The sequence below is a fragment of the Prionailurus bengalensis genome, chromosome C1, assembly GCF_016509475.1.
Source record: "Prionailurus bengalensis isolate Pbe53 chromosome C1, Fcat_Pben_1.1_paternal_pri, whole genome shotgun sequence".
Classification (NCBI taxonomy): Eukaryota; Metazoa; Chordata; class Mammalia; order Carnivora; family Felidae; genus Prionailurus; species Prionailurus bengalensis.
Genome location: NC_057345.1, coordinates 2,052,864 through 2,167,924, shown reverse-complemented (window position 1 = coordinate 2,167,924; position 115,061 = coordinate 2,052,864). Strand labels below are relative to the sequence as shown.

Here is a 115,061-nt window from a genome sequence, read left to right as displayed (position 1 = left end):
CTGAGAGCGGGGCTCCGTTAGCACAGCCTGCAGCAAGGAGCGTGCGAGGCACCCCCAGATCACACCGCGAGTGCCACCCTGTGTTCCCTGCAGGCGTCGGTCCAGGCGCGGGTCCCGTACTCACGTACACGGCGCACACCCACACGCGCACAGACCCGCGTACACACATTCGCGCACGAAACCCCGTCTGGTTTGGGTGGGAACCCACATTCTCCTATGACTGGTCCCTGGGAAGCCACGTCCCCTCTCTGGGCCGGTTTTCTCATCTCTACAATGGGGGTAAAGATAATCCCCAGCTCACAGAGCCGGCGTGAGGATTCAGTCGGGAAAAGTAGATAAAGAGCTGAGGCACGTAGTGAGGACGGCCTGTTGTTAACTATGATCATCGTTAACTCCCTTCGTCCTCAGTGCTGCCCCCTGTTTGCCGTCCTAGAGGGACCGGGCCCAGCTGGGTAGTTGGGAAGGGGGACAAAACAGGGGCCTAATGAATCACATGTGGCACTGACCTCCGCTTTCACTGCTGTTCACCGTCAGCAGTTTGGACGCCAAGGAGCTCAGAAGCAAATTAGTTCTAACTTTGCCTTTCTGTCTGTCTTTTTGGCATTTGGGCTCTTCACTTATTCTCACTTATTCTCACTTGGGGCTGCCCTGGGCCCCAAGGGCACCACGGAGTCCGTGGGACAGCCCGTGGCACGCCGTGGCAGCGGCCAGCCGGGCCCCAGGGGCTGAGCACAGCACGGCTTTTCTGGACCCTGCTGCCTGCCTCGCTGGGCACCACTGGCCACGTTGCAGAAAAATTCCTCCGACCCTCGTCAGGACGGAAAGGAAGACTTTATTCAAGGAGTAGAGCAGGCGAGAGAGATTGAACTCAACTCTGAATGCGGCAGGTGAGCGGGGCCCCCAGCCCAGGAGCAGCCTGAGGGGGTCGTGGATGGACCTTGCTAAGCGGGGCAGCAGGAGTGGGGGCTCCTCTCCGGGGGCAGGCCGAGGGCTCACGCACAGGGAGGGGAAGAAGAGGGGTGTGGTTGGATGACAAGGGGCCAGGGACTCTGAAAACTGGCCTTGCAGGACTCTTGCTAAAACTGACTTGGCCAAACATGGATGGGGGAGGCCAGGATGGGGGCCTCGGGGGCGAGAAGAGGGCTCAGAGGGGCCCCGTTAAAGTTGGGTCGAGGACAGAGTGTCTGTTGGTCAGGGACCCAGGCTGACAAGGCTCCACCTCCGTGACCAGTGTCGGAGGCAGGAGGTGGGAGCCCCGAGGGCCCCTGGTTAGCAGTGCTTTGGCCTGGAAGTGTGGCCCCCCCCCCCGCCCCGCCCAAGCACACCACCTGGTGCACTGCAATGCAACGGTGGGGGGGGGGGGGACACACAGCGACCGTTACCCCCCAAAAAGGTCTGTTGAAGTCCTAACCCCCAGAATCTCAGGATGTGGCCTGATTTGGAAATAGGGTCTTTACAGAGGTCATGAGGGTGGGTTCTGAGCCATCTGACTGGGGTCCTTATAAAAAGGGGAAACAGGGGCACCTGGGTGGCCAGGCGGTTGGGCGTCGAACTTCGGCTCAGGTTGTGATCTCACAGTTATGGGTTCAGCCCCGTGTCGGGCTCTGTGCTGACAGCTTGGAGCCTGGAGCCTGCTTCAGATTCTGTGTCTCCCTCTCTCTCTGCCCCTCCTCTGCTTGTGCTCTGTCTCTCTCTCAAAAACAAATATAAAAAATTAACAAAAAGGCAGAGAAGATGTCTGCCCACCCACGTTCACAGCAGCATTAGTGACAGTTGCCAAAAGGCAGGAGCAACCCAAATGCCCATCAACGGATGAATGGAGAAACACAATAGAGGAGATCCACAGAATGGAATCTCACTCAGCCCTGAGAAGGCAGGACATCCTGATGGCTGCCACAGCACAGATGGCCCCGGGGACATTATGCTTCGTGAAAGAAGCCAGGCACAAAAGGACAAACCCTGTGTGATGCCACACGCACGCAGCACACAGAGGAGTCAGACTCCTCGAGACCGAAGGTGGGAGGGGGAATGGCGGTTAGCGTTTAGGGCGGAGAGTTTGTCTCAGTCTGCAAGACGGAAAGTGTCCTGGGGATGGACGGTGATGACAGCGGCACCACACGGGGAATGTTGTGCCCTAATGCCACGGAGCGGTACGTTTGAAGTGGTCAATTTTGTGCTATTTATATTTTGCCCCAATTTTATTTAACAAATAACTTTTTTTTTTTTCAACGTTTATTTATTTTTGGGACAGAGAGAGACAGAGCATGAACGGGGGAAGGGCAGAGAGAGAGGGAGACACAGAATCGGAAACAGGCTCCAGGCTCCGAGCCGTCAGCCCAGAGCCTGACGCGGGGCTCGAACTCACGGACCCCGAGATCGTGACCTGGCTGAAGTCGGCCGCTTAACCGACTGCGCCACCCAGGCGCCCCTAACAAATAACTTTTTAAAGGTGTGGAAGAGGGGCACCTGGGCGTCCGACTGTCGGTTCGGCTCAGGTCACGATCCCAGGGTTTGTGAGTTCCGGCCCTGCATCGGGCTCCGTGCTGCCCCTCCCCCGCTCGCTCTCTCCGTCTCTCTCTCTAACAATAAATAAACTTGGACAAACGCTTATTAAAAGGTGTGGAAGAGTCCTTTTCTTCTCCTCTAACCATCCCTGACCATTCCCTCCTTCTCCAGCAGATGGAGAGGCGACAGGATGAGAAGGGGTTGGGAAGGACCCAGAAGAATTCTCCGGGTGGTCACGGGCCGAATGCAAGCCCACGTGCCCTAAGGTCCTGAGGCACCTGTTGGAGGCAATCTGAGTACGCTGTACCGCCCGGCTCCCTGCGTGGTTTGAGCATCTCCTGCGAGCCTGACGCGCTTCCGGGCCCTGGGATGGAAAGACGGCAGCCCAACCCTGGCTCTCCCGTTTCTTTATGCTCCAGCAGAGGAAACAACAAAAACCGAGGTGCAGACGCACAGGAGCATTTTGGCTCGGGGTAAGGGCTCTGATGGAGATGCGCGGGGGTCGAGGGAGCCGGTAATGGCAGGTGCTGTGGGCGGGTTGGAGAAGGTGGGCTGTTCCCCGTGACGCCGGGGCCCAGACGCCGAGGAGTCCACCACCGGGAAATCGGGAGGAACAGCATTGCCAGCAGAGACCAACTCATCAGCTGGACGTGGGAGTGACCTTGGCTTGTTCAAAGAGCAGCGGAGGCCAGATTCTTGGGGCCTGGACTCCTCTTGCTGGGGAGTGCCTCTGTGGAAGGTGTAAGAACTTTGGGGATGCAGCCAGAATCCCCAAGGGTGACTTTCACTGTACCGGTTTCCTGGGGCCGCCATGACAGCACCGTAGGCTGGGCGCTCACAGCACGGGGTTGTTCTCCCGCACCTCTGAGGTCCAAGATCAAGGCGTCAACAGACCTGGCTCCTTCTAAGGACCGGGAGGGAGACTCTGTTCCCAGCCTCTTCCCTAGCTAGCCTCTGGGGATCCGTGGCTGTAGAAGCACCTTCCCCACCTCTGCTTCATCTTTGCGTGGCGTTGTCCCTGTGTGCCTGTGTCCAAATTTCCCCTTTTTATAAGCACACCGGCCATCTTGGAAGAGGGGGCCCCCCTATTCCGGTATACCTCATCTTAGCCAAATACATCCGCACTGGCCCTGTTTCTTAAGAAGGTCATGTTCACAGGACTTCAGCATGCGAATTTGGGGGAGACACAATTCACCACCCATCAGAACTGCCTTTGGTCGAGCAGTAGTGATTTCAGGGAGTTCTCCAGACCTGATTCCCCGGCCTCAGGAAGGTGCCTGGTACATAGCAGGTGCCTGACAAATGTCTGGCTGAATGAAGTACCGTTTCTGGCTTCAAGGACTTTGAAGAAAAATGCAGTAAAAGCGGAGGACATTCCAGCTTATTTTAAACTTCAATTCAGGAAATATTTACAGCCAGGAAAAATGTCGGGCTTGTTTCAGGGGCTGGGGACAGCGCAGTGAGGTCTCTGGTCCTGTGGAGCTTACACTTTATCCTGAGACACTCGGTCTTCACCTTTACTGTTACTCAGATATGACCCAGGAAGGCATCCTGAGTTCAAAATCTAGAAATGGGATCACATCCCAACTGGACGGCTGCTTATCCAGTATCCTGCTATTTATTTATTTATTTATTTATTTTTCAACGCTTATTCATTTAAAGAAATTTTTTTTAACGTGTATTTATTATTGAGAGACAGAGCACGAGCAGGAGAGGGGCAGAGAGAGAGAGGGAGACACAGAATCTGAAGCAGGTTCCAGGCTCCGAGCTGTCAGCACAGAGCCCGACGCGGGGCTCGAACTCACAGACCGCGAGAACGTGACCTGGCTGAAGTCGGACGCTTAACCGACTGCACCACCCAGGCGCCCCACTCTCCCATCTTTCAAGCAAAGATGGATGTCCAAAGTTCCACACCAGGAGTTGGCCTTGAGAATGAAACCATTTGGCCAAGAAAGACCAAGAAGGGGGGCTCCCGGCTGGCTCCATAGTGGAATGTGGGACTCTTGACCTCAGGGTTGCAAGTTTGAACCCCACGTTGGGTGTGGACATTACTTAAAAATTGCATCTTTAAGAAAAAACACAGAAAGCAAGACGAGAGAGAGAAGCCTGGCTCCTGCTGATGGTCTCCCAGCCCTCCTCAGGACATCTTTAATGACACAGAGACAAAACCCCAGTTATACAAGCTTTTAGTGGGGTGGGAGTGGAGGTCGGATGACTTCTTTTCTTGCGGGCTGAAGGAAATTCATGATATGATCTTTGCAAGAAACTTTTATTTAAAAAAATAAATTCACCACCTCAAAATGCTTTCAGATTACTTGTGCAGCTAAATAGAAACTTATAAAACAAGCCTATTTAATAACCTTTAACCCAAGGTGACAATCATTAGAGAAGTCAGTATTAAATAGAACACTTATCTTGGGGCAGTGATTCCAACACGTAAACCGGTCACCTTTCTGGTACAGTCACCTTGCAAGAAAAGGACTAGATTTTCTCGAAAATCGGAGGGAGTTGGCTAACCGACTGGGAGACACCAGATAATGGATCTTGGAAGCGAGAGGACGCTGGCGGGGTCTCCCGCAGCAGCCAATTTTCCAGGAGCGCCCTGCTCAGCTAGTGAGACACCCCACAGCTGGCGCAGGTGCCGGAGTCCCGCACCCTGGGGTTTTCAGTGACCCTGTTAACAAAACCCGAGCAAAATTCAGGTGCCCCCAAACCCTATGATTTATGGTTATTAAAAAAAATTTTAATTGGAAAGCCAATTTTTGCAAAGATAGACATTAATATGTGAAAAAACCCTGTCTCTGATCAAGGAAATCTCGTGGGGGAAGAGGCTCCGCAGGGAAATAGGCACAGAGCCACCGCCAGAAGGTGAGGGCCTCGGGGACCTGAAGACAGTGGCCGTCATTCCACGCCCTCGCCCAGAGCCCACTGCTGAGTCCAGAACGTCGCCCTTCCAGGACGCCCTCCGGCCCCCAGCCGCGAGCCCAGGGCTCCGCCCTAGCCCCGCCCCACCATCATAAACCCCGCCCCCGCCCGCCCTGAGTCCAGAACCACGCCCTTCCAGGAGGTGCTCCGGCCCCCAGCCCCGCCCCACCATCCTAAAACCCGCCCCGAGTCCAGAACCACGCCCTTCCAGGCTCTCCGGCCCCCCCCCCAGCCCCGCCCCACCATCCTAACCCCCGCCCCCCTCCCCCGCCTCGCGTCCGGAACCACGTCCTTCCAAGGAGTGCTTCTGTCCCGCCCCGCCCGGGCCCCGCCCCGCCAAGAGCAGCTCCGGCCACGCCCCGCGTCCAGAGCCACACCTCAAGCCTAGACCTTGCTGCTGACCTTCCCCGCACTTCCGGTTCCGGGTCGATGCGGGGTTCTCAGAGGCCTTAAATCAACGGGCGTTCGCCGGCGGACGCACTCTGGCTGCGGGCGCCCTTGCAGTCCCTGCTTTTCGACCCCCTCCCTCCCGCCCCCGGGGGCCCGGGCGCCGACTTCCCGCGGGAGAGCGCGCTTCTGGCTGGCGGCGGGGTAGCGCTGGGACCCGGTCCTGAGGAGGGGCCCGCGCACCCCACTCCGACCTCGTGTCGTGGGGGTCGTCCCGTCGGCCGCTCGGGCGTCTGCGCTGGGTATCTTCTCCCCTCCCCGTGCCATCAGCTCCTCCACCAGCCGTGGCGCGTCTGCCCTGCCGGCCCCCTTTCCGTGTTTCCTGCTCTCCAAGTGAAGAGGCCGGCGGTGCCCTCAACGCTGGCCGAGCAAACACTTCCGTCAGAGGCCTGACGCCTGGTCGTTCGGGGCCGGGTCCCCTGGCCGCCTCGGCCCCGGCCCACTTGGGGTGGGGTGTGGCCGCGAGCGCGAGCGCTCCTTCGGAGGTGAATGGCTGCAAGCACGCTGGCTTCCTCCTTCGCGAAGGAGTGTTGGGCGCGCCGGGGGCTCGAGAGCAGGATACAGATGTTCTCTTACCACCTGCCCGGGCTGGCACCGCTCTGGGCGCTGTAGACACGGCCCCCAGCGCAGCAGAGTCCTCGTTCTGAGCTGCTGAATTCGGTGGACAAACACGAGTACAATGGAACGTCGGCGCCACTCGGTTCCACGAAGACGAGTCACGCGGGGCGGGGAAGAGGAGGGTGGGGAGGCTTCTGAAGAGGGTCCGGTCACTGGGGCGGGCACCCGAATGGGTGAGCGGGCTGTGCAGGTATCTGCACAGAGGGGAAACTAAGCCCTCTTAAAGCCCTGAAGTAGGCCCCCTGTGGCTTGTTCAAGGAACAGCAAAGCCACCGAGCTGGCAGGAGTGCAGCGAGCTGGTAGCGAGGGCCAGAAACAAGGTCAGAGCAGTGGGCACAGAGGCTTCGGGTGGGGCTCCGTAGCCCGGTCCTTGGGAAGCCCCTGGGGGCGGCGCATGGAAGGCTGACTGACCCGGCTGGAGCTTTGCAAGCATTGTTCCAGCAGGTCCTTGCACCCTTTGGAAGACCCCACGGTAGCGGCCCAGGGGCAGGAGGCAGGGAGACGCGGGGCGGGGGCTGGGGCACTGCAGTAGTTTAGGCTCGGACCACAGTGGCCCCGTGGTTGGATTTGAGGTGTTCTGAACGCAGAGCCCTGCTCCCTAACTCACAGCCGGGGGGACGTGAGCCCTTGTCAGGTAGCGGTATCTCCAGCAGCTGAGCCTAACACTGGGAGTGACAGCGATCCGGACCCGCTGCCACCACGGCAGCAGCCCGGCCGGTGTCAGGTGCAGCCCAGCCAGCCACAGGGGGGCAGGGCCCCTCCGGTGCCTGCTGACCCGGAGCTGGCTGGTGCGCCCCGGCCTCCAGGCTTGCCTGTAGTTCCTGCCCACCTGACTCTCCCAAGTCCCTAACTACTCCTAATGGGAAATCCATTCCTAAAACGTGTTAAGAAGGCTTAATCCTGACTCGTTAACGCACAAACAGCGTTCTGAAAGGGTTCGGCCGAATGCTATAGTACGTACTAGTCTTGTTTTCATCACCTAAGCATGTTCGTAAAGGTTTAAAATTTGTGGGTTTTTGGCAAGCTGGCAGATTGTAGTTTTAGATGATCTATGGTGCTGTCTTCCCGGTGGCTCCCTTCTTAGGAGAGTTTGCACCCTTGTAACTGAAGCATAACACACATAGAGAACACTCATTGGTACACGGCATGTACACAGGTGCCTGAGCTCAGCGCGTTTTTGCAAAACTGAACAACCTATGTGACCAGCCCCCAGCATGTCGCCATGTCCCCGGGACCTCCCTCGGGCCCCCTGCCAGCCCAGACCCGGCACCGTCAGCTCAGTGATCACTGAGGGAGCTCAGCACATCATTACTCTGAAAATCTTACCAGGGTTGTGTTTGTGGCGTTGTGTGGTCCTCTGGCTTGACCCGGGGCTGCGTGCTTCCTCAGAGCCCGGCGGGAAGTTAGAGCCAGAAGCCGGGCGTGCTCGCTGCCAGCGTTTTCGCAGTTCGTTTTGCCAAAGCCCTTTTTCTCTCCGGTTATTCTCTTGTGCCTGAGGTGTAGACCGGTGTTGATAGTGTGGATTCTAGAAAGCAGAGCTGAGGTTGGTGGGGCATATTCGAAACTAAATGTCACGTGCAAGCGGCAGGCTGCAGGTCTCACTGGGGCGTTTTGAGCAGTGGTAGCAGTATTTAAAAACCAAACAGTCGAGGCACCTAGGGGGCTGAGTCGGCTAAGCGTCGGACTCTTGATCTCGGCTCGGGTCGTGATCTCACTGTTCGCGGGATCTGTGCTTCGGGCTCTGCGCTGACTGTGCGGAGCCTGCTTGGGATTCTCTCTCTCCACCCCTCCCCTGCTCCCTGTCTCTCGAAATAAATAAACTTAAACAAATAAAAATACTAAAAACCAGACAGATGTCTTGGAGAACCCGTGGAGACGTGTGTCTGCGTACGATAATGTGCAGCACTGTCCTGGGAGATGGGACGAAATATCCTGACACCATGTGAAAGCCCACTTTGCTGTTTGCTATCCTTGCCTGAATAAAGGCTCCCTTTGGAGGTGGGGTGGGGGCGCGAATGGACACCGTTTTCCTCCCGAGGGGCGGGGAACATGCTTCAGAAGCAGGCCCTCTCTTCTCTTTTCCGCAGCTACGTAGGGGTGGTGTGGACGCTCCCGGGACAAGACAGCCTTGCAAAGTGGCGGGTCTGCTCGGAGCCCAGATCTCTTCTTAAATTACACCGCAGACATACTGGAGGTGTTTTATGTGTTTGAAAGTAATTGGACGCGTCGCTCATACCCTACTTTTCAAAAGTTTCTGAGCGAGGATATTAAAGGCGCCCTCGTGGGGAAACTGTCGCGCTGTGTTGGCTCCTCAGAAGCTGCCTTTATTTAAACAACCTGAGTCTTGTTTCCCTTCCAGTTCAGAGGTGTCGGTGTGTTGGGATTCCTGTCTCTGTGATGGGACGAGGGCACGTTCTGCTCAGCCCGCCACAGTGGGCCCTGGAACAGATGACAACTGAGGAGAGGGATGAACAGGTTTGCTCAAAGGAAATGAATGGGCCCGACCAGAAAGGTGTAGCTGGGGCCCAGGCTGCCACACCTAGCCCCACCTGGCCTCTCCTGGTCCCGTCTGATCTCTCCTGGCCTCATCTGATCTCTCCTGGCCTCTCTTGGCCCTACCTGGCCTCTCCTGGCCCCACCTGGCCTCTCCAGGTCCTGTCTGACCTCTCCTGGCCTCTCCTGGCCCCACCTGGCCTCTCCAGGTCCCGTCTGGCCTCTCCTGGCCCCACCTGGCCTCTCCAGGTCCCATCTGGCCTCTCCTGGCCCCACCTGGCCTCTCCAGGTCCCGTCTGGCCTCTCCTGGCCCCGTCTGGCCCCACCTGGCCTCTCCTGGTCCCATCTGACCTCCCCTGGCCTTTCCTGGCCCCACCTGGCCTCTCCTGGCCCCACCTGGCCTCTCCTGGCCCCACCTGGCCTTTTCTGGCCCCCCCTGGCCTCTCCAGGTCCCGTCTGACCTCTCCTGGCCTCACCTGATTTCTCCTGGCCCCACCTGGCCTCTCCTGACTTGCCTGCATGTGGTGTCCCTGCCTCGGTGTGTGCCAGAGAACTGTGGGCATGGCTCTATCTGGCCTTTGTCCCTTTTATCTTGTGCTTCGTTTCCGCCCGAGGTCTAAAAAGACTTGGACCTCCCTCCAGGTTGAACAGATTCAAGAGCCCTATTCTGCTGGGGCAGCGCCCTGACTCTTCGAGTTCTGAAATGCAGAAACCTGAGAACTAGAAGCATGGAAACAAGCCGGCGTGGGCCCAGCCCCAGTTGAACAGACGTGAGCTCTCTGCCGTCTTTTCCTAAGTTTTGCAGAGAAACGTGAATGTGCTCGACTCCAGGCTGCTTGCTGGGAGGGAATTTGTGACCTACCCGGGCCCCGTGACCTTTCTGAAGTCCAGACCCCCCTCTCGGCCCCCATGGAGCTCGGATGAGCCTGCTCTTCCAGGGCTCAGTTGGCAGGCTGAGGCCCAAGTCAGGCCTGTGAGGTTCACCAGCTTTGCAAGGACAGAGCCGTGTGTTTGCCCTGAGGCCATTCTTGTATGACCTCGGACACCTCTGAGCACATAGCCCTGGGGAGGAGGGCGCCCGCGGGCTCCTCCCACTGAAAACACGGGAGAAACCCTGGACGGGGCGGGGTGGGGGTTGCCGCTCAAGCCTGGCGTGGGGGCTTCAGGAGCTGCTGCTTGTGCGTGCTGTTGTCTTAGCGGAGTTATTCAGAGACAAGCCTTCGGAACTTGGCTTTATTATGTTACAAAAACAAAACTTCCCACCAAAACACAGCTAAAAAAATAACACGTTTTCCCAAGATTACATTACCAAAAAAAGTTAATATCATTGGAATAGATCCATTAATACTGCTTGAAAAGGATTAATTACATTAAAAACATGGGTGGTGTTTCTGTTTTTTTGTTTTTGTTTTAGCCTTAAAGCGCTAAAGTGCTTTGGCCTATGGGAGAGAGACGCGGCAGTCTGCGACTGACCTGACACCCTGGCCTGACCCTGGTGGTCGTACACTGGGGCCCTGGGGCGGGCGGGGGGGGGGGGGGGGGAACGGCACGCTTTCTCGCCCCAGAGTGGCTGGTGTCAGTGTTGAAGAGAGGTCCACCCCACTCTCCAGAATGCTCCCCTGCGAGAGAGAGCGTCCCTCCCACCTCTTCACCCCTTAAAGGTTTATTTTCTCTGAACCTTTGAGTTTTGTAGACCCAGAGTTTGGAACCCAGGGATGGTGACTCCCATCGATCGATCTGCGTTTTCCGCTAAGCACACAGAGCTCCATGCCGTGAGTTCTTGGCTTTGCTCTCCCAAGGTGCCCCTCCCCCAGCACAGTGGGAGAAAGGCTCCAGGACCGTATGTGGGGTCTGGTGAGCACCGGTGCAGCTGGGGCCCCTCCTGCCCCGCGCTGACCCTCTCTGGGGCACACAGGTTGGGGTGGGGAGTGGGCTGTGGCATTCCCTTACCGGACTCTGGCCTCCAGGAGCAGACAGAGCCACGGGACGCCTGGGCCTGCGCCAGGTTCATGGACCCCAGCGAGTTGAGGGACGGGTCCCCAACTCCTGAGGTGGGACAAGGGGGCACACGGTGGGGGGGCTCAGGCATATGGCCACCGGAGCAAGTGCCAGACTCCAGCCCAGCTGTGATGCCTGAGACCCCAGACTTAGCCTCAGTTTCCTCATCTGTGAAATGGCACGGGCAGTGTACTTCCTTCCCCAGCCTCAGGGGGAGGGGGTGTGAGGAAACGGGGGATGGGGGGCAGGGGCAGCCACACGCACCCGCCGTAGTCCTGAGTCCACGGCTCCTGTGAGTGCAGTAGGGGTGTACCCTGGGGGGACTGCAGGTCCCTGTGGGCACGGACACCCCTTCTGGTGAGCAGAGCCTGCTGCCCATTGGAATGAGCTGGTCCCGTGGCCCCGGAGCCCTGGCCGGAAGTTAGGGCCCAAGGGGGGGCTCTGACACCCCGGAAGGTGGTTCCCTAGAGAGTGCGCAGTGGAGGGGGAGGATGGCCGCGTTACCCTAGACGCAGGCACTCCTGTCTGCACACACCGCGCTTTCACGTAAGTGTAGACCGTAGACATGTACAGGCGTGACTTTCCAAGATGAAGTCCTGTCTGGAGACGGCCGGAGAGCGAGCTTGGGGGAGTCGGGATGGGCTCAGAGCCTGTGGGGCTCCCTCCCCCTGCTGGCCAGTCTCCGAGAAACACTGTGAAACAAGGAACACCGGCCGCCTTCTTCCCAGTGGGGACAGCTAAGAAAGAAGCTGGCGTGTTAATGCGGTCTGGGCTCAGCATGGAGGGGGACGGTGCTCCCGCTCCCAGGGGACACCTCTGAACACGCGGCCTGAAGAGAGTCCGTCCTGCCTTCCCCGGGAGGGAGGCATCTTCTGGGCGGTTTATGGCAACGAGAACAGACCCAAAGGACGATTAGGGCTGCGTCGTCTACACCCTCCCCTGGCCTGGAGGCTTCCCCGGGCTGTGCTTGGGAAGTGCCGTGTGGCCGCACCCAAGGCTTGTCTCGGCTCACACATCAGGCAGGCTTCCCTTTATCCCACCGGGGGTGTTGGCCTCATTACCCATCACCCACGTCTCTCCTGTCCTGTCTCCTGCCCTGGGCAGTGCGCTGGGTCTGTCAGGGTTCTGGCCACAAAGGCTCAGGAGGTTCCTTACAAATGAAACCGGCCTCATCCCTGCCCCCGCCTCCCTCCAAGCCCCCAACAGGTGCACCTTCCTGCCAACTGCTCTCCCCGAGAAAGGCAACCCACAGCCCTACCCCCAACTAGCCACAGTAGCCACCAGACTGGAAGTGTCCCACGTGGAGAGCCTCCCGGCCAAACAGTGGCCGGACCTGCCCCGTTCTTCCATACTCCTGTCCAGCCGCCGGCCCCTGCCTGGCTTGCCCTCTGCTTTCTTAGTCCTGCTTGTTTAGACAGACCCGGGGATGCCAGGAATGCCCGCCAGGTTGAACCCTGAAGGGAATGTTAGGAATGAAAGAAAAAAAAAAAAGCTGACCCACCAAGTACAAAGGGTATGTTTTTATCAAATATTGACAATTTCCAGTAGTCTAAGGAGCATGCTGTCCGTGTCTGTGCGGAGAAGCTCACTGGAGAGCTCTGGCCGTGGCCGGTGGTGTTGGCTCGGGTGTTGGCTGGTGGCAACTGACCAGAAGTTTCCTTGCCTCCAAGGAGAGATGCCCTCCTCCCCAGTCGGCTCCAAGTCCGGGGAAATTCTGGTTCTCGTTTTGGGGCGGGAAGTGGAAGGTAGCAGTGGGTTTGAAGTGTGAGGGGTAGACGGACCCTCAAGTCCAGCAGAGGGACCCTGCCTCGGCAGAGACAGGGTCTGGAGCGCTGACCCCAAAATAAACGTGTTTTAGGTCACAATCACGGGGCCGCTCGTTGCCAGGAAACAAAAGACATCGAAAAATACTTTTTGGCAGTCCGTCAGCGGAGGCGATCCTTGTGTCCTCGGAGCATCTCGCTTGGGAGCCGCAGAGCCCGGAGGAGGACGCACGGACGGGGCAGATGGGGAAGGCGCTGGCTCCGGGGGCCGACCCTCCCCCGCCCAGATCGCGTCCAGACGCGCCAGCCGCTGTCCGGGAGCCGCGGGGTGGACCTCGCCCCTCCCCCGGCACAGCCTGCTGGTCCTGCCTCCAGAGGCAGTTTGTGAAAAGGAGGAAGAGGAGACCCCGCGAGGCTGCCCGGGGACCCCGCCGCCGCGGCCCTCCCGGCCCCTCAGTTGATCTCGCTCTCCGTGAACTCCTCTTTGATGGACTGTTTCCGGGACTTGCAGTCCGGGAGGTCGAAGCCGAAGTCCGCCCACTCGTCGGGCCCCGGGCCCCCGCGGTTGGGGATGGTGATGGTGTGGCGCACGCGGAAGTGCACGGCCTCCATGACCCGCTGCCGCTGCAGCTCCCCGGAGCTGCCCACGGCGATGGCGGACGCGTTGCTGCTGGAGCGGATCAGCTGCTGGGCGCCGTAGTCGTGGCTCTGCTTCAGGTCCTGCAGGCCCCTCCAGATGGTCATCCGGTACTGGTCCGGGATCTTCAGGGCCCCGAGGTCCTGCAAGAGCCGCAGTTAGGGCCCCCCCCCCCCCCGCCCCGCCCCGAAGGCGCCCTTCGGGGACCTGGCGGTGGGACAACGGAGCCGCCGGCGCCGCATTTGCCAGGTGACCGGGGAGCTAAGAAGCGGCGTGCGCGCGCGCGCGCGCCCCCGTGCAGGGGTGAAGTCATTCCTGGGCTCTGCGACACCTCCACTGCACACCCTGGGGGCTGCCGGCCCCTGCGGGGACCGGAGCCTACCATCAAGCCCCTGGGGCCTTCCCGCACCAGCCAGGCAGGCGGGTCACACGGGGACGGGGATTAACATGCACTGAGCTGGGCCAGCAGGGGTCAGTGGGGATGGGGGAGGGGGAGGGCAGCGGTGGACACAGCACATGGTCACGGCTGAGCGAGTGGCCCCAGCGCCTCGGGCAAACTGCGCCCCTCTGGCCTGGGGCCCTGGGTGGGAACAGAACGGCAGGCAGGGAGGGGGGGAGGGGGCGGGGGCTCCCGGGCTGGAGTGTCCCCTGTGGCCTCTGCCTCTCTGGGCTCTTGAGGCCTGCGTGTCCCTTGGCTAACGGTACATTACAGCTCAAGGCAGCCCTAGGCTGCGAGCAGGTGCGGTCTTCCGTGGTTTAGGAGGGGCTCAGTGCTGGCACTGTCCTCCAACCCAGAGGTGAGCCACGGCTGTTTGGTCACGGTGCCCAGATGCTTGTAGCCTGGCACAATCTGACCCCAGGATGTGCGGGTGTGACTTGTCTTCTTTGGGCCTCAGTTTCTCTTCCAATAAGTGGCACTGAGACGGGCCAGCTCCAAGACCCTTCCGGCCTTGACCTTCACAATTCTGGAGAGTTGGAAATAGCCTGTCCCCCAAATCAAAGGCAGCCGGGCCTCTGGGTGCGTGAGAGCAGCTTCACAGCCAAGTCCAAGTGAGCGGCCCGCTGCCAGGGGCCCCGGGCGGGCGTCCCGTCCAGACACTGCCTGAGCAGCTCAGCTCACCCACGACTTTCTCTCCAGAGCTGACTCCATAGGAAGTCGGATGAGAGGGAGTTGGTTGAGCTCAGTCATGGGAACAAGGGTTTTCCAGATTCCCCCCCACCCCCGTGCCTCCCTCCCTCAGCAAGAGCAGGAAAGAGTGGCCCACAAAGCGGAGAACCGCTCTGCCCTGGCACAGGGCCCTGGCCTCTGGGTCCGCGGGCGGGGTCCTACCTCTATGGTCAGATTCTGCAGGTGGTAAATGTTCTGTAAGCCTTGGGAGGTGAAATACTCGATGCAGTTTGGACACCCCAATCCTGTTAAAAAACTGCAGAGACAACGTGGGAAATAAAGCGGCAGTAACTTCCAAGCCCGGGGCTGCTCTGTCCGGCTGGGAGCCCGGCGGGGGCGAGGTGCTCACCCCGGGGCTCAGCCTCCACGGAACCCTGTGTCTGTGCTTCCCCCGGCACCTGCTGGACTCTCACTCCTGACCTCTCCTCCGCCCGTGTCTGTCCTCGTGGTGGCAGAGTGGATGTGAGGACACACAGGACAGCAGGCAGGGACTGCCCGCAGGGCTGGGGGCCAAGCTGGCCGGCGGCCACGAGGGGCTGAGGTCAGTGGGTTCGAGGCAGGGCCCGGCAGCAGCCCACGTACCTGACCAGGCTGGGGTCGGCGTGGTAGGGGGGTGGGGTGCAGTGGGACCCCGAGACCATGGACTGGGCGCCGTGGCCGCTGTTCATCTCGCCGTTGGCTGGCAGGGTGTGGCTGTGGTTGTTGAGGATCCCGGGGCCTGGGCAAGTGGGACAGTCAGAGCTAGCTGGGCCGGGCCGCCCCCCGCAACGCTCTGCATGACCGGGACCTCCCTGAGGTGGGCGATGGACACGGGGGGCTGTCCGTGGCTGTGGCCCCCGCCCGTGGGCAGGGGCTGCTGGCGGGGGGCTGCCCTCGAGAGCCCTGAGCTGTGCAGAAGTGTCTTGAGCTAGACCCCCTGCCGTGTGCCTCCCTGGCCCGCTCTGCGTCCCCACGGCCCGGGCCACTCACCCACGGGCCCCAGGTTGGGCCCGGCCGCCGAGCCGTGCGGGGGAGGCTGGCCCACCAGCTGGTTGACAGACGGCAGTTTGTTGACACCCCCGTGCGCTTTGTTCATGGGCGAGAGGACGGGCCCGTAGGACGCCGGCTGCAGGTGGCTCCTGCTTAGACAGCGACAGCTCTTGGTGAGAGGCCCAGGCGGCCACGTCCCCCTGTGCTCACCTCCACATGATGCCCCGGGCTGCTGGGGGCCTCCCTTCCCGCCCAGCACTCCCACCCACACCTGGGCCACACCCAGCTGCTGGCCGTCCCCTGGACCCGGCCTGGGGTGGGAGGGAGGGAGAGCCGGCTCCTGCCACCAGAGTCAGCCAGCGGGTCGGCCGTGCTCTGACCTGCCCTCCTCGCCTTCCTGTCAGCGGCCACTTAGGCCCCCCTGCGGGAGAGGTGGAGGGACAGCCCAGATGGCCACTGAGCATGAGCACGGGAGGCTTCCAGGAGGAGGGGGGCACCAAGCAGGGGAGCTGGATGCCCGTCCTGGCGGGTGGAAGTGGCCCCATACTTCCCACCAGGTGTTGGCCGGCAGGGGGGGGTGGGGTGGGGGCCGGGGCTGGGGGGGTAGGGGGTCCTGGGACCCAGTGGGGTGGGGTGCCTGGGGCTGGGCTCCCCAGCACCCCTTCTTCCCCCTTCCCCAGGAGCAGGTCTGGGACCCAGTGAGGACTCAGTGGGGCAGGGCGCCTGGGGCTGGGGGGGTAGGGGGCCCGGGGCTGGTGGGGTAGGGGGGGCCCTGGGCTGGGGGGTTAGGGGGGTCTCGGGGCTGGGGGGCTAGGGGGGGTCCTGGGCTGGGGGGGTAGGGGGGTCCCGGAGTTGGGGGGGTAGGTGTCCCGGGGCCGGGGGGTTGGGGGTCCCGGTGCCTGGGGGCATAGGGGGCCCGGGGCTCGGGGCGCCGCACTCACGGCCTCTGAAGCTGCTGCTGCTGCTGCCGGTAGGCGTCCACCAGCTGCTGTGGCACCAGTTCCATCAGCTCCAGGCTCTCCTTGACCTTCATCAGGATCTCAAAGTTCTCTCGGCCCCGCACCTGAGCACACACCGGGGGACCCTCTGCACAGGTGCTCGCGCAGCAAGGCGCCCTTTCTTCCGCCGGGCTCCCCGGAACCCCTTCTCCCCCCTTCCCCCCTCCCCGGAGCAGGTCCGGGACCCAGTGAGCGCCCACCATTCCTCCCCTCCCCGGGGCTCTGCACCCCCAACAGACGTGGGGCTTCGATCGTTCTCGGAGAACTAGAACATGCGACGAGTTGGTGGCCCGTGGCGTCCTCCCCGGCCGCCCCAGCCTGGGCGTCACAGACGGAGGACACTCACGTGCATGTAGTACACATCCTCGTCCCCGTGTCTCCTCTTCTTCACGTTGGTGCCCAGGGCGGGGACGGCCGGGGGGCTCTGTTTGAAGGCTGCAAGGGGAGGCAGGGGAGGCAGGCCACTTGCAGATCAAGCCACAGGACCCTGACACCCAGCGTGCGGCGTGGATGGGCCCAGAGACCAGTAGCCCATTCAAGAGGGGCAAACCCAAGGCGGGGCCCACGCTGGACGGGGCCGGAGCCCTGGCAGCCTCGTGGCTCACGCCCATCGAGGCACGTTCGGACCCAAAGTCCCAGGCGGCCCCCACGCCCCAGCCCAGGCCACTCACCGCGCTTGCTGCCGGCCCCATTCTTGGCCGCACTCTCGCTCAGGGCCTGCTGCTCGCGGTAGTGGTCCTCGTCAGCCTTGCGGTCTCGGCCAGGACAGGCGCAGATGCGGCCCTCGAAGGACCTGCGGCCCAGCACCTGTCCGCTGGCGGGGCGGGCACGGCCAGAACCGTGAGCCTCGGGGGCCTCCGCCACCCACCTCGGCCCCCACGGCGGGGTCTTGAGGAGCCAGGGGACCGAGGCGGAGCACCCAGCCACTCTGAGACACCAGGTCCCCTGCGTCCTCCCAAATCCCAGGCCCTGCTCCGGCAGCCCTCGCAGCCAGGGGGAGCCCTCCCTCCTGAAACTCACCTCCAGCGCCAGCACCATTCCTCACCCTGCCCCTCTGCATGCCGAGCCCCCAGCAAAACCGCCCCAGGTCCCCGTCCACCCCTCTCCCCCCCACCACGAGCCCAGCAGACTCACTCCCGGGTCTCCAGGGTGATGATGATGAGGATGGGCCTCCGGTTCATGCCCCCCACACAACTGCTGTTGCACATGAAGTTGTACAGGATGGTGGTAAATTCTGTTCCCACCTACACACGGGAGAGGGAGAGGGGAGGAAGCGGTGCTACCCGCATGCAGGCCCCACCCTCCGCGGCGGGTGCTTCTGGGCCAGGCCCCGACTCTAGGTGGGCCAGGGGGAGAGGCAGGCCCCTGCGCTGTGGTCCTCTGGCATCCACCCGTCTACCTACCCATGCGCCCCTCCATCCACCTCCATCCATCTACCTTCTGTCCACACACCCATCCATCCAACCATTCACTTGCATGCACTGACCCACCTCCATCCATCCATCCATCCATCTATCCATCCACCCACCCATCTTTCCTTCCATCCATCCATTCATCCATCCTTCCATCCATCCATCTTTCTATCCATCCATCCACCCATCCACCCTTCCTTCCTCCCATCCATCATCCATCCATCCATCCTTCTATCCATCTGTCCGTCCATCCATCTATCCATCCATCCATCCGTCCATTCAACCATCCACCCATCCATCCATCCTTCCATCCATCTGTCCATCGTTCTATCCATCCAGTCATCCATATAGCCACCATTGTTCCTTCCTTCCTTCCTTCCTTCCTTCCTTCCTTCCTTCTTCCTTCCTTCCATCCATCATCCATCCATCCATCCATCCATCCTTCCATCTGTCCATCGTTATATCCATCCAGTCATCCATGTAGCCACCATTGTTCCTTCCTTCCTTCCTTCCTTCCTTCCAACCACTCATCCAGTTACCCCTATCTATCCATCCATCCACCCATCCTTCCATCTCCATGCATTTACCTTCTGTGCACCCACCCATCCAGCCAGCCATTCACCTGCATGCACTGACCCACCTCCATCCATCATTCCTTCCTTCCTTCTTTCCATGCATCCTTCCTTCCTTCCTTTCTCCCATCCATCCATCCTTCCTTCTTTCTGTCCATCCATCCATCCATCCATCCACCCATACTTCCTTCCTTCCATCCATTCATCCATCCTTCCATCCATCCATCTTTCTATCCATCCATCCACCCTTCCACCCTTCCTTCCTTCCTTCCTTCCTTTCAACCACTCATCCAGTTACACCTATCTATCCATCCATCCACCCATTCTTCCACCTCCATCTTTCCTTCCTTCCATCCTTCCTTCCTTCCTTCCTTCCAACCACTCATCCACTTATACCTCTCATCTACCCACCCAATCATGCACTACACTGAGTGCCATGCTCTGTGCTGGCTCTCGGAGGCCCAAAATCCTGTGGTCTGGTTGCCCCAACCACGTCTCCTAGCATAGATTGGAGGTCAAGCCCTGGAGGCTGGGTGTGAGTGGGCATGTGCACAGGTCTCTGTGGGCACAAAGGTGTGTTCTGCGTGCTGCAGGCTCTCATGGGCAGAAAGGTGAATGGCACTGCTCTGGCAGAGACAGGGACCAGAGCCATCTGAGTGGACCCCCATCTCCAGCACATGTGTCCATTTCCCAGGCAGTCTGTGGACAGCTGCACAAGGAATCCAGGGCTCTTGACTCCTGGGCATCCCAGGACCACAAAATGGGCAGGTGTCATGGTCTCCCTGGGTCAGGATATAAAACTCAGTCACTGGTTTAGGCAAACCTGGACTTTCACCAAACTGCTGGCACACAGAAGCCACCAGGGGGCAGGAGAGCCCTGCTTTCCTGGCAGGTGAGGTAGGGCAAGGGAGGAGGGAGTGCAGGGTGGTCACACCCCTTCCTGGGGGCTGGGGGTTTAAGGGGCCAGGTGCAGGGCTGGGGCCTGGGGGTCTGGGGAACTCACAGTTTGGGGAGTCTAGGGGTCAGAGCCAGGTAGAAGAAAGGTGGGGCTCGCTGTGCCCCCTCACCCGTGGAAGCATGGCCCACGGGCCCAACTGGGGCCCACCCCCAACCCACCGTCACTGCTCAGCCCCCCACCCCCACCTGGCTCCACCCCCAGCTTCTCTGGCTGGGCCCTCACAGCAGCCCCAGAACCTTCTGCTGCCTTCAGGTCACAGCAGAGCCCCGCCCACAGCTCTCCGCCCCGCCCACCGTCCACCTCTGGCCTGGACCCTCACCTCCAGGCCTCTCTCCTGTAGCCAGAGAGGCCGAGGGGGGTCCCACCTAGACCTGCACGAAGTGACCAGAAACGAATGCCAGGCTCCAGGGGCTGGGGGTGGGGGCAGGAGGTGAAGAAGTTGCTCCACAGCAAGACTTAACCCGGAGGCGCTGGGGACAGTGGGTTGGCCATCTGAAGTGACATGAGTGCTCCGTGACCGGACCCTCACCCTCGTGGCTAACTGCAGGGGCCCCCACCTACCTGCGGGGGCTCGTAGGGAACCATGACACTCTGCCTGCCTGTGACAGGGTCGTCCACGTACTGTGAGAGATTGTTGCCCTCCACGCGGATGAGGTGGCTGGCCGGAGCAGACTGTCCTGCCGGGAGGGGGGATACCGCTTCAGGGGGCTGCCCGGCCGGGGCCCGGTCACCCCTGTGCCAGGCACATCGCAGCAGACTGGGGACCGCAAAGGCCAGCCCCACCAGCCTGGTGGGGCTCGGGCCACCAGCCCTGATGCCCTCAGGGTGCCTGGCCCAGCATCGCTGCTGACCACTGTCCCCTGGGCACCTGCACCCCAGGCCCCAGGTACAGCTGGGAGGAAAAGGGGCTGGGGCGGGGACTTGCCAGGTCCACGCTGTCAGGCCCTGCTGTCTCCAAGCACGGACGCCCGAGGCGAGCCCTCCCTCCCGGGGTGCCCTGGCTGCTGGGCACGGGGCCGGCCGGGGGCCTCACCTTCGTTGAAGTCTCGCCCGAGCTCATGGTTGGGGCAGCGCTTCACCACCTCAGTCACATGCTCTGCCTTCTTGTAGACGGGCATGGCCCGGACGACGGTGCCCGGGGGCGGCGGGGTGGACACCTTGACCTGGATGGGGCACGTCTTGGCGATTTGGCAGTAAAGCTTCTTTAGCAGCGGGGAGTACTGGTGGGGGTCGGGGGGCAGGGTTGAGGTCCCGGCTCGGCGCCCTCGCTCCGCTGCACCCCACCCCCAGCCAGGAGTCTCGCCCCTCCCCGCGTCCCCTCGCCCACTCGGCAGCACCGGCCCCTTCGGGCACGGAGAGCAGACGGATTTCATCCCACCATCGCTGGCTGGAGACGTTGGCACCATTACGTCCACCTCACGGGTGAGGCCAGGAAAGGCCGGGGAAGGGGGAAGCTGATGGAGAGTGGGGGCTGGGAGCCAGGGGTGCCCTGTCGAGCCCGGCTCCTCCCCACCCACAGCCCCATCGCTGTCAACCGTAGGCCCCCAGGGCCCAGCAAGAGCGCTTGCAAAGCCTACCCTTTAAAAATAGGAAGTTTTATAGTGTTTTTCAGATATGTTTCTCAATCGAGTGAAGAAGAATGTGAAACATTGAGTCTGAGGGGTTGAGCTCTGCAGCGTGGCATGGGCCACCGGGGACCTCAAAGCCCTAGTACCTGCAGCCCAGGGACCCTGTCCTAGGGAGGGTCAGATGATGCCCTTCCTGACCCTGGCAGGGGCCTCTGGGGGCAGTGGCCGGGGGACCAGGTCGCCCACCCAAGGACCCTCGCATGAGTTCACAGGAGACCCTGCTGGTGACCACAGGGGTAGCCACTAGTTTCCAAGCTGACTGACTTCTGGGCAGACCTGTCTGGGGCTCCTCATGCCTCCTTCCCCCAGGGACAGTGTTGCTGGTCTCAGGTTCCTGGCCCCACCCCACAATCTCCCTGCCCCCCCCCCCAAGTCCCCGGTGACCTGGAGTCACCCCAGACACAAAGTCCGGAGAGTGCCCCATCACACCCCACCATGGTGGGGTCAGAGAAACCGTACTGTACCAGGAGACACTGCTTCAGATAGGCGCCCAGCTGGGGTCCGGTCACCACAGGGGACTGGAGACCACAGGCTGGGGCTCACGGTTCACAGCGGGAAGTGTACCCACCATGCTAGAGTCAGGGCAGTTGAGGCCGGACACATGGATGACAGAGCCAGAGAAGGGGCAGGTCACAGCCCGTTTCTGCCAAGGAAGCTGGGGGGGCCCCCCCGACACCCTCACACTGCTAAGGTAAGGCCCCCACTGGCCTCCAGAGCGCCCCCCTCTGGCCACCAAGGGACACAATGGACCCTCAGCTACTCCAAGTGTACAAAAAGCAAGGGGTGGGAAACATAGGGAGATGGAACTTACCCAGAGCCCCAGAGCAGGGGGTCCCCGGTGCCCTCACAGCCTTTGGCCCCACAGTGTGAGCCATCCCTCCCCTGATGAGCTGACCGGGGCTCCCTCCTAGAAACACCCATCCCTGGGGTGGAGTTCAAGGCATTCTCGGGGTGTTGGACCTTGTTCAACTTTCCCTTGGCGCTGAATTCAGTACCCACCCCTCACACCGCCCGTCACAGAAGGAAACTGGATGCCGTGGGCTTCACGGCCCCCTCCCACTCGCCAGGCTCCCTGGAGCCCGGTGCAACCTGCCACCCCATACCTGGGACCCCCACCTCTGGCGAGAAGCAGAGTCCCCAGACCTGCTTACAGTGCAGGAAAGAATGATCACACACAGCCCTGGGGAGGGGGGGGGTTGCTGAGGCCCTTCTGGGAAGAGCAGAAAACAGGGCTCAGGGAGTGGGGGCAGCCTGCTTGTTGTGGGGCTCAGTCCTGCTTCCCAGGGGGTGACTGCTGACCTCCGATGTCCTCATCAGTGCAAATGCTGCCCCTTCACTCCCCGAAGCACCAGTTTGGGGGATAAGCTGGGCGCCCCTGCCCAGGACAGCAGCAGCCTGCCCGGCCCAAAGCAGACACCGGGTGCCCATTCGGCACCCCGCTCTCTTGTCGACCCACAGTGAGGCTTCAGAACAGGTCCCCGGCTCTCAGACAAGTGTGCAGGTGGTTTCAGGCAGGGAGCTGCCAGGCAAGCATCCTGGAGGCCCTCGGAGAGGCTCAGCAGGAGAGCAGTCACCCAGGGGGTTTTCCTGATGGAGGAGGCCCCCCGGGAACTGTGAGCCCCGGCTGGCCTGCAGGGACCCGAACAGAACCAATGATAGGGGCAACCGGGGTCCAGAGGGCCATCCCTGCAGCAGTGTTTGTGGGGTGCCTATCGTTTGCCAGGCCCTAGAATCACGAAAGAAAATGGGCTGAGAGGCCCCTTCAGCCTTCAGAAGAATCTGGACTCACTGGAGGCTCCCGCCTGAAAGCGTCAGGAGGAGAATGGCCTTTGAGGCCTGGCCCCCAGGTTCTGGTGCTTGTCAGCGGGATGCTATACTCCACTGGACAGACCTCTCCCAGGCTGGGCAGGCGGCCCACTGGCTGACCACACTTAACACCCTTGAGCCGTCCGGCCATGGCCCAGTGTGCAGTGTCACTTCCAGGCCGGATGGCTCCCCGCCCCTCTGCGAGCAGGCCCTCCAGTCCCCTCTCTGGGGCGACTACCCAGCGGCTCCCATCAGTCAGTCCTCTGACCTCCTGATCCCTCCAGGGCCTGAGATGGGGTCTGTTGGCCCCCCAAGGCCCAGGGGCCTTGGCTCATCAGCCAGCAGGGAGGGAGCAGGACTCCAGGTGCAGCCCCGCAGGCCTGTCCTGACAGTGGGGCGGGGCTTCAAGGCCCCTGACCAGCGGAGACTTTGTGAGCCCTCCTCTGCAGGCCCTGTGGCGGGCGGGGTGGGGGCGCCCCTTCGGTGTCCGTGTCTGGGCGTCGGACCGAGGCCCCGAGGTCCGGGGGAAACGCAGGGGCGCGTGGCCGGCAGGCGGGGATGGGGGCGGCCGGGGGTGCTCTCCGTGTCAGGGGGCCGCAGGAGGTCCCAGGAAAACGCAGGGACACGTGGCCGGCGCGGGGTGGAGGAAGGGCGGGGACGGAGGGGCGCGCGGAGGACGCCCCGCCCTGGGGAGGAGCCGCGGGGAGCTGTCCGTGGTACCCGCGCCGGACCAGGCTGGGCTGGGAGCGCGGAGCCGCGTAGGGTGGGCGAGGAGAGAGGGCCCGCTTCCTCCCTCTGCGTCCCTGGCAGGGCCACCCCCAGCCTTGGGCCTGGTCCCACTCCCCACAGGGGTGTCCCTAGTCTAGTGCCACCCCAAGATGATTGATAATATGGCCGTGGGCACATACACCAGCCACCCCACCCCTGCGGGGATTGAAGCCACGAATGTCGAGCCCGGTCCTGGTAGAACAGCGAACTGCAGGCTGGAGGGATGCCTTGAGGCTTCCCTACACTTGGTAGCATGTTGCAGGGGCACAGCTGCTGGGCTACAGGGGCGGGAGGGGGGCCTGGAGGGGGGTAGGCGTGGGGTGGCCTGTGTCTAAGAAGGCGTGAGCCCCCACCCCCCAGCCAGCTCCTTCCCTCCTCCCGCAGCTCCTGGGACTCAGGCATGGGCAGGTGGGGAGGAAGACTCCTGGGTCCTGCCTGGTCCACAGAGAAGGTCACGTGAAGACGCCTCCTCTCCCTCCCTCTTGCCTCTCCTTCCCTAGAACCGCTAGATGGATGTGTTTCAACAGATTCTGAGCTGATAAAATCTTATTTATCTTCGGCTGTTGACACAGAGCCGTCCAGACTTGCCTACCCCGAGATGCATGTATCCCTTCGTGTTTGCAGGAAACGGTTTGCCCAAATGCTGGTGTCTGCCCATCCCTGCCCTCCCCCACCGGACCCTCCCCCCATTAGAGTCCTCGACGGGCCCTGTCTGGCTGGGAGCCCGGGGCCTGGCAGGGCTGGCGCGGGGGTGGCAGGCGAGAGGGTGGCGGGTGGCAGGCGAGGCTCCGTGGCTGTTAATTTCCTCGCACCCGCTCCCCGGCAGCTGGGTGCCCGGCATGGGCAGGTTTGGACAGGAGGAGAGTGGAGAGGTGATAATAGGTTGTCTGTCATTTTCCAGGGACGTGTAGCATCTTGCAAACCGCAAATACCGTTAACCAGCTTGGGCGAATCTGTTACAACAGATTCTGGAAGACGGGGCCTTGAGGGGGGGCTTTTATTTTTTTAAATGATTTTTTTTATAGCCCACTTTTATCTGCTTGCCGCGTGTGTGTGTGTGTGCGTGCGTGTGTGTTCAGAGCCACATTTCTCTCCTCTCTCAGGTTATGGACCCCTTTGAGGACCTACCCAAGGCCACAGACTCCCTTCCTCCCTAGAGAAACTCCCACAAGAACACTTACCAAGAAGCTGTGTGGGTTCATAGGGTGACCCCCAAGACCCACAGGGGGCCTAGGCCAACAGCCCCCATTGACAGCCCTCCTGGGTAAGGAGGGGCCCCGTGAGTGACACAAGCCACATTGCCACACCCCCTCCTGGTGGCCTCCCCTACTCCACGGAGAGCTGCTGGGACATGGGGTGACTCTGACATGTCAGGGAGGTCTGGGCAGGATAACAGGGAGGGTGCCAGCCTGTAACCATCACCCCAGCCCGTTTCAGAGCACCCATGGACAGAAAGGGGCGAGGGTCCCTGCACAAGGAAACCCACAGCCAACGCCCCACCTTGGCCATGGGCCTGGTGGCTGGAGGGGGCTCCTGGGAGCTCCTGGACGCCGGTAGGCTGCAACCGTGCCTGATAAAGAAGCCTGCCGAGAATCCTCAAGAGCTCCTGGCTAGGGGAGGAGACACACGCATCTGCTGACACCCTGCACAGGCTGGTCAGGGGGCTCCCTCGCCGGGAGCCCAGAGAAGGATAAAAGGGAGGCAGAAGCGGGCTTTGCGGGTGCCAAGTGACGCTGACCACTATCCAGGGGCATCTCCAGAGGCTGTGGGCCAGAGGCTGCCTACCTGTGAGAGGTGGGCCTGGGGCTGGCAGCGACACCCCTCAGGAGCCTGCCCCCCCACATCCTAGAGCCTGTTCCCAATCAAGGGAGCAGGAGCCCCTGGGACCCTCATGACCTGGAAGTACCATGCCCTGGGAAGTGGCAAGCATCCCCCTCAGGCATTCCCAGGCCACAGGGACTTGGGCCTACTCCGCCCTCCTCCCACACATGGCTGCAAGCCGGGAAGGATGTCTCTGGTGGCTTCTGTCCCGGGCTAACATCAGGGGTGGGAGCGCTGAGACCCCTGAGTCCCCTTTGTCTCCACCAGGCTAGCCCTGGGTCCAGGAAGACTGCCACTCAAAGAGGCATGCAGGGGGACGGAGCAAGGACACAGGTGCCAGGCACAACATGCTTCTTCCTCTGGCCTGGGGTCAGGGGCAAGGGGGCCAATGGGCGGGGACCTGCCCTTGGCCTCAGATACCCAGGCCCTGCCATCTGGCCTCCCCTGGACCCTGAGGAGGGGGCCTTGAGGATGGAGAGGGTAAGCAGGACGTGTCTTTGGGGACCCAGCTGGGCTTGCGGGGAGCCCCAGCCTTCCCACCAGGAGCCACCCTCCTGGCCAAGAGCACAAATGGTGGCCACGTCTGAAGCACCAGGATCTGCCTCAGCCAGGCTCAAGCATAGTTCCTCTGCCTGTGAACTTGGTTTCTGACTTTGCCAGCTGGAGAGCCCAAGCCTGTCTGTCCTGGCCTCCCAGAGAAGGCAGACACCCCACTGGCTGGCCCCATGGGGAAAACACTGGTAAGAATGCAGCATGGCTGTGAGCCAGACCAGAGAACTACCCGTGTGGGGACAGAATGAGGAGGCTGGCCACCAGCCCGGCTCTGCTCACCACAGAGGGTCCCCTCAACTGCCAGGGGAAAGATCCCCTATGACCCTTAACGCCCACCTTCCCCTTCTGAGCTGCTTGGCCTTGTCAATGCAGTGCTCATAGGGTCAGCCCGCCTGGGCAGGGTGTGGGGGCCAGCAGGCACCTTCTGCTCAGAGGATGGTCCTGGGATCCTCTGACTGCAGGCACCCCATTCTGGACAGGACTGCCAGTCTGGTGAGTGCAGGCACAGGTGGGCCGGCTCCTGCCCCCAGGGCCCAGAAGCTTCCAGATGGCCTGGGCCTGGGGCCGGCCCAGCTGCAGGTGGCTTGGGAGCGGGGAGGTTGGCCCGGCCGTGGCCACAGTGGGGACGGGTATTCAGGATGGCCTCGATGGCCCTGTGTCAGCTCCAGCTGGGGGCCCTGGGCACGGGCTCTCCTGCCTCTGACCTTCCTGCCATGGAAGCTACAGGTCAGTCTCCAGTTCAGGACCTCAGTTAAAGACCTGCCCTCTGGCCAGGCAGTGGTGAGCATGGTTTCTTCACTCTTAAGAAACTGCACCCTCTGCCAGCAGGACAGGAGCCCACAGCTTCTCCAGTGAGCTCGGGGATGCCCCGGACACGTGGGGATGGGCATTTTCCAGCTTTTAAGGCAATGGTTGGCTGGAATCGAAGATAAATACCCAGCGAAGCCCCGGGGGAAAAGGAGAGTTTGGGACCCTAAACGTCTGACTGCCCTGCAGAGGGCAGTGGCTCCTAGTGCCAGGTGGTGAGCATGTGGCACCCCCTCGTCTCATCCTCCCCAAGGCCCCGGAGGAGCCAGCTGGCTCCTCACACAGGAGGATGAGGAGGAGAGGGGAGGGGTTGCCTCGCCCCGGGGCACACAGCCATGGTGGACGAGGCAGGTCTGTAATCCCAGGGGGACCCTGGGCGTTAGGCCACCGCGGGATCCCCCAGCAACCCCTGAGCTTCCACTTTACTGGAGCTTGGAGTGCTAGTCACTTGTGCGAGGCGGTGCTCCTGCCCTAAGATGAGCCCGAGCGTAGCAGCCCTGTGGCCCTGTCCAGCCCGGGGGCCTCACACCTCACCCCAGCTCTGCCGCTCTCGGGTTTCTGCCCCCTCCTCTTCCTGGGGCCGCCTGGACAAATACACGGACCGCCCCTGCAAGGCGGGGGTGGGAGAGGCATGGCCAGGGGACTTCTGGGGCCTGGGGTCCATGAACTCGAGCCCCGCTTCCAAAATCCTGACACAGATTTCCCCCGCAACTGACCACTGAAAAGCTTCACTGGTCGCTCAGCAGAGACCCTTGCCCAGAGTCCACAGGACGGGGGCGGGAGCCTCAGGACCGCGCGGCCTCCTCAGCCCCGGTTCCAGGAGGAGCTGTCCCCCCTATAACGGCAGCTACTGATGCTGGCTGGGCAGCCAGGGCCCGGGAGATGCCCAGGGAGAGGCGAGGAGGGGCTGTTCTCAGGCCCCGCTCCCGACTCCCCGACCCCCGGGCCCCAGCCCCGGCCCCACTCGGCCTCCAAGGCCAAGTTCTGCGACCTCCAAGCGCAGGGGCCCCAGCGGCTGCAGAGGGTGGTGAGAGAAGCGATCCCCAGCTCAGGCCACAGGCTAGGGCGCCGACACCAGCCAGGGCCAGCCGGCAGGAAGCGGGTCCCCGCCCCAGGAGCTTTGCACAATGCAGGCAATCACGGCCACTTCCCCTGTTCGCTCCTCATTCTGTCTCCACCACAGACACTGAGAGCTCTTCCCTCGGCCTTAAATACGTGTAACTGCTTCTGGTGCCAGTAAAAGGTATTAATTCCACTTATGCATTCCATAAACTTTTAGGATAACGCAATTGATACTGTGATCATGTCGGGACACATCCGCTATTATTTTCCTGCTCGCAAACCTCCGAGGGGCTGGAAAGTTTTCTCCCGAATCCATTAGTGTTGACTCAGCCACATTCTGCCAGGAACCCCATGGAGAACCTTTGTGTCTCCCGCCTGCCTTCCACAGGAGCCTCCTCGGCCAGGAGGGTGGCGCTCACGCTGCGTGAGCTGGCTGGCCCCCAAGACGGACAGACTGACGCTCGTGTGTGGGACGGCTGGAGGTCATTCAGGGGGCTGTGTCCAGGCCCCCCCGGGGACTAGCTGAGCCCTCACGCCACGTGCACCCTCACCATCACGCCTCACGCTACCCAGCTGGGCCGGGGCTCCGACTGTCCCAAGCCTCTTGCCTGACCTCGGACCCCCCTACCAAACCCCAAGGACACCCCTCTTCCCTGGCGAGGCCCAGCCTAGGAGCCGGGGGAGACTGAGCTGGGCTGGACGGCATCCAGATGCCCCTCTCATCGGCTGCTCCTCCAGGCTCCTGGGACCAGCCGTCCTTGTCACCGCCAATCCCTGGGGGGCTGCGGGGTGAGAGTGGCCGTCAGGGCCCAGAGGCCAGGCTGGAGGGTGCTGGGGAGGGCTTGGGACAGCGACAAAGGCACAGTCACTGCCATCGCCGGCCGGGCTCCACCGTCCACCGGTCCAAAGAGCATCAGCGCCCCCGGGTGCCAGCCTTCACTCGCCGCCCTGACCTTTTCGATGTAGGTCTCTCCTTGACGCCCCCAGAGCCCCGAGGAGCGCCAACACAGGACAGGCCATCACCAGGACGGCTCAACAGCAGCGATTTGTGGGGCGCTCCCCGGGCTCCAGGCCCCGTTAGAAGTGGTCCCAGGAGGCAGCTCATTTGTCCTGTCACGACCGCACCCTCAGACCCAGGCCCAGAGCAGTGCAACAGACCCGAGACCTGGACCCTGCCAGCCAAACTCCCACCTCGGCCCGTCCCTGGCCCCCAGTTTATAATCTTGGAGGCTGAACACACATCCCTTGTCTGCTCAGTTGTGCTTGACCCGCCGGTCCTGGCCTGTGGGCGGGAGGGGTTGTCAGAACCCTGGGTCGGGACCAGAAGAGGCTGCACATGTGCACATGTGTTTGTGTATGCCTGTGCACGTCTGCGTGTCCCTGTCTTCACGCGTGTGCAAGGTGTTTCCGTATGTGCATCCGCGTGTGGCACGCACGCCTGTGAGCTGAGGGCTCCCCTCGGTGCCCAAGGAGCATGGATGTGAGATGTGGGGGTGCTCGCAGGGGGCCTCGGCCAGGCACAGGCCAAAGACCCCATTAACAGCTGCGGTCCCTTGGGGACTTGGTGAGGGTGTTTTTTCCGAGCGGGGACAGGAGTGAAGGCAACAGTCAATTTGGAATTGTACTTGAGAAAAATATGAATTATCTATCAGTTACCAGGCATCCGGCACGGCGGGAGCCACGCACGGCGCGGTGCGGAGCCCAGACAGCGCGCCCGGGAAGCAAGTCCGGGCAGCGCCCGCGCAGCCAGACCCCCAGAGCTGCGAGCAGGCGGGCGGCCGGGCAGTCCCCGTCCTGCACCGTGATCCCGGGCAGGGAAAGGAGCCCACGGGGGGTCTTCTCCCAGAGAGCCAAGGTGCCAAAAATCTCATTATCAACGTCTGTCCCACCTCCACCCCCTGCGCTGACGAGGTCTGGGTGTGGGGGGGGACCGTGTGCGCCAACAACAGCACCTCCTTCTCAGAGCAGCCACGCGAAAGCAGAGGGCCCAGACAGGGAGGTGGGGATCGGGGCTCGGGCACGCGGGGCAGGGTTGGTCAGGGCTTGTGGGCAGAGCCGCTGGGCAAAGGTAAGCCCTCCCCTGCCCTCTGGTGTGGCTGGCCGGGGCAGGCCACTCCATGGGGCCACTTAGGGGCAGACAACTGTGACCCAGCCATGGGCTTTCCACCCTTAATGTCACTCCCCTGCCAGGGGAGGTGGGGACAGAGGCCCCAGGTGGGGGGTGGGGAGGGGGGGACAGCCAGCCGAGGCGCAGCCTCTGTCCCTTCCTGAGGACCAGCTCAGACCATCCAAGGCACTCCAAGTCCCCCAAGACACTGCAGAGACCCCTCCTGCCTCCTCAAACAGTGGAGAGGAAGACAGCCGGGACCCCCCTCCAGTGCTTGCCAAGATTCCTAGGGGTCCGGCAGCTCAGGCTTGGGTGACAGCATTGGTGCAGGAGGCTGGGACCCTCCCCCGAGAGGCTGCAGGAAGGGCTTGGGGAACGGTATGAACGTGGAGTAGGAGTGGTAGTGAGCCTCCTGTCACCAGAGGTGTGCTAGTGTGGGGATGCCTCAGAAGCCTCCTGACCTGGCTTACAGTCACCCAGTCAAACCTCAAATCGGGGTGGGAGGACCAGGACCCCGCAGGCAGTAAGAGAACCCTCTAGCACCTGCAGCTTCAGAACCTCACCCAGGAGGACCAGCTCTATGGCACCCCATCCCCAGTTCTGCTGCTAAGGTGACGCACTGCTCCTACGGTGCCAGCCTGTGCTGCGTGGGCAACAGCCCTTTAAGCCTTACCACCAGCGACAAGGAACACTGCAGGAAAAAGTCGCAAATGAGGAAAACTGGGCACCCACGGGGTGGGAGCCCCAGACCAGCGATGGGTCAGCAGCTGGGGCGTCAGGGGGAGCTGTGACTTGGAAGCCAGACCCAGACTGGCCCCTGCAGAGCCTGACCAGCTCCCTGTGGTTCCACCCCACCCCCACCCGCAGAAGCACGAGAAACAGCCCAGCAGGGCAGTGGGGATCATGGGACCCCTCCCCCCCCTTAAAGCAGCAGAGCCCCCGGGTCACCTGCTTGGTGCTCCTGAAGGGACACAGCCACCCTGCCTGGAGACTTCCCTGTTCCAGGGTCCTGTTTCCATGGACTGGGGGAGACCATGGAGCTGCTGTCCCCTGCAGGAGGTGACGCTGTCCCGTGGCCAGGACCCCCTAGATGTGTCCGGGGTAGGTACTGGGCAAGGCTCTCTGTCCTTGTCCTGTAGCGGGGGGACAGGTGACCTGCCAATGCCCTGCGTGCCCTACCCTCAGAGGAAAGCCTGTGGTCCGTCCTGGGGATCTCCGGGTCCCTGCTGCGTCCCTGCCCCCGTGGGCATGCCTGGCAGCCCCTTCCTCTCGCAGCCGCAGCAGCGCGGTTCAGCGATTAGGACCGTAACCCCAGTGACCCCACGACCGGGAAGCCGGCCACGGGGTTCCCTGCTGGCCCTTACTAACGGCGTAACTCCGAGCGAGCTACGTTCCCTCCGGTGCCTCCTTCCTTGGCTGTAAAATGGGACAATAACATTCTATCTCGTGCGTTGCTGGGTGGTTTCTAGAGTAAACTCGAAGCACCGGTGGGTGTGCGGGATGCCATCCGAGCTGGCAACGTCCCCACCAGGGGCCAGGATGCCCCCAAGCACGGGCGCCAAAGACCCGAGTCCGCACAGCTGCCGACCCAGCCCTGACGTCCCGGTCTCACACCCATGCTCACAGACGACAACCCAGAGACCGTGCGGGCACAGCCCAAGCCCGCCAACCGCCGGACTCCGGACCTCCCCGCCGCCCCGCACCACCCGCAGGAAGTGGCCTCTGCAGACCCCGGGGGGGGGGGGGGGCGATCCACGCGCCTCCTGCTCACCCAGGACACGACGCAAACCCCACCGGGGTGCGGGGACGCCTGGCGGGTCTCCCGGAGGATGGTCTGCCCCTCTGGGGCCCCGCGGAGGCTGGCCGCTCTGGCCGCGTCCATCCGAGGGGTGGGCACGCCCAGACTGCCCAGCCCCAGACCCGCCTCCTGCCCGACGCTCCTCCCGGAGGCGGCCGGGAACCCCGCGCGCGCGCGGACACCCGGCCGGCCGCCCGGGGCGATCACCCCTCCCCGGCCCGCACCCCGCAGGCGCCCCTGGGAGCGGACGCACAACTCACCGTCCAGGTGGCCGACTTGGCCGTGCTCGACTGCTGGAAGGTAACGTCGAAGTGGTGGGGGCCGGGGTAGTCGGCGTTGGAGGGGATGGCCGGTGCGGGCGACATGGTGTCGAAGGTGGAGCTGGGCTGCGCGTAGGGCGAGTGGGTGGGCACGCTGGCGGCGTGCTCCGGGGTGTAGGGGCTGGCCGAGGCCGCTCGGCTGCTCATCTGGTCCATGGTGCTGTTCAGCAGATTGAACTGGGGCTAACGTGGGAAGGGGGAGGGAGGGGGACACACAGTCAGGCTGGAGAGTGGAAACGCGCGGCCAGAGGTGTCCTGTTACAGGAGACTTAAAGGGCCAGCAGCTCAGTCATCCCAAATATTTCCCCGTCCCCCCCCCCCCACCCGACAGGTCACTGCTTGTGTTGGGATAAACTGACATATTCACCTCGCCTCCCCCCTCCATCGGCTCCGGGTGCCAGGGTTTCCGGGGCTCCACCAAGCACACCTGGAGGGAGCTGCTGGTGGGGGTGGCTCCCGGCCCTCCGGACCCTCTCACAGGCCAGCAGACTCAGCGGCACTCTCCAGGGGGCGGTATCCAGCCGGACACCCTGTGTTCCGGCCAGAAGCAGGGAGACCCCAGGCCCAGGGAGCCCGACTGTGGGAGAGGCGGGCCCGCCAGAGGGGGGCCCATACTCCCCTCCTACTGGTCGACACCCGAACCCTAACCCGGGAGCCCAGCCCCTCCCCCCCCCCCCAGGAGGAACAGGGACTCTAGGCTGTACTGTGTGTGTGCACCCCCAGCTCACCCCCTTGGGGTCCCGGGACCCCGAGATGGGCCAGCCCCTGCCTGGGGCTTGAGGAGGCCCCAGCAAGGGGACCAGCCCAATCTAGGGCAGATCAGACTCCTCCTGGAGGGCCGGCAAGGAAGACGCCTTTCCCAATCTGGAGGCTTCGAGCGGCAGGTGGGCTGACAGAGCAAAGAGCAGCTGCTATTGGCCAGAAGGGCTCCTACCTGCAAACCTGTGAGCTGCTCTCTGTGCCAGGATGGCGGCAAGGTTTACTGTAATCCTCTCTAGGAGCCCGAGGTGGACACTGCCATTATCGCGTTTCACAGACGGGGACACTGACGCACGTAGAGGGAGTGACCGGCCTGGGGTGAGGCAGTGGCCCCGAGAGCCCCGGACACGGGTGGGGATGGTGGGAACTGCGGGCGGAGGGCCTGGGGTCCCCCTGGGGGGCAGGGACAGACCAGCAGCAAGCATGGGGTGGGGGGCTTGCCCTGCAGCCCCCGCCTCACCAGCCTGCCTTCTCCAAATTGCAAAGCACAGGGGTGCATCCCCCAGGGGGACCGACTGTTCAGCCCCTCTCTGCCTCCTCCATCAGGAGAGAGGTGTGCATAACCCAGAGCGCCTCCAGCTCAGCATCTGTCTGGAAAGCACACGCTCCCCCATCGGGCCTGCTGGTGACAAGGGTCCTTGGAGCCTCTACTGAAGACTGCCAGTCTGAAGGAAGCTTACCACAAGGGCTGATGGAGCACAAGAAGGTGACAGGTGGCCATGGCTTCGTGGCTCCTGGAGCCCAGGATGCTCCAGCCCCCCGGAGACAGCCACCTGAGCCCCCACCCCACACCCCCCGGCTGAAACTGCCATCGGACGGACCCCTCGGGCGGGCCTCAGGCCTTTTCCGTTTGGACCTCTGGAGTCGTGGCCCGCTGTGAACCTGGGGAAGGGCCGGCAGCGGGACAGGGGGGCAGCGAGACAGGGGACCCCTGCAGGGCAACCGCAGAGGCCTCCTTCCCCGCTCTGGCTCCCCACAGCCTTCCGTGCCTTCACCTGTCAACCTGGGAGGCCCCGGCACCCAGATGAGCAAACTGTGGGGTCCGTCTGAGGGAGCAGTGGGACACAACCATTCCGGAGTCAGACACGCCCTACAGGCAGGGCCACCAGCGAGGGCACAAAGCCAGCCACAGACGCGAGTATGCCTGCCGTGGGGTCCCCGCTGACGGCCGGCCGAGTCCAGCCAGAGGCAGAGCAGTTGGCCACCAGGGCCTGGGTGGGGCTGGGGGCGGAGGCTAAGGGGCAGCTGGTTTCCTTTGGAGGTGATGAAGAGGTTCTAAAATTCACCGTCAAGGCGGGTACACACAGCTGTGAATATACGAAAACCCACTGAATTGCACACTTGAAATGGGTGAATTGTGTGTCAGGTAAAATGTAAGTCAATCAAGCTGTTTAAAACAAAACAACTGGGGACCAGCTCCTCCCCTCTCCTGGCCCAGCAGGGGTGGGGGGCAGGGGCAGGGTGGGGGGGGCGGGGAGGAGAGCAAGCCTCCCCGCTCCACGTGGGGCCCCGGCCAGGGACCCCAGCGTGCCCTCACAGCCGAGGCAGCTGCTGTGGGCGTGGGCGCCCCGACTCCACACACTTGGCCACGAGAACATAAAGGGCAGAATCCAGCTCATGATTTCACGTTCAGCACGCGCCGGAACGGGCACCGTTTCCCATAAGTGAGATAAAGTGTTAAGTTACTTCCACGGGTTGCTTTTCACCGTTTGTTTTTCGACGTGGCTGCTGGAAATCACACATGCAGCTCACAGCCATCTGCTCTGGGCCGGGCCAGGGCCCAGGCCGCCAGGGGCTCACGGCATTCCGGAGGCTGCCACCTTCCCCAGCATCACAACCGCTGCAATCAGCAGCCCGGCCCCTGTCGGGGTACCACGGGCTCTCATTACAGAGTGCTTCCCGAGAGGCCTGCTGAGCGGGCGAGTGAGTGAGTGAGTGAATGAATGAATGAATGAATGACGGAGCGTGGGTGTGCCAGGCAATAGGAGGTCTCCCCCGGACCGATGCCCGGGATTGAAGGCCAGGTGGGAAGCAGGTCCTCCCACTCAAGGAGGCTGAGAGCCCACCGGGTCCGGGGGGGAGGGCGGGGGTCCCAGCCTGCACCCTCCTCCCCAGGCTCCATGACCTTTCTCTTCCCTCCCAGGTGACCAGCCGTGGCCCTGGGGAGCGTCTGTCATGTTGCCAGTTGCGCCCTGGGCGACTGAAGGGCGGTGGGAGCCTCAGGGAGCACGGCACAACCCGGGGGGCAGGTCTGTCCCCCTCCCCGCCCCCTCCCGACGGGACGGCCCAGGCCAGCAGGGCAAAGGGCCCCCACGGCCCCCCCCTCCCAGAAATGAGAGACAGCCCCACGACGACAACAACGTTGTTCAGATTTTAACTTGTCCACATTCTTTACCGATCTGCGGCGGGTGCCAGGGAATTAGTCACTGAACCAAAAGAGCAAGGCTGATAGCATCATGTACCCAGCAGCCACAAGGGGCAGGGCCCGCGTGCGGGAGCCCTGGTGAGCGGGAAGGGAGCGCTCTGCACACCGGGCGGGCGCCTCAGACAGGCTCCCTCTGTCTGCCCACGAGCCAGCCAGTGGCCTGTGCGCACCCTCCTCCCTCCCGTCCCGTGACTCCGCGGCATTTTGTGGTCCAGCTTCCTGGGGAGCGCCCCTCCTCCCTAGGAGAGCGCCGGGCCCCTGTGCGGGGCCAGGGCCATCCCTGCTACCTTTCCTCTGAGTCCTGCTTCCCCAGGGACACCTGCGCCCACACCCCCAGGAAATGGCAGAGGGCAGAGGTTTCTGTCCGGTTTGCTTTGTGCCGTTTCTGCTTTGCTGCAGGGAACCCCGCTGCTTAGGAAGTGGGGCGGCTTTTGCATGGCTCCCGAAAGGTCCTTCCTTCCTTCCCTTTGCATTCCTTCCCAGTCGGATGGGGTGCACCGCACCCTGGGGAGCAGCCCCACCCCGACCTCGCTGTCCAAACCGGGCCCAGCACAGCCACAGAGAAGCCTGGGGTGCCCTTCGTCCAGACCGGAGGCCCCTGGCAGCGGGAGGAACCTCGGGCAAAACCAGGACTTTTTTGGTTTGTTTGCTTTCAAGCAGAACTCCCAAGAGAGCGGGCTGATTAGGACATGCCCAGCCCGGGGCGGCCCGCATGTGCCTACATGTGCGTGCAGGGCTCCTGGGCCCGACCCAAGCAGGGCTGCGGGCGGGCGGGCGGGCGGCTTCCCCTCCAGGTCCCGCGGAGGATGCACCGGGCCCGGGCTCCGGGAGGGGCTGGGGCCAGGGGAGTACATCTCCCCCCAGATCCTCAGTGTGCCCTGCTGGACCCTGGCAGATGGCCTGGGGGCTCCTCCCACCAGGGCCAGATAGGCCCCCCAACACAGTCTCTGTCCATTTGCTCCACAAACATGTTTTCTGGTGCTCTCTGCTGACTTGGAGGGGACAGCGGGCAGGGGCAGAGAGGGTGGACGTGCCCTCAGGGTGCAGGCGGTTCTGGCCAGTGCACCAGGGAATCCGTCCCACAGCCTCTGCAGGGGGCCAGGCTGGCTCCCAGGGTCAGCACCTCTGGGGCCAGAATCCCAGGCAAGGGCACACATAGGCCTCGGGGCCACACCCCCGAGTGTGCTCACACGCAGGGCCCAGAACACGCGCTGGGAAGGGGCAAGGGGCTTAGACCTCAGGCTTCGGCCTCCAGCAGAGGGAGGAGGCTGCCCGATGGGAGGCCCCACCCCCGGCGTGGAGGTCCTGAACAGTGTCTGTGTCTGGCCCTCTTCTGGGAAAGGAGCTGGTCTCTGGCAGGGACAGCGAGTGGAGTCCCAGGGAAAGGGGGTCCTGCCCCGGGAGCAGTAGGGAGAAGACAGAAGGAACCGCCCTGGGGTGGGGGTGTCCCAGCTTCCAGCCCGCCCTGCCCTGCATCCCCAGCCTCGGGTTCTGCAGACCGCGGGGGCTGTCACAGCACAGGGCAGCAGCAGCAGCAAAGCTTAGCACCGGGCTGGGGGCGGGAGGGGGGTGCATCAAGCTGGGGATGGCTGCACTGTCCTCACACAGCGGGGACACTCACTTTGGCCAGGGTCTCAGGTTTCAGCCCCCATCCCCTGCCCAGGGGGTAGCGGAGAATGGGGGCTGGGTGGGGGGGTTCAGAGGCCCCAGGAGCCAGACCCCAGCGCCCCAGGCACCCCCACAGGCAGCAGAGGGTCCGGCCTGCCCACTGGTCCTCCTCTCCCGGGAACCTGAGCTCAGCCCAGCCCTCCAGCCCCTGCCCCACAGGCTAGACCTCGCCGCCCAAGCCCCCAGGGCTGGGGGTCCCCACAGGTGGTCAGGTGGTGGTGCCTGGGCTGGTGATCCCAGAACCCAGGGCTCTCCTGGCCATCCCACTGCCCACCTAACACCCTCCAGAACAGGACTCTCTAATGTGCCCAGGTCCAGGATTAGTGCCGCCCACAAGGACCGTGTCCTGGGGCAAGAGGAGAAGGACAGGAGGGACCCCTCAGGTCCAGCAGGGTAGAGCGGGGCTCCGAGGTCTGCAGACCTGGGGGCCGAGGCCCCACCCCCCCATGTGACCCAGCCGGGACTGCACCGCTCTCGGCCTCAGCTTTCTATTACAAAGTAGGGGTGAAGCCATCCATAGGACCGCTGTGGGGATCAGGAGGGTCCAGGAAGGCCATAACCTGTGACTGTACATCAGGAGGAATGACACCTGCCCAGGGGGCCCGCCCAGAGCCAGGGAGCCGACCGAGCTGGACACACTCCTCTCCCCTCCCCCTCCTCCGCACAAAGGCCCGACAAGGTAAGGGCTGCAGGGAAACAAGCTGGGCCACCCCCAGACCCTCCCCACTCAGAGTTCAGGGCCGAGCGCCAGGCACAGGGATGGGGTGAGCAGGGAGGCCCCCGTGCCCCAGAGAGGCCACGTCCCACTGTCCCGTCGCGCCCAGCCCCAGACTGGAGGCTCAGAAAACTCTGGGCTGAAGGAAACGGACCCTGGAACTCAGCACACCTGTGGGCCCGCAGCACCGCTCTTGCCCTGGGTGCTCTTTGGGGTCCAAGGCGAGTCCTGCCTCCGGGAGCGGCCACAACGCATGGCCGGGTTTGCACTTGGAGAAGATTCTCATTTTGTGTGTTTATTGACAATCGGTAAACCATCTCAAGCGAGTTTTGGGGATGTAGATGGAAAGCAAACTGCTCTTAAAGTTTGTGTGCTGGTTGCCTCAGCCTCCCCTCCCTTCCCAGCACCCGCAGCTACTAAGACGGGAGGGAAAGTCAGGAGCACAGACCGGCTGTGAGCACGCGGCCCGCGACCAAGTGCAGCTGCCACACGCAGGATCCCCCGGGTGGACCTTATTTTTCTAGCGAAAGTCGTAACAGAAAACCTCGTCAGTAAAACTTCAGACGACTCTTCTTATGTCCCCAGAGGCTCAGTTCCAGGCTGACTCACTTAGTGGAAGGGACTTGAGGGAGAGAGGAGACCTCCAGACTCGTCCCTGCACCAGGCCAAGCAGGGGCAGTGGGAGACACTGGGCTCAAACACTGATTCAAAAGATAGAGCCCCTGGGCCTCTGGGGGGGGCATTGATAAAGGGTCCCCCAAGGAGCCCCCATCCCAGCCTCCTTTGTACCTCTTGTCCATACCACAGGGCCTTTGCTCCTGCTGTCCCCCTCCTGGAACATTGTCTGTCCTCTTGCCACCTGAAAAGCCTTTCAAGGCTCACCTCCTCTTAGGAGCTTCCCTGGCTCTTTTCACCTGCCTGTGTGTTCTGGGGCTTTCTCTCCCGCTTTTCTGGGTAGTGTGACAAACACCATGACCCACACCCTTGTGGGTGCGTACCTCATGGGTGTCCATTTTCCTCTGGCTTTAACCCCGAAACACAGCTTAACCCCGAAACACTTGACCAACATAGGCTTAGGGGCACCGATACCCCATACAGTCAAAAATGCAAGTATGACTTTTTACTACTAACCTACTGTTGACCAGAAACCTTACCGATACCATAAAGTCACGTAACACAGATTTTGTAAGCCACATGGGTCATATACCATGTTCTTACTATGAAGTAAGCCAGGGAAAAGAAAATTTTATTAAGAAAATCATAAGGAGGGGCGCCTGGGTGGCTCAGTCGGTTAAGCACCTGACTCTTGATTTCAGCTCGGGTCAGGATCTCACGGTCTAGTGAGTTCAGCACAGAGCCTGCCAGGGATTCTCTCTCTCCCTCTCTCTCTGGAACTTCCCCACTCGCGCTGTCTCTGTCTCTCTCAAAATAAATAAATAACTTGAAAAGCTTTTTTTTTTTTCAATCATAAGGAAGAGGAAATACATTTCAGTATTGCGCTGCATTTAGTAAAAAACAAAACACAGCCAACAGGACTGAGCTGTTCCAAGCTATGCTATCCAAAGCTCAGCTCTGACTATCTATTCACGCCTCTTGAAAAACCTGCAGCAAAGAGCTTCCACAGCTGACCTGGATAAGCTCGTCCAGCATCGTGTACCCTTGACCCTCAGGAAATTCTTTCTGGACACTAAAGCCCACTTCCCTCGCTGCGTTTCCGGCCGAGGCTGCTCTGAACCGGGAGCAGCAAGTGAAGTCAGCTGCCTGTATCTCTGCTCTGTGACCCCGGCCGGCCTCCTGGGTGTCACTTGGGGGAACCCGAGTGTCCAGAAGGGGAGGCGAGGCTGCAGAGCCGGTCCTATCAGGGTCCTCTATCTGCCCCCTGAGGCTCCTGACCACGGGGAGTGAGGACATTTCCCAAGCACTTCCAAAGAAAGCCGAGAGGTCCAAATGCAACTCGTCACAAAGTCCGCCCGTGACCTTCCCAGACGTGGAAGGCGGCGATGCACCTGGCCTGAGGCTTCACGGGTTCCTCTCTCCTCCCTCCTTGCCTCCTGCCCTCCCCAGCATGCCTTGCTGGGTCCCGGCGCCCCGCCCCGCCTGCCGTGTCCACTGCTCCCCACGCCTGAGGCACCGCGTGCATCCCGTGCTGCCCGAGGGCCCGGCAAACACGTCTCCCTTCACGGCCGCAGGGGAACAGTCCGGAGGAATAGTCGGCCTTTGGCAGACAGCCGCCCTGGCTTCCCTGGCCCCTTCCCCATCCCTTTGGCCAGGTTCTGCCCTCCAGCCTCCAACCTCAGAGCCACCTCCCCCAGGAAGCATCCTGGCCCGGCTGCCCCTCCAGCCAGGAGCTGAGCCCAACAGTAAGACACAGCAATGGGTCCTTTCCCAGGTTGGCGGCCCCGGGGTGGGAACCACGTCACCGTCCGGCTGCGTGGCCCCCGTCTTTGTGGAAAACGGGTGAACGGTGTCGGCCGTGGCTTCCTCATGGGACCACAGTGGATCTGACTGGAGAGGTGGATACAAGGGTCTTTACCGGGCCCTCTGCCCGGATGTCCTCCCCAGACCTCCGCTCAGGAGGCTCCCCTGACTCCCCCTCGGATGTCACCTCCTGGGGTGAGGCCAGCTCAGCGCTCCCCACTCCTGGGACGCAGCACCGCCTGGGCCGGGGCAAGGCGGGGGTGCGAGCATCATTCTCTCCTGCACGGTTGGGGCAGGGTGTGCGGAGTGGGGGAGACGGGGTCCCAGCTCTGCGGCCCCTTTGCCCCTGCTGGGGGCTCCGGGGGTGGGCAGGCGGGCACCCCATGGATCTCAGAGGGCTCTGCCTTGGGGGGCTCCCTCCCACCCCCAGCGGGCTTCTGCTCTGACCCCAGCGTCCCCGGCTCTCCGCAGAACACTGATACCAAAGGTTTCATAGGGCACGAAACTCCGAGCCCCCTGGTCTTCTCTGGCAGGCATGTCTGGGCTTGGGTGCGGCCTCACCCAGAGGTGAGTGGCTGGCATGCCGTCCGGGCTTCAGGGGGAGAGAACCCATCCCCCTCGGAGCAAGACCTCCACCCGCGGTGTTTCCCACAGCATCTCCCGGAGTCTGAGTAAATGGGTGGAAATGCCAACAAGACCGTACTCGTGCTGGGGGAGGCGCCCTCCCCTCCTGAAAGTATGCGCGCACTCTCCTCGTCCAATCCTACGCCAGGGCCGTGTGGAACTTTCCACACCTCGCGCTGGAGAAACGTGCCCCCAGCAGCCCGTTCCTGCAGCTGCCGAGGCGTGTGTCTGCAGGATGGCCCTGCTCGCCTCTGCCTGCAGACAGCGCTGCTGAGACAGCCGGGGCGGCGGCCTGGAGCCCGAGCCGCGCAGGGTCCCCGTGCGACTCCCTACCAGCCTCTGCGGGGCCCCCGGTGAACAGGCCGGAGGCCCACGGATGCACAGACTTTACTGAGCCCCCAGAAAACAGCCCCTTCCAGGGTGCCCGGGGCCTGGAGCAAAGGTGGGGTGCAGCAAGTGGGGGACCCCTCGCCCCTGAGCCCCACGGGGGACAGTCAGCCTTCCCAGAGCCTGACACTGACCCAGGTGTCTGCCCTGACTTCCTTCGCCCACGTCTCCCTTGTCCGTCTGTCTATCCGCAGGCGCTTATCAGGTCCTGCCTGCACAGCACCTCACTGAGCGGCCCCTGGTCTCCTCAGCGACAAGCACAGTGAAGGAGGCGGGACTCTGGTGGGGGGAGGGGGGTGGTCACTTCGACGGCCAATACTCGGGGATGGAGAAGCAGCCATCACCTCCCCAGTTCACGGCTCCGGGGCGGACAGGCCGGCCAACCCCAGGCCCTCCTGCCGGCTCTGAGCCTGACAAGCTTCCTGGCGGGTGAGGGTCTCCCGGGTGCTGGGGGATGGCGGCACTACGCAGACGCGGCCCATGCCCTGCGGGAGCTGGTGCTCACGTGCGGCCATGGCAGCCGGCAAACCAGCCGCTGAGTGTGTAGGGGGCTCAGGACTTCACAACAGGCTGAACACACAGCTCACGGGGTGGGGGCTGGGGGTTTCCCATGAGAAGGATTAGCGAAGCCCACCAGAAGTGAAAGATGGGCAGGGCGCAGGGAAGCTTCCAGGCTGGAGATCAGAGGGCAGAGCACCTGCGGCCAGAGGAAGGGCTGATGGCAGGCGGGGGAGTGGTTCAGCCCAGGGACCCTCTGGCTCCCGAGTCAAAGGCGTGATACCGGTCGTGGGGCAGTGCAGGGGCTGGCACACTCAGAGCTCACGTCGGGGGCTCCGAATGAACGGGACGTTGGCTGTTGCAGAATAGCTCCCGCGTTTTGGCCACAAGCAAGGGAAGAAGGGATTTTCCACTAGCAGAGACCCGACTGGCCGACTGGCCACCGGCGGGGCAGCTCAGCGGGCCTGGTGAGTGGGGCCATCCCTCACCTCCACTGAGGCAGGCTCCTGTATTCCCCTTCCGGAACAGTCAATCCCTGCCTGCCCGGACCCCAGCGGCTCTGAACCGGGTCGGAAAGGACACCTTGTGGCTGCTGCCCCATTCTGCAGCCCAGACCCCTGGCCACTCCAGCCCTGTCCTCTCCCAGCCACTGGAACCCCTCCTGCCGGGTCCAGGTCCCCAGAGGCCCCGCCCCTTCCTGTCCCCCAAGGCCCCCCCTCCTGGCTCCCAGGCTGCCCCTCTCTGTCGCTGCTTATCTCGGATGTGGTCATTCTCCATCCGTGCAGCCCCCTCCCATGCCAGGACCCTCCTCACTGTCATTTTCCCCGACACCTGCCCCCAGGTGTTCCAGCAGGCTCTGTGCTGTGGGGGGTGGGGGGGGGGTGTCTCGGCCCGCCGTCCCCTCCCCCACAGCTGATGAGTGGCTCACGAAGCAAAGCTGAGTTCACACTTTTCACCCCCAATCCCCCTCCTGCCGTATCCCATCTGAATAAACGGGGCGACTCCCTTCACCCAGCTTCCCGGGTCCAACCTGGGTTGTGCTCGCCGTCCCCACCCCCCAGCCCACCAGCAAATCTCATCCAGGACTCAGGTGCTCACCGCCTCCCCTGCTCCTGCCTGGCCCTAGGTACCATCCCTCCGCAGGATCCTCCAGCGGCTTCGGGCTCCCAGCCTCGGCCCTGCCCTCCTGTGGTCTCCTCCAAGCACTGCAGCAGGGGCCCCTTCTAGAAGCCTTGTGGGATCTCGTCCCTCCCTCCCTCCGTGTGCCTGGGATACAGGAGGCGCTTAGGACATAGTTCCTGATGCACGGATTGGCTTTTCCTACCTGGGGCCCTTCCCGCCCAGAGGCTGCACTGTCTGCAGGAACAGAGTGACCGGATCCTCGTTGGACAGCGGGTGGAAAGTGCTGAGCCAGGACCGTGGGCACGGGCGTTCACACACACACACCTGCCGGTGCCCACCAGACTGGCGGACAGCGGGAACCGGCCAGACGCTGATGACCCAGCTCCACATGACCCTGCAGGGGCGCCTAGTCGGTTGAGTGTCCGACTTCGGCTCAGGTCATGATCTCACGGTTCGTGGGTTCGAGCCCCCGTCGGGCTCTGTGCTGACAGCTCGGAGCCTGGAGCCCGTTTCAGATTCTGTGTCTCCCTCTCTCTCTGCCCCTCCCCTGCTCACGTTCTGTCTCTCTGCCTCTCAAGTATGCTTAACAACAAGAAAACGATAACTCTGCAGCCCAGACAGTCCTGGGCCCTGGTCAACAGACAGGCCTGAAAAGAGCCACGGGGTCTAACATTGACCCTGCTTGTCTCTTGAGGCTCTAAAGCTTTTGCTAAATAGTGAAACAGCCCGAGAGGATAGTGAAGGGGAGATCACAGAGATCAACACGGAAAAGTCGGCCCCAGGTGCCTGCTCCGAACCATCTCCAGTGTGGTCTCAGGTGAGAAGGGACCGTCCGTGCCCTCGGCTCCCTCCTGGGTCGGGGGCAGGTGGCCCGCCACGGTGGGAGAAGCAGCCCCCCTGCCAGGCTGCTACCCTGCCTGACGGACACCCCGCCCCGGTGTCGGCCAAACGCCCCCAGTAAGTGGGAGCCACGAAAGGGGTCGCTCAGCCTTCGACGGAGAGGGACGGTGCGGAGGCAAACCCTGAGTACAAGACAGCAGCGAGAGAGGATGCCCCAGCCCCCGAGCAGCCCCTGAGCAGACCCGGGCGCAGGCCTGACCGAAGCCGAGCATCAGGGCGCATCCTGCTCACAGACAAGGGCGGGGCCACACGGGAGACCCCGTGCTGCTTGTGGCACAGCACCCTGCGGCCCCAAAGGGCTCCCAGCGACAAGGGACGTGACAATGTGAGCTCGGGACAACCCTGTTTGTTGGTTTTGGGGTTTCAGGTGCTTTGGGCCAAATCTCACTTCCTCTTTCCTGAGGTTTGCAGCAGCAGGAAGTTTCTGTCTCCTGGGACAGAAACAGGAAACAGACACATTTACAAATCAGTGACCCAGCCCCCCCTCCTCCCCAGGGGAAGAAGAGGGCGACCCCACCTGCCCCCGGGGCACAAACGCACCAGCCTTGCGGACAGACTCGTCCTCGTCTACACAGAACCGAGCAGGGTGTGGGCCGCAGCAGCAATGTAGATGCTCCGTCCACCGTCCACGGGAGGACCCTGCACCCCTCACCCCTGCGCCCCAGGGAAGATGCCACGCAGCAGCCACGCTCAACCCTGCCTGACATTTGCACTGCAGGGGCCACTTGACTGGAGAGAAAAGGTCCCCACGTGTCCAGGCTTCTCCGCTGACTGTGCAGGGACACTGTCCTCCAGGGGCCCCGCGGGCTTCTGGCTTCTGCCTTGGGTTGTGCGCGTGACAACCAGGTGCCCCGGCGGCAGGCAGATAGCTCCCCTGGGCCACACACTGTCACTCCCCCCACCCCCGACCTTGCTGGGGACATACGCGCACAGGCACACACACATGCTCATCCCAAACCCACAATGCACACAATACACGCGCACACACGCTCTCTCGCACACAAGCACACCCGTGCATTCACGCACACTGCCCAGAACCTTCGCGTCTCCAGAGGCTGCCGCACCCCCAGGTCTCTGTGGCTCAGGCTCCTGGCCTCTGCCAGCCGCCGGGTCTCCCACAGGTCCCAACGGCCCCCACTATACCTGCATCCCTGGCAGGAAAGACGGCCCCAGCCTCCACCTGCTCAATTAGCAGCCTGGTACCTGCTGGCCCCCGGGGACCTGGCAAGTCTGGAAATGAGCCCGGGTCCCCAGGGCCCAGACGGCAGGGGCCCAGCAAACACTGCCACCCCTCCCCTCCCTCTGCCAGGCTGCTACCCTGCCATGAGACGGACACCCTGAGGCCGGTTTGCCACAAGTCCTTGACCTCGATCTCAGACCACACCAAGCCAGCCTAGCGAGCAGATTCCCAGGAGAGGATGCTGTTGACCGGAGAGCAGGTGCGGGCAGGACCGAGCTGCCAGCCCAAAGCCGGGAAGCAGCGGAAAGCCCCACAACTCAAGGCAACCGCCTAGCCCCGACCAGACATGACCCGCCCTCCTCTCCCTGGCTGTTGGTCCTGTCCGGCCAGTGGGCACTGGTCCCAAAACTTCTCCAGGATGGGCAGGCATCTGCTTCTCTGCCCAGGACCTGCGCCAGCCCCTCGGTGCATCCTGCCTGCCTCAGCTTACCCTGGATCGCGGCACCCAGCCAGCACCGGATGCCTGAGCAGGACACAGACGAGAGAACGCACTTCCTAAGCCCCATCACGGCAAAAGCCCCACCGAGGCTCCCCCAGGAGGATGGAGATGCGGTTCCGGAGAGATGCGGCACACCTACCGTGGCAAAATGCTGCGCGGGGTCACTGACATACAGCATGGTGGGCACGCGGGGGTCCGCACACGCCGGGGAGCTGGCGTGCCGCGGGACGAGGCATGGGTCTGGGTGGCCGGGGGGCGAGGCGGAGAGTGGTGGCCGCCCGGCGGGGTGGGCCCAGGCGGAGGGACGCCGTGGCTAGGGGGGCGGAGGATGCCCTGGGACATGTGGGCTATCTGTGGGCATTTTCCTTCTCCTCATCTCCCCAGTTCTGTCAACCGGCTGCATCTAACAACAAAACCGGTGGCCCACCCCTTATTCCTCATGCCTATTCATCAAAGTCCAGGCAGGCCTCAGCTTGCCCACTGCTGTGCTGGACCGCACCACGGAGGCGCGCGGGGAGGGGCGGCACGCCGGGCCACCGGCCCGCTCCGCAATTAAGCCACAGCCGGCTCCCCCCAAGACACCGCCCCTGGGAGGCTCGGCGGCCACAGGCCTGCACCCCTGAGCGTGAGGGGGCCAGCCCGGGCCCTTGAGACCCAGATAGATGGGGCCAAGCCACCCCAGAGCCAAGACGTGGTGCCGTAGCCCTGGCATCCTGGGCGGAGCAAATCCTCCTGCCTCGGGAGCGTGTGGTCCACCGGGGCCACCCCGCAGGGCTGAACAGAGAGGAGAGGCACCCCAGGAGACTGCTCCCCCCCGGTACCCGCAGGGAGCCTTGCTACGAGAGCGAGCAGCCTAGGCGCGGTCCAAAGCAGCAGATCGAGCCGGAGGACCAGAGTCCCGATGCCCCAGCCCTGCCGAGGCTGACGCTGGCCTTGTCCCCACCGGTGCTGAGCCCCTGGAAACAGGGATGTGGCCCAGGAGGGGGACTGCATGCTGGCTTCCAGGCGCCGCATAACGGTGGCCCGCCTAGCCGGGGGCTCCGAGGGGGCCGCCACTACCCCCTTTCTGGAGTCTGAATCTCCAACGCAACGTAACCATCTGTGGCTCAACGTTGCCTTTGGGGTAGAGGCCGGAGCCCTCCCTAGAAGCAGGCAGGACTTCAGTTATACAGTTACATATAAATCATGTGAAATCGGACGGGCCACCCTCAAGTTTCCAAGCCCCGCCCACCCCCCAAGACCACTGAGGTGCTGGAAAGACGTCCTCGAGACCCTTGTCCGCCAGCCCATTCTTGTCGCGTCCACAGCCATTCCCAGCCTCCTGGGGGGCTCAGGGCAGAGGCAGGCTCCACCCAAGGCCCAGCCCAGCCCCCGGGCTCCTCCGGCAGATGGGGAGGGAGAGCCCATGGGGGGGCCCTGGGGCCTGCACCAGAGACACTGCTCTGCAGGCTGGGCAGATGGGGAGGGAGAGCCCATGGGGGGGCCCTGGGGCCTGCACCAGAGACACTGCTCTGCAGGCTGGCCGGGACTCACTCACTCACTCCTGTGGCCTGAGGCTGTCAGCTCCCGGCTCACAATGAGACAAGGGAGGAAAGCAGGGGGCCCAGTTGGGAGCTCTGGCTGGAAGATGGGAAGGCCTGGGGTGGGGAGCCCGCTGCCCTTGGGGGGCCCGTTCTTCAGGGAGGGAGGCTGGAGGTGGAGGCGCCTGGTGGGCTGGGCAGGAGGGCGGAATGGAGGGACACAGAGCCAGGTAGGGGAAGAGGAGGAGGGTTCAAACCCCAACCTCTCACAGCTGGTGTCCCCCGCCACCCCCCTTGAGGGCAACACCTCCAGCTGGGACTCCATGCAGGGCAGCTGGCTTGGGGGAGGTCGGCTGCCTTCTTAATCATGCTGGGTTTGTAAAAGCCCAAAGGGGAGAGGAGAGGAAAGAAGAATTTGAGGTGAGAGACCCCAGGAATGGGCACAGGTTGGCACACAGGGGACCCACGTGTGGGAACTCAATCTTCAGGTGGCCCCAAGACTCCCACTCCAGGTCTGTGCCCTGAATGCCCCCTGTCCTGGAGAGGCACCGTAGATGTGATGACAGCCCCTGTGATTAGGTTCCAAACCCAGTCAACTCTGAGCTGATCAGAAGGGAGAGTATACAGGTGGGCCAGGCCTAATCAGGCGAGCCCTTCAAAGAGGTCAGGGAGACGTCCTCGAAATGGCCTCAAGGAGCACACCTCCAGGCTGTAGAGGCACCACGTGGCAGGAGATGGCAGGCAGCCCCCAGGAGCTGAGAAAAGTGTCCCTCGGAACAGCCAGCAAGGAGGCAGGGGCCCCAGTTTGACAGCCACAAGGGACTGAACTCTGCCAACAGCCAGGGAGCTGAAGGGGTCCCTGGGCCAGACAAGACTGCACGCCTGGCTGACACCCTGAGCAGGGGACCCAGGGGACACCCACGGGACTCCTGACCCACGGACACTATGAGGAAACACACGAGTGCTGTTTTAGGCCACCAAGTGTGTGGTGAGGGTGGGGCCGCTCGGGCCACTGGGATGGCCGGGGAACACAGGCTGGGTCCAGGGGAAGCCAGCCACACGTAAGCCCTGGACAGCATGCTCTCCAGAGGGAGGGCATCAGGTCGGGAAGGCATCTTCTCTCGACCGCTGACGGAAGCAGAGGCAGAGGGTCCGTGCCCCACCCAGGCCGCAGGGGCGGCACAGAGGAGGCTCTGGGCACCTGGGGCCTGAGGACCAGCACTGTCCCCCGCACCGTGAGCTGGGCCAGGCTGGGGTCCTAGAGCGACTGAGAGCAAGACACCATATGCAGACGTGCCTGACTCCAGCATCTTTCCTGAGCAGCACCCACTTCCTGCACACGTGTCCTAAGTCTTGGCCACCCAGGGGGCAGGGACAGGGCATTGGGGGACTCTGTCCTCAGAACTGTGCCCCCTCCTCGCTTGGTCCTCAGCTGCTTCCTCCAGGTGGCCTCCCAGGCAGCCCCACTGGGCCTTGGCACCTGCTGTCCTCATTCTAACTCACTGGAGGTTCCACCCCACCGACCACTTCCGCAGGCTCGTGGCAGCAGAGGGAGGTGGGATATTTCTTCCCCCTCCCACGGGCGCAGGAAGGGCACCAGCGACGTGCCAGCCCAGGGCCACACTCCTCATACCCCTTCCTGAGCACCCACGGGAGGATGGCTCTGCTCACCCCACGGAGGATGCCACGGAGCTGGCTCCATGACCTGGCGACTGGCTGGGACTCAGCTCCATGCACCCCAGAGGAGTCCCCACCACAGCCTGTGAAAGGAAGGGCTGCTCGGGGCTCACTACAGAGGGCAGGCGGGCTGGGGTCCTGGAGCTGACCTCGAGCTGCAGACCCTTTGAGGAGGGGGCGTCCTTCCCCTCCGTCTGCGCACCTGCCCCCTTCTGTGGGCTAGCTCGGCTTCCTGGGAACACCTCCCGGGAGGACACGCTGGGCTGTGTCCTCCCTTCCCCACCTGGGGAGAAATGCACCCCCAGGCCAGGAAGGCCTGCCCCGGGTCACTGCTGGGGTCTCGAGCCCTGGGTGTCCGCCTGGCTGTGCAGCAGGTGGGGGTGGGGCCCCAGCATGGATCAGCCACCCCTGCCAGCCACAGCTCTTACCCCTGTGGCCCACCTGCCCACAACAGCTGTCACCAGAGAAGAGGCGCCAGGAGAGGCGGGAAGGGGTGCAGGGGGGAGGGGACTCTGCCGGGCGAGATGCTGGGAGGGGGTGGAGGGAGGCGAGCCCTCCAGCCTAGGCTGGCCACATGCCATCTCCCCCTTTCATGCATCACCGGAGCTGAGAAGTTGCCCCTCCCCCCCCCCCAAGAGTCTGGCTTTCATTTTGTCCCCGGGACACAGACTCAGAGGAGACACACAGGCCCAGCACTGTCCAGCGGGAGTCAGGATTCCCACTGCCTGCCTGGGACACCCGGAGTGCTCACAATGAAGGACTTCATCCTGTCTGCGCCCCCCCCCAGACCGTGGGGGGGGGCCTCCAGGGCCAGTACAGACCTCACAAGGCCGCCCCCCTCACCATGCCAGCCCACCGCCCTCCTGAGCCCCTGGGACGCCAGGGATCCGATAGACTTTTCTCCGTTCTCCCCTTGCAGGATGCGGGAGGCCTAGCTTACAGCTCCTTGTGGCAGGGAGCAAGCCGTGTGCGGCAGGCGGATGTGGCCAGAACCCGGGGCCACCACCCAGGGCAAGGGCTCCCCCCCGCAGGGACCCCTGGGCAAGGGGCGTCGGGTCCTCCCCAGGGCGGGGGGGACAGCGCTCTTGGACACGGGGCCCTTCCCCTGCCGCCCCCACCCCACACCTAGCTGTGTCACACGCCACCTGAGGCCCCGCACCACCCTCGACCTTGCCGCCCCAGCTCGATGTACAGACAAGGAAACTGAGGCCCCGTGTGCGTCCCCTGGCAGAAAAGGGGTAGGGATGGGATGCGTCCCAGAGTTCCCCATGCCCACAGCGGCCTCCCTCTGTGTCACCTCAGCATGTGGTGTGGTGGGGACCTCGGGAGCTCACTGCCTCCCCAAGAATCTGTGCTCAGGTCTCCTCCAAGGCCCGCCTGTTGGGGCCCTGTCCTCTCGACTGCCGCCGGACCCGTGTGGCGGGAGGGAGGTCCAAGGACAAGAAGCCGTCCTTCCCACAGGGCTGGGCGGAGCTCCTGCTGGGCCCACACCTGACACCTCAGCGCCCCAGGCAGGGACACTGAGGCTCAGAGTCATGGGGAACTTGAACCTGGGACAGAGTGGCTCTTCAGGCGGGCCCCCATCCACTCTGTCTGTCCCCACTGGCCACTGAAGCTCTGGGTAAGGGCATCCCGTGGGCCTGCAGTGGCCTCTCTTCTGACCGTGGAGGGGATGCCGCTCAGGAACCGGCCCGTCCCGCGGGAAGAAGGCCCCGGACGGTGGAAAGCGCCACCCTGGAGGACCAATGTCCCCCACTCAAGGACTGTGCCCATCTAGGCTCTGCCTTGTTGCCGGACCAGCCCCATGACTGAGGCCACCCGCCCAGGAGCGGTGGGGGGCGCAGTGCGCGTAAGCCTTTACACCTGCCTCATGCTGAGTCACAACTGCAGCGCTGGCCAGGCGGGGTCACTGGTTCCAAGGCCCGGCCTGGGAAGCCTCTTGTCTAAGGTCACCAGGCTGGGGCTACCCCGCCTCCCCTTGAGCGGCTGGGTGGGGAGAGAGCCGTGCCACACCGCCGCTGTGGAGCGTCCTCCGGGGGCTCCCTCCTGCACCTGCTCCAGGGCCCTGGCCACACGGGGCGGGGAGCGGGGGGGCCCTTCGGCGAGGCGGCCAGGCACCCGGCTCTGCCCTGGCTGCCGGGCTGCCTCCGTCTGTGCATCCGGCTGCGTCGGCCACGAGAGGGTGAAGGGGGGCTAAGGCAAACTCTCTGCATGGCGCCCGCCCCAGACCAGTCGCCGCTCCCACTGGCCCAGGCAGGGCTCAGGACGAGGCTGAGGCTGACCAGGTGGTCAGGGAGTCCCGGCCTCTGTGGCCAGAGTTTTGCACACAGGTGTTTCTGCGTGACTTTTACTAAGAGGTGTGTCCCTCCCTGGCTGGTTCAGGGGTGCCCTTTGCAGGGTAGGAGGCCACTCTCTCTCTCCCCCGCGGCTGGTGGGAGGCATGTGCCCTCCATTCCCAGCCCAGACGTGCTCAGCACCTGGCATGCTCCCGGGGGGACTGAGGGAGCGTGCCCCACCCCTCAGGAACCCAGAGCTGCTGCCTCTGCCCGTTGGGGAGCAGACCCCACCCCTACTCCCGCTCCTGACGCTGCTGGGGTCTCCAGGCTCCTCTGCCCTCGAGGACAAGGCTGGCCTCTTCCCAAACTCAGGAGACAGACCCCTTAGGACACTCTTCAAGGGTCCTCTGTCCCTAGAGCCCCGGCCCTCCACACAGTGGACATAGCCAGCACCAGCAGTCAGCTTTTTTATTGTGACAGAAGTACCTGTCGTTCTGCTTTTGATCTCGAGGCGGCCACTCAGCAGACAGCCACCTGGAATAAACGTGCGGCCAGCCGCCCAGCTGGAGGAAGGGCCAGGCCACCCCTGCGACGCAGCTCCCCTTTGAGAAAGCCCTGAGTGATCTAGAAACTGACCATCGAGTGACCCTGCTTTCCCCTTCCTGAGCTTTAAATCTGCCTTTGTATTTTAAATTCACCAGTAAAGAGTGAGCCCACGAAACCCAGGCCCGCACCCCCACCCCCATAGAGGCAGAACCTCCAGTCTGCACTGTCTCTTTCTCTCTCCACCTGCCACCTGGCTGCGTGGCCCGGGCCCGCCTCGAACCCTCCAGCCCTGAGAGCAATGACACGGGTCCTGCTGTTGTCAAACAAAGAAGGGCTGGTCCGGCCACAGCACCGGCTCGTGGGGAGATGCCTGCGGGCCTCCCCCAGGTGAGCGCCCCAGACGCAGCCAGCCGACGGCAGCCCTACTGAGATGCTGGGGAGGACACTGAGGTCCAGGAGGGGGTCCTGGGAGGCGAGGGGTCAGGACCCTTGGCCCCTGGGGAGCAGCTGGTAGAACAGGGAAGGTTCTGGGGGGACAGGACAGAGCTCGCGCTTTTGCGTCCTGGTCCAGGATGACTCTGCCCCAGCCCATCGAGGCCCACCCTTTGCCAGCACCTGCCTCAGTTTCCCCGCCTGTAAAATGGGAACAAACAGGTGTGGAAGGCAGGCGGGCTGCCTTCACTGTGATGGCGTCCCCGAGCAGGAGGCCGGGCCGGACAGTCAGCTTTCTCAGATCCAGCGTGAAAGGTTCCTCAGGGGAACGGATGTCACGGGGGCCCCCTGCCTGCCGTACCCCGACCCCCCGGCTGCGACGGCCCAAGTCGCATGTGGGCCAGTGGCCAGCCCAGTGGCTTCGACGGACACGACAGAGGACTCAGGGGACCCTCCTGCCCCCTGTCCCCACCCCAGCCTCGCCGTGGCTCGTTCACACGCTCACTGGAGCCCACACGGCCCTCGCTATCTGCCGGATGCTCAAGGTGCCTCAGACGGGTGTGTGTTGGGGTGAGGGGCTCCAACTTCTGGACAGGGGCTTTAGGGAATGGGGGCCAGGTCCTCCTGGCCTCTAGAGCTCCCAGCACCGCCTCCTTCCTGGGCCCAGGCTCTCGGCCTGGTGCTGGTGCCCTGAGACAGACACTTGGCCGCAGAGAGGCCAGGGACCAGCACCGCTGCCGTCTGGGGGTATGTAGCAACCTGGGGGGGGGGGGGGCTGGCAACCACCAGGCATGTGGTGGGGACAGCAGGCATCACTAGATCTCCCCGGGGGCCAGGGGTCCTCACACCCCCTTCTTGCATTCTGCAACCTCCTTCTGGCAGTGCCTTGCAGCGGGCGGCCAGAGAAGGAAGCAGGGACGCGGCCACCACCCAGTTAGCACAGCCCTGCCTTCTTGCCAAGAGGAACGCAAGAGCGGTAGGACCTGAGACACCGCAGCAGGGTGTCCGGGCCTCGGTGGCAGAGAGGGGGTGGAGGTGCTGCTGGAGCCTGGCACCATCATGGAGAGAGCAGGGCAGGAGACGCAGAGGCTGTTGCAACACCTAAATCCAGCCATTCCTACGCCTGGATCCAGCCATACCTGAATCCATTCCTGCCCGTGGATCAACAGTCTCATGAGCTGATACGTTTTCTATTTTGAAACTGAAATGTCCTCACGAGCCTACCGAGGAAGCTGTACTCCTGAGCACCAGTGTCCCGGTTCTGCAAGCTCCCAAGACAGAACAGTCCACACTTACCGCCCCCGTCCTGAGACCCCCGCAGACAGCCGCCCCACTCACCATGACGGGCGTGGTCATGCCCTGCAAGTGCAAGACATCCATGCTGGCCCCTGAGCCGCTCACCACCGCGTTATTTCCCTGGCTTGGCTGGGGAAGGTCAAAGTAGGTGCTGTCTGGTTCCCTGGGAAGAGGGGAACAGAGCCGTCAGCCCCGGGGCACTCAGGCCCCGAGCTCGTGCGCTAGGCCTACACCCGTCCTGCCCGCAGGAGGAGCCCTTCAACCCATCGCCTGTCTCCTCTGCTCCCCCTCCCTCCTCTGCCGGCCTCACCAGGGCTAGTGTCCGTGCCCGGGGTGCATGGCCACACGTGAGCTCTGTCCCCTGGACCCCTCCTGGCCCAGGAGTGCTGGCTGGAGGAAAGAGCCCAGACTTTGGACGCTGCACCCCCAGGAGAAAGCCCCCCGAGCCTCGCCCTGCCCGAGTCCGGCCCTGGGCGGCTGGAGGAGGTACTCACAGGGATCTCCACAGGTGCTCGAACGTGGCCCCCTCATCGGCGGCGGCGGTGGGCTGGGACATCTTCCCCGCACCCGGCCCGGAGGGCAGCTGGCTCTGCGAGGAGGGAAGAAGGACAGTGGGTGCTTGGGAAGGCCGGCCCCCGCCCTCCTTCAGCATCCGTGGGGTCTAGGCAGGGCCCGTGACACCGACACAGACGCCGCCGAAGGCAGGGCACCCCTTCGCACCCCCCCGTCCGTCCTCCGCTTTCCGGGCCCGGGTCCGGCTTTGTAGACGGGCGGGCCTGACTCCAGACCCAGGTTGGGGGGCCGGGCGGTGCCTGGCACGGCAGGGGCTTCTCAGAGCTGCCACCTACGGGGTGGGGGTGACCACGGCACCCTCTCGGGAGGCTGCCGCAGGGCCCCGTGGGAGCTGGGGAACAGACAGGTGCTGCATACAGTGGGCTGTGCCTGGACCGCAATAAGGCCCTGATGGGTGTGGTCACCATTGCTCTGAGCTGTGTCTCCGGGTTTGGCCTTCGGGGCTCAAGCCGGGTTTGGGGGATCCTGATGCTCCGGGACACGAGGACGGCTCAGATCCCAGGCCACTCCCTCTCGGGAAGGGCATGTGCCGGGCACGCCCAGAGGCTGGAGCAGAGCCCCAGGCTTGAGTCCTGCTGTGCCCCGAGGCTGCAGCACGTTGAGACAGCCGTCCGCCTCTGAGACAGGGTCCTCCCCACCCCCGGCTGGACACAAAAGCAACTCGGACCCCATGAGGCAGCCCAAGGCCATGGCTGTGAAGCTGTCACAGCAGCAGGACCGCCGCATGGTGCTCTCCTGTCACAGGAGATGCCCGGCCACACCGGCCTTTGTCCCCAGAGCTTCCTCTCCTGAGAGCGTCCACACCCAGCCCCCACCCCGCCATGGCCTTGCCCAGGCCCGGCACAGCTGGGGCCCCCGTCCTCCGTCCCCCTGCGGGGAGGGGCAGGGACACCAAAGCCCACCCTGCCTGCTGCCCCACCCGGGCCAAGGTGGTGCCTCCCCGGGCCTGCCTCCGGGTCCTTGGCAGAGGGCCGTGAGAATCAGCCTGGCCACCGTCTGCCTGGCAGTGACCAAGCGGGCAGGCCCAGACCTGCCCAGAGCCTTTGGGGGAGGGAGGGCACACCCGCAATCTGTCACCATGTCCCCAGGTAGGCGGCCGCTGGTGGAGGTCTGTGGCCCTCTCCCGGGACCGCCACGTGCCGGGCCGCTGGTCTCTGGAGCAGTGGCACGAGCCAGCGGGGCCGCCTCGGGGGCCGGGCCCTGGCGAAAGGAGGCCCCCGGGCGAAGGCCGGCCAAACAGGATGGCCCCGAGGCAGGCAGCTTAGAAATCTCCCAAACCAAATCTCCCACGGGCTCAGAGAAATTCAGTGACCTGCTGAGGTGGTACAGCACAGCCCTACGCACAAGGACGATGGAGTGGTCCCCTCAGAGTTCAAGATTAAGTTAGTCACCCCCGACGGCACGCACGCCTCCGGCGCACGCTCTCCCCACAAGGGGTTTAGCAAGGCTGGGCAGTGCTGACTTGCATGCCTCCTATTCTGGGGAGGTCACTCCCACCCTGAGCTGAGCTGTCCAAAGCCCAGCGGAGGTGAGGTCGGGATGGGGCGGGTTTGGTAGGAGGCAGAACAGCGCCAGCTGCCTGGCTGCGGAGCCGGCCGCCCAGCCGAGGCTGGGCAGAAACCCGCCTCGCCCGCTCCCCACGGGGGAGCGGGGACCGGCCGGAGTGGCCTCGTGGTGTGGGTAGTGCGTGCCGACACGAGGCTCGACTCACCCACTCTGTTCGTTTTGCAGACGGACCGTCCAAGCCCAGAGATGGAAACCGCTTGGCTGACGGCACCCAGGAAATGGTCAGGAAGACCCTGCAGGCCCCCCTTCACGGCCGCACTGACCCCAGGAGCCAAAAGATGCCAGCGGCTCCAGTGTGCAGGACAGATGAATGGATAGACACGGTCCGTCCACACAGCGCGGTGTTACTCCGCACAAGGAAGCGTGGACAGCCGCCGCAGCGGCCACGGGCCTCGAGAACGTCGTGTTGAGTGAGAGAGGCCGACGCCAAGGACCATGCGTCGTGGGACTCCGCCCACCGCGTGTCCATGGCAGACAGACGCACAGACTGAGCCTCCTCCAAGGGGCTCCCGTGGAGGGGGCTCAGAACCCTGCATTTTTAGCTCCCGGGGTTCACCACGCCTCTGAGACAGACCCTGGCGGGGAGAGCATCCCCCAGGCCCCGCTCACCCAGTCCCGAGGGCCCTTCAGCGTCCGCCCCGAGGACGGCCACTGGCCTTCCCCGGTGACTTCCGCTCAGGTGTTTCACCGGCAAAAGGAAGGTCCGGAAGCCTGCCCTGCCCTGCTCAGCGGACGCATGGGGCTGGAGCCAGGAAGCCACGGTGCTCCACGATTTCCAATTTCCCTGGGAAACTCCCCAGAGCTGGTGGCCCTGACCCCAGGCCCCCTGGACCATGAGCCCACGGAGCTGCAGACCGGTCCCTGTCGGTGCCGGGGCGCCTGCCAGGGTGTGAGGATTTGGTGACGTCGGGCGAGGATCGGGGCTGCAGAGACGCAGGCCCCTCCCCGGGGGGCCTCCCAGGACCCCGTGGGCCCTGCTCCTCTCTCCACGGGACGGGGCAGGGGCAGGGGCAGGGGCACGGTCTTCCCTATCGCCACGGCAGCATTTCGGCCACGGACAGCAGAGGTGAGAGAAAGAAATCGACTCCAAAACCTCTCCCTGCAAAGGGTCCCCGGTGACCCCCGAAGGCCCACGCCTTAAATTTGGGACCACGTCCACCACGGAAACGTGGCTCTCGGACCTAATGGAAATTGCTCCCAAACGCTGCAAATCATCTTAAAAAACCACATGTATATGGGGGGGGGGGGGGTGTGAGAAACGCTCTCGGGCGGTAACGGAGTTGTAAAGTGTCGACGGGAAATGCCCGCGCCCTCGAGGATCCAGGGGCCACGTGGGTGGATCCAGGTTTTGGGTGCAGGGCGTGCGGGGTGGGCCCTCAACCCCAGCTCACTCGAGCGGGGGCACCACCCTCCCCGCTTTCGGCCTCTCGATGTGACTCACGGGTTTTCTCACCAGGGAGACCTGGCATCTACTGATATTTTCATTTTTAGTCACTTCTGGGAGCGGGGGCAGGGGTGCTCCCCAACACTGCACAGAACACGCAGCCCCTCACAGCGGAGAACCCACAGGCCCAGAGGTCAGTGCGCAGGGGAGACACGGGCCACACCACTGCTTCTAGGTGCTGCTGGCCATGCCCTGGACAGGGCCTCTGGGCGTTCACACCACCTGTCACAGCCAGTCCCCGCGTGTCCCCTCCCTGCCTGCTACCCTGTCCCCTCCATGCCCCCTGCCTTGTCCCCTGTGTCCCCTCCCTGACCTCTACCCTGTCCCCTCTCTGTCCCTACCTGTCCCCACATGTCCCCTCCACGGCCCCCACCCCGTCCCCACATGTCTCCTCCACGGCCCCCCCCGTCCCCACGGGTCCCCTCTATGGCCCCCACCCTATCTGCATGTGGCCCATCTATGACTCTGTCCTGTCCCCACATGGCCCCCACCCCACCTGTATCCTCCTAGGCCAGGCCAGACCCCAGCCTCCTTAGGAAGCATCTGTCCTCCCTGACTCCTAGCCAGGATGCCCCTCATTCTGCCCCGTCACTGGCAGGTGGGGAGCACCCCTCGGCTGTGTGGCCACAGGACAGCCTTGCTAGTCAGGGAGGGTTGCTTGCCTGTCCCCGCTGCCTGCCTCAGGCTCCAACGCCACATCTGAAAAACTGGGGCCCCTGCGAGGCCCCCGCAAACAGAGGCACCCCACGCGTGGGAATGGCAGTCCCAGCCGCCTATAGAGCCCCGAGACAGGGCCGACACAGGGCCCGCACCCCCCACCCCCAGCCATCTGGGTGCCCACACACCAGGAGGGGCAACTTCCTTCAGTTCTAAGAAACGAGGCCCAAGAGCTCCATCCTGACCCCCACTCACAAACACTCGTCTCCTCCGCTCTGTCACAACGGCCGTGACGAGGCCCCTTCCCCCACCAGTAAACACTGACGCAGCAGACTGACCGTCGCAGGAGGGGACCCGGGCCATCCTGGGCTGGACCCCTTCTAGTCACCCCTGTGGCCCCAATTCAAGGGCACCGAGAACGTTCTGGCACCCAGAAGTCCCCCTACCTGGGTGGAGGGCTCAGGCAGCTGTCAGGGGAGGACGGAGCGGGCAGGCCACCCCTCTGGGAAATGGCGCCCTTCCCTGGGTGGCGGCCCCGCCGAATTCCAGCAGGACGCTCAGGGCATTCAGGGCGCTTGGGGCCGAGAGGCCTCTGTTGCTCCTGCCGCCCACTGCAACAAGGGTGGCCCTGGCCTCGTGGGGGGCGGCCTGGCTGGAGGACCCGGCTGGAGTGCCTCCCTCCTCAGGGAGCCGGGGGCAGTGGCAGCAGCCACCTTCGCCCCCCTCCCCTGCCTGTGGCCCGGGCCACGTGGCCACAGGAGAGCTGGGCTGACCTTGCCACGCAGGGTAGGGTAGGCTGGGTCAGGACAGGGCCGGCCAGATCCTCGCCCTGGAGAGACGGGGTCCCGCGGGGCCCAGGGAGGGGGGCATGACTAGGGGCCTCATGTCCCCCGGAGACCACTCCCTGCCACCCCTCTGCCCACACTGGGGGGAGACCAAGCCCTGGGAAGGAGGGACAAATTTAGCTTCCCCACCCTGGGCCAGGGTGCACTTGTGAAATATGAAAACAGCTGGAGGTACCCGATTAAGCCGCCCTCTCTCCCTCCTGGGCTGGGGCCCGCTCGAAGGGGGTGGGGGGAGACTCTGGAGCCACCCCAGGAGCCCCCCCTGCCCGGCCCTGCCCCTTCTCATCTGCCAGCCTCTTACCCCGGCCACCGGCCTCCGTCGTGGCCCACAGCCTCCTTCCCCTGGCACCTGGGCCCGCCCAGAGAACTGTGAGTCAGGTTGCCAGAAGTTTTGCTTTGAGTCTAGGGGTTGGCTTTGCACCCACGTAAGACAGGCCCTCTGACCACGTGGGCTTTGTGCACTTCCAGAAGGAAACAATGGTGACACAAGCCTCCTGGGGCTGAGTTCAGGCCTCGGCTGCGAGAAGGGCTCGGCTGATCGGCGATGCCCCAGCAGCCCCGTGGGAAAGGGCTGTCGCAGACCAGCTCCTGGAAGAGGAACTAAACCGGAAACACCCAAGGCTCGCGAACCAGCACGGCATCCCCGAGGCGGGGGGGGGGGGCTGTGAGACCAGCAGATCTGCGGCTCATTTTACTACCAATGTGGGAACACGCACAGAGAGGTGAGGGCACCCGTCCAAGGGCACACAGCTAGTTGGGGCCGAGAGCCCTACCCAGCAGTCTGGCTCCAGCAACCTTGCTCATGGCCCCTGCCCTCAACCTGGCCCGACCCTCCTCAGCCTGCAGCCCCACCTGCACACCAAGCATCCTGCCTGGAAAGCCCCTTGCTCAGCCCTTTCTTTGCCCCGCACCCCGAAGCCCCCACCCGCGGCGAGGGCCCCCCTGCCCTCTGCAGATCTGCCGGAGTCCTTCCCCCCCAACACCTGCAGGTCCTGCCGAGGCACACGGCTCCTGTCCCGTCGTTTCCTGCTCTGCAGCTCGGCACTGCCCCACACCCCTGCTCCGTCTCCCCCTCCGTCCACGCGCAGCCAGCCCACCTCTGCTGTTTGGCAGCTGTGTGACGCTGGACAGGTGTATTGCCCATTCTGAGCCGCTGTTTCCTGCGGTGTGTGGGAAGAAGCCTGCAGGGTGATCCAGACACACCGGGAGCTCGAGAAACAGCCGTGGGTTGCAGTCGGCCAGGGGTCGCTCAGAGCAGGCGACAGTGGAGGCATAAGCCAGGCCCTGGCCCAGGGGTAGCAATGGTCACTGGCCCGTCCCCGACTCGTTAGCAGAACCCCCGCCCCGCATCCTGGTCTCTCCAGGAACGAGGCGCCTGCAGGCTGAGACAGACCCGTGTCCCATCACAGGAGGAAGCTTTGGAATGCCCGGCGGCTTGGACCGGCCCCCTGCTTCCTCCTCTAGATGTCAGCTCCCCCAGGGCTCGGTCACTGCTGCATCCCCAGAGCCCGGGAGCGTTCGCTCGGCACACTGAGGTGACAGCTGCTCCCTGTCTGCACAGGTGACCGGCACGGTCCCTGGCTCTCTGGAAGAGCCTCCACCTCGGGGACCACCAGGAGGGGGTGGCCGTGGAGCCCCGTGCCGGTGACCAGACACTGCCTCTCACCTGCGGGGCTGCCAGGCACCCCTGACCTCTCTGTCTCCTCCAACCCTCCCCTCCCAGGCCCTGTTTCTACCCCGAGGGGTCACGCTTCCACAGGCCAGCGTGGCATCGTTGGAGGCGCCTGCTCTGTCCTCTGGAATCTTCTCTTCCCCAGACAAGCCCGTGAGCTCCTTCAACCGTGCTCTGGATGGTTGTTCCCAAACCGTCATCCCTCCCAGCCACCCTCCTCTAGACACCTCTACTTTCCTAGAAGGAGATGCCCCTCAGGTGTGTCCCCCAACCCCCATGCAGACCCTCCGGCGCTCTGGACGCCTGCTCTGGGCCTGGAAACGCACTAACTGCCTGGGGTTCCCCCCCCCCCAAAGTCACTGACACCAGCTGCTTTGCCAACACTCAGTCCGACTCCCACAGTATGTTCCTCCCTGCTCTGAGGTCCCCTGCACATCCCACGTGACTTCCCCCAAGCCGGCCAGCCATCCCTCACTCGCTCCAGAAACATCCATCAGCGTTCCACAGAGCTGTCTCTGTCCCGCGGGCTCCGCCCTGCCCCCCACGCCCTCAGCCTGGGGGTTATCTTTCTGACGACGATGCCCAGTCCCAGCTCCAGCCTGGGTGTTCTGTATTTATTGACCTCAATCACCCAGGAGGAAGGAAAGCAGGCTGCACCTCTACTCTCCAGATGCTCTCACAGAAGCACAGAGAGGGTAGGTCACCTGCCCTGGGCCACACAGCTGGGAAGCGCAGACCCGGTCCGAGCCCACTCGTCCCCACCAGGCAGCCCTGCTCTCTAGGAGGTCCCCTCTATTGGGGGACAGACAAATAAACCAGCTTTTACCCCCTAGTGTAAAGGGCGCCGTGAAGGGGTGTGGATCACGGCCAGCGTCAGCACAAGGGTGCGCGAAGGCCCAGATGACCGTTGTCGTTTGCAGGTCTCCCAAGCTGACATTGAACTTGGGGGCCCGGGGAGAATGGGCACCGACAGGGTGGAGCTCGGCCAAGGACAGGCCCTGGCAGCCTTTAGGTCGGGGACAGCAGGAATAGCAGGGTGGGCCGGAAAAGGGACGGGGCCCTCTGGAGGCCACACAAAGGGCCCTGAGCCTATGGAGTACGGGGAGCGAGATTCAGGGCCCAGCTCTAGCGGGGACGCAGCGGGACGTTCGAGGAGAAGGTCATCCTGGCAGGCACACGTGGGCCCGGCGAGCCCAGAGGCAGGCGGTCGGTGAGGCAGGCCTTGGCGGGGTCCAGACGAGCTGGGAGAGCATGGCATAACGGACCGCGCCGACAGAGGGGCAGGGGGATGAGGACACGTGTCCCGCCTCCCCTTCCAAGCCGGTTCACGCGCTGCGACCAGCGACAGGTTCAGTGCCTTCGGCCTGCACGTGTGGGGCCTCTGTTTTCTGGCCTGTGCAGTGGGGATGGCCACACCTATCGACCAGGACTGAGCCACACAAGAAGCGAAGGAGGGTGATGCCTGGCCTGGGCAGGCCGTGCCTCCTTGGCAGGAAGTGGAGAGAGAGAGTTCCCAGCAGGCCAAGGGGAGGAGGCAGCCGGAAGGAAGCCGCTTCTGCCCCCACCCAGCCGGCCCCCCCCCCCACCCCGGGGCCCTTTGGGTCACTCAGGGCCCCCCAGGGGCAGAGGGCTCTGCAAAGTGCCACCAGAAGGGGTTGGTCTTCCTTGCCCATCAGGGGAACCACGGACACGGCCTCCCTGTCTGCCCTCCGTGCCCCCAGGGCACCCCAGTCCTGGGTGCCGGGTGGAAGGCAGCGGGGAGGGGGCTCTGTCCCCCCCCGCAGCAGGTGGCTGCTGTGTGGCCGGGAGGCCAGGACAGGACCCCACGCTCAGGCCTGAGAGAGGCAGCCAGGCTGAACCCAAGCCTACCTTGGCGGAGCCTGGGCCCCGAGGGTGGGTCGGGGTCGGTGTGGAGGCGGAGGCGGAGGCGGCTGGGAGGCCCAAAGCAGCTCGTGGCTGGGCAGGCAGGCGGTGGAGGCAGCGTCCCGGTCGCCTAGGCAATGACATTGGAACCAAGGAAGCAGCGTGGCCGGCCTGGAGCCTGGGGCCGCCGGGGCGGAGCGTGGCTGGGAGCCCTGGGGCTGGCGGGCAGCACCATGCCCTCCGCACAGCGACCTGGGGACAGGCCCCTGGCCGCAGGAAGCAGAGCTGGAAGCGGGGCTCGGAGTGGGGCTGTGTCAGCCACGCCCGCACGTCCCCCTGTAGTCCTCATCAGAGAAATTTCCACAGGCACACAGAAACAGAGAGCACAGTGCAACCAGCCCGTGAACCTACCCCCGGCCTCCGCGGCAGGCTGCCCTCCAGCTACAGCGAGTTCCACACACACGACATTCCACCCGCGACGTGTCAGTGGGTGATTCTAAGCAGCGGGTGATTGAAAAAGGACCCACCTTTTTCAACGTTAGGTCCAACCAGGAAGTTGATATTCAACTGTTTTGTGCTGCCAGTACGTGTGGGAGCACACGTACACGCACACACACAGCAAATTCGGGTACTTCAGTGTAATACGCGGCCTCGAGACCACATTCTGATTTTCCAAGCACGTGGTTTTTGTTTCTTTCTTTCTTTCTTTTTCTCTAGCACCTAGATCTTAGGGGTTATTTATTTACTTATCTGTTTTTAATTTAAATCCAGGTTAGCTAACATCAAGTGGATTAATGGTGTCAGGAGAATTTAGTGACTCGTCACTTACATATGACACCCAGTGCTCATCTCAGCAAGTGTCCTCCTTAATGCCCATCACCCGTCTAGCCCATCCCCCCACAACACCCCGCCAGCAACCCTCGGTTCGTTCTCTGTATTTAGGAGTCTCTCATGATTTGCCTCTGTATCTGTTTTTATATTGCTTTTCCTTCCCTTCTCGAATGATCATGTTTTGTTTCTTAAATTCCACATAGGAGTGAAAACATATGGTATCTGCCTTTCTCTGTATGACTTATTTCACTTAGCATTATACACTCTAGGTCCTTCCACGTTGTTGCAAATGGCAAGAAGTCATCCTTTCTGGTCGCGAGTAATATTCCACTGTATACATAAACCACATCTTCTTTATCCCTTCATCAGTCGACGGACATTTGGGCTCTTTCCATAGTTTGGCTGTTGTCGATAGCGCTCCAAGCACATGTTTTTAACAACTGGCCAGAAGGACCCTGAGGAAGCCCAGATTTGGGGCCCTAACCTGTGTCACCACTCACTGCCCCTCCTTCCCCCAGCACAGGCAGCAGCATAGAAAGCTCAAGCCACCTGACAGGAGAAGGGACCATGCGGACAGGATTAAGGGACATATCCAGGGGCGGAGGCATCTTGTACTGGGCGGGGGGACCCAGTACAACCACAGGGTCCTGGTTAGAGGGAGGGAGCAGGTCAGGGGGGCGCACAGGTGCTGACCTGCTGGCTTTGCAGAGGGAGGAAGGGACCACGAGGCAGGAAGTGCAGGTGCCTCTAGAAGCCGGGACAGTCAAGGGATGCATTCTCCCCCTCGAACCTCCAGGAGCACCCCGCGCCTGCACCTTGATTTTAGCCCAGAAAGACGGATTTCAGGCTTCTGACCTCCAGAACTATGGGGAAAGCAAATCCACGGGGCTCTAAGCCACTGAATTTGTGGTAATTTGTTACAGCGGCAACAGGAGACCAATCCAGTTTCACGTAACACAAGTTGGGGGAACGTTGTTTGCAGTGGTTTCCTGGAGCCCCTGGAGCAGACCCCGCGGCCCCGTGGAGTCTGGGGAGAAACCCTCGGCGGGGTGGGGGGGGGGCAGGGTACCCTGCAGGGTAAGGTCTCCGGGCTGGATGGAAACTGAAGATGCGGCCGACCCGGGAGCCAAAGCCCTCGCCCTTCAGGGACACAGCACACACGCACGCACACACTTCTGAGGGACGCTGCCATGGTGCTCTCATCTGGACTCCCTGGGTGGGGGGGGGGGGGGGGCGGCCACCCAGCGCGAGGGGCTCTGCTCCTTGACTGTTCCTGGGGAAGCATCGGCCTGCAGCTGTGGGCTCCCTGACTCCTGCTGAACACGGACACATTTCTGCAGAATAGCCCGCGTCCGTGTGCAGCCCATGTGTCAGGCGTGGGATGGGGCTGCGGGAGTCCTGTGTGCGTGTGCACACGCCTGCAGGTGTGAGGCATCGTGGCCATGCAGGGACAGTGGGCGGTGGCAGGAGGGAGGTGTTCCCTGGTCCTGGAAAAGAGGCAAAGCAGCCAGCGGGCAATGCCAGGATGCCCACGGCCGGCTGTTGGCCACAGCAGGTAGGTGCCATGACCTGCACGTCTGGGAAGCGGCCCTCATTGAAGCCATGCGACCCTGGGAGGGTCCCCCCCCACCCTGGCCCATGAGATCTCATGGCCTGAGATCTCATCACCAGGGCTCCTGTGGGGGTGACCTCCTGGCACACCCTCCTTCCCAGCCCATCCCCTGTAGAGAGACGGACGGCCTGACTCGGGAGGCTGGGGCCCTGCCTTCTGAGCTGGGTGGTGGACACACAGCCCTGAACACTTAGGGCTCACAGAACCCTTGCCACAGCCCCCGACGTCCCTGTCTGAGACCAAAGGTGGGTGGGTGGCCCTGAGTGATGGTGTCAGACGGGCCTCTGGACACAGTCGAGGCAGTGAGAATGGCCACCAGCTTGGGGTGCTCAGTGGGGAGCCGGACGAGCATTCCTACACAACTTCCTGCCACCACAAGACCCTGTTGGAAAGCTCTTCCCGGGACGCTCTTGCCTAGGCCGGGGCCCGATGTTCATCCGCGAGGTCCAGGTGTGAACCTTGGCCCAGGGCCTGGGCGTCTTTCGAGCAGGATGAGAGCAGGACGTCACCCGAGGCTCCGTCCGTGTGGCCGCACGCGCACTCTCTCGGGGTTCCGGAGCCCGGAGTGTGGGGAGTCTCATGAACTAAAATCAAGATGGTGGCAGGGCTGCTTCCTCCTACTTCCGGCCTCTTCCAGCGGCCAGGGTGCTCATGTCCCTCGGCTCGAGGCCCCTTCCTGCAGATTCAGAGCCCACGCCTGCAGCCTCTGCTTCCACGGCCACGGCCCCCTCTGTCCCCGACCCTCCAGCCTCCATGTTACAGGGGCCTGTGTGATGCCATGGGCCTAGCTGGACGCTCCAGGGTCATCACCACCTCCAGGTCCCCGACTGAGTCACTGTCCCTTTGGCCGCGTGAATAACATGACCAGAGGTCTGGGGCCTTAGGACATGGGTGCCTGGGGGGCCCTCACTCTTCCAGGAGAAGGCCCAGGGTCGGCATTTACTCATTCCTGAGGCGGAAGGTCCCGCTTCTGCTGGGGAGACAGAGGGCGCGCCTCTCTGCGGTCGGGCGGGGGGACCTTGGTGGCTGTTTGCTCAGCCGCCCTTCCTCCCTCGCCTCTGCGCCTCCTGCTCCCTCACGTTTACCAGCCACCCCTGCCTCACAAGGACGAGACCCCGGAAACATGCTCGAAAGTGAAACAGCGGCCGCACGGCAGCGCACAGGCCGGGACGCCTTCTGCTCCAGCCTGACACCCGGCTTTCTCTGCACGGGGACCCTGTTGAGTGTCTTACAGGCCCTAGTCCCAGGCCCTCACATCAGCCCCACGAGAAAAACTACTGACCCCATCTTACAGCCCAGGAAAGGGAGGTGCGGAGGTCGCGTGACTTCTCCAACGTGGGGCAGTTAGAGGCTGGAAATAAACCCCGCACAAATCGCGTGACCGAGCCGCCTCCTGCAGGCGCACCCGGGCGGCACGCGTACTTCCCGTGTCTGTTTCTGTTTTTCACGGTTCAAGGCCGTCACTGGGCTCCTGTCTCCTGAGCATCAGGTGTCCGACCACCCGCCCTCCTGAGTGCAGGTTTCCAAACGTCGAGGGAAGGGGCTTGCTGGAGCCGTGGGGACGGGCTCTCTTGCCCCCCAGCTGTCCCCCCACCCCATCCCACCGTCAAGACCCGTCCCCACACCCCCCCACCCCCATGAGCAAAGCCCGCTCCCAGGCCCTCGGCAGGGTGCCAAGGTCCGGTGGGTCCTGGGCGTGGCCCCCACCTGCCTGCTCAGACCCTGCAGGGAAAGGGTGGGCGCCCCCTCACACACGAGCCATGAATGAATGCGCAAATTAAGTCTTCAGTGGAATACAGCCTAGCCTCACTTCCGAACGTTTTTGGGAATCCGGAGAGCTCAGAAAACTGGGAGTTCTTTCCCTCCGTCTGGGGTGGACTCCGCTGGGCAGACGCAAACTCTACACCCACTCGGTGTAAACGTTCATTGGCACTCTGCTGCAGGAACGGGGGAGAGCCGGACTGCAGGGTGTTTCCATCGAACCCCTTGGTGGTGTTTCTAAAATACAAGATTCATGGGTGGTGGGGCCTGGGTGGCTCAGTCGGTTGAGCGTCCGGCTTCGGCTCAGGTCATGATCTCACGGTCCGTGAGTTCGAGCCCCGCGTCGGGCTCTGTGCTGACGGCTCAGAACCTGGAGCCTGCTTCGGATTCTGTGTCTCCCTCTCTCTCTGCCCCTCCCCCGCTCACGCTCTGTCTCTCTCTCTCTCTCTCTCTCTCTCAAAAATAAATTAACATTCAAAAAAAATTTTAATACAAGATGCAGGTACTGTGCTACTCTTCTAAAGTATTCTTCCTTTAATCTGAATTCTGAAACACCAGTGGCCCCCAGTATGACACCCAGATGAGGGGCCCAGATGAGGGACTGCGGGCGGCACTCTGGGACCACAGTGTTTCTGGGAGGACAGTTCTTCCTCTCATCCTACAAAAGCCAAGCTTTGCAAGATCACATGACTAAGTAGCACATCCGGGGTGGATTTGAGCCCCTTTCTAGCCGGTTCCTAAGCAGGGCCACCCTCACCATGATTTTGTCACCTTTTACCATCAAGAACTCTCGTCAATGGAATGCCTTCGAATAGCACGAAATTCGAAAGGTCACAAAGGGCAAAGCACTGGTCCACACCCGGCCTCTTGGATTTGGCAGGGCTGTCCTGGCCGCCAGAGAAGGGAGTTGGAGAGACAAAGCAAACGGAGGGGTTTTCACTACAGTAACTGGAAGAAGAAGAAAGTCAGTAACTCAAGCTCTGCTGGTCACTCACACTGATCTGGGGCCAGACAGTCCCGGAAACTCTGGAAAAGCAGCCGGCCAGGGTTCCCAGCCCTTTACCCCGTGCCACTCCCCTTGAGCCTTTCTTGTTTTAAAACATGCTGTCCCGGGGCGCCCGGGTGGCGCAGTCGGTTGAGCGTCCGACTTCAGCCAGGTCACGATCTCGCGGTCCGGGAGTTCGAGCCCCACGTCGGGCTCTGGGCTGATGGCTCAGAGCCTGGAGCCTGTTTCCGATTCTGTGTCTCCCGCGCTCTCTGCCCCTCCCCCGTTCATGCTGTCTCTCTCTGTCCCCAAAATAAATAAACGTTGAAAAAAATTAAAAAATAAATAAATAAAACATGCTGTCCAGAAATCACTCTCCTACACGTTTCACCGTGGAGAGTAGACTCTTTGTCTTATTCTAAATATTTTCAGAGATCAAATCGACCAGAGGGAGATTTGGACAGTGTTCTTGGAATTACCTTGACCTCAATCTTACAATCGTCTTTTCCGTTATTTTCACTAGAACTCATTATTTTGCGTTAATCCAATTAGCGTCCTGTTTACCAAATGCCTCATCCTTACATTTACGGCTTGGTCTGAAAGCTCAGGGAGACGTCCCCCCCTCGATGCCTCCTCCCTCGTTACTGCCAAATAATTAGTCAAGGAGCATCCCTGATCAAAAATTAAGAACCCAGAAGCAAGTTGAGGCTTGCCTTCCTCCGAAAGAAAAAAAACCCGACAAGAGATGCCTAATTACGGGGTTTTGCTGGTGGTCGGGGCCAGTGGGAAGCAGAAAACGGCCAGGAAGAGGGAGCGGGCAGTTGAGACGGTGCGGATCACAGCGGTTCGACGTGGAGCGGCCTCGATTTACACCCCAATGCCTAGCGGCCCTCACTCCGCTCCCTAACGCAGACCCACATTTGCATAGGGCAGGTGCCAGAGCGTTCGGTCTGGGGAAGCACCGTTCGGGTCTGTTTATTTAACTGTGCGCCCACACTTAGGAGCTTTCCCTCGTGACGGCTGCCACCTCTGCAAAAGTGACGCCTGTCTCTGTGGCAGGTGGCCCACAATCCTCACGCCCCCTCTACTCGGCGTCGCTTGGCGGGAGGGCAGGACCCACGCCAGGACCCGTCCCTCCCCCCTCCGCCCGCCCCCACCCAGCCCCGCCAGAGTGTGCACGGCCCAGGTGAGCCTCAGAAGACACACCTCTGCATGTTGCTCCTGCGGTGCAGACCAATGGAGGAAACAGAACCCAGAAGTCACCTCTAAAATCCCAGGAGACGGGGCAGGTGGGGTGAGGGGACATCCTCCCTGCCCATTTTAAAGGAACCGGTGCAAACCCCCCCCCACCTCCCCCAGGGAGAAGCCACCTGCCCAATTAGCCAGAGGCTTCCCCAGATGTCCGCCCCCTCCCCCAGGGCTTGGCACCTCAGAGCAGCAGGTGAGCAATTACAGCCCCTGCCCCCTCCCCACAGGCATCCAGGGCCACAGGGAGCGATTCACCAGCTGGTGCTGGGCGGGCATCAGGGACAGGAACTTCCTGCACGCAGCCACTCTGAGCAGGATCACAAAGGAGAGATGTCCCTGGCTGCACCGGGTTCCCAGCCTGGCTGCTGGAACGGCCGGATGGGCAGTGCCCAGGTGTTCTGTGCCTGCCTGGTGAGGGCGGGAGGGGGCTGCACCAGCCTTCCCTGGGGAATCCTGCCCTCCGGGGATCCCAGGTGAGTTCTCGTGGGCAGCTCACAGGAGGGAAAGGCTAGGGCCTCCCTAGGGAGATGGGGAGGCAGGCGGGCCCACAGCTCCCATACACATGAACACCCTGGGAATTCGCCTAGATCAGGACGGCCCTCTCAGGCTCTGCCCCCCACCGCCAAGCAGTCACAGCCACACCCTGATTTGAGACTTCTGGCCCCCAGACCCGGAGAGAGTAACTTTCTGTTGTTTAAGCCGCCCAGTCTCTGTAATCTGTTACGGTCGGTGCTCCAGAAAACCACCACAGCTATCAAAACGAAAATTTGTGACTTAAATCTGGACGTGTTTCTTTACGCATGAAATGACAAGGTCCCACCGCGGGTCTCATAACTCCTCATTTCAACTTGGTGACAAGCAGAAACGAAATTTTTTAATTTCTACGGCCACTGTGATGCACGGTGAAAACATCGGTGATTCCTCTCACAGAAAAAGTCACAGGCGCCACTAAAATAGGGGTTTGCTGTCACGTCCACAATCGGACGGGATGCTGAAATTCATGCTGCAGAAACGATACAAAGGTTTCGTCTTTCCCCACCGCAGGTCACAGCATCCCTACATTCCGGTTTAGATGGTCCCGCAGCACCAGGGTCGGGCGGTGCCCTGAGGTCCCCGCACGGGTGGCGGAGCCCCGAGGCTCCAGTCCCTGTTGAGCTCTCTGCCCTGGAGCCCCGACTCCTGCACCCTGCTGTTTGTAACCTTGGGCAAGTGCGCGAGTCTCCGACAACTCCACCTCCCCTCTGTAAGCGAGCACCCACTCTGCGGGCTGTGAGGATTACAGGGAAAGAATGTACCGAGCATTCAGCTCAGTCCCAGCTTGAGCCACCGCTCGATGTTAGGTATTATCAGAGGTGTCCAACCAAAACTTGTTTGGCTGAAGTTTTTTTTTTTTTTTTTTTCTCTTTGGGTCTCTGATTTAGGGCAGCGTGTCCCGGAAAAGAAAGCACTTTTGATGAGCAAATGTCTGCTCTGCTAAGGAATCCTGGTCAGAGTGGGCAGAGGTGGGGGGGTGGGAGGGGTGGGCGGACAGGGGGGGCACATGGAAAGTTTATAACCACTTGTGCTTGTCTCTTGGAGCCCGCTTGGCCATGACGTGTCTTTAACTTGAAGCCCAGTGAGCAGAGGGAACTTTTCTAGAAACCAGAATCCACCTTCCTCTACCTAACACACAAGGAAAGGACTTGCCAGGCGTCCCACGTAACTTGCTTCAGAGGCAACTTGTCAAGGAGACGTGGTTGTGTGTTTTGATGTGTCCTCTGCGTTTGTGAAAGAAATCCGGGCAGGACCCGGACGCACTCGGCAGGGGTAGGCGGGGAGGGGGAGGGGGAACGGGTCCATAAGAAAGCCGGTCCCACCTGGAGAGAAGACCCCTAGGGTGGCGAGGGAGATGCCATCTGCTCCCTTCCCCTTTCTTGCTCTATGAAGGTAATACATGAGAACGTGACATGTTTTAAAAACATTGACTGGTCACTCCCACAGAAATACCCAAACTGGGAAATAAAGGCGTACGTTCCCCTTTCATGGGGGCCGGACGGAAGAAAGCCACTTGGAAAATGTTTCTGCCTTTCTGGCAAACCGGAGGTTCACCGTGTGGGCGACGTCTTTTTTCCCCCTTATTTTATTCTGTTTTATTTTATATTTTATTTTATGTTTTATTTTGTTATTTTATTTTATTTTATATTTTATTTTATATTTTGTTTTATTTTATATTTTATTTTGTATTTTGTTTTTATATTTTATATTATGCTTTATTTTATATTTTATTTTATCTTATTTTTTATTGATTTTATGTTTTATTTTGTTATTTTATTTTATATTTTATATTTTGTTTTATTTTATATTTTATTTTGTATTTTGTTTTTATATTTTATTTTATATTTTATTTTATGGTTTATTTTATATTTTATTTTATCTTATTTTTTATTTTATTTTATTTTATATTTTATTTTATTTTTTATTTTTTTAATTTTTTAAAATTTTTATTTGTTTTTGAGACAGAGAGAGACAGAGTGCAAGTGGGGGAGAGGCAGAGAGAGAGGGAGACACAGAATCTGAAACAGGCTCCAGGCTCTGAGCTATCAGCACAGAGCCCTACGCGGGGCTCGAACCCATGAACCGTGAGATCACGACCTGAACCGAAGTCGGACACTCAACCGACTGAGCCACCCAGGCGCCCTATTTTATTTTATATTTTATATTTTATTCTATGTTTTATTTTATGTTTTTTATTTTATTTTATATTTTATATTTTATTTTATGTTTTATTTTATCTTTTTTATTTTATTTTATATTTTATATTTTATTTTATTTTTTTATTTTATACTTTATATTTTATTTTGTTTTATTTTATTGTTATTTTATTTTATATTTTATATTTTATTTTATTTTATTTTATTTTATTTTACTTCATGTTAAGTGACGTCTTTCATACAAGTATCTAGAGGGTAAATTCCCCTCAAAACTGTCTCCCACGTGGATGAACATGCCGCCCCCACCCACCCTCCCACCCATGAGATGAGATGGTTCCCTTTCAGGTATCAGAACCCCGGGGGGTGAATGTCTGCCTCTCTCCCTATGTCCTCAGGCTCTCCACCTCCACCCTAGCTGTGTCTTTGCATGTGCTCAATGTTACAAATCCACTCCCAGATGTGGGTGGGGCATACTCTATAAATAAATCCCGAACTGAGGCATCCTGGAGGCAGTGCCCCTGACTGGGGCCATCAGCCTCCGCCCAAGCCCTGGGCAGATTCCTGCCTGGATGCCAGCCACTCCATTCCCTCCCAGGGGAGACCTGCTGGCCGCCCCAGAGCTGCCCCCACGCCCCGGCTCCTGGCTCTCCCAGCTGGGCAGCGGCACCTGGAACCATCCGCCATCACTTTTGAGCCACTTCGTGAAAGACAGGCATTGCCTTGTAATTGGGGAGAGGGGATTCGAACCCCAGCATTCTGACTTCCACATCCCCCTGCTTAATCTCTGTCTCAGACTGGCCTTCCCATGGGCTACCCTTCAGAAATTGGAGAGACGACACTGTTCCCCACGGTCTTCACTAGAAAGACAGCGAGTAGGGCATAAGCACTGCGGACAATCTACAAGTGCCAGCTGCTGGGCCAGCTCACCTGCGGCAGCCCCGGCCGACAGGCCGCTGAGCAGGCACAGCCCCGCAGCCTCTTATTTTTAAAATCACACACACAATCCGTGAATCTGCATGTTGCAAAATCTCAAATTGTTCTCAATGCAATGCCTTTTTATCTTTAATGGGTAAATCAAAAGATGGGTGGCTGGACCTAACAGTAGACCCCAGCCCGGGAATGCGATACATTTCCGTACTCGTCTTCTTCCAAAGGTGATTATGAAGTCTATACAAATAAACGAGAGCAAACAGAACCAAACCATTGTGCTAACGGTTCCCAAATGTCCAGTAATTTAATAAACAATCGTTGGGACCGATTGACCTCCGGTCAGAAGTTAACCATGCACTGTCTCCCCGTCCCTTGCTGGTTGACAATGGTCTACCTGTCACCCGTCTATTTATGTAGCCATGTGCACACTTTCTGCATATCCGGTTAGGGACCAGACAAAAATGCAAGCTGAGTAAGAAGGTAACGATAGCTCCCTCCCTCCAAAGGCTGAAAGGACAGTAGATGCGAGGGAAGGAGGGTAGGGAGCGAGGGAGCCAGGGCAGAGGAGCTGCTTCCCCAGGGTGGGCCCGGGGCCTGACTCTGCTCCTCCTGAAACAGGCTCAGAAGACAGGCCAGGCACCCTTGGCCAGCTCAGAACCACCTGGAGATGTCCCTCTGGAACTCTGGTTCTTTAGTGACTGACCCCATGGATGTGGCTTGGTGGTCACGCCCAGCGCCCAGCGCCGGGGTCCAGGGGAGCACTGGGTCTCAGCCTCGGGGAAGTGGGGAGTAACGCGGCCGGATTTCTACAGCCCTCTTGGGTGCAGACGGAGCGAGAGGGCACCGGCGGGGAGGAGCTTGTCAGCGACAGGGACGCTCACCAACTTCCATCGGCACCTGCACTCCGACCCGGCCTCTTCCCCGTCACCTTCGGAGCCTCCCCTCAGACGCTGGGGTGGAGAGGGGTCAGCTAGAGGTAGGCCCTCCGGGAATCCCAGCGACGCTGTCCCCACCCCCCCAGAGCCACTGCTGGCAGGCCCCCCCTCCCCCCATCTCCTCGCGGGCTGAACTCCGGCCACTTCCCTGCCACCCGCGCGGCGTCCCAGGGGCCGGTCGGACCCCGGAGGGGTGCCCCACGTCATCCTCTCTCCCAGCTCCTGCACGCTCGCCCCCTCCTCGCAACCCCTAGCTTCTGAGCCCGTGTGCCCTCCAGCCCCGCGCTCCGGCCCCCGCAGGCCGCGCGGCGCCACGCCCAGGCCCCCTCGCGCGGGCTCGCGGCGCTTCCTACCTGGTGCAGTCGGAGCCCGGGGGCATCGACGCCGGAGTCGGCCCGGCAGTGGGTGCACGGCGGGCACGGGCGGCCCAGGCGGGTTATATGCGCGCGCGGAGGGGAGGCGCCGCGGGCAGGGGCGGCCGCGGAAGTTAGCGCCTGGCGCCGCCGGCCGGGCGGGAAGGCAGCGCGGGCCGCTCAGCGCGGCGGGAGGAGCGCGGGCGGCGGGGCCGGGCCGAGGCCGAGGTGGCCGCCGGCGCCCCGCCCCCCCAGCTGGCCGCGTGCGAGTCGGGGTCCCGGGCGCGCTCTGCCCCGCCTCCTTCCCGCCGTCTTTTGGCGCGCGTCGCCCCTGCGGAGCCGGCTGGGCCTCCTACCCCGGGCCGGACGCAGGCGAGATGGGGACCGCGACCCTCGGCCAGCTTGGGGGCCGCGGGCGAGGGCGCGCGGGAGCGAGGGCGGGCAGCCAAGCAGGCTCCGCGTCCCGACGCCTTGCTCCCCCCGCCCCACCCCACCCCACCCCCCAGACGCCGCATTTTCCCGACACCCCGGGCGGCCCTCCCGCCCCCACCCGCGCTGGGCTCCTCCGTGCGCGGGGCGCTCAGACCCCCGGGAGCAGGGGAAGAGCCGTCCTGGTCCGCGGAGTGTCCGCCCTCGCTGCCGGGAGCAGGGGTGAGGGGCGCGGTCCCAGGGCGAGGGGATTGGGTGGGGTCGTCTGCGCCGGTGGGGCTCCAGTGAGACTCTGAGGAGGGCGCGCCATCTATACTGACACCGAGCCGAGGTCACGGCCGCTCCCCGGCCCCGTTCGGCATTGCGGATCCGCGGGGACCCTCGGGGAACGACTGTCTGGCCCCAGCCCACACTCATCCTGGGCGGAGGTTGTGTCCCTTGGCCCCTGGGGAGGATCTGGTGACGCAAACACTCCCAGGTCGCGGCGCGCACCCTGCTCCCTCCCTCCCCTGGCCGCCCCCCAGCGCTGGTTTCTCTTCTTCGCGCAGGTGCGCGTGGGCGTCCACGGCGACACGTGGATCGTGCACTCGGAATTGCTCTCTACGCTCAGACACCGGCCTCGGGCCGAGTCTTCCCTCGGACCGGTGTCACCCACGGCTCCACGGGTCTGGACCCACTCTGGGCGGGTCCTTGGACAGAGAACCCGACCCGCAGGACACGTTTGGAAAGGCTCTCGCGGCGTGCACCTGCTGTGAACTGCGTTCCGGTGCTCTCAGGACCCGTTATCGGCCTCCTAACCGGCGTCCCCAGGCTCGCGTGACCCTCGTGTTAGTGTCGCCTGTGGAACTGCGTACGAGCCGGGCTGGTGCAAACTGGGTTCTCTGGCCGCCTGGGTCCGCGTTCCCCTGGCGGACCTGGCTCACTTCCACACACCTTTACTGCTCACCCACTGGTTTAGATTCGGGGGGGGGGGGGGCTGGAGACACAAAGACGGATGGAGCTGTGGTACCGCCTAGCTGGACGCGTGCACGCATCCCCTGCCCGTGTGTTCCAAAGGGGGGTGGCGGGGGACGTCGGCAGGCTGCAGGCCGGGGGCTGTGAGCACAGAGGTGTGGGGAGGGCCCAGGCTGGGTCTGGGTTCTCAGAAGGGAGGGGCGAGCGTGAGTGTCTGGGTCCGCCGGCCCCGGTAGACTGCGAAGGCTCTGGCAGGCAGGGCCTGGTCGGGTCATGGGGCAAGCCTCCTTCGGGGGAAGAGGACCAGGGGTTCCCAGAGGGCGAGAGGACAAGGCACTCGCGGGGGCGCCAGCAAGGTGCGCAAAACCCGCGCTGACACCCGCGCAAAACCCGCGCTGACCTGCGTGGGCAGGTCCCAGGTCGCGCCCTGCGCTCTCCCTCTCCTCCGCGCGGGTGCAAACGCCAAAGGCATTCTCCCCAGATCTGCGTAGTGCCCGAGGGGAGGCGAGGGCCTCCCTGCAGGCAGGGTTGCCCAGTTCAGCCAAAAAGAAAGAAAAAAGAAAAGAAAAAAACCCAGAAAACGAATACGTACTTATTCACCGTGTATAACATACAATGTGTGTATATACACTATTACGTATTTAGATAGAAGCGCGTAGGTGTCCGTAAACGTAGTTACATCTAAGCGCATTCACGTGTAAGTATAAACACTCAAACGTAAGCGGACACACAGGACGCCCTTTTACTTTTGAAGTTCAGATAAGCGGGTACTTTTTTGGTGTTTGTCCCATACAGTATCTGAGAGCATTTTCCCACAAAAATGATTCCTCGTTTGCCTGAAATTCAACTTGAGCGCGCGTCCCGCGTTTTCGGTGTCAACCCTCGCTGGGGGGCGGATCGTCCTGCTGGCGAGAAGCGCGGCGGCGCGGGAACGCGCGAACTACAAGCCCCACAATGCTGCGCGGGCACCCGGGGCCCTGATAGGCTGCGAGGTGCTTCCGCACTCCCGTCACTTCCGGCCGCGGTGTTGGCGGTTGCCGCAGACCCGGCTGGAGTGGAGCGCCCGGGGCCGGGGGTCGGAGGCCGCCATGAACTTCTCCGAGGTGTTCAAGCTCTCCGGCCTGCTCTGCAAGTTCTCCCCGGACGGCAAGTACCTGGTGAGCGGCCGCGGGGCCCGGGGGGAGGGGGCAGCTTGGGGGTCCGCCGGTGCGGGCCTCAAGCAGGGGCCCCGGGCTGACACCCGAGGCTGGGGACCCAGGGCACGTGACCCCGGCTGACACCCGAGGCAGGGGACCCTGGGCTGGGGACTCGGACGGGGGCCCCGGGCGGACACCGAGGCAGGCGCCCTGGAGCAGGGGACCCAGGGCACGTGGCCCGGGCGGACACCGGGGCTGGGGACTCGACAGATGCCCCAAGCAGGGGCCCCGGGGGAATGGGGCGTGGGCAGGTGCCAGCCTCCCTACACCCCAGTTTCCATCTGTCAGAGGCAGGTAATGGCAGTGTTGTCGTCACACATTTGAGGGTACAAAGGATATCAGCTCGTTGTTGTTATTTTGACACATGGGGGGACGTACCTAGTTCTGTTGGCTGTAACCTGGTGCAGCGACTTTGTCTTTGCCAGCCCTCCCCGCCCCCCACCATATGGCAAATAAGCGATTGAAATAACCAGCAGTCTCTGCCCGGATGAGTCCAGTCGTCCGCACTGCTGTTTATTCGAACGATTGGGATTCGAGCTGTTCATCACGGGGGGGGGGGGGGGGGGGGGGGGGCGGGGGGGGAGGGGGCGACCAAATGCTGCTGAAATCGCTGAGCCAGTCTGTGCAGGAAACACACCAGCATCATCAGTGTGTATCCTCGGGACCTGGCGGTATGATTGGCACTGGAAGTCCATTCAGAAAAAGATCAGCCTTATAGAAAGTGTGTCTGTTAAAAAAAAAGAAAAAAGAAAAAAGAAAGTGTGTCTGTTTAGTTCTGTATGTTAACTCACCGACGCTTCATGACTTTTCAGATTGAACCTGAACATTCCTGTTCTTTTCCAGCTCTTTGAAACTGGAACTCCTTTGTGGAGGTATTATCCTAAATACATAAATTAGCATTCTGCTAAGAGATACACAATGTCTTCAGCTTCAAGTTCACCCCCAGAAACCGTGGTGTATTTTTTGAAATGCTCCCCATAAATTCATTGTTTAAAAAAATCGTCTATGAAAATTCCAGTGAATTATAAAGAGAGAGACTATGTTCCTTTGCTTCGTTTTGGTGCTTTTTTTTTTTTTTTTTTTTGGCTTCTCCACCCTGGTGGAAATATGGTGTTACTGGAGTCTTGTTCTTCGAAGCTCTATCCTAAATCCTGAAGAAAGTAGGTCTGTGTTGCCGTTTTTAATATCTTGCAACAGATCTGATAATGGTTTTTCCACGCCATGACACATGCTCCCTGTCTTAAGGAGCTCATTGTAACTGATGACAAAGCTACAATGTGACACATGTTCTCACCTGAAGTTACCCTCCCCTTCTCCTTTTTACAAGGAAGACTCATGAGGTGTGTTTTTTAAACTTTATTTTTGAGAGTGCGAGCGTACGAGTGGGGGAGGGGCAGAGAGAGGTGAGAGAGAGAGAGAGAGAGAGAGAGAGAGAGGGAGGGAGGGAGAGGGAGAGAGAGAATCCCAAGCAGGCTCCTCGTCAGCGTCATGGAGCCCACGGCTCAAACTCACGGAACTCACACTTCCTCACAAACCATGAGATCACAAGGAGCCCCCCCCAGGCGCCCCGAGGTTTTTTTCAAAAGGAAAAGGAAGGTTTGGAAAAGGAAAGGAAAAGGTTTGTAAAACACAAACCAATAATTGAGTTTGATCTTGATAAGAACGAAGCAATTAACATTTAAAAATCAGTTCTTGGGGTGCCTGGGTGGCCCAGTCAGTTAAGCCTCTGACTTTGGCTCAGGTCATGATCTCGGGGTGTATGAGTTCGAGCCCAGTGTTGGGCTCTGTGCTGAAAGCTCAGAGCCTGGAGCTGCTTCGGATTCTGTATCTTCCTCTCTCTCTCTGCCCTTCCACTGCTCACTCGCTCTCCCTCTCTCCCTCTCTCCCTCTGTCAAAACTAAATAGGGGCGCCTGGGTGGCGCAGTCGGTTGAGCGTCCGACTTCAGCCAGGTCACGATCTCGCGGTCCGTGAGTTCGAGCCCCGCGTCGGGCTCTGGGCTGATGGCTCGGAGCCTGGAGCCTGTTTCCGATTCTGTGTCTCCCTCTCTCTCTGCCCCTCCCCCGTTCATGCTCTGTCTCTCTCTGTCCCAAAAATAAATAAACGTTGAAAAAAAAAAAACTAAAAAAAAAAAACCTAAATAAACATTAAAAAAAAATTTTTTTTAAACCAGTTCTTGATTTTTAAACTATAATATAATCTAAAATCAGAGGAGTATACCCAAATAATGTGCTTAGATATGGATATTATTAACAAACGTGGACACAGACTGCCTCTTCAAGAAAACAGGATTAACGCTTAAACATCTTCATGGTCAGTACTCAGAATAAGTCCCCGCAGTGGAAGAGAAACCTCCCTGCGTCCCCTCCTGTGTCGGGAAAGCGTCAGCCTGCTGCTGCTCCTCACCTCTGCTGTCCCGCCGCCGCTGTTACACTCGCCGCACTGCTGACACTTCCCGTCACGTTTGCCAGGAGCTGGGGGTGTGTCACAGCACACAAGCCCCCAGGACACCAGCGGGTGCCACACAGCTCGATGCTGGCACTGTCCCCCTGGAGACCCGAGGTGGACCGCCCACCCACTGCATTTTTTTTAATGTTTATTTTCTTGTCTATTTTATTTATTTATTTATTTTTTCATTTTTGAGAGAGAGAGAAAGAGCATGAGCAGGGGTGGGGCAGAGAAGGGGGCAGGATCTGCAGCGGGCTCCGTGCTGACAGCAGTGAGCCCGGTGTGGGGCTGGAACTCCTGAAGCATGAGATCGTGACGTGAGCCGAAGGCGGGCGCTTCACCAGCTGTGCCCCCCACGCGCCCCTGTGCCCCCCACTTCAGATTCCAGCCAGGAATCTCGAGCTCCCCACAACTTCCGTCTGCCTGGGCCACCAGTCAGAGGCTCTCACAGCCCCCTCCTCAGGTTCGGCTGATTTGCCAGCGTGGCTCACAGAACTCAGACACTTGTGCTAAAGGAGACCAGAGAGGATGCAGGTGAACAGCCAGGTGAAGAGATCCAGAAGACAAGGTCCAGGAGGGCCCCGAGTGCAGGAGCCGCTGTCCCCGTGGGGGTGGGTGCGTCACCTGCCCTGTGTGCCTGTGTTCACCGGCCTGGAGCTCTCTGAACACTGTCCTGTTGGCATTTTACAGAGGATTCCTCGTGATGAATTATTAACTCCGCTGCTAGCCCTTCTCCCCTCTCTGGAGAAGGGGGAGTGGGACTGAACATTCCAAGCTTCTAGTCATGGCTGGTATTTCTGGTGGCCAGGAGCCCACTTAGAGTTGCCTCATTAGAACAAAAGACGCTCCTACTGCCCAGGACGTTTCAAGGACTCGAGGAGTCCTGTGCCAGGGCCTGGGGGCAGGGACAAATACGTATTTTTCTGTTGCCTCGTCCTTATGTCTCCGTGGTCCTTCTCACCAAGGACCCTGAGGCCCCCGTCCGCACTCCCTGTGCCTTGTCTGCCGGTGGTTAAAGCAGCGGAGTGCTGGCTTAGTTCACAGAAGAGCTGGTCCCACGCTGTGTCCTGCTTTAGTTTTTAAGACGCGAGTCAGAAAGTAAAAAGTGACCTAGTAGAGAGTTTTAACAGAGTGCCTTATCCTGGAGCAACGTCAACACCTAGTTTGTGTATTTCAACCTTGTCTTTTCGTGAACGCTTATCCTTAGAGGGGGTGACAGTCTGTGAACATGAGGCCGTCCAGGCAGGAAATACGTCCGGAAGGACAGAGGGAGCTAGAATTCCTGGACGGAGGGGAGCACCGGCTCCTGAGCTCCCTTCCCTTAGACTGTTAGACCATCAAGGGCTTTTTTTTTTTTTCCCCGTTTTTAGGCTTCTTGCGTCCAGTACCGCTTAGTGGTCCGGGATGTGCACACCCTCCAGATCCTTCACCTGTACACGTGCCTGGACCAGATCCAGCACATCGAGTGGTCGGCGGACTCCCTCTTCATCCTGTGCGCCATGTACAAGCGGGGGCAGGTTCAGGTGCGCCGCCCGCGGGCTCCGAGCCAGGGGCTCTTGCCTGAGGGTACCCGGGAAGGAGCAGCCTCTTCTGTGCCCTTGTAGTTTGAGAAAAAAGGCGAGGCGGCTCAAGCCGGTTTCCTCTTAAAATTATAACGGTTCCCTAATAGCTTAAGTACTTTTGAAAACAGGAAAACACTTAAGTAGCCTTAATGTGTCATCAGGTAGAATTCAGTAAGAGGAAGTGTCCGCAGACAGCTGTCTAGAAGCTTGGGCCTCACGGGTTTGGGGAAGCGCGAAGATGCGTTTCTAGCAGATCTGAAGTTTCCCCGAAGGAGCTTGGAGGGCTGGCGAAGGGCTTTAAAACACCACTGCTCCGGCTCCAGCCCTGCCTCGTGGCGGATGTGGAAACGCGCCCTGTGTCCTGACCGTGTGCCGTTGAACCGGCTGTTTTCCAGCTTGACGCGCGTGCGCTCATGTGTTGTGGGTCTGCGTTTCTGTCCGTTGCGAATCCAGGTGTGGTCCCTGGAGCAGCCGGAGTGGCACTGCAGGATCGACGAGGGCTCGGCCGGGCTGGTGGCCTCCTGCTGGAGCCCCGACGGCCGCCACATCCTCAACACAACCGAGTTCCACGTAAGTGCAAAGGCCCCGGGCACACGTCGTCGAGTGGAGGAGGGTGACTCCTCGCGCCTTTCTCCGGAAATTGCTGGGTAGCGGTCAGGCGGGTGAATTTTGGAGAACGATGTGCATCTTTCACGTATATATGTATATGTATATACATATATGGGGAGAGAGGGAGAGACGGAGAAAGATGTGTGTCTTAGGTCGACACGGTTGTTATATGATCTTTCTGCCCAAATTTAAGGAAAAGTAACGTGGGTTTTAAATGACAGGATTTAAGAATTAAACAGTTCCTTTACTTCGGGGGTAGAAGATGAATTCACTACGATCGACTTCACATCTTTAAGATGCCTGACCTGTGACCGCCGGTCGCTGCTGCGTCCTGTCCAAGCCTCGCTGGACAAAGTTAGGGAATTTGCGCATATAAGGTGTTGGGGTAGAAGGTCTTTGGTGTCAGCAGTGTTGTTTTCAAAGAAAAACGCGCAGATCCTGTTAACGATGTGCCTTTTGAGGGGGCGTCATGACCCAGGGTGTGGGCCCGAACCCCCAGGCCTGGGCTGCCCGGTGCCCTGCAGGAGCCCCGCCCCAGGCTGCAGAGGGGACAGTACGTGTGTGTGGCGAGGGCGAGTGTCTGTGCCCAGCCGTGAGGGTGCCGGGCGACCCTGTGGGATGTCATCATCGGGTCTTTTTCAAGTTGGCATCATGTGGGAGGTCTGTGTCCAGCCGTGAGGGGGCGGCTGAGTCGGCCGCCTCAGACGGCCGTGTGGCTTCACGTACCTTCTGTTACGGTTTAAGACCCGCTTTTGATGTGGCGTCTGCTCATACAGGCTGTCGGAGACTGAGCAGGACGCAGGGCACTTGGTTTCCTTGCGGTGCACATGGTGACTTTTCATTCATTCATTCATTTTTTTTTATATTTTATTTTATTTTATTTTATTTTATTTTATTTTATTTTATTTTATTTTATTTTATTTTATTTTTTTAATGTTTATTTATTTCTGAGAGAGACAGAGACAGAATGCGAGTGGCTTAGGGGCAGAGAGAGAGGACGACACAGAATCCAAAGCAGGCTCCAGGCTCCGAGCTGTCAGCACAGAGCCCGATGTGGGGTCCGAACCCACGAGCCGCGAGATCATGACCTGAGCTGAAGTCGGACGCTCAACCGACTGAGCCACCCAGGCGCCCCCATTCATTCATTTTTCATTTGAGAGAGAGTGGGGGTGGGGGCAGAGAGAGAGGGAGGGAGGGAGAGAGAATCTTGAGCAGGCTCCATATGCTCGGTACAGAACCCAGTGAGAGGCTCGATCTCACGCGAGATCATGACCTGAGCTGAAATCCGGAGTCAGACTGAAAGTGGACCGAGACCCAGAGCTGCACACGTTGGCCTTTTAAAGACGTTTGCAATTTGGAAGTTTTCAGACGTGTTGAACTGTTTATACGGCCTCACCCGACAGTCTTCGTGATTAGAATTCTTGGGGCCAGAATCCAGTGTCCAGACGGGCGTGTGCCAGGGCTTCCCTGCCTCCCATACATGAATGTGACAGGCCCTTTGCACAGGGTCCCCGAGGGTGAAGCACTGTGTGCCCCACCCCACCCCCGAGGCCCAGAGCAGGGCTGCCTGCATGCCCCACAGAGGCGGGATGGACCCTGCGTTCTGTGTTAACCCGTTCTTGCTTTCCTTTGGGTCGTGTGTGTGTGTGTGTGTGTGTGTGTGTGTGCACGTGTGCACGTGTGCGCATGCACGACGAGCGTATACAGTGTTGCTTGCTTTGCATCTGTTTCCAGTTTGCTGAGGGGAGTTCGTCCTCTGTATTCCGGGGTGGTTCTCTTCACCCTCTGTGTTCGGTGTTCGTCTGTCTGGAAGGTGTGGCTCACTCTGCTGTTCCTCGCGGGGGAAGTCACGGCACACCCGTCTGCCCTCTGCTGCTGCCGGTGTTCAAGGGGGTAGGGGCCACGGGGCCGGGAGTATATTGTATGTGACCTACTATATTGAGGCACCCTGTCGGGGGTAGCCTGGGGGACTGCCTGCTTATAGTAGATGGCATTCGACTTTCCAAAGCTTTTTATCGGGATTTAAACTGACTGCCAGTCCTGGGGCGCCTGGGGGGCTCAGTCGGTTACGCGTCTGACTTTGGCTCAGGTCATAACCTCACAGTTTGTGAGTTCGAGCCCCGAGTCAGGCTCTGCGCTGATGGCTCGGGGCCTGGAGCCTGCTTCGGATTCGGTCTCCTCCCCACCCCCCACTCTCTCTCTGCCCCTCCGCTGCTAGTGCTCTGTCTCTCCCAAAATTAAATAAACATAAAAAAAGAAACATGAGTGAAATTCTAATTTCCTTCTAAGTTCATTCAAGTTCCTGACAACACGAGTCTAAGTTTATTTACTATTATTATTTTTTAAAGTTTTATTTTATTTTATTTTATTTTATTTTTTTTTATTTTTCTTTTATTATTTTTTTTTTTTTAATTTTTTTTTTTCCAACGTTTATTTATTTTGGGGACAGAGAGAGACAGAGCATGAACGGGGGAGGGGCAGAGAGAGAGGGAGACACAGATTCGGAAACAGGCTCCAGGCTCCGAGCCATCAGCCCAGAGCCTGACGCGGGGCTCGAACTCACGGACCGCGAGATCGTGACCTGGCTGAAGTCGGACGCGTAACCGACTGCGCCACCCAGGCGCCCCTAAAGTTTTATTTTTATTTAAGTAATCTCTACATCCAACATGGGGCTTGAACTCACAACGCGGAGATCACGAGTCACATACTTCCCCAACTGAGCCAGCCAGGTGCCCCAGCATGAATCTAATTTTAAAAAACAACTTCGGGGCCACGGGGTTGGCTCCGTTGGTTGAGCGTCCAACCTCAGCTCGGGTCATGATCTCTCGGTTTGTGATTTCGAGCCCCGCGTTGGGCTCTGTGCTGACAGCTCGGACCCTGGAGTCTGCTTCAGATTCTGTGTCTCCCTCTCTCTCTGCCCCTAACCCACTCGCATTCTGTCTCTGTCTCTCTCAAAAATAGATAGATAGATAGATAGATAGATAGATAGATAGATAGGTGATAGATAGGTAGCTGCCAGGCCAGTGGAGCTACAGAGGAAGTGCATTGTGGTTTTACTTGTTTCCTGACTATTAGTGAGGTTGAGTGCTTTCATACCTTGTTTTACACACACGCACACTCTCGCACACTTGATTGATATGCGCTTCGGGTTCCCGTGGACTGTGTGGTGTGAGGAAGGGATCCACGTCTATCTTTTTCCCAACGACGTTTGTCAAGAACTGAGTTTCTTTATGTTTACATACAATTTCCGATTTTCCTTCCTCTTCCGCCGTTGGCACGCCGGTTTGCCGTGCCACACTGTTTACGTCCCCGGGTTTGTAGCGTGTCGGTGTCTGTGGGGCTGCCCCTCCCGTTGCCCTTGTGGTGTTGGTTTGTTTACTGTACTTGTGAGGTGCTGTTACCAGCTGCGCTCGGACGGAGGATGTTTTGTCCTCACGGCCAGTGGAACCTTGATTGTAACTCATCGTTCGTGGTCCCTCGTGGATCTTTTTGCCTCACAAACCTGTTTTGTCAGCTGTTCGCCTAGCCTGTGGCTCTCGTGGTTTTTCTTTTTCACTCCTGTTACTTTTCCACCTTCCCGTGTCCTTAAATTTCAGTGTCTGTGTTGTAAACAGCCCATAGCTGCCCCCCCCAAAATAAGCCGAAAACCTTTTTCTCACGTGTCCACAAAGCCAGTTAAAACCACCGACGAGCACCATTCACCCCTTGAGGCGCGCAGCTCAGCCAGGACGTGGACAGCCCCGTCCGCGCCCACCGCTGCTCCCGGATAGCCACTGCCTGCTTGCTGTCCACCTTCTCTGTCGGTGGGGCCACGTGGCGTGGGGGGCTCTGGGTTTGGCCTCTGTCACTCAGCGCTGTGCTGTCACTGAGGGTATCAGCAGCGGTCCCTCGTGGCCGGGCGCCATTCCGTGGCATGGGGACACGGCATCTGCTTTCCATTCACCATCTGGCAGGCCGTGGGTGCTTTCCCGTGGGCGCTGTCCGGAACGAGCTGCTGGGACACACGTCATTTGACTCGGGTAAATCCCTAGGAGGGGGTGCCAGGGGGGCATGTGCGGAATGCTTCAGGAAACTGCCGACTGCTCTCTAACGTGGCTGCCCCCCCAGGTTAGAGCTCAGGTGTCCACACTCTCATGACCCTCGACACGCGTCAGTGCGGTTTCCTGCTGTAGTCAGTCTTGTGTCGTGGTGTCTCCCTGTGGGTTTTTGTTTTTGTTTTTGTTTTAAGTTTATTTATTTTGAGAAAGAGAGAGACAGAGAGCACAAGTGGGGAAGAGGCAGAGAGAGAGAGAGAGAGAGAGAGAGAGAATCCCAAGCAGTCTCCTAGCTGTCGGCACACAGCCCGACATGGGGCTTGATCTCACAAACCCAGAGATCATGACCTGAGCTGAAGTCGGACGCCCAGCCACCTGAGCCTCCCAGACGCCCCTGCCTGTGGTTTTAGTTTGCATTGTCCTCATGACTAATGCTATTAGACCTCTGTCACATGCCCGTTATTGTAGGACTTGTCTGTTCGTTTCTTTGTCGGGTGGCTAGTCACGTTACTCAACTGTGAAGTTTCTTCTACTATATTCTGGATGCGAGTCCTTTCCTAGACACGCGCCTGGCAAGTGTTTTCTCCTACAGGCTGCCCTCTCAGTTAGTTAACAGCTTCTTTCAAAGAGCAGAAGTGTTTCCTCTTAATGGAGTCTAACGGATCAGGTTTTTTTGTTTTGTTTTTTTTATGTTTTGTGCATCTAAAGAAATCCCCACCCAACCCAAGATCCAAAAAGAGTTTATTCTGTTTTCTTCTACAAGTTTTATGGTTTGGGCTCCTAAGTGTAGACACAGGACCTATTTTGAGTTTAGATCTTTTCCACTTGCGCTTCTGTCAAAAACCCGTTGCCTGTGTGTGTGCAGGTCTGTTTCCGGATTCTGTCTTGTTCCATTGACCTATTAGCCTCGCTTTGTGCGAACAGCATACTCTCTGATTATTGTACTTCACAGTAAATCTGGAAACCAGGTCAGTGTGTTTTCCAGCGTTGTCCTTGTTCAGAGTCAGCTGTTGGATGCTCGTCAAGTAGTGAACTGCCACGTCAGCCAACGGGAAGGGCAACGGAGACAGTTTTTAGAAACAAAACTAGGAATCGGGGTTAAGAAATTCTGGTTATTCCCTTTTAAACTCTAATGGGATCTAGGGGGTCATAGAACCGCAATATTAGATGTAAATGTAGACGGGTGTTTGAACGCTTAAAAGCTATACTGTGGGCTTTTCCTGGGGACGGGTGTCCGTGACCACCCCGCCAGGCACGCGGGTGGGAGAGGAGGGGACGGCCGGCTGACAGCGGTCACCCCCAGAAACCCTGTGGGGAAGCAGCCGTGCAGCGAGGCCACCGCACGGGCCCTTCTGCCCCCACCTCCTGCTCACGAGTCTGCTGAGGCAGAGGACCAAGCAGGTTGACCTCGCTCAGTCCCCGGGACACCCAGCGTCCTGGACAGCTTGCCTGCCGGCGTCTGCATGTTTGTTAGGAGAGGAAAACCGCAGTTACTTTGAAATTTTAAATTAAATGCACTTATATTCGACTTTGTGTTGCTCACGCGATACTGTTACAAAAAGAAAACCAAACACCAGGAGCATGAAATTAAAGGACGGGAGACTGGGGCGGGGGGGGGGACACCCAGGAGCAACTGCTGTTCTTAATTCTGCAGTAAACCTCTTACTGGGTCACTGATGCCTGTCTGTGGCTTAACCGCCGTCTTCCCAGCTGCTAAACGTGCACCGTTTCTCTTTCCCCTTCTCCTCGACAGCTGCGGATAACTGTCTGGTCCTTGTGCACAAAGTCCGTGTCTTACATCAAATACCCCAAAGCCTGTCAGCAGGGTGAGTCGGCCGAAGCTGATTTGAAAGCTGTTTCTTTGTTGTTTTTGTTCAGGGCCCGGGGGGCGAGGGGGGGGGGGGGGAAGGGACACTTTTTTAATACAGAAAATTTCCGGGCACAGTAGTCTCAGCGGCTTATCAGCGTGTGGCCAGCTTCTTTCTCTACGCCCCAGACCTGCTGATGCTTCTCTGTGAATAGTTCCGTGTGTGTCTCCCGAGGACAAGGGCTCCCCTTTCAAGATAGAACCACAGTGGTTTAAAGGACCTCAGAGAAGTAGGCTTTACGTGCGGTTCCCTTCCTGTCGTAGGACTGGGGATCAGGTCCCTTCGGTTGATGTGTGTCCCAGGACCTGCCCCTCTCCCCCCCAGTTCTGCACTTCAAGCCTCCAGACTTCTGTTGGCCAGCTCTGTGGTCTCTGTGCGGGGGAGAGGGCGGCCACCCCGCCCAGCCGGCCACCGCGGGACTCGGTTGGACCGCGGAGAGCGAGTGGGGTGCCCATCCCTGAATCGTGAAGTTGCCGTGATGGGTGCAGACAGCAGCGCCTTGTGTGTTCTTGTGGCTCACGAGTGTGAGCTGGGGCCTGGGGCCTTGCGACTAACACAGAACGGAAAATACGGTTTCACATTTCCAACCAAAGCTTATTTCTAAACTCCGACCTTACGTTTTCTTCTCCTGAGTAATTCAAAAGTACACGTAGGAAGTTGGGGGCCTGCGTGGCTCAGGCGGCTGGCTGAGGGTCGGCCTTGGGCTCAGCTCGTGATCTCTGCGCTCCCAGGTTCAAGCCCCACGTCGAGCTCTGTGCTGTCGGGGCGGAGCCCGCTTCGGTTCCCGTCTCCCTCTCTCTCTGCCACCGCCCCCCCCCTCCCAGCTGTTGCTTTCTCTCCGTCTCAAAAGTAAATAAGATATTCTTTTAAAAAAGTAAAACTGGGTGTGATGAGAAGCTGACAAGCTGGCTGAGCTCCCTACGATTTGTGCTCCAAAAACGACGATCCGTGAGGAGCTGCATTTTCAGTGACACTTTGTGGTTCTTCGGGGGCCTGGTTCCTGCGGTTTTCCGTCAGGTCCCTTGCCGGTCGGGGGTCGGGGGGTGCCTGGAGCCCGCTGCACCGAGGCCGCGGTCTCGCCCTCCGCCCCGCTGTCTGGCTGCGGGCGCCCGTCCCTCCCCGTGACCCCTGCCTCTGGTTTCTCACCGCTCCCTGGGGCTGCAGCGGGGTGTCCCTGTCCTCCCGCCAGGGGTCTCCTTTACCCGCGACGGCCGCTACATGGCGCTGGCGGAGCGGCGCGACTGCCAGGACCACGTGAGCGTCTTCGTCTGCAGCGACTGGCAGCTCCTGCGGGTAGGGGGTGCGCTGCCGGCCGCGGGGCGGGGGCGGCTGACGCCTCGCGTCTCCGAGGCCCGGGCACCTTTGGGAGGGGTCGCGGCAGCGCCATCTCGTGGTGGGCGGGTCACCGGAGGGCACGCCCCGGGGGGGGGGGGGCTGCCGGTGAGCGGGGCGGCCACAGGCCATCGGCGTGAGCCGCTGTCCTCTTGTTAGGGCCGTGCGGTTCGCCCAGGGGCTGCTGCCCCTGGAGGGTCTGCTCTGGGCCAGCCTCCAGGGGCCCCGGCCGGGTGCGCGGGGCCCTCCTCCCCTGGCCGGGCTCGGCTCCACGGGCCGGGTGGGTGCGGAGAGGCCTTCGGACTGGCAGTGCCCCTCCTGCCAGAGCACGGAGGCGGCCCCATCGACCCGGGCACGGGGTGTCCTGGCGGGATCTCGCCCGAGCTGATCTTCCAGGAGTGAGGCCGAGCCAGGCGGGAAGGGGGAGGGAGTGGGGGGGGGGGCGGTGCCAGGCCGCAGGAGCTGCTTCACAGCCAGCGGTGCTGGGCACTGTCCTGCCCGGTGGGCTCCACCTGGGCCCGCCTGGGGCCTCCTGAGTGCTCAGGCAGGATTTTAACGACGGAAGGACAGGGCTGGAGACATTGTCCATTTCTGTACAAGGAAATTAAATACGAAACGTGTTCCCAACGTCAGTGATAAAATGTGTATTTGTTCAAGAAAACACTTTCGAATTTAATGTTTCCCTGTCTTGCTTTGGAAGCACTTTGACACAGAGACCCAGGACCTCGCAGGGATTGAGTGGGCCCCAAACGGCTGTGTGCTGGCAGTGTGGGACACCTGCCTGGAGGTATGCAGGGTGACCAGGCAGACCCTGTGTGTTGGGGTGCTTTGACCTGTGTTTACCCGACGCTTCTGAATGTGGAGGCTCGGTAGGCTCACCAGGCTCCGAGGCCAAGCCCAGCCCTTTGACCAGCGAGTCCTTACGTTTGCGGCCAAGGTCCCCGCTGTCCCCTCTGCGGGAGGGCCTGTCCCGCTCCACCGGTCTTCCTTCTGACCTCCCGCTGGCCATCGGCTGTGTCCCCATTCCCCTCCCCTCCCCCCCCCCCATGCTCCGGTCAGGGTGAGCGTCAACATCTGCACTGTCTCCCGCAGTACAAGGTCCTGCTCTACTCCTTGGACGGCCGGCTCTTGTCCGCGTACTGTGCCTACGAGTGGTCCCTGGGCGTCAAGTCTGTGGCCTGGAGCCCCAGCAGTCAGTTCCTGGCCATCGGAAGCTATGACGGGAAGGTGAGGCCGAGTAGCACACGTGGAGATGCTGCGGGCACGGCGCCCGCCAGGGGCCCTCACGCGCACTCTCTCCCCTCAGGTGCGCATCCTTAATCACGTGACTTGGAAAATGATCACAGAGTTTGGGCACCCAGCCACCATTAACAATCCCAAAATAGTAAGTCTGGAATGCATCTCCCTTCCCTCCCCTCCCCTCCCCTCCCCCTCCCTTCCCTTCCTTCCTTTTTTTTTTTATGAAATTTATTGTCAACTTGCTTTCCATACAACACCCAGGGCTCATCCCAACAGGTGCCCTCCTCAGTGCCCATCACCCACTTTCCCCTCCCTCCCACCCCCCATAAACCCTCAGTTTGTTCTCAGCTTTTAGGAGTCTCTTATATTTTGGCTCCCTCCCTCTCTAACCATTTTTCCCCCCTTCTCCTCCCCCCTGGTCTTCTGTTAAGTTTCTCAGGATCCACATAAGAGTGAAAACATACGGTATCTGTCTTTCTCTGTATGGCTTATTTCACTTAGCATAACACTCTCCAGTTCCATCCACGTTGCTACAAAGGGCCAGATTTCATTCTTTCTCATTGCAAGTAGTATTCCATTGTATAGATAAACCGCAACTTCTTTATCCATTCGTCAGTTGATGGACATTTAGGCTCTGTCCATAATTTGGCTATTGTTGAAAGTGCTGCTATAAACATTGGGGTCCAAGTGCCCCTCTGCATCAGCACTCCTGGATCCCTTGGGTAAATTCCTAGCGGTGCTATTGCTGGGTCATAGGGTAGATCTATTTTTATTTTTTGAGGAACCTCCACACTGTTTTCCAGAGCGGCTGCACCAGTTTGCATTCCCACCAACAGTGCAAGAGGGTTCCCATTTCTCCACATGCTCTCCAGCATCTATCGTCTCCTGATTTGTTCATTTTAGCCACTCTGACCGGCGTGAGGTGGCATCTCAGTGTGGTTTTGATTTGTATTTCCCTGATGAGGAGCGACGTTGAGCATCTTTTCATGTGCCCGTTGGCCATCTGGATGTCTTCTTTAGAGAAGTGTCTATTCATGCTTTCTGTCTATTTCTTCACTGGATTATTTGTTTTTCGGGTGTGGAGTTTGGTGAGTTCTTTATAGATTTGGATACTAGCCCTTTGTCCAATGTGTCATTTGCAAATATCTTTTCCCATTCCGTTGGTTGCCTTTTAGTTTTGTTGATTGTTTCCTTTGTTGTGCAGAAGCTTTTTATCTTCATGAGGTCCCAGTAGTTCATTTTTGCTTTTAATTCCCTTGCCTTTGGGGATGTGTCAAATAAGAAATTGCTGCGGCTGAAGTCACAGAGGTTTTTCCCTGCTTTCTCCTCTAGGGTTTTGATGGTTTCCTGTCTCACATTTAGGTCCTTCGTCCATTTTGAGTTTGTTTTTGTGAATGGTGTGAGAAAGTGGTCTAGTTTCAACCTTCTGCATGTTGCTGTCCAGTTCTCCCAGCACCATTTGTTAAAGAGACTGTCTTTTTTCCATTGGATATTCTTTCCTGCTTTGTCAAAGATTAGTTGGCCATATTTTTGTGGGTCTAGTTCTGGGGTTTCTGTTCTATTCCATTGGTCTATGTGTCTGTTTTTGTTTTTTGTTTTTGTTTTTTAACATTTATTTATTTTTGAGACAGAGACAGAGCATGAGCAGGGGAGGGTCAGAGAGAGAGGGAGACACAGAATCCGAAACAGGATCCAGGCTCCAAGCTATCAGCACAGAGCCCGACGCGGGGCTTGGGTTCACAGACCGCGAGATCATGACCTGAGCCGAAGTCGGATGCCCAACCGACTGAGCCACCCAGGCGCCCCTATGTGTCTGTTTTTGTGCCAATACCATGCTGTCCTGATGATTACAGCTTTGTAGCAGAGGCTAAAGCCTGGGATTGTGATGCCTCCTGCTTTGATTTTCTTCTTCAGTATTACTTTGCCTTACTCGGGGTCTTTTGTGGTTCCATACAAATTTTAGGATTGCTTGTTCTAGCTTCAAGAAGAATGCTGGTGCAATTTTGATTGGGATTGCATTGAATGTGTAGATGGCTTTGGGTAGTATTGACATTTTAACAATATTTATTCCTTCAGTCCATGAGCATGGAATGTTTTTCCATTTCTTTGTAACTTCTTCAATTTCCTTCATAAGGTTTCTGTAGTTTTCAGCATACAGATCTTTTACATCTTTGGTTAGGTTTATTCCTAGGTATTTTATGCTTCTTGGTGCAGTTGTGAATGGGATCAGTTTCTTTATTTGTCCTTCTGTTGCCTCATTATTAGCGTAGAAGAATGCAACTGATTTCTGTACATTGATTTTGTATCCTGCGACTTTGATAATTCATGTATCAGTTCTAGCAGACTTTTGGTGGAGTCTATCGGATTTTCCATGTATAATATGTCATCTGCAAAGAGTGAAAGCTTGACTTCATCTTTGCCAATTTTGATGCCTTTGATTTCCTTTTGTTGTCTGATTGCTGATGCTAGCACTTCCAACACTGTGTTAAACAACAGCGGTGAGAGTGGACATCCCTGTCGTGTTCCTACAGTTTTTCCCCATTGAGGATGATGTTAGCTGTGGGCTTTTCATAAATGGCTTTTATGCTGTTTAAGGTATGTTCCTTCTATCCCGACTTTCTCGAGGGTTTTTATTAAGAAAGGATGCTGGATTTTGTCAAATGCTTTTTCTGCATCGATTGACAGGATCATATGGTTCTTATCTTTTCTTTTATTAATGTGATGTATCACATTGATTGATCTGCGAATGTTGAACTAGCCCTGCAGCCCAGGAATGAATCCCACTTGATCATGGTGCATAATTCTTTTTATTTGCTTTTGAATTCGATTTGCTAGTATCTTATTGAGAATTTTGCATCCATATTCATCAGGGATATTGGCCTGTAGTTCTCTTTTTTTACTGGGTCTCTGTCTGGTTTAGGAATCAAAGTAATGCTGGCTTCATAGAATGAGTCTGGAAGTTTTCCTTCCCTTTCTATTTTTTGGAATAGCTTGAGAAGGATAGGTATTATCTCTGCTTTACATGTCTGGTAGAATTCCCCTGGGAAGCCACCTGGTCCTGGACTGTTATTTGTTGGGAGATTTTGGATAACTGATTCAATTTATTCGCTGGTTATGGGTCTGCTCAAGCTTTCTATTTCCTCCTGATTGCGTTTTGGAAGTGTGTGGGTGCTTAGGAATTTGTCCATTTCTCCCAGGTTGTCCAGTTTGTTGGCATGTAATTTTTCATAATATTCCCTGATAATTGCTTGTATTTCTGAGGGATTGGTTGTAATAATTCCATTTTCATTCATGATTTTATCTATTTGGGTCATCTCCCTTTTCTTTTTGAGAAGCCTGGCTAGAGGTTTATCAATTTTGTTTATTTTTTCAAAAAACCAACTCTTGGTTTCATTGATCTGCTCTACAGTTTTTTTAGATTCTATATTGTTTATTTCTGCTCTGATCTTTATTATTTCCCTTCTTCTGCTGGATTTGGGGTGTCTTTGCTGTTCTGCTTCTAGTTCCTTTAGGTGTGCTGTTAGATTTTGTATTTGGGATTTTTGTTTCTTGAGATAGGCCTGGATTGCAATGTATTTTCCTCTCAGGACTACCTTTGCTGCATCCCAAAGTGTTTGGATTGTTGTATTTTCATTTTCATTTGTTTCCATATATTTTTTAATTTCTTCTCTAATTGCCTGGTTGACCCATTCATTCTTTAGTAGGGTGTTCTTTAACCTCCATGCTTTTGGAGGTTTTCCAGATGTTTTCCTGTTGTTGATTTCAAGCTGCAGAGCATTGTGGTCTGAAAGTATGCATCGTATGATCTCAATTCTTGTATACTTATGAAAGGCTGTTTTGTGACCCAGTATGTGATCTATCTTGGAGAAGGTTCCATGTGCACTCGAGAAGAAAGTATATTCTGTTGCTTTGGGATGCAGAGTTCTAAATGTATCTGTCAAGTCCATCTGATCCAGTGTATCATTCAGGGCCCTTGTTTTTTTGTTGATCCTGTGTCTAGATGATCTGTCCAGCGTTGTAAATGGAGTATTGAAGTCCCCTGCAATTACCACATTCTTATCAATAAGGTTGCTTATGTTTGTGATTAATTGTTTTATATATTTGGGGGCTCCCGTATTCAGTGCATAGACATTTATAATTGTTAGCTCTTCCTGATGGATAGACCCTATAATGATTATATAATGCCCTTCTTCATCTCTTGTTACAGCCTTTAATTTGAAGTCTAGTTTGTCTGATATAAGTATGGCTACTCCAGCTTTCTTTTGGCTTCCAGTAGCATGATAGATAGTTCTCCATCCCCTCACTTTCAATCTGAAGGTGTCCTCAGGTCTAAAATGAGTCTCTTGTAGACAGCAAATAGATGGGTCTTGTTTTTTTTTATCCATTCTGATACCCTATGTCTTTTGATTGGCTCATTTAGTCCGTTTACATTCAGTGTTGTTATTGAAAGATATGGGTTTAGAGTTATTATGTTATCTATAGATTTCATGCTTGTAATGGTGTCTCTGGTCCTTTGTGGTCCTTGCAACATTTCATTCACAGAGTCCCCCTTAGGATCTCTTGTAGGGCTCATTTAGTGATGATGAATTCCTTCAGTTTTTGTTTGTTTGAGAAAACCTTTATTTCTCCTTCTATTTTGAATGACAGACTTGCTGGGTAAAGGATTCTTTGCTGCATTATTTTTCCTGTTCATCACATTGAAGATTTCCTGCCATTCCTGTCTGGCCTGCCAAGTTTCAGTAGATAGATCTGTCACTAGTCTTATAGGTCTCCCTTTATATGTTAGAGCATGTTTATCCCTAGCTGCTTTCAGAATTCTCTCTTCATCCTTGTATTTTGCCAGTTTCACTATGATATATTGTGCAGAAGATCGATTCAAGTTACGTCTGAAGGGAGTTCTCTGTGCCTCTTGGATTTCAATGCCTTTTTCCTTCCCCAGATCAGGGAAGTTCTCAGCTATGATTTCTTCAAGTACGTCTTCAGCACCTTTCCCTCTCTCTTCCTCCTCTGGAATCCCAATTATGCATATGTTATTACGTTTAATTGTGTCACTTAGTTCTCTAAGTCTCCCCTCATCCTCCTGGATTTTTTTTTATCTCTCTTTTTCTCAGCTTCCTATTTTTCCATAATTTTATCTTCCAATTCACCTGTTCTCTCCTCTGCCTCTTCAATCCGAGCTGTGGTCACCTCCATTTTATTTTGCAGCTCATTTAGAGCATTTTTAGCTCCTCCTGAGTGTTCCTTAGTCCCTTGATCTCTGTAGCAAGAAATTCTCTGCTGTCCTCTATACTGTTTTCAAGCCCAGCGATTAATTTTATGACTATTATTTTAAATTCATTTTCTGCTCTATTGCTTAAATCGTTTTTGATCCGTTCGTTAGCTGTCGCTATTTCCTGGAGTTTCTTTTGAGGGGAATTCTTCCGTTTCGTCATTTTGGATAGTCCCTGGGGTGGCGCGGAACTGCAGGGCACTTCCCCCGTGCTGCCTGGAGTAACTTGCGTTGGTGGGCGGGGCCGCAGTCAGAGCCGCTGTCTGTCCCCAGCCCACCGCTGGGGCCACAGTCAGACTGGTGGGTACCTTATCTTCCCCTCTCCCAGGGGCAGGACTCACTGTGGAGTGGTGTGGCCCCTGTCTGGGCTACGTGCACACTGCCAGGCTGGTGGTGCTGCTTCGATGGGATCTGGCGTATTAGCCGGGGTGGATCCGCCAGGTGCACGGGGGTGGGAGGAGCAGGCTCAGCTCGCTTTTCCTTCGGTGATCCGCTTCAGGAGGAGCCCTGCGGCACCGGGAGGGAGGCCGACCCGTCGGAGGGATGGATCCGCAGAAGCACAGCGTTGGGTGTTTGCGCGGTGCAAGCAAGTTCCGTGACGGGAACTGGTTCCCTTTGGGATTTTGGCTGGGGGGTGGGCGAGGGAGAAGGCGCTTCCCAGCGCCTTTGTTCCCCGCCAAGCTGCGCTCTGTCGTCCGGGGCTCAACAACGCTCCCTCCCGTTGTCCTCCGGCCCTCCCGTTCTCCGAGCAGAGCTGTTAGCTTATAACCTTCCAGATGTTAAGTCTCACTGGCTGACGGAACACACTCCGTCCGGCCCCTCCGCTTTTGCCAGCCAGACTCGGGGGCTCTGCCTTGCCGGGCGGGCTGGCTGCCCCTCCACCGCCCCAGCTCCCTCCCGCCAGTCTGTGGAGCGCGCACCGCCCCTCCGCCCTTCCTACCCTCTTCCGTGGGCCTGTCGTCTGCGCTCGGCTCCGGAGAGTCCGTTCTGCTAGTCTTCTCGTGGTTATCGCGGTAAATTAGGCAGATGTGGGTGGAATCTAAGCGATCAGCAGGACGCGCTGAGCCCAGCATCGTCCTTCGCCGCCATCTTCCTCCCTCTCTGGAATGCAGGTTTCTATTTGAGCCACATTTGGAGAAGGGAGGTAGAAAAAGTCTTTTTTCACTTTACATTATTCATGATGATGTCGGTACTCACATCACCAGAAACTTCCGTTACGGTAACATTTCAAATGTTCGACTCGACCAATTCCCAAAGGATCCCAAGTGGTGTCCTTGCCCTGCCCTCCCCACTCCCCAGATGGGTCACTCTCAGGTCTGTTCCTGCCCTCGGCAGAGTACCCAGGGTCCCTCACCCACAAGCACCGGGCGTTTGGGGCTGGAGAAGCAGACCTGAGAAGTGGGGGGCAGGTGTCCCTGGGGCAGGCAGGGACGGTCACGGGGTCAGGGGCCAGGAAGAAGTGATACGGCATCGGAGGGAGGAGCAGTTCTGGCAGCAAGAACAGGAAGTACAAAGGGCCTGAGGTGGGCATGTGTGTCCTTTTTAGCAGGGGACAGACAGACCCCAACCTTGGGGAGCTGTCCCACACGTGGGAAATATGAGGGAGGCCACCAGGAGTAGGGCTGCAGGTAGCCGTGTGGAAGGGGAGGGGAGGGGAGAGGGAGGGGAGGGGGAGGGGACAGCTGGGGGGGCGAGGCTGGGGCGGCGAGGCTGGGGCGGAGGTCCTGAGGTGGGACCGGGCTGGAGGTGCAGGCGGGTGAAGCCATCCATGGTTGTGGGAGGCCGAGGCCGAGCAGGCCAACCACGCGGGCCGCGAAGGGTTTGCTCGGCCCTCCCGGCCTGCAGCTCGAGCTCGTTCTGAGGCCAGGGGGCAGCCGGGCTGCCTCACCGCCTCGGCCTCATGGGCCCATCAGGCTTCGGGACACAGATGTCCCCTCGTTCCCAGGACCTGCGTCTGTCACTTGGCACCACTGAGACGCTTGTGTCCTCACTGGCCAGCGGTCGGTTGGGCGCCTACGAACCCGCAGCCAGCACAGGCCACTCCCCCGAGGGGCGGGCTCGGGGTGGGGCTTGGGGTGGGACCCACGCCCGGCGCCCCCGCGGCGGAGTGGGCGCCGGTGGCCCGGCGTCTCTGTGTCCGTCACCAGGGACGGCAGCGCCTCACCTCGAGGTCCAGCGTCACCACTACCCGGTGCGTCACCACCTCTGCTCCTGCGTGTCATGTGCGGGCGGTGGTGGTGGCAGGACCGTCGTGTCTTCCAGGTCGTGTACAAGGAAGCCGAGAAGACTCCGCGGCTGGCGCCGGGCCGCCTGGCCTTCCCCCCGCCCAGAGCAGCGGCAGGCGTGGCCTCCCCCGCGGAGACCAAGTGTGAGCAGCTGGGGGTGGGGGGGTGCTCCCTCATTTGCCGGCGACACCTCCCAGCTTGCGTCCTTCCACCTGCGGGTCACTAGACTCGCCTGACCGGGGAGGGATGTTTCCGTCGCGTCGGGAGGGCTGGCGGTCCCAGTGTGACAGGCGGCACCCTGCAGGTGGTTCTTTAAGGACCAGTAAGATGCCCTTGGAGGAGCCAGACGGGGTGGGGCTGCGGAACTGGCCGCGGGTCCTGGGCAGGTGGCCTGTGCCTCAGTCCTGGCATCGGTACGGTGGGCTAACGAGGTACAGGAGGTGGGGGAGCAGCCCCCGGGTCGTGTGGTGTCCCCGGCCCAGTCCTGCTCAGTAAGCACCCTGGACGGAGGAGGGGGGGGAGGGACACAGCCAGCACACCCGCTCACCTGGCTTTTCATCATCACCTTACCTCCTTTTGCCGTGAGTTTTATAAATAGCTTTTTGTTTTTTTTAAGACTTCTTTAGAGCAGTTTAGGTGTATGGCAAAACTGAGGGGAAGGCACAGAGTTGCCACACCCCTGCCCGCTCACACGTGGCCTCTCCGCTACACAGACCCCGCCACGGGGGCACCTGGCGCGCTGACCCGCAACACGGGCTCCAGCACCGTGGCCGGGTCCCCTTAAGCCTCTGTTTCCATAGAATCTTGCCTCCATGGGTTAACGCGAAGTCCTCTTTTCCTTCCGTCTGAACTGAGTGGACGAGGCCAGCGGCTCCTGTCCCCTCCCTTTCCGTGTTCTAGATGAGATCGCCTCCGTGCCAGTCTCCTTACAGACCCTGAAGCCTGTTGCCGACAGAGCGAACCCGAAAATCGGCATCGGAGCGCTGGCCTTCAGCCCGGACAGCTACTTCCTGGCGACGAGAAGCGGTCAGTGGCTGCGCTCGCGGGCCGTGCCCCTCCCCGTTTCCTCCGGTGCCCAGGCATGAAGACCGGGTGAGCGAAACCCCGGTGACGGGCTTCCGGCACGTCGCGTCCTCCTGCCGGGACGCTGTGCCCACAGAAGCTTCCGGAGGCGCGGTGTCTTGGCGCCTCCGCCCGCTGCTTGCCATCGGGTGAAGAGCAGGGTCCGGGCGCCACCACAGCCACGGCCCGTTTCGTGCGGGAAGGGGGCTCACGTGTTTTGAGGGCTGTAAAAACCGCCAAACCCGCCCTTGTGGGCTCTCAGCCTGGGCGGGGGGACCGTCTGGCTCGGAGACACCGGAGCAGCCACGTCCACGGGGCTTGTGGCCTGCCCCCCAGCGTGCATCTCAGGCGGGGACACTGAAGCAGGGTGTCCGCGTCTTCCCTCCTCAGACAGTGTCCCGGACGCCGTCTGGATCTGGGACATGCAGAAGCTGAGGCTCTTCGTGGTGCTGGAGCAGCTGTCCCCCGTGCGCTCCTTCCAGTGGGACCCGCAGCAGCCCCGGCTGGCCATCTGCACGGGAGGCGGCAAGGTGTACCTGTGGTCGCCAGCGGGCTGCGTGTCCGTGCAGGTGCCTGGGGAAGGTGAGCGCAGTGGCGCTTGCGACCGGCTGTAGGCAGAACCCTAGCAGATGAGTCCCTCCCAGCCGACCTGGGCACCGTGGCTCGTGTGGGCGACCGCCTCGGGCGTACGGTCGGAGTCCCTCTGGGCACATCCGGGGAGACCTCAGGCCGGTCCCCGGCATCACACACCGGGTGGGCGTCCACCGCTCCGAGCTCTCACGGGACACAGAGATGCCCACCCGAGTTGAGCTCTGGGGCTGCGGCTAGGTCTCTCCAGGCCTGTCCTTCGGCCACAGGATTTGGGGCCGCGCTCACCCTGGGACCCCGGCCTCACCCTTTCACCCTCCGGCTGCCTGTCTTTCTCCAGGTGACTTTCAGGTGCTTTCTCTGTGCTGGCATTTAAACGGGGACTCACTGGCCCTCCTCAGTAAGGACCACTTCTGCCTGTGTTTCCTGGAAACCGAGGACAGGGTTGGCACGGCCTTTGGACGGCCAGGTGACCACACGTAGGACCTGCGAGTGCCCAGGCCCGGCCGAGACGAGAGAACACCGTGGCACGTGGCAGCTACGGGGAAGGTGCGGGGCTTCTGGGGGGCGGGGGGTGTTCCCCAACAGTGGCCCAGATGAAATGACCGGCTTTTATTTTTGTATAGCATTCCTGTAAATATGTATGGTATGAAACTAATTTTTATTTAAAATAAACATTTGCTAACTCATGAGACGGCTGATGCTGGTTTTCGTGACAGGTTTAAGTCATAGGAAGGTTTTCTGGTTTGTTTCAGGTTTTGGGTTCACGGTCTTACAGAAAGTCACTGACCCCAGGCAGCAACTTCCCCCTCAGACAGACATCCTGCTCTGCTCTGGCGCCCCCGTTCCTGGTCACTGAACCTTCTGGAGAGCGGGCTCGGTTTTCACATGGGGTGCGTGCTGGAGCGCGGGGACAGGAGCTGCCGGCCCCAGGGCCGTCGGGTCAAGGCCGGCTCCGCACAGAGTCCCCCCACCTCTACGTTCAGGTGCTTGTGATGAATGAAGCAGGGCTCCAAACCTGGACTGGTCTTCCTAAAAGCTAGACAGTTGGCCCATCACTCTGGGTTTTTCTGTGAGCGAACTCAGGGGACCGTACTTCCCTAGCATCCTCCTGAACGTGCACAGCAAGGTGGCAGGTTTACAAAGCTTTAACGTACACACTTCAGAGGTGACTTTTCTTGGTTGTCGCCCCTACTTTGAATAACGATCTCAAAGAACGAACGATATCCATTCGGTTGTAAACGTCTTTACTGTGAGACCAAAAGCAAAGGCTCAGGACCCAGGCAGGATGGAGGCGGCGGCCTCTCGATGTGGACAGGCTATGATCTGGATCACATCCACGCGGGTTAGAGCTACACCAGAGCTGTAAATGGGGAGGACGCCCTGCACCAGCGCTTGGGGTTGATAACAAAGCTTCCAGTCAAGCCAGCAAGCCGACGATGTGTGGGTGCCACGGGCAGGGGGGGCCACGGTTCCCACACGGACGTGCTCGGCGGGCCGCCAAGCCCCAGGCACGCTCAGGGCAACACCAATAAAGCCTCGCATTTGCGTGGGCACTGCGGTAACCAAGCCGGGCGTTAGCGGCTTCACGAGACTCTAACAATACGTTTCCTTTTTCAAAAGGGCATTCTCCAAAAGCAAACTGAGCAGTCCCCATCTTAAATACGAACGTGACCGTACAAACGTAAAGCACGTAGAGCTGTCAAAGAACTACCTACCAAGGTGACTCAAATTAATGAATTGTCTAAAAATGATTTCCTGCCAGCTTTGGGGCCTGGGAAAGATGCCACAAATACGAACACGATATAACTTCAGAAAAAGTGTGACTTCAGGTCAAAGACGTATTTGCACAAAAGCAACTGTCCATCCGGGAGCCGACAAGGCAGACTGTCCCCTGTTTACTTCACCAGTCTGCTGGCTTGTTTTGCACTTAGCTTTAAAAAAAATGGATTAGATTTCCAAATACAAAACTTAACACTAAGTATAAACTTATTTGCCACTCCAGGCACTGGGGTTTGGGGCTCTCCCCGGATGGAACCATCCACACGGGTGGAGTGCTAGCGGGGAGGCTCTGGTGGGGGCACATGTTTATTCACATGCTGGCGGGCTGGGCAGGACCACGAGAAGCCGAATGGAGACACTCTGGGAGAAACACGGAAACAAGTTCTAGAAGATAGAACACCAGCCACGAGCGGGACCGCTGGATTCACCTTGCTTTTTTGTCTGTGACTCCTATTACCAGACTTCCAAAACCCAGGGATAGCAGGGAATGCATTCGACTATTCTAATCACACTCAGATCCCTAGAGGTTAACAGCCCCGACTCTGCCGGTGCAGCGGAGCTGGCCCGGGTCTGAGGCCCCGCGTCCCCAAGTCTACCTGTGGGTGCCATCTAGAAGCCTATTTTGCCTCTGGTCATGGAATAGCCCAGTTTAGCCTCGTTGTTAATGAAGGACATGAGTCCCACGTAGGTCTCGATGAGGAGGGGACGATCCAAGACCAGCACGCCACTGGCTTGTCCTGGCAAAGGATTCTCTTTCTGGGCTTTCTTGACAGCTTGGATTAGCAGAGCTTTGAAACTTTCCAGCTGTAAAGACAGAAATCATGTTGCCGGTCAGTGGTCTACACGTGGAACGGACCACCCCTTCCTGTGCCAGCCCCATCCCTGCCCTTGGAGGACGTGTCTTTCCAGCCACACCCTGGCAGCCCCTCCCCTCGGCTCCTCGATGTGCCTCTCTGGAAACGTCAGATCCTAGCTTTGTGCTCACTGGGACATACGACAGGCCTCACAGAGCACTTGTGTCATCAGGGACCTACTCAATCCTCACCACCACCCACCAGACTAGTGAGCAGGCCAAAGCGCGACTGGCGAGGGAGGCCCAACTCCCCTCATCGGTGGCCCCAGGGCCTCCTCTGCTGGCGAGCACGCAGCCTGCTGGCCCAGCACAGACTGCCCAGAGCCCTTCCGGGCCCTTCTCCAAGGTGACCATGGCCACAAGGGGCAATGTCATACAGCTACCCTGACCAAGAGCCACTAGCCACATGGGGCTATTTAAACGTAAGTTAGCTAAAATTTCTAAAACTTAAAAGTTTGTTTTCTCAGTTTTACTAGGACACAGAACAGTCCAGGTGCTCAACAGCCACACAGGCCTAGAGTGTCGCCATCACGGCTGGACAGCGCTGCCCTCACGGTCTTACTTGGCACAGAGACGCTGTCTTCTCATCCGCACCAGCCATGGGGTGCTCTATGAACGTGGCATAGGGCATGTTGGTGGACCAGGGGTTCCATCTGTTTATGAAGGAAGGGCGGCTTTGTTTGTCCCACTGAATGCGGATCCCAAAACCTTCTCGCCTACAAAGAAAGAAGCTTTCATGTCACCCAGCAGGCCACAGCGCTCCCTGGCAGCCCAGCAGGTACGGGGTGTGACGTTAGGGGGCTGCTCTGGGACCCCGGACAGGACCTGTGTCACTCAGAGCCGGGGGTCTCCAGTCACCCGCACCGAGCACTTTGAATACTACAAACCGACGGCGTTGTTTTGGTTTGGGCCCAACACCCTTTATGCTATTAGTGCAGTTCAACAGCAACGGGAAGGCGCTGCAGGCAGGCTAACCACGAGAACAACATGTCTGTAGCCTCAGGCCCTTTGTCCAGGAGGCCCCACGGCCGGTTAGCGGTCTTGACTTGGGTACAGCCCCGATCACATCCCTGCAGCAAAGCTCTACCTTGTATTAAAGTCCAGGCTTCTCGTATTTCAAGATCCGCCCTTCTGAAAGCAGGTCAGTAACTATCTTCTGCCTTTAGTAACATCAGTAAATAAAAGCGATGCTTTTTTTTTTCTGTTAAAATTTAACCGGAGCAGAGCTTGATGTGACAGAGGTGACACACACCGAATGTGGCTCTCATCTTAAGAACACCACGTCAGCTCTGCCTCAACAGACCTCAAGTTCATCTTACTACCAGCCTGATAGCTGTCTTCTGTGCCAGAATTCCTTTTAATGCACCTGCTGCCCACTTGCTTCTATTCTAAGAAACTATCGATTTGAAGCAGACGCTTTTATGTTCGCGCAGAATGGCAGACTCAGGACAACCAGGGGGCCGATTTGGGACGGACCTGCTACAGGCCCTGGTACTAAGGCTCTGTGTCCCACAGTCTTACTTGTTGAGCGATTTGGGGGGAAACTGGAACTCTCCGCAGGAGATGGTGTCCACCGCGTTTAAGGCGACCCTGACCACCTGCTGGCACTGAAGGCTGATGAAGTCGTACTTGCAGATGAGCAGTGCCTGGTCTGTGATGAGCACCAGCCGCTCCTTCTCGTTGTTCCAGTGGTCAACCCTGCCCGCAGACGACACGAGTCACCGGGCGTCGCCCCGCTCACAGGCCACCCGGCCGGTCCCCACGCCCCGCGCGCCCCGCTCACTCGGTCAGGAGCCACACGCCCTGAATGTCGCCGTCCTCCACCGGCCGCACCACCACGCCGATCTCCTCCACCGCCTGCTCGATGGTGCCGGGCTGCGCGGGCAGAGGGCGGGGGGGGGGGGGGTGTCACTCTCCGCCCCGCTCCCCTCCCGTCCCAGCACCCCCCTCCCGGGCCGCCCCGGTCCCACGCCCGCCTCACCCGGAAGACGAAGTACTCCTTGACGCGGGCGCGGCGCGTGGGGTCGTGGATGCTGAGCGGCCACAGCGTCTGGCGCAGCGGAGTGCCCGCCCCCGGCCGCCCCCCGCCCGCGCCGCCCGCCCCGACCTCCTCGCCGGCCGCCAGCAGCGCCGTGGGGCTCGTGCCGGCCGAGTCCACCGAGTCCCGCAGCTGCAGCATGGCCGCGCCCGCCGCCGCCCGAGACCCCGACCCCGGACCCAGACCCGACGAGGCCGCCGTCTCGGTCGCCGCAGCTACCGCCCCGAGGGCCGGTGCGATTGGCTCGGCCTCGCCAGCCCCGCCCGAGGCTCCGCCCCCTATCCGCGCCCGCCGGCCCTGGCGATTGGCTCTTCCCCAGCCGTCTTCCGCGATTGGCCCTACGTGCCGCCCGTTCACAATCGCTCCCGCCCCTCGCCAAGCCGGAAGCGCACGCCGCGCGCACGCCCATTTCCTCTGTACGCGACGCGAGGGGAGGGGCGGGGCCGCGGCTGGTTGCCAGGGAGACGCAGAGGGTGCGTCAGGAGTTGAGTGTGCCGGATCCCAGTAAAGGGGGCGACCAGCCCCTCGTCACCGCCCCAACCTGGACGCGCCCGTAGTCCCTGGTCTCCGCCCCCGCGGCCACCGCCCCTCCCCCTACCGGGCGCGCCCCACCCCCTCGATCACCGTCTCACCTCACCGTCCCCCGGACGCGACCCCGGCCCTTGGTCACTGCCAGCCACCCCGGGACGCGTCCCCCGCCCGCCGTCACCGCCCCTGGCCCGTTCCCCCTCCGCGGTCTCCGTACTCCCCCGCCCCGACGTGTCCCCCTCCGCGGTCTCCACGCCCAGACCCGTCTCCCCCGCCCCCCCCCAACACCCGCGATCACCGCCCCCCCCCCCCCCCCCCCCGCCACCGGGTCACCGCCCCTTCTCCCCATCGGACGCGCCCCACCTCCTCCATCACCATCTCACGTCACCGCCCCTCTCCCCGCACGCGTCCCCCGCGCCCCGAGACGTCTCCGCCCCCCCCCCCACCCCTCCACGCCCGACCCGTGTCCCTGCCCGCCCCCCGCGGTCACCGCCCCTCCCCCCGGGACGCCCCCCAGCCCTCCCTCGTGGTCCCCGTCTCTCCCAGGACGCGCCCCGATGCCGGGAAGGGCTGCGGGCTCTAGAGGCCCTGTCCCAAAAGGCCGAGGTGGCGTGGGCTTCCTGGAGGAGCTGCGGGCCCCGCTTCTGTCCTGAGCACAGCTCGCCGCCCGAGTTGGAGCGGCCGGGCGGTGCGCCCAGCGCTGTGACCAGCCTAGAGTCCTCACTGAGCCTAGGAAGCTGCCCTCCTCTGATCCCTGTTTCACAGAAAAGGACACTGAGGCACACAGCCGGGTCACTTACCACAGCCACGCGTCAAAGATCCATTCCAGGTCCCAGCTCTTGTCCCCTGGACACTAGAGCCACATCTGTTCCTCCTGTGGGTGACCTCTTTGCCCAGGGCTGGTGCCACCCTAGGCATCTGCCCTCCCTGTCAGGGGCCCCAGCTTCGGTCTTTGCCCCCACGGGCCCCAGGACTTCCTCACCACCCTCTTTGCACCCAAGGGCTGTGCATCTGTGACAGTTTGCAGCCCCTTCCAAATCCTCCCCCAGTTGGTCACTTGGGACTTCGCTGCTTCTACTCAGGCCACCCTCTTACTCCCCCACTCCCTCAACCCCGAAAGCCTTGCCTCACCCCTACTGGGTCCATCCTGCCACACTGGGTCTAAGACCACCCTCCCTAGGAGACGTTGCCTTCACCATGACTCGATTACTGTTTTGTTCTTCGCTTTTTCCTCTGTGTGCGTGCCTTATTAGTTAGGAAAGTTCAGTGGAACCAGCCCTTTGCATATGGTTGCACCTTGGGGTTTACAGCCAGTTTCACAGTTCTTCAAATTTCACCAGAGCCCAGGGCTGGCCGCACCGCACGCCACAGGTGCAAGAGCAGGTTCGGAGAGTTCTGGGGACATCCCCTAGGCCGGCACAGCTCTGCCCACGAGCTAAGCCCCTCGGGGGGCCGTGCAGACTCGGATGCCCTCTCGGTTTGTACGAGATTCACAATTCAAGGATGGCCCAACCTCCTGTCTCCCAGGACCTCCCTCCAGGGAGGGCGCTGCAGCCCTGCACACAGCGGGCCCTCGGCACCACCGGCTGCTGCCCTTGAAGGTCAGCATCGCCAAGCTGGCACCAGATTCCACGGGTACTGTTACTGGCGGGAGAGCCTGCCTCTTGGGAACCGGAGGGCTCGGTGCTTGGATTCCCGGCAAAAGATATACGTGAGGACTCTGCCTCGAGTACAGACAGCCAGAGGGAAGGTAGCGAGCACAAAGCGGTTTGTTCAGGACAGTGCGCTCTCAGGATGGGGGAGGGGGCGGGCCCAGGGGGGCAGGGCTGTCTTTCATGGCTCACAGCCAAGGTGGTCTCCCACTGAGGTGGTTTCTTGTCGGTTGGGAGGGGGAGTTGGGGCCCTACTAGGTCCTGGCTGGAACCATCAAGGCCCGTCCTCCCCCCTGAGGCGTGAGTGGGGGCGGGGAGAGGTCCAGACGGCAATGTCAATATATTGTAATGAAACTAAGGGCTAGGCGAGGCTGGGAAGCAGGGCGCACATTCATCACCTGTTCCTCTTGGGTGGCTAGCCCCCTTCCCCCCGCCCCGGAGGTTGGAAACCACAAAATCACTCCTACTGCCGCCTTGCCCCCAGCTCCTCTCTAGCTGACTTCCGACTCTCAATACCGGCATAGTTTTGGTACTTGGCTCCCTGCAAAAAAAACACAGAGATCTCAAAGAGTGTTAAGTGAGTGTGCAAATGTGGGCGGCAGAGTGCTTCTATCCCCTCTGGCCTGCTGAGGTGGGGTGGGACAGACGCTGCTGCCTTCTGTTGACCCCAGGGCTGGTGACGCCCTCTTTGGGCCCTGTCCCCGCGGCGGTTGGGGGAGCCCCTCTTCTCTGGCAACCACAGCCGGGGCTGAGTGTGCTCTGTGGGGTGGGCCCCTGGGGGGCCTGCTGACCCCTCTCTTGGGTCTCCTGTCACCACCCAGGGGAGTTGGAGCAGAGCGGGGACCCATCAGGGATGGCAGCTGGCGTGTGGGCCCGGGAGCCCTGCTGTCTGGGCCTGGACCCTGCCTCCTCTACCTCTGGCCACAAGGGCCAGCTCCCTTTAACCCTCTGTGCCCCCGTTTGCTTTTGTACTGACTCTGGGAGATAATAGTTCCTACTTCCAATGGCCACAGGGGGGACCAAATGAGACCGTGCTCGTGACGTGGCTGGCACTCTGCCGGGCCCGTGTCAAGAGCCGTGTCTGTGTCAGTGGTTACTCTTTTTTTTTTTTTTAATTTTTTTTTTTAATTAACGTTTATTTTTGAGACAGAGACAGAGCATGAACGGGGGAGACACAGAATCCGAAACAGGCTCCAGGCTCTGGGCTGTCAGCACGGAGCCCTGCGGGGCTCGAACCCCCAGACTGTGAGATCATGACCTGAGCCGAAGTCGGACGCTCAACCGACTGAGCCACCAGGCGCCCCGGCGGTTACTCTCTTTTACGTTGGTCCTGAGTGCCGCTGTATCGCAGATATTGCCTCTGCTCCCAACACTCATGCATGGGGGGCAGGGATACCCCTTTTCCTGAGGAGCAAACAGCCCAGAGAGGTTGTCCCGTCCACAAAGCTAGGATGCCCTGAGGTTCAGAGCCTGTGCTCCTGTGCCTGAGGCCCCTGTGGTGCTCCACTGGGCACCGATGCCTCCAAGTGGCTGAAGCCGGGGCTGGAAAGCTGCTGGAGAGCCGAGGTTAGGGGAGGGCACCACGCTCTGCTGGGCTGGGGCTGGCAGGCGAGGTGGGAGCGCAGGGTGATAAGCGAGAGGCTCCCCAAGCCGTCTCGCAAAGCTAGGAGGGCGCAAGCTGGGAGGACGGATGGCCCAGTGCTCCTGACGGAGCCGGAGCCGGACGCTGACAGGTGGAGTCCCCGAGAAAGTGGGGCGCGGAGGGGAGAGGGCTGTGATTGACGGCAAACTGTCGGAGTGCCCCGGGCGGCCCCACCCACCGGTAACGAAGGAAAATCTTAAATAGTCATTAGTCTAGACTTCTAATAATTGAGAACATACCCCAAAACTCCTAGGAGAAGACTTGCATTGTTCCTCTGCTTCTGGAAGCCGGAAGTGTCATCATGCCTGAGGTGCAAGCTCCCGGGGATGACGGAAACCAATAACTGGATCGCCTGCCTCTGGGTCAGGATACAGACCCTGCCGGGGAAGGTCCCTGCCTGCCTCTCCATCACGGCCTCTGCGGGACTGCCGGTCAAGGGCAAAGCCAAATCTTAAACGTCCTCTCCACAAACGTCAGTGAAAAGCCTCAGCCGCGGGAGGCGGCCCTCACCTGTTCCACCTGCCGGAGACACGGTGGGTTTCCACTGTTACACTGTTGTGAGGCTGGAGTGTCCGTGCCCATCTGCGTGTTTACGGACGTGTACAGATGAGTGTTCCCTGTGTGCGACGTCTGTCTCCCCCGAGGGTACTGCGGAAAGTAATTTGTAAAAGGGCTCTGTTCAATCGCCTTACAGAAAAATACGCTTTCGTATCAATGATGTACCTAGGAAAAATCGAAAATTGTCTTTCGTCTGGTGAAAGGACAAAGGTTTCTTGGGTGATTGGTCTCTCTTGATGGAATTATGAAAGGTTTTCCTTTACCTTTTAGGTCATCTACCTAGAAGACAAAGATTCTGTGTTTTATTAAAATACTGGCCTGCGTGCGCTGTTTTTATCAGGTCTTTGATTACTTCCGGAAATGGAGTCTTCTCTGTTAAAAGAACTAAGGGTTTATTTTAATAACTGTGTAACTTTCCGTATTGCCTTTGAAGCCTTTCGTTGTCATTTTATGTTTTTTAATTTCTTAACGTTTATTTATTTTTCAGAGAGAGAGAGAGAGAGTGCGTGAGTGGGAGAGGGCCAGAAAGAGGGAGACAGAGCATCTGAAGCAGACGTGGGGCTTGAACCCACGGACTCTGAGATCCTAACCAGAGGTGACATCAAGAGTTACCGCTCAACCACCGGTCCAGCCACCCAGGGCCCCTTTCATTGTCATTTTCATTAAATGGAGAGCTGATCCCAAAAGTCAAATTCTGGGTGAAGCCTCGTTGGCCTTGAACTATCTTTGGGATTTTGAGGAGGTCCCTGAAACATCTCAAAAGACGGGTTCTCTCTCCTGGCAGAGAGAGATTATGCTAATGAGGCTTATTGGACACATTAACTCCCGTGGGAAGTTCAGTCAAGAGAGCAGGGACATTAGACTTCTGTTAGGGCAGATTTATATACAAAATTCCTAAAAATCTGATATGTCCCAGTAAGAAGGCATCAGCCATAATTTTAAGGCGTATGTCACGGAGTGGGGGCGCCTGGGTGGCTCAGTTAGTTAAGCGTTTGACTTCGGCTCAGGCCATGGTCTCACAGTTCATGGGTTCGGGCCCCACATGGAGCTCTGTGCTCAGCTCAGAGCCTGCTTGGGATTCTCTGTCCCGCCCCCCACCCCTGCCCTTCCCCGTCGTGCTCGCTCTCTCTCTCTCTCTCTCTCTCAAAAATAAACATTAAAAAAAAAAAAACGGTACGTGTCACGGGAATGTCCAACTTTCCTCCTCGGTGCGTCACAAGGCCCCCTCAGCACATGTGTAGATGTGGCGATTTGTAAGTATTTCGTGTTTTCTCATGCGCAGACGCGTATGGCTTTACTCGAACGCTTGGCAAACCTACTTCCTCTTCAAGGAGATTCACGGAAAAGACTCGGGAGAGTGCGGGCTTGTGAGAACTAAAGTCCATTTGCCTTCACACGGGAGGGGCAGCAGCGGACCGGGGGCTACCTGCCAGCCCCCCGCCATGTCAAGGGGTAGCAGTCCTGTCCCTGTCCCCCTCCCCCCATTACGTTGGTGATGCGGCGTTTGCATGTGAAGGCTTGTCCCTGCAGCAGGACACTCTGGGGGCCTTGCTGGAGCACCTGTGTGTGTGTGGGGGGGGAGGTGGAGCCCAGGCACCCCCCCGCCCCCGTAAGGTTTTGGGAAGCTGTGTGGTCGTGTAAGATGCACACCTTCCCACAATGTGTGATGCATCAGATGCCAGCCTATCCAAACCCTGGGGACAGGAAACAGGTGCGAGCCTGTGTAGGGATTTGGGGGCTTGGGAGGACTTTTATCCCCACCCGGCACGGTGCTTCTGTCCCTTCGGTCACCTGGGGAAGAAGGGGCATGGGGGGCCGGAGACGGAGCAGGGAGCAGCCTCTGAGAACACGAGAGAAGCAGGTGAAAGGTCTGGGGTCTCCCAAGCAGGGCCGCCCTCCCAGTAGGGCGTGTCTGTGTCACCGGGAGGTACCAGTTGGGGGCTGTGGCAGAGACAACGACTGTCCCCAGGATTCTGGTCCCAGCTCTGGAAGGCCCCCCCCCCCGAGAGCGGCAGCCCTGAGCAATGTGCCCCGAGCTCCTCCAGTGGAGCGCCCCACGGAGGCACAGCCAGCCGATGGCGGCGAGGCCTTCCCCGCCCCACCTCGGCCAGGCGCAAACCCTCACGCTCAGCAAGTGGCATGCCTGTGTGCTGCAGAGCAGCGCCCCATCCGCCAGCCTGCCGTCTCCAGAGATGCGGGTGCCACTCCAGCCCACGGGCGCCGATCCTCACATGCCCCGCCCCCCCTCCGTGCCAGCCCGCGGGGAGGGAACGAGACAGATGACGGATTCCGCCCGATGCCCGCTGACGCCCGCTGTACGGATGGGTCTGTTCGAGGCAATCCGTCCACACGGACCGGTTACCATTCAGCCCAACAGTGACACCCTGTGGACGGCAACAGGGACCAACCACAGCCGCCTCTGGGCGGAACTCCGTGGTCTGGCTGGTGACCCACTCGTGGGTTCTGGCCGTTAACCCTCTGTGCTGGCGGGCTGTTGGAAAGGGAGGGGCCTTCGGGCTCGGAAGCCGAGGGGTGACGATCGTGAATGAGCCTCTGTGGGGTCAGGATACGTGGAAGGACGTTCGGGTTGAGCCACGAGAGCTTCAGGTGGTCCACCAGCGTCTTCCGCATCCTGGCTCGGGAGGCACTGGGCCCCCTGCCCCCGCGCAATCAGGAAGCTGATGCCCCAGCCCGAGGATGAGCCCTAGCAGGTGATCCCCAGTAGACCCAGCAGAGGGCGCGCCCAGAAAGAATGGCCACGACCGTGCCCAGGCGAGGTGGCGTAATGCCAAGGAGGCCAAGGAGCCTGGGGCCGTCCTCCGGAACCCTCGGCTAGTAAGGGACTGGCACGTTATAGACAGACCGGTGCCGCCCTCTGAGTGAGGCTCCCCACAAGCCCCGGTTCGTGCGGAGGCTGCATCTGGCCCAACCCAGGCCTCCTGTCACCACGCAAACCAGGCTGCCACCATCAGGGCCGCTGACTACCACGGATGGATACCCTTGTCGAACAGACGGTGATTGGGGGTCACATTTCAAAGGCCACGATGTGGAGCCCCCGCCCCCCTAACCGCCAAGCAGCAGGGGTCGTAGGAAGGAAACATAGGATATGGAACCCGCAGATTAATCCCCGACAGGTAATCACCTTGCCAGTGCGCGGAGTTACTGTCGGGTTCTTACAATTTCAGGGCCTGTTGTGCCCCACGGGCCAGCCTGGGGACCCCTGCAGAGGCACCCAACACCGGCCGGCCCCGTGTGGAACTGGCGGGAAGCAGCCGTTGCCCCCGGGCCCTGGATCAACGCGTTGCGCTCCCGGGAACCCTGGGCCCGTCACGCCTGGGAGAGGAGCTGTCTGCCTGAGCTTGCGATGGGGTGGCTCCGGAATGTGTGAGGGGGGCCCCCCAGTCTCCCTGGGACCCCAGTATCTGGCACAAGCTGGGCCGGTGGAAACGCACGGTGGCTGGAATGGAACACACACCGTGAAACGGGGGGTCCTGGCCGGGCGCACCCACCCGCCCAGTCCTCACACCTGACCATGCTGCCCCGCCCCCCCCAACACGTACGTATGTGCAGCACCTCCTTCACCCGGAGACCAGCTGTGCTCCTTCTGTTCCCACGGGCCGGGTCGTCGGGAGCCGTGTCTGCCCTCTACGGGCCGGGAGGCGCCACAGCGCGCAGAGGCCCTCGCCAAAGCCGCCCACAAGCCGTGAGGGACAGCCGACAAAGCGAGTCCTCACCGAGCACTGCAGGGTCCCTGATGGGAGAGCCGCGCTCCGGAACAGGATACAGGATGGCCTTGGACTCGCCTCCTGCCTCTCGAGGAGTTGTGTGTTCAGACCCGAGGAGTCTGCTAGGGCATCTTTATTAAGTCACACTGAGGACACAGGGCAGCGCCCTGAACCGTCTGAGCCCCAGCCCAGGGCATCTCATAAACCAGCGGGTCCGATCATGGGGCTCTTGGTGGAAAAAACCGTCACTTATTTTGGGAATTCCCGTCCCGATGTGCGTTTTCTCCTGCATGTGCCCGCACTTTTGCTGTGGCCTCTGCCCCCAGTGGAGCCAGAAAGCCACCGAACGAGCCCCCTCCAGGCTAGTGCCGCCCCTTGCTGACCACGCAGGGCCCGCTGCGGAGGAGGGGGCCTGTGAGACTGAGAGCCGGTCACGGGGCACCGGGGGCCTGGCGTGGGAGGAGGTCACGGAGAGGACGCGACCGCCGGCGGACCCTGGAGCCGGCCCCTCACCCCCGCCCGGATGTGGGCCGTGACCCCTCATTCCCACAGCGGGAGCCCCGCGGAGGCCTCTGTCGTGAGATTCTGGCGGGTGGGCGCGGGGATCCCCTCGGCCTGCGGCGTCCAAGACCAGCCTCGTAAGTAGCTTATCACACCTGCTGCCCACCGATCACCAGCCGGGAGCATCTGCCTCTTTCTTTGGGGTCCCCCTGCCCTCTGCGTACGGGGGGCCAGGTAGCCACCCAACAGAGGGAGGTACGAAGAGCCAGAGCCCGGAGGGAGCGTGTCGGTGTAGGGAGAGAAAGAGCTGGGCGTCCGGGCGCTGTGGCCCACGGGTGGGTGCTGGCAGCGAGATGCCACAGACAGGACGCTCTGTGTGGTGGCCAGCCCCAGTCTCTGTCTTGGGACCGGTTGCCGCTGTGTTGGCATGAAAGACTGGGCAGGCAGGGGCCCGGGACCCGTCAGATGGGTGGGTCCTGAGGTCCCCAGGATGGCGGCAGCAATGGACGGGAGGAAGAGGAGGATGCTGGCCTGGTGCCCGAGCCTCGGGTGGGTGTGGGGGGCACCCAGTAGGCCCGCAAGTTGCGGAAATGACGAGAGATGATGTGTGCGTGTCGTGGTAGGTGACAAATAGCATCGGCTGGTGCACCAGCTCCCAGGCTGCCACAGGGAAGTACCCCGCCCCCCCCCAACTCCGGGGCCCGAACACCAGGGACTTGTCCCCGGTGCTGGAGGCCAGAGGCCCGAGGCTGGCGTGTCTGCAGGGCTCCGCTCCTCCTGAAGCCTGTATGGAAACCGCCCTGGCCTCTCCAGCGTCTGGCTGTGGCTGGCAGTCCTCGGTGTCCCTCCGCCTGGGACCTCATGCCCACAACCTTTGCATCTGTTGTCACATGGCCGTGTCCCCCGTATCCTGTGTGTCTCTTTGGACAAGAACTCACCCCATGCCCTCATCTTGACCTGCTGTATCTGCAGAGACCCTATCTCCAAACGAGGCCGCACTCGCGGGAGCGGGGTCAGGACTTGAACATATCTGTTCGGGGGACACAGTCTGCCGGGGCAGATGGGCAGTATGTGTGCACACGGCGACCAGGCCCCGACAGAAACGCTCTCTCCACACACGTGTGCACGCTGGGCATCGGGCAGGGGAAAGCGGCTCCCGGCCGGGTCCCCCTGGGCGTGCGAGACTTCTTTCCAGGGACTTTGACAGGCTGCTCCCCTCCCGTCAGCAGGTGGCAGAGTGGCCACACGGGGCCTTCGAACCGGGGCGCCTCGCACAGTGCGTGGCGTGAGATGAAACCAGTTTGTCTTCTCTTCCCTCGGAGGACAGGGGAGTGTGGATGCTTACCTTATCTTCCCGATGTTGTGGTTTAGGGTTTTACGAAATCCGCCTCTGATGGAAGCGGCGGTCAGGGGCACGAGGGGCCAGGCACGTACCGCATGGGAGCCCCAAGGGTGGGAGCTCAGAGCTGGACTGTTGGAGGCTAGTGCGTAGCCCAGAGAATATTCCCGACTGCAGGGGCTGTGGGCCGAGCTCGTCTTCCAGAGACAGTGCACTCTGGGCGAGACCTCTCCCTCCCCAAAGGGACCAGAGCTGCATCCGAGGCTGCGTAGCGCTGGGAGGCTGTTGTGGTCCCTAGGGATCCGCCTGAGAGCTATCAGATGTTATGTCGCAGAGACGGCCCTTAATCTTTGACTTGGGCGGGTCACGGCGGAAGCAGGGACTACGTGGACAGAGAAACACCCTTCCCAGAGGATGGGGGGCTAGGGACCAAGAGGGCAGGCTTCCAAATGTGGCTTTTTAAAAATAATTGTTTATTTATTTTGAGAGAGAGAGAGAGGGAGGGAGAGGGAAAGAGAGAGAGCGGGGGAGAAAGAGAGAGAGAGAGAGAGAGAGAGAGAGAGAGAGAGAGAGAGAAATTGGGGAAGGGGCAGAAAGAGAGAGAGAGGGAGAGAGAGAATCCCAAGCAGGCTCCGCACTGTCAGTGCGGATCCTGACTCAGGGTTCAAACTCACAAACCGTGAGATCACGACCTGGGCCGAAATCAAGAGTCACACGCCTAACTGACTGAGCCACCCAGGCGCCCCAAAACATGATGGCTTTAAGGCAAGCAGGATTTGGAGAATTGGAAAGGGAGTGTTCTCCTGCAGTTTCTAAAAGCTGAGTTGTTTTCATGGTGACTTTGTCACACATTCTGAATGTCTCGGCCAGAATGGGGGTTTTTCTCTGGCTCCACCAGGCCGCCCACCTTGCTGGGTCCAGGTGCCCCGAGGTCTCTCTCCACACGTGAAAGGAGCTGCAGCCACGGTGGGATCCATGAGGAGGTCAAGCTTTGATGTGCTTCCCTTGGGCGAGCTGCAGCCAGGAGGGTGCTGGGGACAGCAGGCTAGGTTGGGGGCCAGGAGATCTCGGAATGCACACTGTCAAGGACTGGAGCGTCAGCCCCGGTTCTGGCCGGCACAGCTGGCGAGGGGGACGCACACCGCCTTGTTTCTAAGAAACGCAAGGGCCACCCCGCAGAAAGCGTGTCCAGCAACAAACTCCGCATCTCCCACACTCGGCTTCCCCAGGGAGCCTCTGCTCGCTCAGTGTCCACGTGCTGCTGCGATGTCTGGAGGGAGGGGCCCTCCGCGAGTCCCCAGGATGGCCAGCTCCCCTCTCGGCCAGGAGCCCCAGGGGAAGGTGCTGGTCGGCCTCGCCATGGCTGCTGGCTTCCTGGGCTGACAGAAGAAATCCGCAGGCTGGGTGGCTAAAACAGCAGCCCATTCTTCTCTCCTCCTTCTTTGGAGGCCGGAAACCTGAAATCCCTCTGGCACTGAGGGACACCTGTCCAGGCCTCTCTGCTTCCTCGCTTCCAGGGCTCGGTGGCCGCCTCTGCCCTTCCTTCACCTGCAGGCACACGGCCGGACCTCTGCCTCCCTGAGGCCATATGGCCTTCTCCTTGTCTGTCTGTGTGTCCCAACTCTCCCTCCATTCTCCATAAGGACACCTGTCCGTGGGTTTAGGGCCGCCATAAGTCCAGGGTGATTTCATCCTGACATCTTTAATCACATCGGCAAAGACCCTCTCCCCAGATCCAGTCACATGTGCAGGTACTGGGGGATAGGACGTGGCTGTATCTTTTTGGAGACACAGTTCAGCCCACGGTACCGCTGTCCCCCAACACCTGGTGCTTTGCGTGAATAGGCAGATTTTTGCTCTCGGTGTGGCAGGTGACCTCAAACACCCTGGTGACCCCTTTCCGGATGCTGCGTCCCGCCCCGGGGGTGGGAGAAGAGAGCGGCTGCAGTGCGGTGTGGGCCAGGCCTGTCCATTCACCAAGCAGTAGGATCCAAGGCTCGGCGGGCACCAACTCCGGAGGTGCCTCTCTGTTGCTTCTGGTTCACGCGTGAGGATGGAAGAACAGAAGGACGGTGTCCAGGGCCACGCACAAGGCACAGGGCCGGTCCAGGGGAACGTAGCTGGCCAGCACCTGCCCCAGAGTCTCCGTCCTACCCGCCACGCTTGAGTGGATTGCTTCTTTGGTTTTGCTTCTCTTTCGGGGCACATGAGGAGGTTTAGAAATGAACTTCAGAGCTGGCTACCCAAAGACTTCCCGCAGACGTGGCAAAAATATTTGGCGTGGGGTTCCAGTTGCCATAGTTTGTGTATCTACAGGATTCCCCCGTCTCTGGCTCCAACCAGCTATGGTGCTGATTTCCCGCATCCCCTCCCAGAGCCGAGCACGCCCTCTGCCTCCGGGCTGGGCAGAGGGGACAGGTGGGGGTGCGGGGGTCTCCAAAGACAGTGAAATCACCCAGCTATGGACGGAACTGTGCCCCTCCCAAATTCACAAGTCGAAGCCCTAAATCCCAGTGTGCCTGTATTGGAACAGGGCCTTTCAGGAGGTAGTTAAGGTAAATGAGGTCATAAGGGTGGGGCCCTATAGGGCT

The 115,061-nt window shown here is 60.2% G+C and overlaps 3 protein-coding genes and 1 long non-coding RNA gene across 8 annotated transcripts; 2 read left to right on the top strand and 2 right to left on the bottom strand.

Moving 5' to 3' along the window:
• Positions 1-12,491: 12,491 nt before the first annotated feature.
• TP73 (tumor protein p73) lies at positions 12,492-73,211 on the bottom strand. Of its 2 annotated transcripts, XM_043573613.1 has the most exons (14): positions 73,040-73,211; positions 53,569-53,663; positions 53,117-53,237; positions 32,073-32,315; positions 20,497-20,683; positions 20,025-20,140; positions 17,656-17,765; positions 17,193-17,335; positions 16,868-16,956; positions 16,465-16,586; positions 15,524-15,672; positions 15,137-15,272; positions 14,717-14,810; positions 12,492-13,529 (listed from the first exon to the last, which is right to left on the bottom strand). In XM_043573613.1, the coding sequence occupies exons 2-14, from the start codon at positions 53,628-53,630 to the stop codon at positions 13,203-13,205; spliced, it is 1,899 nt and encodes a 632-aa protein (XP_043429548.1). In that variant the 5' UTR covers positions 53,631-53,663; positions 73,040-73,211; the 3' UTR covers positions 12,492-13,202. The 2 variants fall into 2 exon arrangements, with proteins under 2 accessions (XP_043429548.1, XP_043429549.1); XM_043573614.1 differs by lacking the exons at positions 32,073-32,315; positions 53,117-53,237; positions 53,569-53,663; positions 73,040-73,211 and adding an exon at positions 31,786-31,903.
• Positions 32,002-34,229, top strand: LOC122479850. 2 transcript variants are annotated; one of them, XR_006296447.1, is made up of 3 exons: positions 32,002-32,112; positions 32,464-33,016; positions 33,131-34,229. It is a non-coding gene; the product is annotated as an uncharacterized LOC122479850 (long non-coding RNA). The 2 variants fall into 2 exon arrangements; XR_006296446.1 differs by having other exon boundaries at positions 32,464-34,229.
• A 2,213-nt stretch (positions 73,212-75,424) lies between the features above and the next one.
• WRAP73 (WD repeat containing, antisense to TP73) lies at positions 75,425-98,541 on the top strand. 3 transcript variants are annotated; one of them, XM_043573616.1, is made up of 12 exons: positions 75,426-75,579; positions 79,435-79,587; positions 80,080-80,196; positions 86,023-86,095; positions 87,327-87,430; positions 88,170-88,256; positions 88,562-88,696; positions 88,776-88,853; positions 96,240-96,345; positions 97,103-97,228; positions 97,655-97,846; positions 98,193-98,541. In XM_043573616.1, exons 1-12 carry the CDS (start codon positions 75,511-75,513, stop codon positions 98,333-98,335), a joined length of 1,383 nt encoding a protein of 460 aa, XP_043429551.1. In that variant the 5' UTR covers positions 75,426-75,510; the 3' UTR covers positions 98,336-98,541. The 3 variants fall into 3 exon arrangements, with proteins under 3 accessions (XP_043429553.1, XP_043429551.1, XP_043429552.1); XM_043573617.1 differs by having other exon boundaries at positions 75,442-75,579; positions 80,022-80,196; XM_043573618.1 differs by lacking the exons at positions 79,435-79,587; positions 80,080-80,196 and having other exon boundaries at positions 75,425-75,579.
• Positions 98,542-99,082: 541 nt separating this feature from the next.
• Positions 99,083-102,737, bottom strand: TPRG1L (tumor protein p63 regulated 1 like). The gene is made up of 5 exons (XM_043573623.1): positions 102,469-102,737; positions 102,271-102,362; positions 102,009-102,185; positions 101,050-101,203; positions 99,083-100,438 (listed from the first exon to the last, which is right to left on the bottom strand). Exons 1-5 carry the CDS (start codon positions 102,664-102,666, stop codon positions 100,244-100,246), a joined length of 816 nt encoding a protein of 271 aa, XP_043429558.1. The 5' UTR covers positions 102,667-102,737; the 3' UTR covers positions 99,083-100,243.
• Between the last annotated feature and the right edge of the window lie 12,324 nt (positions 102,738-115,061).

What these genes read in the sequence shown, in the direction of transcription:
- TP73 (XM_043573613.1), bottom strand. Translation starts at nt 53,630, where the DNA reads ATGTCCCAGCCCACCGCCGCCGCCGATGAGGGGGCCACGTTCGAGCAC. An exon ending in TGGGGCCGGCAGCAAGCGCG is followed by an intron (nt 16,957 to 17,192) that starts GTGAGTGGCCTG and finishes CTCCCCTTGCAG; the next exon opens with CCTTCAAACAGAGCCCCCCG. An exon ending in GCCGACCCCAGCCTGGTCAG is followed by an intron (nt 14,811 to 15,136) that starts GTACGTGGGCTG and finishes TTGTCTCTGCAG; the next exon opens with TTTTTTAACAGGATTGGGGT.
- WRAP73 (XM_043573616.1), top strand. Translation starts at nt 75,511, where the DNA reads ATGAACTTCTCCGAGGTGTTCAAGCTCTCCGGCCTGCTCTGCAAGTTC. An exon ending in TCAACACAACCGAGTTCCAC is followed by an intron (nt 80,197 to 86,022) that starts GTAAGTGCAAAG and finishes TCTCCTCGACAG; the next exon opens with CTGCGGATAACTGTCTGGTC. An exon ending in TGTGGGACACCTGCCTGGAG is followed by an intron (nt 88,257 to 88,561) that starts GTATGCAGGGTG and finishes TGTCTCCCGCAG; the next exon opens with TACAAGGTCCTGCTCTACTC.
- TPRG1L (XM_043573623.1), bottom strand. Translation starts at nt 102,666, where the DNA reads ATGCTGCAGCTGCGGGACTCGGTGGACTCGGCCGGCACGAGCCCCACG. An exon ending in AGGAGTACTTCGTCTTCCGG is followed by an intron (nt 102,363 to 102,468) that starts GTGAGGCGGGCG and finishes CTGCCCGCGCAG; the next exon opens with CCCGGCACCATCGAGCAGGC. An exon ending in GGCGTGTGGCTCCTGACCGA is followed by an intron (nt 102,186 to 102,270) that starts GTGAGCGGGGCG and finishes GTCTGCGGGCAG; the next exon opens with GGTTGACCACTGGAACAACG.